The 135,625-nt window shown below is 45.8% G+C and overlaps 1 protein-coding gene across 1 annotated transcript; it reads left to right on the top strand.

Moving 5' to 3' along the window:
• The first annotated feature begins 24,380 nt into the window (after positions 1-24,380).
• Positions 24,381-120,139, top strand: Enpp2 (ectonucleotide pyrophosphatase/phosphodiesterase 2). The gene is given in 28 exon segments (XM_013074127.2): positions 24,381-24,453; positions 46,561-46,747; positions 46,871-46,964; positions 56,939-57,094; positions 61,279-61,404; positions 63,711-63,771; positions 65,472-65,569; positions 65,724-65,803; positions 66,657-66,776; positions 75,268-75,323; positions 79,874-79,939; positions 80,494-80,566; positions 87,399-87,507; positions 90,118-90,243; positions 94,338-94,369; positions 95,011-95,138; positions 97,454-97,541; positions 97,696-97,783; positions 98,735-98,907; positions 101,318-101,369; positions 108,445-108,519; positions 109,741-109,877; positions 110,923-111,058; positions 111,641-111,718; positions 114,652-114,784; positions 116,030-116,127; positions 116,130-116,185; positions 119,542-120,139. Coding segments are annotated over 27 exon segments (2,643 nt in total). The 5' UTR covers positions 24,381-24,453; positions 46,561-46,714; the 3' UTR covers positions 119,713-120,139.
• Positions 120,140-135,625: the final 15,486 nt, after the last annotated feature.

The following is a 135,625-nucleotide window of genomic DNA, read 5'->3' as shown; positions in this document are numbered from 1 at the left end:
TAAGCATAGGCGTTCAAGGTGACATGATTCCATTTCTACATTCATCCATTCATTTTTGACAAACACCAAAGGGTGCTCACAGTGTCCAGGATCCCGTGGCTCAGAGCTCTCAGGGACCCTAGAGCTGACCATATGTGTAAATCCAAGCCAGCACACACAAAGCGTGTAAGTGTCTAGAGCAGCTGTAACCAAGAGTGGCAGACTGGATTGGGTGGCATAAATGATAACAGTACCATGAGAAGTCTGAGATCAGGATGTCAGTAGGATTGGTTTCTTTCTTTGGCTTGTAGATGACCAATCTCTTCTGACTTCACATACCCGCTCTGTGTGTTCTTTGATCCCAGTCTCCTTTTCTTATAAAGACACCAGTCATCCTGATTGGGCCCTCCTGTGTGACCTCATTTTACCCTTCCTGACCTCGTCAAAGGCCCTGTCTCCAAAGATGGTCACATTCTGAGGCACTGGAAGTGGAAATTCAACATATTGGGGGGAGGGGTAAAAATTTGTTGGTTCCAATTCTCAGCCTCACTTTCAGAAGGATGGTGGGGGAGTTTGAGAATATTTATTTTATTCAAGTTGTTTTTTCTAGTTGTTTTTCAAGTTGTTTGGTAAATAATTGGACATTCCGCCAAATTGAAGATCAGCTCACAAAACCCAAATCATTAAAATTTTCCATTCACTCAGGATTGTGTGGTTTGATCAAGATAGCGATTTTTCAGTGTTTTTGGCACTTGGCTTTGTTAAGCAGCCCTGACTGTTTTGTTTACTAAGTCCTTAGTTACAGCTTGGAGTTGACATAGAGTGTCTTGCTCTGCAAAAGTGCACACATTGTACAAGCTCTAAAAGAGGAAAAAACACAATCCTTCACGGCCTGAGGCTGAAGTTTATTATAAGGGAGGATTTCAAGGGTATTAAAAAGGGGATGGCTGATGCTGGATCATTTGCTTATAACGGACATAGATGAATTGTTTGGACTCGGATGAGAGGAAACTGACTGGGCTGAAAGGAAGCAACAGGACATTAAGGTTGTTGGTTGTTCTTATCAACAGGGATCTAAAGGCTTGGTAAAAGCACTTCTGTCTCCATGGAGGTCCTTCTCATTTCTGCTGTCCACCCTGACCTATATGGGCCTATGTGAAATGATGAAAGATAATGCAAAATTCCATTTCTGTGCCAACTGTGCTATTACCAGCGAGTGGTAATGAAACCAATCTTTGAATTGTGCATGGAAAGCTAGATTGGAGTTCTTTTCAATAACATAACATACATATTTCAGATCAAGTAATGTTATTTTCTATCAGTGAAGTATAATTTTTCACAAAGCATGCATGGAAAATTGAATTCTTTGAGAGAGTATAAGGCATCTTGTGCAACTTTCCTAACAGGTGGAAAACCTGGGGCTAATAGATCTGCATACTTCTCTCAAGGTTGTCTGGTGCATTACTGGAAGAACTAAATTGAACCTGTTTTAATTAGCTCCAGCTGCTCTACAAAACTACTATAAACTGGGGGGGCTTAAGCCATGGAAATGTATTTCTCAATGTTCTAGAGGCAGGAAATCTGAGGTCAGGGTACCAGCGTGGTTGTTTTCTTAAGGATCTGTTATGGATTGTGTCTAAATGTCCCCCTAAAGCCTCATGTGGTCATAGGTGGGGCTTTCCAGAGGTGGCTGGTCTAGGGTGTGTGATGTTGGGATTAAGTGTGTGATGCTGGATCAAGGGTGTGTGGTTATTAAATTAGTCCACTGATTGGTCTGGCATAGTCTGGTAGTGGATAATGGCCCAGCCTGGGTATGAGTGCTACCCACCCTAGGTAGATATAAGGGCAGAAAGAGGGCTGTTGTTGCTTGCTTCTTGCTGTGTTTGCTGCCTTCTGCCTGCTATGAACTGTTTCTCCTCTGAGATTCCCCTCTGCCCTGCTACCTTGCCTTGGAGCCAGCTGATTATGGACTGAAATCTCCACAAACTGTGAGCAGAAATAAACCTTTCCTTCTTTAACTTTGGGTGTCAGATATTTTTGTCTCAGCAATGAGAAAAGTAACTAAGACAGGATCATCTCCTTGCTATGTCTTCATGTGGCAAAAAGGAGAGAGAGAGAGAGAGAGAGAGTCTCATCTCTTATAAGGGCACTCACCCCATAATGAGGACCCACTCTCGGGACCCAATCACCTCCCAAAGTCTCCATCTCCAATTCCCATCCCACTGGGGAGTAGGAGTTCAGCCTATGAATTTGGCAGGACACAAACATCTGGTCTACAGCACAACCCCAAGTCTCCCTGACTCCCAGCCAGAGTCACAGATGTTGGTGCTACACTCAATCTCGGAGGCCACTGAGCACAAGCCTCTCGCTATAATTAATTGTCACTACTTGTGGTTAAGGACTTTGAGGCTCAGGAGGGTGAGACAGTCTACTTGAGGTGACAGAGACCTGAAGACAGAGCCAGAAACTGGCAGCTCCCTTGTATCTCCAGGTACCTGAGAGCCCTGCTCCAGGATTTCTCTTAGGGCTTCCTGAGTTGAGACTGAGCCCATGGTTTATGGCAGTGTCTGGCTCTGTGCTCCTTGTCTTACACAGGACAGGAGTATGGGTTTTGGGCTCCTCTTCTTGCTGTGTTTGCCTTCCTTTCACACAAAGGAAGCAAGATGGGATGCGCTTAGAGATTCCATCAAGAAACTAGCCATGGTTACAGTTTTACTTACATGCAGTAGAACAACTAACTAGACAATATATTTATCAGTTGGTCAACTATTGAGTAGCTTATTAGTGCACAAGAATAAAAACCAACTAACTCACCAAGCAAGCAAACAAACAAATCCCTGAAAATTATGATGCAGTACAAAGGCCCTTGTCTGGATATTAGGCTTCCTGGCCTCCAGGACTGAGAGATACATATCTCTCCCTCTCTCCCTCCCCGCCCCTCCTCTCTCCCTCTCTCTCTCTCTCTCTCCGAATTACCCAATCAGATATGCTGCTATAGGAAACACAAACTAGATTAAGACAATTTAGATTCCCAAATGCCCACAGGAACTGTGGCAATTTGAAGGGTTAAAATTAAATATAGAAGTACCTTCCTTGTTCATCACACAGTGTCGTGGTGTTTGTTCTGAAGATTAGATGTCAGGGTGCCTGGCAGAGCACCCTTTCAGAGGCAGTTTCTGGGGGCTAAAACCTCCCTGCCTCTGGTCACACACACTGTTGGGATACTGTTGCTTTTGTCTGAACCGCTATTTAAAGGGCCTCATTGGTAGGGGGACTTTGGAGTCTCATCTGTGCTTGGACCCTTCCCAGTCGGAACCCTGAAAGGTGCATAATGGGACCCCAAGGTGCTGAAGTTGGAGTTTCAGGTGTTGAAGCTCCCACTCTGATGATGTAACTTTTTTTCCCTGTGCTTTTTCTTTCTTCTTTGTAATCATATATGTGTCTATTAATAGTTTGATACATTTTGGGGATGGAGATTTAGCTCAGTGGTTCCACCACCTGCCTTGCAAGCACAAGATCCTGAGTTTGATCCCCAGTACCAAAAAAAAAAAAGTTCAGTACATTTTGTGGTATTGCTTTTACCTTGGTGTTAAAGGCCTTTGTTGTTTGCGACTCTGAACCTCTAAATTAAGCAGCTGGGACAGACTGCTGTGGTCTTGAATGAGACTCATGAGCAACCTAATTTTCTTTAAGAAATCAGAGCAGAAAGATGTCCACCCCGTGGAGATTCCTGGGTGGGAGGACATGCCTTTCTCCTGAGTGCCCAAAGAGTGTGCCCAGGGTACTAGACCCTGTGAGAAATGGGGAAGGAGGTTGAGAAATGGTGACCCTCTCCAGGTCAAAGGTGTGAATACTGGGACAAAATGATGGAAGATCAATTAACACCAGAAAAGGAGCTGCCTGAGCTCCAGAGTGAATTATCTATGTTGCAATGTCTGAATTTTGTTTTGAGAGAACAGGCATGAAATTTTCAGAGTATACCTGAAAAAGCCACTGTTAAAGTAGCCGAATATAAGTATAAAAAGTGTAGAGGGAAAGTTAATAAGCAGAGAAACTGATACAGGGCTGGAGGCCTCTGTAATTTATGGTAACCTTGATAAATTTCATGAAATCTCTATGTTTTTTTAAAAATAAATTTTATTTTATCCCATTTCCCCCCCTCAAGCCCCCTCCCCTCCCTATAACAAAAGCTTTGTTTCCGTTTTTTCCTTCTAGTTCCACTTTTTTCTTGTCCCTTACATTCTCCCTCCTCCCTTGATCTCTATGTTAATTTTAGGAACAGGGGGAATGAAATTCAGGCTTTGTAAGTTGACGTTGAAAACTGGACAATTTCCCAAAAGGGCGTACCCAGTAGTCGTTGTACCTGTTCCTGAATATATAATTGGTATAGATATTTTAAGAGGAATACTAGACCATTACTTACCTAATTACTTACCAGTTTGCTGTCTGAATGCTTAAAGTTAGGGAAGTTTTAGTTGGGAAAGTTCACATGCCCCCAGTTACCTTGCTTGTTCCCTCCAAAATTCTCTCTCTCTTGAGCAATACTGAGTTATAAGGGGCCAAGATGAGATTACTGCTGCCACGGAGGAATATGTTGATGGTGGAGCCTTAGTGACCACCACTACCCCAAGGAACAGCCCTTGGAGAAATGAACAAGAGCCCATTGTTGCAAATCTTGGCTGAATTGTAAATTTACTTTTAGATTCCAGTTTGATATTTTTGGTTCAATTGGTGTGCTTAAAACATGTCTGGTGTGTTGGGATAATTGGTAACTTGCTCTTCTGCTTTCTGCTTGGGCTCTACTCAAGGTCACTTGGAGGTTTGCTGGCAGCCAGTCCTAGTTAGATAAACTCACTGTAAGACCAAAGGAAAAAAAATGTGCTAGGGGCATTTTAAAATCCAAGCCGCTACAAGGCTTGTTATAGAAAGAAACCAGTAAGTAGGATGGTGGAAAAAAATATAAAGAAAGTTATACATATAAAGAGATATTTTTTTGTGTGAGAGAATTTTGTATGATAAGATTTTGCCCTACCAGGATAATAAAAGGAAAGAGAGTGGCAGAACTAGGAGGCACAAGCATGTTGAAAAAGCCTTGAAGAGGATGAAGTTTAGGAAAGAAACATGTATGGTTTATGGATGGCACTGCCAAAAAAGTAGGTCAGGTCAGACACTGGAAAAGAATTATGGACAGACATTTGGGAAGTGGCATGTGTTACTACCCTGTCAGTTTTTCATGTAGATGCCTGTTTACTACTGGAAACTCCAGAGCATAAGTACAGCGCACACGCAGATCAACTGGCAAAAGTATCTACCATTACTGAAAACAGTGAAGGCAAGAAGGGAGATGAAGTCGGAGAATAGTTGTTGACCAAATGGATACATCACTATTCAGGCCATTTGGGAGTGCAAGCTATGGACAGGTAGGGCCAGGCCCCCAAAAATAGCATTACCCTAGTCTATATTAAGAAAAACCAGAGAGGAATGTGATATTTGTCAAAAAAGAAAATAGCCACATGGTACCTAAAATTATTGCTGGAGGATTGGCCTGAGAACTTCTGGCCCAAATTTGGTAGATTGGTTATTTTGAGCCTTTACTGAACAGCAGGGGATTTAGATTTGTTTACACTTGTGTAGCTACTTATTCTGGGGTGTTAATGGCTACCCAAAGAAATGCAGGGTGAACTTTAGATGTCACTATTTTGTATTATGGTCACCCTTTATAGATTCAAAGTGACAGTGGTTCCCATTTCAAAGAAAACTATAAGATATTGCATCTGAATTAACAGTGAATGGATATATCATATCCCATATTAACTTTAGGCAGCTGGATTAATTGAAAGAATGAATGGATTACTGAAAAAACAATTGAGGAAATTGGGAAATAATACTTGTAGTCAATGGAAGATTAATCTATTTACTGCCTTAAAAAGTTTGAATAATAGAGGAGGGGGAGAAAGTACACCTCTAGCTAGAATGATGACTCCTGGCTTATAGATTAGAAGCCAAGCAGGTGTGGAAAAATCTCTAAAATGGTGGAACGTTGTCCCAGGCCCATACCCCTTATCAGGGGACTGCAGGTTCCACATGTAATGATTTATATTGCCTACAAGAGATAAATCCAGGAGAACTGAAGTCTGCATACAGTGGCCTTGGTGTTCAAATTCCAACAAAATATTCTGGACATATATGACCTTGAGGAAGTTTAGCAAATATTGGGGATCCAAATATTGGGGGAAATAATAGATTCAGATTACATAGGAAAAATTATAATCTTGGTGCAAAATTTAGGAAAACAGCCAGTTATGTTAGCTGCAAGACTGAGTGGCACAGTTATTATCTTATTATCTTATTATCCTTATCATCTCATACAAACAAGGAACTTGGCCACAGTTACTTACCCCACCTGACATGGCCACTGGAATTGGAGGGTTTAAATCAGCCAGTATGAAGGCAGGAGCCAAAGTATGGGTCAAAAGAATACACAAGGTAAACCACAGGCCATTGAGAGAATTGCTGAAGAAAATAACAATAAGGTGGTAATGACTTATAAAGATGATTATGAAATTATACCAACTAATACATCGATTCTTCATGAATAAGTGTCTTGTTGAAAGTGTATTAGGGGTCACCTTTCTCCAGTCCACTGACTTTGTGGACTCCTGGGATGTTTCTCTCCCCAACTAATATCACCACCATTTGTCTTCAAGTCACCATCCCCACTGGCCCACAGCCACTGAACATCGTTGGATGTGACAACTCCTCAGCATGCAACCTATGTGACATTTCAATCACTGGCAACCACATCACTAACTGGAACAGGGAGACCATGACATGGTTTGAAAGACATTTTGTAACGGGACATAATATTGGTTGTTTATTGTGTAGATACAAGTAGTACCACTTAGGCTTTTGCTGACTGCATATCTCGTGACAGGGGATTGGTTTGTAGTTTGTTGACAAGACGGAAGGAGCCCTCTTTGCTCAACAGATGTGCCACTTGTCCCTTTTTCTGGATGGATAAAAAAATCAGAATTTCTCCTTCATTTTTCCTTTCCGTTGGCTAACAGGATGCTGTGCCTTTCACTTGATGCCTCAACCCCTGCCCATATCCAGCTTGTATGTTTCCCTACAACCCCTTACTTTTATATTAACTCAAACTACTAGAGTTCAACAAATGCTTGTAAATAATCAACATCTACTCGATGAATATAAGATTAGGGCACATATAAATCCTAATAAATTGATAAGTATTTCACATGGTAACCACTGATGCTAATTATCATTGGTATGATTTATTTTTAAAATCTGCAACCTCACAACATTACTTTTCTGCTTTGTTAATACATTGCTTGTATTTGCCATTATTTTGATACTGTTAAGTTGCTGTAATGTGTATATGTTTTGTAAAATATACCCCAGAGCTGTTCACAGCCTATAATATGAACATGTCAGATCATAAGGCCAAATGAAGAGTTAAAATTAGGTATAGAAAGATCTTCTTTGTTCATCACACAGTGTTGTGGCTTTTATTCTAAAGATTAGCTGTCACGTTGCCTGGTAGGGCACCCTGACACAAGCAGAAACTTCTTGTGAGCCTGTCTCCCAAGGACAGTTTCTTTCTTACCTTTCTAGAAGACACAGATGTTCCTCTCTCAGGAACTTGGCCAGTTCTTAGGGGCCACAAAATTCCTGCCTCTGGTCGTGCACACACAGTTGGGATACTGCCACTTTTGTCTCAATTGCTTTTTTTATTTTTTGGTACTGGGGATCAAACTCAGGACCTTGTGCTTGCAAGGCAGGTGTGGTACCACTGAGCTAAATCCATGGCCCTCAATTCCTATTAAAGGGCCTCACTGGTAGGGGGATTCTGGAGTCTTATCCATGGAGAGGATGCTTTCTCTGCTGGGCTCTTCCCAATTGGAACACTGAAAGCCATATAACAGGACTATCTGGCATTGGAATTGGAGTTTCACGTGTTGAAGCTCTTCCGATCTGGTGATGTAATTTTCTTTCTGTACTTTCTTTTGTATAATTGTAGATATGTCTATTAATAGTTTATTAAGCTTTGTTTTATTGCTTTTACCTTGGCATTAAAAGCCTTTGTTGTTTGTGAATCTGAACCTCTAAATTAAGCAGCTGCAACAAACTGTATTGTCTCCAAGGCTACACAACTACATATACATTCTAGCCAGGAGAAGAGAGGCATTGATGAAGAATGGTATATTCCCTTCCCTTAAGAATAATTTCCAGGAAATGCATACACCATTTCTGCTCATATCATTTCATATCATAGCACACAAAGTTCATTCATGGCCAGAGCTAGCTGCAAGGGAGGCTGGAAATGCTCCCCTCCCCCACCAAATCACAGGTCTATCTAAATATTGATTTCTGATTAAGAGGAATGATCAAGGAGAAAACTGGTGTTCTGGTTTATCTCTAGATGTGCCTCCAAAGCTTCATACACTCATCAATGAGTTAGCCTGCTAATGAGTTTATAGCTAAATGTGATATTGGAAGGTGAAGCCTAGTGGGAAAAAGTGGATTGCTATGGGCATGGCCTGGAAGAGTCCATCTCCGTCTCTCCTACCTTGATCCCTCTCTGCTTCCTGCTTGCCCTGCCATGAGCTGTTTCTCCTCTGCCAGGCCCCTCTGCCATGCTGCCCTGCCTTGGAGCCACCTGGCTATGGACTGAAACCTCTATAAACAAACTGTGAGCCAAAATAAATCTCTTTTCCTTTGACTTGTGGATGGTGGCTATTTTGTCCCAGCAAGGAGCGAAGTAACTAAGACAACTGGCAAGCTTTGCTATAACTCTAACCTCTGAAAGAAATGCTTTACTGTTGCTATTTCAATTATTTAGTTTTAAATTAGATTTCCGAGTCTTATGATTAAGATGTTAGATTTTAGTTGGGTGTGGTGGTGCATGTCTATAATCTATCTCAGCACTCTGAGAGGCTGAGGGAGGAGTGAACATTTGAGTTTAGCCTGGGTAATTTAGAGTTAATGAGACCCTGTCCTCCGTAAAAAAAGGGCTGGGGATATATCTCAGTGTGAAGGCCCTAGGTTCAGTCTCCAACACAAGAATTGATTATACTCAGTCTCTGCTGCTAACTCCATGTGTGTGACTGTAGTTAAACTACTTAACACATAGGACTGATGGAATAATTAAGTCATAGTCCCTGGCACATGTGTAGAATAAAATCAATGATGGCTTTCATTGTTAATTTTGTCCACTTAAATTTCCCTGTTGAGAAAGTTGATACTGATGTATAGTAAAAGAGCCCTGTCCATTTAGCGGTAGGATACATGCCTTACAAGCTGTAGTTACTACCGTGCTCCAAGGAGGTGTTACCCTTTCCCCCTCATTAAGAGGCTGGGACCAGTCAGTGTGAGTATCATGTACACAGTGTACGAATCCTGACCCTGGTTACGGGGGTGAGTGTCTCTGGGGGAAAATGGGATGGAGGAATTCCAGAATCTCAAGTATCTTCCCATTGTAAGTATATCCATAAAATGTATCATTTCCTCCTATTCAGGAAAATCACAAAGTCCCTGGTAAGCCAAGTGGGGCTTTGAGTCAGTTAAGTGCGGAAGTACCAATTATGTATCCCAGGCACGGTGAGGTTTTGGTATTTTTTAGAAAAGCAAGTTGCTTGTAGAACCACCTGCAGTATCTTCAGCGTTGAAAATAACAGATCTGTAGAATTCATGTTCACTGAGCACCTGCTTGCTGGTAGGCACTGTGTTGAGGCCAGAAGGGTTCTGATGTCTTGGGGGAGAGACAGAAACATGAGAAAAGAACCCAAGAATCGAGAAGATACCCCTAGAAAGAAGAGTCGTGGTATCATCTCTCAGCTTGAGAAACTTGATACATTGATTTTTCTTCAACATGGTCGGAAGCAAACAACTCAGCAGGGGATTTCTATGAAGGAAAGCGCAGACATGGTATCCGGTCCTAACCTAGCTCTGTGAGCCCTAATTTATTTTCCATCTCTGGTGCACACACTGTCGCCAGGAAGAAGGCAGTGCACGCAGGCTGATCCAAATGAGAAGGGCTCCTAAGCTGATGGTGACCCACAGTCCTAGGTGCGGTGACTGCCAGAATTTGTAAAAAAAAAAAAAAAAAAATCAGCAAAAGTGTTTTAGTAAGAGTAACTCGAGAAGCTATGATCTGAAAACCTACTGCATATTTTGAGACTCTAGACATTTATTAATTCGATATAACCTTGCTTGAGCCACAGCATACTGGAAAGAGCTAGCATCGCAGACGGTGGCTGTGTGTGGAACCCCAGGTCCCGCGGCCTCTGCTCCCCGACCGGTTTGTGAGAGGCAGCCGCACACGTGCACGTGGAGGGACTGCCTGGCACTGGCTAGGTGCTTTTTTGTGTCACTTTGTCACAACCCCGCCACTCTCCTCCCTTTCCTTAAAATTGTGAATTGCCAGATTCGGTGGCCAGCGTCCAGTGTTGGTTTCGTAGCCCTTTTCAACACTTGACCTGCTGGCTCCAAGCCCCTTCTTGATCCCCTCCCTACGGTTGGTTCCCACGAGCTCACAGCTCAGTGCTTTCTTCCCTCCCTTACCATTTGGCTTCCCCCAGCAGCCCTCTAGGAAGACTGGTGACCTTCGGGAGCCATCCTAACCCTCTTCTTTATTCTTTCTTAATCCAAGTCATGGTTCCAGGTTCCAGCCCACAATTTTCAATCCCATGCAGCTGCTACCTGAACCGGAATCTCAGTCCTGCATTTCCAGCAGCTCAGCAGGCGCCCTCAGAATGTCCCAGGTGCTTCTTCCTGCTGAGGATCAACTCTTTCCCGAAGCTTGCCTCTGCTCAGATAAGGCATGGCTGTCTAGCAAACTACCTATATTCTCCCCTTGTCAACCCAGTATTTTTTTAAAAAGTGACAGTCCTGTCAGTGTGGCCTGCGGTACTAATGTTGGCTTCACCTCTCTCCTAGTTTCAGTGGCCACACCAGCCTCCTGCTGACCCCCACTTTCTTCCCCGCCCCAGTCCTGTTAAAATCATAATTACCATGTTTTCTCCTGTTCAGCTATCTTGATGGAGGAAATCCGGCTAAAAGCAAGGAAGTAACTCCAACTCCATCTTCCAAAACTAACTGCAAAGAAAAGAAATTTTATCTTCAGAGAATTTAGAAAATGCCTACTGCCCCCAATCAGGAATATTTCTAAATGTGGAGAAACTCGAACCCAACCGGGGGAAGACACAGGAAGTGAATGTACCTCGCCGTAGAGGTCTCCAAAGGCGGTGACAAATCGTGGGCACCAGTTTGCCCGACAACCCGGGACCACAGCTCAGGTCCCCACCCGCACTGGGGGTGTCGCGGGGAGGGGCCGCAAGGTCCTGCAGACAGCACTCTTACAGGGCTCTCCGCTCCCAGGTCCAGTCGCGGGGGGCATGGGTGGAGTCATCTCAGTCGGCAGATTGACTGCGGAAGTGCACATCCGAGACACCTGTGACAGCGGGCTGCGCGGTGGGTGTCGCACATAGGTGCCTCGCTCTGTGTCCAACACCTCTCTGTAAAGAAAGAAAACGCACACGGGGCTGAGGCAGGAGGACTGCTGTGAGTTCAAGGTCAGCGTGGGCTACATAATGAGCTCTAGGCCAGCCTGAACCTCACAGTGAGACCCAGTCTCAAAACAAAACAATGCAGCTATGTCAAAGAAGAGAAATGCAGACTATGTATCAAAAAATCAGAAAACAGAGGAAATATTAAACAAAAGAAAGTGTAAGAAAATTAAAAGTAAACATGCCCATTATGTCAATAAATTTAAATAGGAATAAAATAATCTTTTATAAGAAAGACATAATGGATCATAAAATCTGAATCGCTTACCCTATAGCAAAATAAAGTCTTGGTATGTCAAAAGTATAAAAGTCCTAAAAGTGTGAAAGATGCCAGGTGTGGAGGTGCATGCCTGTTCTCCTAGCACTCGGGAGGCAGAGGCAGGAGGATTGCCACAAGTTTGAAGCCATACATAGTGAGTTCAAGGCCACCCTGGGCTACAGAGTGAGATCCTGTCTCAAAAGACAAAAAACAAAAAACAAACAAAAATTGTGAAAGAGAACATGAGCAGATTTTAAAATAACATTGGAGTAGAAGAGATTTTTGTAAACATTGAATAGAACCCAGGAGCCATTAGCAAAATAGCAATTAATTTATTGATTTTCTTAAATATAGAAAGAGCTCTTACAAATCAGCGAGGAAAATGAATGAATAGGAAAATTGGCAAGGAAAATAAAAAGCTGTCCTCAGAGAAAGAAACACAAATTATCAATAGACAGAAGAGCCTTAGCTCATCTTCCCTCAGTCAAAGAAACACAAGCCAAAACAAGGAGATAAACAATGACCACTTATAAGATTGGCCAGGATTTAAAACCTTGATAACAATGATATAAAGGATTCGAGGAAACAAACAGAAGTGCTCTGGAGGCTGGAGTATAAATAGGGATTTTTTAATGGGTGAGTTGAAAATAGCTCTCACATTTTAAAAGCCCACAGCCTTTGATCCAGCGATTCTGGTTGAGGGTTTTATTTTCCCACAGGGTTCCTCCCAGATACTGGAAAAGTCATAATAATAAACAACTGGGAACAACCTAAAAATCTACCAAGTAAGGACTTGTAAAATACAAGAGGAGGCAACGGTTTCCTGTGTGCAATACCACCCAGCTGCGTGGGACAACGAGGTGGAGCCGCTTGTGCCGAGATGGAAAGCGGATTAGGCATGGCAAGGGGAGAAGGAAGACTGAAGCCCAGGAAAGGCCGCGATATTCATTCACAGAAAGACTTAGAGGAGTACTTATAGATGGGAACGTTCTGAAAGGAGAGACTGAGATAAGATTTGGTACTAGTTACGTCTGAGCAGCAGACCCCTTCCACTGTCTGTAATAAAGAACGGGATTATAACAATTATTATATTCTTTGTAGTGTTCAAATATTTTTCACTCTGGGTATGGATTTTGTAACTAAGAAATGCTGAAAACAAAATTAAAAGAGAGATTTTCAGATCTCTTAAGTGGGCCCGCATGATGTACAGTATTAGCCTAGAATCCCTACATTAGTAGGGTAAACTGCTAACTAGTCTAGTTAACTTACCAGCCACACCTCAAAGCATCTCTCCCATTTGCCTCTTCCTGTTTTTGTTTTTTTGAGAGAGGGGCTTGCTATGGCCTTAAACTCACTATGTAGCCCAGGCTGGCTTTGAACTTGTGGTGACTTTCCCGCCTTAGCCTCCTGAGGGCAGGGATTACAGGTGTGTGCCACCACACCTGGCTTCTAGCCATTCTTAGCTAGTCTCTTGAGTGTATCCCAGCCTCTGTGTCCTTATTCACCCGCTCCTTATGTGGGAACTGTGTCTTATTTCTTCCTAGAAAATGCTCCTGACTCATGAGGGCCGAGTCAATGGCGCTCAGTGTAAGGTCCTACCCGAGTGTTCCAGGTGATCCCAGCCTTGTGTTCAGAGCACTCTAACTTGAGGGAGGCCAGGCTGAGGTTATCTGGTCACTCGGAGGAGGGCAGGAAAGCACTGGACACCCGCTGACCATGCGGATGTATGTGCACTTCACACAAATGACTGTTTTAGACGGAGTCCATTTGTGACTCTTCTGTCTGTGGACGCCTGGACTCGCGGATGCTGTCCTGACCTGGGGCCTGTCCTTGTGAGGCCAGACGGGTGGATCCTGTTTTCTGGAACAGCATGGGGCCAATGATGATGAATACTTGGCAGACATGGGGGGAGGAAATGGGAAACACGTGCCCGGTTGGGCTCCTCCACATGTTTCCAATCAGCCAACCAGATTTCACTTGAGTCTTTTATGACTTCACTGAAACTTGTAGTGAAATTGGAAGCCAAATGTAGCTCTGGACCAATTTGTGGTTCTATAATAACGATCCTTTTTGCTGATTCCTTCAACCCCTTGGTGAAAATTATTATTGGAGTAAAATTTCTTAGTCATAGTTTCCAGGGAGAAACTCATAGGACTCCACCTCTTCAAGTGAAATTTCTTAACTTGTCAGATGGATAAACATTATATTCTGTTATATTCAAGCAATGTGGTTGGATGGTCTTGAAATGGAATTGTACAGACACATGCTAACCAGAAATCAGAGCAACTGGAAACTCCATTACGGGGGGCATCCTGTTCCTTCAAGAACAAGAAGCGTTTTGAATACCTGCTCTGGATAAGGCATGCAGAAGCAGGGTGTATGGAAATAGTCACTACCTAAACTTATGGAAGTCCACATTTAAAACTTAATATATCCTAGAGCAAGCTCACCATCTTCTGCAGGCCTGACTCAGACGATAAACCCAGCAGTGACTCAGTTGGTGAAAGTAGAAATTTGGAGTCATCCCCATTCTTCTCCCTCCAGTAATCCCCATCCATAGTTCATCAGGCCCAGGAGATGTTTAGCCTCCTGTGAGTTCCTCATCCTGCATCTTCACCGTCTCTCACACGATCCTTTCTCTGTTGCAGGCCTTTATTGCTTCTCGCCTGGATTGTTCCAGTGGCTTTCACTTTGGTTTCGCTCTCCCCAGGCTCGCATATCCCTTACCCTACAGAAAGATTACTCAGAGCACAAGGGTGAGCACGCCACTCCCTGGCTTAACGCTGCCCGTGAACTCACACTGTCACTTCCTAACAAGACTCAAGGCCTTCGGCGTGCAGCTGTGGGCCCATGTTGGGCAGACGTGATCAAAGACCAGCATCTTTTCATCTGCAGACATCAAGACTAAAAAGAAACAAGTCTGGCATTTTTTAGCCTATAAATTCTGCAAGCTATGGTTTTGGTCGAACAAAGATAAGCAACCAATTCCTAGGACTCCACCTCTTCAAGTGCATTCTGTGAAGAGAGATTAAAAAAATAAGCAAATATAGGACAGTATGTAATGCGGAGCATGAGGCCCACATTTTTTAACATATTTATGTATCCACACATTTATCCATTTGTTTCTTGGGTATCTATTGGATATCTAGATAAAGAGGTCACAAAGTAACTTAGTAAAGTTCCCACTGTTACGGGGACATAGATTAATAGGCAACTACAGTGGACCCGGGTGTTACGACGGGCCTGACATACGAACAACTTGGGTTATGACTGGAATTTTAGTTTTAACTTATGACCACAGTCTTGAGTTACGACCCAAATGCTGACCGCCTGTGATTCCAGATGATCTCAGATACAGATTCAACCCTTAAAGAGTTCTGGAAGGAGCATGACAGCATCCTCTCCTGTGTGGGATTAACTGAGAGATCCTGGGCCAGTATCTCTCTAAGCACACTGAGACCTGCCTGTGTACAGGAGAGAGACTTTGAAGGCTGTGCAGGAGCCTGTGCCTTCATTGACCAGCTTGAGTTACAACCAGCCCTCAGGAACAGATTGAGTTCGTAAGTCAAGGGTCCCCTGTATCAGACTCCAGCAGGACAGCTGTGTAAGGAAGTGTGTTGTGCCTTGGGAATGTCCAGGGCCCCTGACACCTGGTTATGTGTAAAATAGAAATAAGAAGGTGACTTCTCTAGGCGGAGAGAGGAAGGGAAAGAAGTTCAGCCCGAGGAGACCATGGCAGAGGCCAAAGGAAGACTAAGCAGAGCTGCGTGACACCGACCTGTGGGTTACACTGCCGAGGGCACGGGGTGGCAGGGCTGATCTGACAGGAAGCGTCAGCTGGGGTCAGCTCAGGCCAAGGAGACCAGCAGGAGCCCGAACTGTGCAGGGCTCCGGGGAGAGGGGCTGGTGTCCTGACGAACGCAGTGCGGGCCACCGGACTTGTGCGGTCCTGACTCAGGAAGGCAAGTTATGCCAGGCCCCAAGCAGCAAGGCAAGAGCCCAGTTCCGCTTTTACCCAGCGAAAGTTGGCCTGTGTGGCCCACGGATGGACCGTGATTCTGACTCAGGGAAGAATTGGGTTCTTTTTGTTCGTAACAGCTGTACCCAGGTATAATCAATATACACAACCACGTGCATTTAACTAAATTTATTGTGTGCCGACACACAGTCACCTGTGAAGCTGTTGCTCCAGTTAAGAGTGGACGACACACCCTCACCCCCGGGAGGCACAGAAATCCCCCCAAACCCTCGTAACCACAGAGACCCCCAAAAGCCAGGGGGAGGAGGAAAGCGAGATGCCGTGGGTCCCCACACGGCCCTGCGAGTGTCCCGTTTCCTTTACTCCTGTGACGTCCTCCCCAGCCGGAGAGGCGGGTTCTGCCGGTGACGCCTTGTCCCTCTCCCGTCTCCCTGGAAACGCGTCGGTGAGGCCACTGGCGAGTGGAATCGTGGCTCCCGGCAGTGGCCCAGACTGGCATTTGTGCAGTCCTTGAGTCACAAGTCCACAGGCCCTGTTCAGAGGTGGCCGGCGGCAGGTGTGAGCAGGACCGAAAGACAATCCCGGCTGAGGCAAGCTGCACGCTGGCCGCAGCTTGTATGTACAACCTCGGCCACCAACCCGGGGTGCCTGAGACGGAAAAGCCATTAACGGGCAAATGATCGTCAGATTTTCTCTAGTTTTCTAGCCACATTTAAACCAGTTTGTTACCTTTTTCTGTCTCCAGGTCCTGGGACACCTGATAAGCCCCTCCCTTGCTGGCCGATCTCACACTGAGTCCCCCTCAGGGTTAAAACTGCGTTTCCATGGACCATTTGCCCCCAGAAATGTGAGTGCCCACAAGGTCTCCATACGAGTCTGCCTCTAAAGGCATGAGTGCTTTTGTTCTGGACCAGGGCTAGAGCGGGGGACTCAAAAGTAAAGGAAAGGCCCTTCTGCAGTTGTTCGTAGCTTGGAGCAGAAGGGCTGCAAGCCCAGGAGGCACTGAGACGCCGCTCTGCTGTCCCTGGGGCATCACAGGGGCCAGGAAGGTGAGAGGCTTCGGAGCTGTGTGTGGAAGCCCCTCAGGCGGAAGCCGGGAGAGCGTCCCCTGACTCCCTTTGCGTGCTCAGAGTAGACCCTCAGTGGATGCCTCCGGCCACGGGAGACAAGAGCGGCTCCTGCCGCAGTGGGAGGGCTGCCTGGCCAGTTGGTGGCAAAATCGGCACCCCCTGGCCACATGTCACAGCACCACTCCCAGTGCTGACCTCCAAGTGGGCAGAGGATGCCACACGTGAGTCTGGCACATCGGGGTCACAGAAGGAAAATGAAACAGAGGTGAGAAGCAGGCAAGGCCCAAGGTCCACGAAGCCAACATGCTGCCAATGGTGGAGAGAACAAGGTTTCTCATCAACTCTTTTTTAAAGCTTTTTAGGTTTTTTGAGACAGAGTCTCATTATGTAGCTCAGGCTGGCCTTGAACTCGAGGTGATCCTCCTGCCTCAGCCTCCCAAGTGCTAGGATCACAGATGTGTGCCATTGAGCATGGTCTTTCCATCAGCTCTTTATGGCAGGAGTGGACCCAATCCACCTCTCTCTCCTCTCCATGACCCATGATTGTTCAACTTCCATCAAATCAGCTGAAGATTTATACAATTTAGTGAGACCCAGCTGAGGCTGAAGAGTCATTGTGTGCAGGCAGCGGGAAGAGACTCGCCGACCGTGCAGCAGTAGACACTGTGTGGTGGGCGAAGTTTTCCTAACACATGCTCTGCAGTTTCTTTTAAGCCAAGAATCACTTTTTCATGTGGAAGTCTCTCTATGAAGGACAGTAGGTAAACAGTGTGGCCAAAGAGCAGTAGGAAGGAGATTCGTGGGTGGCTCCCGTCGGGACGTCCTCATGACAGTCCTGAGGCAGGAGCTGTTGGTTTCCCTTTCCCAAGCTGAGGGGGAGGACGTGCGGGCCAAAGAGCCTGAGCAGGGGTCTGTGCGCCCTTGTGCGGGGCCTCCCGGAGCCAGCCCGACCTTGCCCCGCCGTACTGTCCTTCTGCTTCGCTCTCCCATCTCATCCCCTCTCCCTCCTGGAGCTCAGGATTTGGGGCCTCCCCAGGCCACTGGGAGACGGGTCTGAGAAACAGGGCCTGAGCTGCCCCCAGAGCCACCGAGCGTCCAGGCTCTGTCTCGCTCCCAGGCTGGGTACCTGTGGCCCCGTGAGCATCACGAGGGGCAGCAGATCTCACCGAGGGCAGGAAGTGGGTGACTCCGTGTACAGGAAGTGACCAGAACAGGCACCTCGCAGGAATGGGGTGGCATGTGTGTCAGGGAGGACGGGGCTGGGAATGGGGTTTCTTGCTGGGGTGCTGGAATGTTCTAAATGCCATCTAGTGATGGCTCTACTTCTGATTGTCCTAAAAACACTGAGTTGTACAATTTAAATTAGTGAATGATATGTCACGTGGTTATGTCTCAAGAAAGCTATTACAAGAAACAACCAAAAGCTCAGAACTGAGAGCAGAACACGTCTTTAAAATCTCCGCGGTTGCTGCCTCAGGGTGCGGATGAGCCCCAGGTCTCTCTGCAAAGCCGCGGGTCCCCTGCAGCTGTGCCCCAGCCAGCACGCCTCAGAGCCTGGAGCCGGGCAGAGGGAGTCCACCAGGGGACCCCCGAGGGGCCAGGATGGCTGGGGGTTTGGAGAGGTCACAGCAGTTAAAAGCTTTCAGAAGTTAGATCGCCAAGCTTGTTCGGGGTTCACATGCCTGGAGAGCATATCAGCTTTGATAGGACCAAGGAGAACACTGGAAGAGGAGCAGGAGTTAAGTGACCCCAGCCCTCCGTGGACCCTAACTTCTGTGTCACACCAAGGTCAGCTGAGCGGCTCTCAAGCCTGGCTTTTGGAATCACCTGGTTGACCCCAGAGATAACTGGTCTCAGTGTGCTTTGGACATCAGGACTTTTTGGTTTTTTTTTTTGGTACCGAAGATCGAACTTGGGACTGTGCGCTTGTGCAGCAGGCGCCAGAACCACTGAGCTGAATCCCCCGCCCGACATCAGGACTTTGAAAGCTCCTTGGGATGAGGGCTCTGAGAAGGGGAGGCAGCAGAGCTCCCTGTGGGGGTGCTGAGGACAGCCTCCCGGAGTTGGGGCATTTTGTTAGGATCTGAACTGTGGATAGGACTCGGCCTTGAAAGGCTCATGGGAAGAACATCCAGGTTGGGGCACGTACGTGTGTGTGTGTGCGTGTGTGTGTCTTAGTGTTGGGTTACAAGGGACAGGCCTGCATTCAGACCATGTCGAGAGCCATCCTGTATAATTTTGAGGAAAAATCATTTCATAATTCAGTTATGATTAGGGCTGTCTAAGGCCCAGTGTCTTCTGGCCCGAGAGCCGGCTATGGCTGTGGCATGCAGAAACGTGACTCCGTTTCATCTCTGTTCACAGTTGAGGCCTCAGCGGTCCGTGATGCTGTGATGGTCAAGGACAAGAGTACATCACCTGGAGACACCCTGGTTCTTTAAGGACTGAGTAGTAGTAAAAAAAAGAGAAATGTTTCACCTGGGAGAAGGACAGATTCCTTATCAGCCTGCCATCTCTGTCCCTCCTACTACTGTAAGAATGCTTTGCCCATCCCACCATCCTCAGCGACCTAAGACCCTAAGACCCTCGTGGACCTGAGATCCTCATCAGCATAGGATCACGGCTGCCCTCTTACTCACCCGATCCTCCCTCTGATTATTGTGTGCACCCAGTAAACAGTGGCTACTTCTGGGTGTTTCTGTCTTTGCCCACTCTGCAGCACTGGCCTCCCGCGCCCCCCTCCATGTTTTATGAAATTATGTCTGTCTTTATTTAGCCCTTGACGCCCCCTTTCTAGACAGTCTGAGGGTTGATTTCCCTCAGATAAGACCACCCTAGGAAGAGTGAATTGCACAGCAGGGGAGGCTGCAGCGTTTCTGAGCTGCAGTGTCTGTGCATCCTCTGTCCCAGGCTCAGGGCCTGGATGACACTTGCTAGTCCTTTAGCAGCTGCTCTGCTAGGAGTCAGGAGGGAGGAGCTGGGTGGGACGGGGCAGAGGAGAGGGCCTGGAGGATGGGCGGAGGGGGCGCAGAGCTCTCAGAGAGCTCCCGGACAGTGGAGGAGCTGAGTCCTGCAGGGGCCTAGGGTTCACATCCCATCCCTCTGCCGGGGTCAGGGCTGCTTCTGAAGGAGCCTGGCGGAGTGCCGGATGGTGTGGATGGGAAGTCGCTGCAGACCGGGAGGGTGGCTGGGTAGGAAGGCCGCACCCAGGGGACGCTGCAGACCGAGGGAACCCGGCTGTGGTGCTGTCGGTCCTAGCTGGTGGTGTCCCAACTGGGTGTCCACAGATGGACCGACCCAGCTGCGCAGGGCAGGAGAGACACAAGCCGAGGGGAAGGAGCCGGAGTAGAGTTGATGTTAAAATCCAGGTGGGCCACAGAAGGAGGAACTGCAGGAAGTCCCCAAGAGAGGAGGGTTCCAAAGTACGGTGGGAAGCAGGGGGTGAGGGAACCGAAACCAGAGGGACATCCTTGTCACTGCTCGGTTGGCAGTGCACACACCAGCATGCTTTAGAAAGAACAGGCGCGGTGGTGCACCCTAGGAATCCCAGCACTCTGGGAGGCTGAAGCAGGAGGATCTGAAGTTCGAACCCAGTCTGGGGAACTTAGTAGCTTAGTGAGAACCTGTCTCAGTAAAAAATAGACAAAGGGCTGGGGATGTAGCTCACTGTGAAGTTCCTGGTTTCAATACTGCAGACCAGGATAAAAAAAAACTAGTCAATAATTTCAAGGTATCTGTGGATGTAAACGACAGAGATATACTGAAGCAATTTCTAACACTTTTATAATTAAAAAATTAAAATAATTCTACTGTTGTTTTACAGCAACTTGGTTATTATTAAGTTAAGGCGATTCACTCAACAGAGGTTGGTATGTTAGGGCTGTAGACTGAATTTGGGTTGAGAGGACCTGGATTTCGCCTCTTGGTTGGGAAACATCGTTTTCGAGCCTGTTTCTTTTACGGGTGAAGCAGTCACAGAAGCGCTGGGGCACTCCTGTGAGGGCTGCGACAAGATGAACGCGCTAAGGTTTGTCGACTGCAGCGTTGACGGTAGCCTTCCGGAGAGCAGGAGGAACCAGTGCGCCCGCCCCCGTGCAACCTGGCAATGCTGCGGCCGGCGGGAAACTCCTGAGCAAAGCCCTGCTGGAGGCAGGGACAGAGTCCTCCGGGAGCGGGAGGGACGGCCCAGAGGTCGTGCGTTTTGGCGCCCGGCCCGCGCGAGCGGAGAAATCCAGCAAGCGGACGGCCCGGCCCCAACCAGAGCGACCAGAGCCGCCGAGCACAGCGCCGACCCGGCCCGGTTCCGACGCAGCCAGGCTGCGCCCGGAGCCCCGGCCCGCAGGATCCGGGTACGGTAGGCGTGGTCCCTCCGGTGACCTCCGTGCTCTCCGGACCGAGCCAGCAGGGGACGGAAATCCGGAGCCTGTGGGCACTGGGCGCGGCCCCGGGACCCGAGTCCCGGCTCGGGCTGGTGACCCCTGCGCTGTCCCGGAGAAACAGTCGCGCCCCGGATGCAAGGAGCCTCGCGGCACAGGCGGGTCGGGCGCAGGCTCTGCGGCCCGCGCTGCTGTCCCAGCGGCCTCCCGGCCCGCGGGTTTGGGGTTCGAATTCGGGCCTGGGGCCCGGGGCTTGGAGGTCTCCCCGGGCCTGTCGGGTGCGCGCCGGGTCAAAGGCTCTGGGGTGCTGGGTTTCCGCTCTGGCTGCATTTTAACAGGTTTTAGGCACGGGCTGTTTCTCACTGACACGGAAGGCAAATGACAGGACGGACGGACGGAGAGGGCCTGGCGCTTGTGTCCTTCTCCCTTCCCGGCGTGCCAGGACAGGAGCGCGCTGAGCGGAGCGGCTCTACTGCGCCTGGGGGCGCTTCCGGCTGCCACCCTGGTTTCTCTTCAGGCCCTGGAGCCCTCTTAAAGGAGTGGGTGACGCCCACGCTCAGCGGCCCGCCCCCCGGAGGAGCCCTGCCTGTAGGTGTACCGTGGCTCTGGTCCTCTCCCCGCGGTGTGTTTCCGAGCAGAGCCTGACTGTGCCCTGGATTCTGTGGTACCAAGCTTGCCTGGCTTCTGCTGCCTCCCTGAGCGGCTGTTCGTGCCCGCGCTCTGCCCGGTGCCCTTTTCTCTGTCGCCCTGCGGTCTCCCTCCACGACCTCATCCACTCCGAAGGCCCCGGCCACTCGGCGCCTCCCTTTTCCTAATGCCACATCTTCAGATCAGTTGCCTTCTCCGTCCTTGTTCCAGGCCCTCCTTCATCTCAACGGTGTTTCTAGTTGGCCAAGCCAGACTCCCAGCGTCGTCTTGGTGACTTCCGGTCTCGTTCAGGACAGCCAGGGGCCGAGTGGCGTCCACACCCACTTTTGTCCCCCTGCGGGATCAGCTCGTCTTCTAAAAATAAAACGTGGCCGTGCAGATAGATCCTGCTTGAACTGTTTCCAGTGGGTCTCCGATTTCCTCCCGGAAGAATACCTTTGGTGGGTCCGGGTTCCCCGCAGCAACCGGCCCTTCACCCTCCTTCCTCTTCGACCCCACGCGTCCGACTTTTGCACATTCCGCACACATGTCATGCAACGGCACGTGCGTTTGGGGCACAGTAAACTTGGTACCAAGTGGACTCCTCCCTGCACCCTTCCCGTCCGAATCGGACCTGACCTCTTGTTTTCTTTAAACACTTAGCTGAAAGCCACTTTTCCTTGGAAGCGGCCCAGAACATCTGCTCCTCCTCTCCCTTAGGCAAACCTCCCTGGGGCTTCCACGGTCTCCTTCTCATCACTCCTCCCTGTCGGCTCCTCCCTCCCTCGGGGTGTAGGCCTCTGGGCCCATAGCCGTGCTTTGGGGCCTTAGATCTTTTTGTCTTTGCGCCTTCAGAGCCTGGTGTGAGACTCCCTTGAGATGCTTCATGAAACCTTATGAATTCTGTGCATGCGCGTCACGTTCAAACATCAGGTTAGACGACAGAGGTACAAAAGTGCGCTGGGAAGTTATTTTACGGATGGCAAGGAGCGAAGAGCGCTGATTACCAGGAAAAGGCTGTCTTCCCTCCACTTAGGCAAAGGAGGAAGGGTGCACCTCCCGGGCGGGACAGAACCCTGCCAGGCTCCGGCCCTGCAGGCCTCACCCCGACCCTCGCCGCCCTGGGCTCTTCCTCCCTGCAGCGGTCTGCCAGACCTCGCCCCAGGCCTTGGGGCGCTGCAGGAAAAGCGCTTTTCGAAGACACAGGGAACCCCTCGGGGGGGCAGGAAGCTGGCAGGGACAGAGGGCCCGCAGGCCTTTCGGTGTTTCTTAGCCCCAGAGGCTGCGTCCAGGGCCCAGGCGATGACCGCGCTCCGCAGGCATTGCTGGGCTCAGCTGTGCTGGCCCGGCCCATCCAGACCCAGTGCGCTGAGAGAGACGCACCGTCCTCAGCGCACGTTTCTGGGCTCCCCGGGGCTCCCCTCCGCCCTCTGGAGTTGTTCCCACCTCCAGTTCAGAATCTCACATTCGAGGATTGACTAATTCAGTACCTGCCTGGGAAAGCCAGCGAGCAAATGAGATCCGGGCGGCGTCCTCAGCGCGCGCTCTCTCCCGAGGGTCCGGGCTCCTGAGTCCACCCGCGATCGCGGCTCTCAGTGGGCGTTTCACATATGTGTTAAAAAGCATAACACAGTGGAGCCCTTAACTAAAAGAAAGTATGTAAAAGAGGCTGGAGTGTGGAGAGCGGTGTTAGCCATAGAGGCTCCATGTTAAATCTTACCCTCCATTGTATAGAGCAAGGAGACTATGTTAGGAGGAACCGCGTCCTTGCCGAAGTAGATTGCCCTGGAACGTGATGAACGTTCTGTAACCCCGAGAAACAAGGAAGCCCATGAGGGTGGGGAATTCCCAAAGAACTAGACAACAAGGAAGCAGGTGTCTCTGGATAAGGGTCATGATGAACAACCGAACTCACCTGCTGTATAAAAGAGAGGAGAAAAATAAACTCGGGCGCTCGGTCTCTGGGAGGCTCCCGACTCTATCTCTGTGTCTTTCTTTTTCTTCATCCTCACTCCCCCATTCAGGTGCTGTTCGACAAGTGACGGCGGGCTCCGTCACTGGTGCAGGGCTGCGCCTCACGGACACGAATTCGAAACCCGGCTTTTAGGAGGCCCCAGGGCTCCACATTCTCTCTCTCTCTCTTCCCCCTCCCCCTCCCCCTCCCCTCCCCCCGCTCTCCCCTCCCCCTCCCCTCCCCCCTCCCCTCCCCTCCCCCCTCCCCTCCCCCCTCCCCTCCCCTCCCCCTCCCCCTCCTCCCGCTCTCCCCTCTCCCCTCTCCCCTCTCCCCTCTCCCCTCTCCCCTCCCCCCTCCTCCCGCTCTCCCCTCTCCCCTCTCCCCTCTCCCCTCTCCCCTCTCCCCTCTCCCCTCTCCTCTCTCTCTCTCTCAGCAAGGACGAAGGTGGGGGAGGGGCTCGCACCTTTTTTGGGGGGGGGGGCGGATTCGCAAACGCTTCCGCTTCCACGCGGCGACTGGGCTCTGTCCTCACTCCCAATTCCTGTTCACAGACACCGCGAGGCGTAAGAGGAAGATCACAGGAGCATGCAGAAGTCACCGGGATCGGGAGTCTAAAAGTCATCAGTAAGTCGTCCATTTGACCTTTTTATTTTTGGGGGATATGGACAGAGATGAGTATAAAATGTCTTAGACGTGGGTCTTAAAAGTAAATTGGGCATTGTTGGATATACGTGTAGGAGTGTGGGGGCGTGGCAGGAGAAAGGAGACAGAGAGGAGAGAGTGGGAGAAAGGAAAAGACCAGAGAAGTCCGGGGCGTGGTAGCTTCACGTTGTTTGGGCTTGGAGTTTAAACTGACAGTAGTCAATAGTGAGATGTTTCTTCTAAAATAGGCTTTATTAAAAAAGTTCTAGAGTGGAACATGGAAAAGGAGAGTCAACCCACTCTGTATTGTTCAGACAACTTCTCGAACAATTATGTCTAAGCCTGGGTGCCACGTATTAAGTTATCATCATCATCATCATCATTATGGCACCTACTATAGGACGACCACTGTGCTACATGCTGGAGACCAAAGTGCTGGAAGGGTAGACAGGATCTCACGGGTGACCACTGCAATAGACAGGGTGCTGGGTGAGGGACCAGGTGACTTTAGACTCGGGGGCATAGGTCCCAGCGGGAGCACTAAGAAGGGGAGTCCAGGTGAAGGGGGAACAGGATGAGCTCTCTGAAGGAACTGATCCTAAACTGAGATTCGGAGCTGAGTAGGCCTAAGTGAGGGGCAGGTGGTGCAGGGGAGGGTGCCACACTGAGGTGACATTACCTTCAGTAGGCTAAGGACAGGGGGCTGCTCAGGGACCCGGAAGAAGGCGTTCAGGGGACAGGGGACAAGAGAATGTGACTGCATGGGAGCAGGAGCTAGTGCTCCATGTGACGGGCTATCAGCAGTCCTCAGGAGCACGGGGAGCCAGGAAGGCTGTGAACGAGGCTGTGTCCAACCATTCTGGTTGCAGTATGGACCGTGGGCTGGAGGGGTGATGACGAGCATTGGAGAATCCACTTGGGAGGCTCTGTGGTCACATAAGCAAGGAAAAGTGGTGGCTCAACCAAGATGGTGTCAGGGAAGATGTTGGGAGTGAGTCGATTCAAAAGTGAATTAGAAGACAGAAGGGGATTAGTGACAAGCTGTAAGAATGCTGTGGGAAGTGGATGCTGGACATTTAATTGGCACAAGAGCTTCAGAGGGCCCTGATATTGGTCTTTACATCGCTGGTTCTACTGTGGAAGGGAGCTCAGCAGTGCGTTTCTCTGAGGTGGTGGCGTGGCCCAAATAGGTGGAGACGCAGGAGATACATTCCTGCTCAGTACGATGGAGGGTTTCCGAAGGTGTTCCAAGGCGATGAGTTCTTTGTTACAGAGAAATTTAACAAAAGCAGCTCTTGGAAGAGTTGGAGAGACGCAGCTATAGGGCTGGCCGGGCTGGAGGGCACTGACATTTCCTTTCAAGCCCAAGACTGTGCCTGAAGTCGAAGTTTCTGGCCCTCTGTCAGAGCTGCAGTGTCCTGCTCTCTTGGTGGCACTGGGTGCCTGTTGTGTCCCAGTAAGTAGCTCCTGTGGTTGAACAGGGATTACTTTTCAGTCCTGGGCATTGAACCCAGGCCCCTGTGTGAGCTAGATGATTGCTGAGCTCCTTTCCAGCCCCTGATCGTGAGATTCATGACCATTTCTCCCCCTCACTTAAGTTTCCTGCCTGATCCCCTGGCATCTTTATAGAAACCCCATTACTCACATGAAGCTGGCCATCACTCTTGGAGTAGTCATGCCACGAGAGGCGGCACTATGTTGCTGAGTACATAATTGTGTTTACACTGTTTGAACCTCCTCCTTAAATTATCAACTCCTAGAAATTCAATACTGAGAGCGGTGGAAAAGTGTATACTGTAGAAGGGTGAAAACTGCTTTGCTTCAGTTTTAGCTAAGTTTCAGAGATTATTTCAAAAGTTGCATTTGTATTATGTAAGTAATACATGCATTTTGTTGAAAAATAAATAAAAGAAAGTACAAAAAAGAAAGAAAAAATCAACCCCATGCGACTTGAGATAAACATATGCACATATAGGTGAATATCCCTCTTATACTCCTTAATGCATATGTGTGTTTTTTGTTTGGTACCAGGGATCGAACTCGGGACCTTGTACTTCCAAGGCAGGTGCCAGAACCACTGAGCTAGATCCCCAGCCCAATGTACATGTATTCTTAAAATTGGATTTAGACCTGCTTTTCTGGAACTTGTTTTTCTCTTGGCAGCATCCCAAGAGCATGGACCTATATGTTTATCTATTCTTCATGATCATAATTGTCAGTGGGGACAATTGCTTTCCATTCTATAGCTGCTTCATGATATTGTTAGAAAATTCCCATGGCTGGACATTAGGCTATTTCCACTTTTTTTTTTTTTTAAATGTTACAAGTAGTGCATGGCTACAGCCATGCATGTGCTCTGTGTGGGACATTGACAGTCCCCCAAATGGCCCCGCAGTGAAGGACTGCAGCAAGGATACTGAGTTGCCAAGGAAACGTGATTTCAAAGGTTTAATTATACTTTCAAAATGTCCCTTTTATTCTGTTGTATGTACAGCACTTATTCCGTATAAGATCCTACTTCTGTGTGTGCCTTTATAGACCTGTACATTGTTACCTGAATGTCACCAGATTTGGAAACGTGTGATTAACTTGTGGGCAAAGAGCTGATGGATAACTGATAAATCCATGACTCCAACAAAGACTGGAGTTGGAAATCTGACAACTTCAGGGTCTCTGTATCACTGTGAGATGAATTATTGTTGACAAGCTGGATATTAAGAGGGAAAATTTTGACGTGTGAGTTACAGAACAGAGATAGTGCTCTGCAAAGAGGCCTGCCTGGTGTCTTGGTGCTTGAGAAGGTATGAAGTGAGCCACTGTTTGCCATCCTGATTGCAACTGGGAGAGTCTCCTGTGTGGAGCGGATGTTTGCATCGGAGGAGAGGCAAGCCACGCTGGGAAACGCTGTCCATCCAACCAGCCACTTTCGAGGAGCGGATGGAAGGGGTGCTGCGGCTTGGGTTGACCTCTCTTCCTCTTCGAAATTCATGTGTTGAAGTTGTAACCTCAGAACGCGGCCTTATGTGGAGATAGGATCTTCTCAGAGACCGTCAGATGAAACAGGCCACCTGGGCCACACCCATGCGGCCGGTGTCTGTATGAAGAGGGGTTTGGATGAGAGGCGCACGAAGCGTGAAGACAAAGGGGAAACGGCTGTCAGCAAGCCAAGGGTGGAGGCAGCAGACAAACAAACCCGCCCAACACCTTGACCTTGGACCTCTCCCCTTCCGACTGTGAAGCAGGGCATTTCCCCTGGTCAAAGCCCAGTCTTCGGAACTTTGATGGCAGCCAGATGACCTTGTCCTGCCTTGGCGTAATCCATGGCTTGGCTTCATCTGCTCACACTCAGACATTATCTTATTCTCATCGCCAGAGCTCCCACTGCGGCTCCTGGGAACATGAGGTGACCGTGCTTTGCAGGCCACACTTTGCAAAGTGTTTGCATATCTGTGACCTCCTTCCACCCCGACCAAAGTGTGTGAGCTGAGAATCATCATCGTCTCTGTTCCGGCGACGGGAGGGGAGGTCGGAGAGTTGCAGCGCATTGTTGAGATGCCCAGTTGGGAAGTGGTAGAGCTGAACACCAGATACTTTTCCTGAAAGCTTGATGAATGGAGCTGTCCCCCGAAGTTTGGAAGGACGCACGGATTACATCCTGCAGAGTGGCGCTCGCCTTTACATAACCCCAGACGGCCTCATGGGTCCACGTGTGGGGAGATCTTGAACCCTGACAGCACCTATTCCACTCACCTGTCCACGATCAAATATTTACCAGGACCTCGACTTAGGCCTCTCTATTTATGTACACAGCATATTTCTTCTGCACTCAGAAGCTCTGTTTACTCACGAAAATGGGCTTCCCCTGCGCACTGTTTGATTACTGACAAATTCGGTGGCGAGACTTTGGACACGTTGGATAGCACTGAGTTTTTCCGTCATTAATACCGTTCAGATATTAAGGCAACACGGTGACACGAGGGGTGCCTAACATTTTCCTGGAAGCTACTTGACTTAATTCAATGGGGACAAATGTGAGATTATTGCACCTTTTTCCTCGGGTGACCCAAGCCTGCTGTTGGCATCTGAGACTGCAGTGCTCTGCGAAGTCTCAGCGTCTCCGTGGCTTTTACCCAGGGGAGTTATTAGTTTTGAACCTTGGAGATAATTCCATAAGTATGAAATTCTTTTACTGCCCAAAAGAACAAAATGTTGCTTGTGTTGGATTATGTGCTAAAAAAAGCAAAAAAACCCTAGTGGTCCCTAAATTGTAGAACCACAGTGAGTGACACAGGTATTATCGTCAGATTTAGCAAAAACAAGAAAAACAAAATAACAGTAACAACAACAAAACCCCAAGTACCCCAGTTAAATTTCAGTTTAAACAATGAATGCTTTTCTTTTTAGTACAAATACTTGTCCGATATTAAAAATATTAAACAAAGTTGTATCTAACAATTCTGTAAGAAAATCCTGGGAGTGGAGTCTTGGTAACTTTTTCATAATTAAAAAATCTGTGAAAATTATGCATTTACTTAAGAAAGACTTCAGAGAATAATGACAGTGCTGAATTTCTTTGATTTTTATTGGGATTTTTTTTCATTTTTGAGCCCTGTTGAAAAACACTGGTCCTTTCACACTGGACCCACAGAAAGTGTACCCCACTTTCGGTGACCCCTCTCCCGGGTCCTGCAAAGCCCTTACGTCATCTCGTGTAATCCTCCTAAACAAGTGCTGGCCACTGTGACATCTGCAGGCTAAATCCAGTCCCACTCATTGTTTTTGTTTGTTTTGTGGAATGTGGGTCAAAATTTTATTTCACACTTGCAAGACGAAGAACAGCAAAAGGAAAAAGCTATTTCCCAAAAGTGTTTTAGGCAAGCGCTCTTTTAGAAATGCAAAGTGGATCACGTAGACAATAGAAAATGGATCAGTAAGATCTCGCTCTCCGTCAGCTGCCGGGATGTGGTTGTCTGAACACAGGGCTGGGCTGAGGGACTCCGACCAGCGGGCCATGGGAAGGAGGCTTCCTGTCTCTAGACAGACGCTGCCGCTGCTGCCTCTGCTGTGGGGACCACACTTTGAGAACTAGTGCTCTAGACCCAAAGCTGTCTGCCTGTCTGTTTTTGCAGTTTATTTTACTATTTATTTAGGTGACAAATGCGAGATTTCATGCGTATGGCGTTTCGGAATGTGCATATTTCTGGAATGACTTAAAACAAGCTAATTAACAAAGCGATCACCTCACATCCTCATCATCTGGAGGAGAACATTTAGACGTCTGCATTCAGCAGTTTTCAAGTCTACAGTGCTCGAGCCCCTCCTCTTCACCGGATGTCGTTGCACTGCACCGTAACCCTGCAGAGCTCCTTCATCTCACTGAAGCATCGTGTTGTTCGCGTACGCAGCCCTGGGAGTCACCCTTCCACTCTCCTGAGCTCAGTTTCTTTATATTCCACAGATCAGTGAGATTGTGCAATATCCAGCTCTCTGTATCAGCTTATTTCACTAAGCATAATTTTCTTCAGTTTCATCCAAGTTACTGCAATTGACAAGATTTCCCTTTTAAAGGCTGAATAGTATTCCACTGTGTGTGTAAACCACGTTTTCTTTACCACTGTCGAGTGCTGGTGTTATGGTTTATATCTAATGTCCCCCCAAAAGCCACAGAGCTGGGGCTTTTGGGAGGTGATTCATTCCTGGGGTGTGGGACTCACCAGTGGATTAACCCACTTCTGTAATTTGTCTCTTCCCTTTGTCAGTGAGTTTATAGCTGGCTGGTGGTGGGCTCTGGTCAGACAGGAGTCCCTGGGGCCCAGCCTGGAAGGGCTGCCTCTTTCCTCCTCCTCCTCCTTCCTTTGCTCACTCACTACCTCCTGCAGCCGCACCAAGAGCTGCCCCTCTGCCAGGCCGCCCTGCCTTGGAGCCAGCTATGGACTGAAACCTCTATAAACTGTGAGCCAAAGTAAACCTGTCCTCTTTTAAGTCATGGGTGTCGGGTAAGGGTTTCCGTGCTGAGCAAGTAGCTAGGACAGATGGACACGTAGGAGGACCCCGCGTCTGGGCTGTTGTGAGTAATGCTGCAGGGACTGTGAGGACGAATGTTTGCCTTCGACCTTCTGGTTTCACTTCCTCTGGGCAAACACCCAGTAGCGGGGTTTCTGGATCAGCTCGGTCTGCCTTTAATTCTTCACGGACCCCGTACTGGTTTCCCCAGTGGCTCCCCATTTCTATTCTCACCCACAGCCTACAGGGCTCCCTTCCCATGGCCTGTCCAACCCTCTGTTCTCTTTTGGATGACACTGTTCCACTGGGTGTCAGGGCCCAGGTCCTTGTGACTTCACTTTCCATTTCCCCGATGAGCAACACAGAACATCTCCTCTTACGCTGTTGGTCTTTGGGAAATTGCCCTTTGCCCATCTCAAAATCGGGGTATCTGTTTTTTATGCTATGGAACTGAGTTCTTTACACATTTTGGACATTTGCACCCTGTCAGATGTATGTCTTGCGAGTGTTTCTGTGAACATTCCTGGGGTTGTCTCTTTCCTTGGTTAATGATTTCCTTTGCTGTGCAGCTCCCACCTGTTTTGGTAAAGAAGATTGTAGTGAAACAGCTACTCCCTGTTTATTTCTGTGGAATCTGTGACAGCTTTGACAGGGCAGCAGCAGGTGAGTCATTGTGACTAGATCCCTGTACCGATCTCCACGTCTGCAATGTTTACTTTCTGGCCTTTTACAGAAAATGTGTTACATCGTGCAGAACCACCTGTTGGTGGATTTACTGCTATTCCCACTTTAAGAATGAATGAAAGGGAGGCTGGACGACGTCAAGCAGCCTTTGAAGGGCTTCAGCAGGTTTGAGACACCTGAGCACAGTCTGCTGAATTCCAGATCTTCTTCGTGATGCCCTGACCTGAAGGGCGATTGTTCCCTGCGTTTGTTCTCAGTGGGTTTCGCGGCAGGGAGGCGGATTGGTAATTTCTGCTTAATCCCAACCACCTCAGAGACAAGACTGGGTGCGCTGTGTGTGCCCAAGAGCTTGGACTATGGCGCCACATGGCCGGGTCCTGGCTTTAGTGCTGAATTCTCGGGCCAACCTTCCAGATAATACAAGTGCTGGTTTGCCTGATTAAGTGAGGCTGTGTCTAAAAGGGAATTACAAGAGTGGCTGCAGTCCACGAGACATTGGTACTTTTTGCAGACAACTCTTACTTCAAAGCGGTCTGTGAGTAGGCACAGGCGTGTGGCAGATTTGCTGCTCACAGCAACTCCTGCAGGGGCCCTCGGTGCCTCGGCCCAGAGCCCACAGCGCAGTGGCCCCCACTGTCAGGTAACAGTAAAGAAGCCGCTCTTCCTCTTCTTCCTCCTGCTCCTTCTTTTGTGATGTGGGGACTGAACCCAGGCCCTCCCACTGAGATATGTCCCCAGTGCTCCTCATTTTTTATTTTGAGACATGGTCTCGTGAAGTCACTAGCTTGCCCAGGCTGGGCTCAAACTTGCGATCCTCCTGCTTCAGCCTCCTGAGTGGTGGGATGACAGGGTGTGCACCACCACGCCTGGCTCTAGAAATTTCTTTCAAAGGAGGTAAATTAAGTGCCCCATAGCATGGTGCACTACGGCAAGCTGGGCTGCGGTTGGACAGACCTGACTTTGAAGGACAACTCTGTCCCAGGCTAGGCGTGTAAACTTGGCAAGTTTCTTAAACTTCTGAGAGCCTCTGTGAGACAAGGGAGCTTGGCAGGATCGCTGAGAGAATTCGGCGTGGGCATTTCGGTGCAGTGTCTGGTTCATCCCAGGTGCTCGGTGGGTGACAGCCATTGCCCCAGGAGGGAGGCCCCTGTGGGTATTCGCAGTTTCCCAGGAGAAGCTGAAGGTCCCCACAGAGATCACATGACTGGGAGCCTCCGAGGCGTGGTTCTGGCCAAGCTGGAGTCCAGGGTTTGGCTCTCAAGTTGCGTAGCATCACTCCTGAGAACCCAGGAGCTCAGCTGCCCTTGTGCATCCTCCTGCCCAGTCCTCTGGTGGCGACTGGAGGTCACTGGCTGCGGCCTGCGGTGGCCGACCATTCAGGGGGTGAAGAGCAGCCCAGGCAGCTCATCCCCTGCCATCCTGGTCAGCCCGGCCAGCGGACTTGGTGAAGGCGATTTCTCTCGGCTTTTCCTAGCCCAGCCTGAGTAGTCCCTGAGTTGGCACAGACTGAGTTGTGTGTGCCGCTCACACACCTGTCTACACCCACCAGGTGTTTCCTCCAGGACACGAAGTGGGAAGAACAGGTGTGCACAGGGCTTCAAATTGGTCACCTTCCCGGTCACCGGGACTCTGGGAAGAGCTGGAAGGCATGGGGTGCCAGATCCCCGGAGTGAGCGGGTGAAGATGCAGCTTTCTGATGGACGGCGCTCAGCAGACGGCCCTGAAACAGGACTCCAGAGCCACTGCAGAGTGGCAAGAACGGCGGGAACAGTGAGTTCAAAGTGAGGGGGAGGATTCTGAGGGAGATTTGTGCAATGTCTTTTACTGTAGTGAATTTAAAAATGCAAATGCACACCGCAGTCTTTGGACAGACCTTGTGCGAAGGGCTCTTTGCTGGTCTTTGTAGCGAAGGAAATCAGCCCCTTGAGAGGTTTAGGCTGAGGAGAGCAGTGTCTGGCTAGTGAGGCCCTGGGCCGTGCACCCACTCTCCTCTTCCTCTGCATTTAACCCCTGCAGGAGTCCTGACTGGCTGCTTGAACAATGATTGCAATTCAGTCTTTTTGTAAGAAAACTTGTTTCACTGCCCAGCAGCACCGATTGCGAGAGATTTCTGTTTTGTTTTTTTTTCTTTTTTTTTTTTTTTTTGGTACGGGGGATCGAACTTGGGTCCTTGAGCTCTCGAGCCAGGCGGCAGAACCACTGAGCTAAATCCCCAGACTGTTTTTCTTTTTTTGAGACAGGGTTTTGCTATGTGGTTCAGGTTGGCCTTGAACTCACTGTGTAGCCCAGGCTGTCCTGAACGCGTAGTGACCCTCCTGCCTCAGCCTCCCATGAGGCTCTCACCACCATACCCAGCGAAATCTCCTCTTGTGAGTTAACACTTTGAGTTTTGCCTGAAGAAGGGTCCACAAGAAAATGTGTCCATCTCCTGTTGTTCTTTGATCTTTGAGTGTTGAAGACAGCTGGCTCCCCCTCTCCCTCTGTAGAACACAACCGAGCTGCACATCCACATGGGTGCTCACGCCGCACCAGGGCCCAGACAGCAGAGCGAGTCGTTCCAGTCACATGATCCCCGATTCACACCCACCCCCTGCCGTGCCTCCTCTCACATCATCACTTGAGCCAAAACAGTGGCTGGGAGGCCCTGCTGAGCTAGCACCCAACGGCGGCTTCTTTGAGGCTGACTCACTCCCTGCACATGGCCCCTGCCCTCCCGATACCCCAGCCCTCCGATCCCAGGGCCTTTGCACTCGCTATGCCTCCCAAGAGCCATTCAGCTCCTGACTCACTCTGACCAGTTTCAGACTAAACACTAGCCCTTGGGAGAGCCTTTGTTGCTACCTGATTGGGTGCAGCTCCTCCCATCACTTCCCAGTTCTCCGGGTCATTTACCAGCTTCCTAACATATCTTCTCCTGCTGAAATACAAGACCCACAGGGCAGAAGTTACAGCCCCAGTGCCTGACACATATCAGGCGCTCAATGGGAGTTTGAGTGAACACAGGAATAAGTGAATGAATGCACGACTGGGTGACAGGGAGCCCTTGACACCCTGGTCAAGGGCCTTTCAATGCTCTTAGCTTTTGAATGAGCCCCAAACGAGACACTCAGAGGTGTCCACTCTCCAGCAGAGTCCAGACAGGGCCAAGCTGCTGGGTACTCTGTGTGCAGAGCTGGGAAGGAATCCTCCAGTACAGAAGCCAGCGAGGTCGCTTAGAAAGTGCTCAGCTCCAGCTCCTGTGGGGCTTGCAGATAACAAAGTCTACCAGGTTTCTTTTACAAAAATTATTGTGAGTGCTGATCTCCCCCATGTGAGCTTGTACACCTGAATTTTGTGCTCTATTTCAAGAGGATTCTCCCAGGGAGAGCTTTTTTTTTTGATACCGGGGATCGAACTTGGGACCTTGTGCTTGCGAGGCAGGTGGCAGAACCACTGAGCTAAATCCCTGGCCCTGGAGAGTGTGTTTTTTAAGCTCTCGATTTCAACCTGTCAGGTGGGTGCATTTGGAGTCCTGACTTAGTCCATGACCCTTAGCTGTAGTCCCTGGAACACTGAGCTCAGAACACACCGTGTGGTTAGGTCGGGAGGATGCTGCCCCCAGGGATGGATTAGTGCCCCTAGGAGAGAGACCCCCGAGAGGCTCGGCCCTTCTGGAATTTGAGGTTACAGCCAGAACACAGCTGTGTCTTTTGCTTCCTGTTCTTCTGAGAAGAAGCAGGGAAAGCATCGGGTACCGAGTCTGCTCGCACACCCCTCTGGGGCCACTCGGCCTCCAGATCCGTGAGAAATCAATTCTGTTGGACACAAGCCACCCAGTTGATGGTATTTTGTTACAGCAGCCACAGCGGGCTGATACACTTCCTCTCTGGGTGGAAGCGTCTGCGCCTCCGTGCTGCTGTGTGGAGGAGGGCTTGGAAGTGCAGGCTCTCCTGAGCCGTGGCCAGTTCGCGGCTAGGTGCTCTCTGCATCCGAACTACGCAGCTCTCTACAGCCCAGCGTTCCAGAGTGCGGGCAACTGCGTGACAGGGACCAGCACCTTCTCTGTGCTTAGGAATGCAGAAATGACATGGGGCGGGGGGGCCCATTCGAGCCACTTTCTCATTATCGACATCCTGTTCTTTTGGTGCAGGACAGAGGGTGGTGGAGGACAGAGGGTGATGTGTGGCTTCTGCCATCTTCAGGACCGGGAAACATTATCCAGACGCAGCAATATTATGAGATTCTTTGTGCTCGACAGACGCCAGGTTTCTCACCCAGTTGTTCAGTTCCTTTCCATTTTGGACCCTGCCAGTTTTTAAATTCTCATGGGGACAATGTGGGGAGGACATGAACTCCCCTGCTTACTAGGAACTGGGATGTGGGCCAGGCTTCTGGTGCCGCCCAGGCGTGAGCGTGTTTGTGGCAGTGGCGGCACAGTGGATGTTTCGCGAATATTAGTGGCCAGGCGCAGGCCTTACCGGGTAGGATCGGCTCTGTGCCAGGGCTGGCGCCACGCGTATTCCTCTTCCTTCCACCTGCTCTGAAAATTTTGAGGTTTTGCTCCTGGCACTTCACCTGCCTACTTGTCTGGCTAACAAAACCCCTCTGTAATGGGATGTCTGTTGCAGGTGAGAAGCATGTTCTGTGACTCCACATGTGCAAGGCCTTTCCATTTCACTGACTGCAAAGTGGGAGAGTAAATGAGCCTTCATCTCTCTAACTCACGGCCTGGGATATTTTTTGTTTGTTCATTGTTTTTTTTTGGTACCAGGGATCGAACTCAGGTCCTTGCGCTTGCGCAGCAGGAGACGAAACCACTGAGCTACATCCTCGGCCTGTTTGTTGTTTTTAAAAACTTACTCTCCAAATGCAAGATATCATTTTTCTTAATTTCCCCTAAACTCTGCTTAGAGTTTTTGCTCTTAAGAGTCAAAATCTGTAGGCAAGACCTAAGTTCTTTTCTAAGCTGTTATATTTGAAAGTAAAAGGAAAAAGAAATAAATTATAGAAAATAGGATCAAGATGCAGTATGTATATGTGCTAACTCCTGACAATGGACATATTTATTATGTATCACAAACATATAGTAATGAAAAAGAGAAAAATAAAATCAAACGGAAAGAAATAAAAGTAAAAATGCCCAGTGGAAGTGGTATGGGGGCCTGACCCTTCCCGGGGTCATCTTCCTTTTGGGGGGTGGCGTTCATCCCACAGCAACAGGACAGAGAGGAGCACACCCCACTCTGGCGCCTCACCCCTCTGTACCTGGGCCACGGGATCCCTGGGCCACTCTGGAGGTGACTTTGAACTCAAGGCTGGGACACTGAAGATCGAGGCTAATGGGTAATTTTCGGTGGATCCAGATGTTTTGAAATTTGCCCCTGTGGGCAAAATCTCACTGGCTCTCCTTTTCAAAATAGCAGCTTGGGGGCTGGGGATTTAGCTCAGTGGTTCTGACGCCTGCCTCAAAATAGGAGCTTGGGCCGGGGACGTAGCTCAGTGGTGCCGCACCTGCCTGGCAAGTGCAAGGTCCTGAGTTTGACCCCTGGTACCCTAAAAAACAAAGAAAACAAAACAAAACAAAAATAGCAGCTTTATTGCGATTTCACTTATGTATCCTAAAATTCACTCTGTCAACTTTAGTGGGTTTTGATATGTTCACAGAGGTGTGTAAAGGTCACAGTGATATAACTTTAGAATAGTTCGTCAGCCCCAAACAAAAGCATGCCTCGATGTTTCCTCTATGCGGAATCATACAACGCGTGGCTTTCCTAACTGGCTTTTCCCTTTGCATGGTGTTTTCACAGTTCATCCACACTGGGGCGTTTTCAGGATTCATCCTTTGTCTTGCCGAGTCCTTTTCCACTGTATGGACACAGCTCGCTTTGCCCATTCATCAGTAAAAGCTGCAATGCTCCTCTGAACATTCATTCTTGTGTGGAAGTCTGATTCTCGGGCAGAATTACTGGATCAGACAGACAGCCCTGTGTTTATTGTTTTGAGGAACTGTCACAGTGTTTTCCATGATGGCTGTACCATCTTACACAGCGATGCAGGAAGGCACCAGGTCCCCACATTTTTCCTGTTCTCCATTTTTTTTGCTTTTTGGTACTGGGGATCAAACTCGGGTCCTTGCACTTGCGCAGCAGGAGGCGAAACCACTGAGCTAAATCTCCAGCCCCCCACCCAGTTCTCCGTTTTTTAAATTAACCATCCCAGTGGGTACAAAGAGGTAACTGGTAGTTTTGATTTGCACTTCTGCAGTGACTGGTAATGTTGAACACCTTTCATATGCCTTTTGTCCATTTGTTTGTCTTCTTTGGAAAAGGATGTGTTCTAGTTCTTTGAGCATTTAAAAAATTTGGTTAAATGTCTCTTTATGGACAAGTTGTAAGAGTGCTTCATATATTGTGAAGATTAGGTTCTTATTCTATACATGATCTGAAAATTTTTTTTTTGCATTTTTCACTTTCTTGTCACCTTGACAATAATGTCCTGTAGTCAAGGAGCAGGATGATATCTTTCCATTTATTTTGGTTAATATATATATATATATATATATATATATATATATTTATTGGTACTGGAGATTGAACTCAGGACCATGCACTTGTGAGGTGTGGCACCACTGAGCTAAATCCCTGGCCCTAGGTTTTAATATATTTTAATGAATCTCTCTAGTTTGCAGCATGCAAATGCAACTCTTATTTTGTTTCATTGATTCCTAAGCATTTTAAACTTTTTGATATTATTCCAAATGCATTTTTTTTTCTTCATTTCACTTTAGCTTGTCCACCCTTAAGGCACTGAATGACAACTGACTTTATATATTGCAAGCAACCTTCTGGAATTCATTGATGAGGCCCAGTAGATTTCTGATGAGTTGATTCGGATTTTCTGTGTACAAAATCATATCGTCTGTCAACACAGTAGTTTTATTTCTTCCTTTCTGATTTGGATGCTATTTACTTATTTATCCGCCTTTGGCTTTGGCTGAAGGCGCAGTGTGGGACTGAAGTGGCAAGAGCAGCCGTCCTTGCCTTGCTCCCGTTCCTAGGCGGAAATCATTCAGTCCTTGCCCCTGGGCCTGGAGGTGTTAGGCCGAGCCTGCTGTGAGGCCTCACGGCAGAGGAAGTTCCAGCCCAGGATTCCAGAGCTGGCTCCGCGAGGGTCATTTTCTCTGGAGATTGGAGAGAGAGGAGGGGGTTTGCAACCTTACTAATTTTGATATCATCTCCGTAAGTATAATTTAATCGCCACAATAAAGGGACTCCCCAAAAATCCGTATTACTGCTGGGCACCTATTTGATGGCCAGGCCTTAGTGAGCTGCAGAGAACACAGTTGCTGCAGGCTGGACCTTACTCTCCTGCGACTGGGCTAACTCCACAGGCTTCTGCCCCTTGTTAAACATTTAATTTAGGGCTGGGGGTTTAGCTCAGTGGTTTCGCCGCCTCCCTTGCAAGTGCAAGGTCCAGAGTTCGATCCCTGGTACCAAAACAACAACAACAACAAGAAGACATTTAAACTAATATTTGTGTGCTTTCTGTGTGTTAAGCCCAGAGCTACTAGCTTAACATACATTGTATAATTTTCTCTTCATGTCAGTCAGTCCTGTGTGATAAGATCTATTTTTTCGGAAACCCATATTTTAGAGAAGTTAAACCTCATGCTTGTAAGTAGAAGGCAATAAATAAGTCTGTTGGACTCTGGAATGCAAACTCTTTTCTTTAATTTTTGTTTTTTGTGAGACAGGATCTTACTATCTAGTTTAGGCTGGCCTTGAACTTGCAGTGATCCTCCTGCCTCAGCCTCCCTAAACGCTGAGATTACAGGCATGCACCACCACACCTGGCAAGAAGGCAGACTCTTAGCCTTCTTCTCACCTTGTCTGTTCTTCCTGCTCTCTGGGAACTCGGGCCTTTCTCACTGAGGCAGTAGGGCCTCAACAATAACAGCAGAAGAAAGCCAGGGACTCTGGAGAAAGGATCAGGTGCCTTGCGCGGACTCGGTCTGGGGCTCTTGGAGTGAGCACGGTGCCCAGGGTTGGAGGCGCAGTGGGCGAAGCCTGGGCGTGGGGGCCTTGGAGGGAGAGTTCGTCACCCCGACAGTCAGGGCCGCTGTTGGCGAGGGGCGCGGGGTACGAGATCTCCAGGAGTGGTTCGCGCTCCCTGCTCCTGCGCGCTGGTGGCGGAGCGGAGCAGCTCAGGCGAGACCCGGCCCCGCCGCCGCAGGACAGGAGGCGCAGTTCCATTTCCGACTTTGGCCCTCATTTTAAGTTTATTTGATTAATCGACCTACTGTGAAACCATTAGGTCTTGGTTGTTGGCAAGTCTTAGGCAGTTACTGCATTTTACCGGCAGTCTGAATCAATTGTTCCAAGTACCCCTTAATAACCAAACTATCAGTGAGTCCAGTGTAGAATTTTATAGTACCAAACGTCAAGCCTGACTGTGAATTTTGTTCTGCATCTTAAGTAAATTTATGATAGTGTTCTCAAGCTGCCAACAGAATACGTGTACTTTTGTGAACTATGAATTTTCTAATTAAATTTTACATGTTATAACATGATTTTTACATGAATGATACTTTGTTTAAACTATCAAATGTCAATATTTTACTACAGATTTATTATAAAATGCACATTATCACTAATGAACATTGATTTTAAAAATCAAATTAGCTTTAGTTGGATATTATTTTTTACAAATAAAAATAGACTTGTATAAAGGCTAAAAAGGAAAGAAAGAAAGAAAACAGTCTGAATGCTTGACAGAGGGCTGAGTTGATCCACTCGCCTTGCTTTACCGTGAAGCAATGTGGAGCTGACTCGGCCCAGCTCCTTAGCCACAGCGGAACTGCAGCTTAGGGTTCTTGGCGCCGAGTATTCATTCAACAAACATTATCATCTCCCTGTTCCATCGCAGGCCGGCTGAGGCTCAGGGAGAACTGGTCTCTGCGTCTGAGGACAGCGCAAGGGGCGGAGCTGCCCGGGGAGGGGCTGAGGCAATGGGAGCCAGGGAGGCTTCACAGCCTGGGACCTGACTCGAATTTTCCCAGATGTGCCGGGTTCTCAGGGAGAGTCAGGTCGAGGGCATGCCGGGATAGGACAGGGCGACGGGCTCTGCCGAGGGACGGAGTGTAAGAGCAAATACTTCACTAATTAAGGAAAGTGCCATTCACTGAGTGTTATCCTTCGTCTGGCCCTGTGCTGGTTGATGTCCATGGATTATCCCAGGCAATCCGCTCTGGAATCCTGGAAGGATACAGAGGCGCGACCTGAGCCTGGAGGTGGAGAAGCAGTTTGGCAGGAGGGTTCATGGCTGAACAGTGGCAGCGTGGGGTTTGAGTCCGAGAGCTTAGTTCTGGATTTCAGGTGCTAGGTGCTGTGCTAAGCGGTTTGGACTTTAGCCCCTTGGTCCCGGAGCCTCAAGTCTGCAACAGAACCCACCGTGCCCTTGCTAGAACACAGGCTGTGGGCCACACCTCAGCGTTTCCGATCCAGGTGGTGTGAGCCAGGCTCCAAGGGTATCTACCTATTTATCAATCGGTCTATCAGCTATCTATCTATCCTCTGTCTATCATCTATGGTCTATAGTTATCCATCCATCCATCAATCTATCCATCCACTGTCTATCTACAGTGTACTTGAGTTATGAACTCAATTCATTCGAGAGGGCTGGCTGTAACTCAAGTTGGTCAATTGAAGGCCCAGGCTCCTCTATACAGCCTTCAAAGTCTCTCTCCTGTACACAGGCAGATCTCAGTCTCCTTAGAGAGACACTGGCCCAGGATCTCTCAGTTAATCCCACACAGGAAAGGATGTTGGAATGTTTCTTCCAGAACTCTTTAAGGGTTAAATCTGTACCTGAGACCATCTGGAAGCACAAGTGGCTGGCATTCAGGTCATAACTCAATAGTTTGGTTGTAAGTTAAAACTACAATTCTGGTCTTAACCCAAGTTGTTCATATGTCAGGCTGGTCATAACTCAAGGATCCACTGTGTCTATCCATTATCTAGCCATCCATCCATCCATTTATTATCTATCCATCCATCCATCCATCCATCCATCATCTATCCATCCACCCATTATCTATCCATCCATCCATCATCTATCTATCCATTTATCCATTACCTATCTATCTATTAGTATCAGGGTTTGAACCCAGGGCCTTGAGCCTGCTAGCAAGTGCTGTACCATTGAGATTCACCCCTGGCCCTTAAAAATTTTTATTTTGGGACAGAGTTTTGCGAAGTTGCCCAAGCTGGCCTCAAACTTGTGGTCTTCATGCTTCAGCCTCCATAGTAGTTGGGATTACAGGCGTGTACCACCACACTCAGCTAGGCACACACATCTTCTAAGACAGACGGTTCTAACCTTGTTGGTCTGGGGACCCTGCTTTGACAACTGTTACGTCAGGGAGCCACTGAAAGACTTCTAAATGTGGGAGGAAAGCCATCTGACTCAAGTTTTAGTCAGGACTGTTTGGTAATGAACAGGTAGGACTGCGATGGGGGGCAGAGTGCAAATGGGAGGAACAATTCTGAGAGGGCTTCCACGTGTGGTCTAGATGAAGAGGGATGAAGGGATCGAAGGAAAACCATCAGCTAAGAAGGTAGTTTAGGGTACTGGCAGGCCTCAGCAAGTCCTGCAGATGATGGCAATGGGTATGTTTAGTAACTTACATCTGTAGACGTGGTGTGGGATGAGAAGCAAGAGAGGAGAGGATTGCAGGAGAGTGAAAGTGGTTTTAAGGTTGCCACAGCGAGAGATGAAGTCAGAGGGTGAGCTGGTTGTGAGGGGCCCTCCTGTGGCATAGCAGAGGCCTGCGCCGGTTTAGAAGCCTGGCGTTCACACCCGGTTCAGCTGCTCCTTTCACCAACTCAGAAGCTTCAACCTTCGGACCCGTTTCTTCAGGCAGCAGTGGCTCAGCCTCGCCTGGAGCGGGCAGTGCTGAAATTGTCAGCTCTGTGGCGAAGCGGCTGGTGGAGCAGCGTCCCTGTCCCTCGTTATCTGCCTGCCCGTGAGTTCATGCAGGGCAGGAGACCAATCTCCCCAGACCTCTTTCCACCTGCAGATTTCACAGCAGCTGAAATGAAATAGTTAAACCGAGTTTTTAACGTTCTGTTATCAGCGAAAGAAGAAAGCTGGGTTATTTCCTGGGGCGTAATGCTTTTCAAAATCTCAGTTATAAAAAAAAGTCCCTTTTCTGTGGAAAGTCCCGTGTAACCTAGGCTAATTAACTACCCCAGTGTCTTTAAAACCATTGACAAATGGTTTAGAAGTGCTAGCCATATCCCTTATTTCAACTATTTAATTCTAGGGTGTTAGCAAGTAGATGCGCATCTCTCTGTTTTTCTGATAATCCAAGTGAAACACAGAAACCGACGTCACCGAGCGCGTACTGAGTGTTCCCTGGGATGGCCCGGTCAGTCCCTCCTCAGGCATCATGCGGACGCCCTGCCGCCCGGCACCTCCTTTCTCCTTTGCTAGGGTAAGGAACAAGCCTTCTTCTTAACTCTCCCGCTTGCCTTTCTCTGCATCACCTCTATGGACTCCTCTGTCCAAGCCGCCACCCTTTGTCTGGATTACTGCCATGGCTTCCACACGGATCTTCTTGATTTCCTCCCATTCATATTCATAATGTAGAGATGAATGCTCTGAAATTGGATCAAACCTTTCCCTTCCTAAGAGGACCACGGGAACCAGGTGACTGGCTCCTAACTTCCGTTCTGCCTGCGAGTCAGACTGCTGTCTTTCCGGGTCAGGGCAGTGCTGGGCCCCACCTTGCGCTGTGTTCAGCTCCCTGTGGGACCACTCATACCCAGGGCAGTGCTCACACCTGGTAGGAGCAGGTGAGCGTCTATCTGGGCTGTGAACAAATGAAGCCGAGTAGAAGGCAGAGATGGTTCCCGTGTGGGATTCATGCTTAGATTCCACTGGAAAAGTTTGTAAGTTAAAGTCACTGAAAGATGTGACGGGTCGATTTCAACTTGCAATTATTCAATAACTAATCTAACAAGTCCTGTTTGCATTTGAATAGAAGTATCCCATCCCTCCACTGGAGAATCCCTGGAACCGTACACAACCCTAAAATCTGTTTCTGTGGCTCGGTTTTTATACACCTCTGCAGTGTGGTCTTGTGTTCCTCCAGCAGCTATCGGAAGCTTCTGCTGGACTCAGATCCATAAGTCCCATTTGCGAAGACTGTTGTCCAGTTTTTATTTGGAGTTTTCCAATAATCCTCGCCGGCAACAGAATTTTAAAAGGAGGCTTAGCGTTTTAATGGAATAAGAAGGCTCCCCGTGGGGACCGCCCTCTTGCCTTTGGAGTGCCTGCGCTGTCCTGAAGGTGGCGTGGTCAGCCTTTGTCTAACATCACCTGCCATCCTGCAACTCTTCCCGGAACAGAGCTAAGCCAAGTCAAGTCGTGTCGATTCCGCATAATGAGAAGCAAGGTGTAGTTAAAGCTTTAATCAGTTCACGAGAGTTTCGTAATTACTGCTGGGAGCGAGAATGGCACCCCTCAATCAGACATCTTCCAGGTCACACTGTGAGCCTTGAGTCGTCTTATCTCACTCAGAGCTTGGGAACAAGGATTCATAGAATCATCTCATGAAAAGATGGCCTGTGCATTTGTATAAATACAACTACTGTGTTGCAATTAAGCAATGCGCACAGCTGCTGTTTTGTACCCTCCACAAAGTAAATAAAATCCTACTCTCCTGCTTAGAGTTTGGAGATGATTCCCCTGGAGCAGCAGCCATGGTTGTCATTACGAGATCTCAACCCAAAGTCCAATTACTAGTGAGTACTGTTAATAATACAGTACGGTGGCATTCAGAATTAGGCCAAACACTCGAACGTGCAGGGCACATGTAAATTAGTTCAGAACAACTTATTCGAATGCTCTATCTCTTTGCCCGTGCGACTGGCATTGGCGTAGTCTGTAGTGCCAGGCTTTCCTGGCCCCTGCATCTCTCTCTCCTCACCCCTGAGACTGAATGGCAAGACTGCGCCGGGCAGGGCACAGACACCAGCATTTTAAACAAGGCCCCCGGGGAGGTCCCAGTGCTTGGTAAAGTTCGCCAACCGCAGAGTGACTTTCAGGACTGTGACTGTTGGAAGATTTGTGTACAGTTCTGGGGCAGTGCCTTCTGGAGTATGGCTGGGAGGAAAAGCCTTGCTGCAAGCTGAGTTTCCAGTCTGTCCTGCCCTTTCTTGTTTCCTGAGCCTGCTCTCTGAGCTGCAGACACCACGGCAGGTGAACGATCTTAACTGGTTTTCTTAGAAAAGATTTTGCATTAGATTCCAGTCATGGTAGTTGAATTTCCCAGGCTGCTGTATGCTTTCCTGGGCCTTTTGGGTTTCTTAGGTTTAGATAGCGAGCAGTTATTTTATCTTATTCATTCTTTTAGTTTATTAGTCCACGTGTGCAGTACATAATGACCGCGTTCCTTGTGGGAAGAGAGTGCACGTGCATAACACATCTTCATTCCCTTGTCACCCCTCCCCCATCCGCACATCCCTCGAGCCCAGGGATGCAAGCCATAATTTAGTTTTGCAGTTGATTTGATGCTTGAGGTAGGGATTTTAGTTTTCCTTCTGACAGTGATTTATAATGATAATCTTGTAGTACAATCCCGTCTGGCTGTGGCTAGATGCTGCTTGTGTGTGATGTATGTGTAAGTCCTGGATGCATGGTGACCTGGTAGAGGGCTTCACAGAAACTGGGGCCTGACTCAGTCCTTTTGGATCATCGTAACAAGCTCAGGACCGAGCTGAGTACTGCTTGGCCTCCGTGCTGCTCTGCATGTCAATAAAATGAAAAATCAGGTGATGTTCAGCTTCTGAGCTTTACCTTTCCTGTGCAGAAATGTCACCACCTCCAGGCTGGGTTTCTGTAGCCCACTGTCAGGCGAAGGGTAAAGGCCTTGACTTTCTGGAGCCCCTCGGGGCACCGGGAAAGGGGAGCTGGGTGTTTGGAGCGCACAGCTCATCAGGAGACCGCCAGATGCCTTCATGTTTCCCTTTCTGATTTCCGGCTTGCCCCAAGATAGCAGGCTTGCATCTTGAAACTGAACATAAACAGTACAAGCATCTCACATAGGGTTAACCACTTTCCTTAGCCTTGCTACACACACAGCCCAAATCAGTTCAGTATGGCATATGGACTACAGCAAGAGACTTGCGTAGAAAAATTCACAAGCCTGCCGTTGGTACAAGACTGCAAAACTAACAGGAGTCTAGAAAGCCGACTTCAAGTTTGGCAGCGGATTTTTTTGTTTTCAGTTTGCTCTTACTAAATTCTAGAATCTAACGAAACCCAGGCTCTCCCTGCAACCCACCATAAACGAGTTCCTGCATTGTGCTATCGCGTTTTATCTGAGCAAAGCCACTGCCCCGTTACAAATTTGCTGCGTGATAAATCTGTGTCTGTTTGTGTACACACATGCGCTGTGCAAGAGACAGTCACCGGCCTGGCTTGGGAAGCCCAAGCCAAACCTCCCCTCGTCTGAATCCTAAAGAAACACAATGTTTAAACAGTTCTTGGAGTCAGAGGCCTCAATTTCTCCTCTAAAAGTGCTGTGGTTGACAAATTGCTTAGTAAAGAAACCTAAACACAGTAGCCTGAAAAGACACAGGAGCTGGATGATAATTCAACTGGGAAATAACTAGAGAAACATTTCTTTAAATCTGAATTCTTGTGGCCATGGAAACTTCTATCCTACATTCACTTACTGATAAAGTTTCCTTTTCCTTTATCTCTTATCCCCCAAAGCCCCCCAAACAAGCTGAGTTTGGCTAGGAATGGGTAGAGAATGAACTTATTTTGTCTTTCTTCATAGAGCAGAGGACTCTATGCTGCTCAGCTGGCATCCCCAGGTTTTTGATAAAAGTTACTTCTCTAAAATATAACAACAACGTGGAGGAAAGAATACTATCTCTGTGAGTTGCAATTTGGGGAGATTTCATCGTGAGAAACCTGTGAGCAATCAGAATGTGGTCCTAGGGACAGAGTCGTTCAGCATGCCAGAAAAATAAATACATGGGAAAGACAGGGAAAGTTACTAGCATTGTAAATTATAAAACTCCTTGTTTCAAGAAGTAGAACGGTGAGTTTGAGGACATTGGAAAAGTGTGGTGTAGACCTTCCGAGCTGATGGCTGCTAGAACGCTCTGCGAAGCCCTGTTTCATTTTTATCGGATGAAATACATTTGGTTTCTTTCCTGACAAACCGTGGTTCTGTGCGGGAAGCAGAAGGAACAGCACTGTTATTGGCCGGGCTGCAGCAGGGACCTCCGGTTGCCAGAGGAGACCACATGAAAGTGGCCGAGGGGAGGGACGGTCAGGGGGCGGGCCGGAGCGGAGCGGGAGGCCTCAAGCCTCTGGTGCTCAGAGCTGCAATTTGTGAATGCACAGTGATGAAATCGAGCTCCGGGCAAATCAGAGGAGCCTGTCAACTTCCCAGGTGGGACTGCCCCGGGTTACCAGACTGAACTCGGAGCCCCAGGCAGAGCAGCCCGCGAGCGAGCGGAAGGCAGCGGCAGGCAGCGGGCTTTCCAAGAACCTGGGCATGGCTGGAGGAGGCGCCGCGCGGCCGTGCCAGGTAGGAGAAGGATGCGAGGGCAGGCGGGGAGCCTCCCAGCCTCTCTCCGTGCCCCCGGGAAGGGGTTTTGCAAGCGGTGGGATTGGGGCCGCGGTGTTTGACACCTCCGTCTCTGTCCCGCAGGCCTTATCCCTGTTCACCTTTGCGGTCCTCTGCTTAGGGGCCACAGTGAGCCGCACGAAGAGGGCAGAAGAATGGGATGAAAGCTCCCTGTCAGGTAAGCGGAGGAGCCGTTTGCATCTTCAGCTATTTTAAAATACCATGCACTAGGTGATCACTGCAAACTCCTGGAGAAATTATCTTTAAGATAACTTGGCAGCGTAACCCATTTAGTCCTAGATTTCTCTGGGATAAAACCAACTACATATACCATGCGGGTGAAAGAAGATGGCTTTTACATTCGAGCACATTTCTGATTGCTTCATAATAAACTGTCCCTTGAAATCTTTGAACTCAGAAGTTTATAGGTGTGGAGTTGCCCTTGAAGCTCTGTCCCTAACCAAGGCGAGGACAGACTTGGGGAGAACAGGTGTGAGTTTCCTATCAGAGAGATACGAATCTGATTTGTTGTCCTGTGATGAGGATGCAGTGTTTGCTATCAGAAAGCTTTGACATGGGAAAAGCGGGAATGGAAGTAACCAAGGCAGTGAGCTGTTTTTGTGAAAGCTCGGACATTTAGAACTTTCAGAATTACCTAGAGTAGAAAAGATACAAGAGAGGAGGTAGATACAGCTTCGGCAGCTGGTGGGGCTGGTCTGCACTGACTGTGTTCTTTTGGCGTAAAGAGCTTCACACCGGGCTTACCCAGGAGAGCCGAAAGGGGAGAGTTTCCGTGCACAGAACGCTGCTCCTCGGCCAGGTGGGGCTCATTATGAAGGGGCTCATTGTGTGCAGTGGGGCTTCACTGGCCCAGGCTTGAGCAATGAGTTGGTTAATTTCCTGGACATCAGAGCTGCTGATGCTTATAGAAATAAAATTTTTTATTTGAAGCAATGGATACTCTAGGGGGCAATATTTTCTTGACTTTCCCTATCATCCGGGGCGTCTGCCTTCCTTTGCGTTTTGCCTTCCTCCGAATTTCGTGATCCGACTTCTGTGAAGGATGGTCACCTGTCTTTCCTTAGCCAGCATGGACTTTTATTAACATCCTGGTTAGGGTCCATGCATCGCTGGAAGAGGAAATCTTCCTCACACCGAGTGAGTTACCTTTGAATCGTGCCCAGGAGGTCTAAAGAAAAAGAGTAGCGGGTGAGTGAATTGATTTGGGTGAACAGTGAAAAAAGAGATCATAAAACTGTGGCCCCAGGAGCCAAATGGGCGAAATGGGCTGTCCTGGGTTGTGTGTGGATGTCCCCGGGCTGGAGGAGAATGCTGTTTTTATTGGTAGCAAATGCTCTCTTCAAAGGCCTCTTTCTCACTCCTGCTGATGCCACTGGGGCTGACAGACAGGGGACCAGGCAGCCACTTGACCCCAACTGCAGATTCTCCCCAAGATATCCCACAAGGAACTTTCTCTTGCTGTTTCATCTTTGTAGATTACTTTGGCTGAAAGTGATATTGAAGGAATTACATGCCATTTTCTTTCCTTTTGTTTTTTCTTCTTGTGATACTGGAGATTGAACTCAGGGCCTCTGTATTAAGCTGAATTCCCAACCCCTTTTTAAATTTTGAGACAGGGTTTTCAGTAAGTTGCCCAGGCTGGCCTTGAACTTTCCATCCTCCTGCCTCAGCCTCCCAAGTAGCTGGGACTACAGGTGTGTGCCCCTGTGCCCAGTTTAAATGCTGTTTTCTTGATGTGTGCATAAGGTCAAGTCACCCATTGTTTTCAAAATTAGTTCTTTACCGGAAAGAGTCAGGAAAGGCTTAGCCTGGATGCCCTGGTCTGTGGTCTTGGGAAAATCTCTCGTCACTCTGAGGTATATGATGGATCTTTTCTAACTTTCCTTCTGGATAAGAAATAGAGTTCCCAATTCTTTCCATTCTGCTGCACTGCCTTTTTAGTTTGTGTGTTCTCTATGGAGAAACCGGAGAAGTAGAGATTGAATTGACTAATCTTTAAGAAGATGTATATAACAAATGACTTCCACATGTTATTAGAGGTGGCTGGAAGAACTGGTGAACAAATGTCACATCTGGAATAGTGGCAGAGTCTACTTTATAATCTGTAAATTAGACAGTCTTTAATACAGGCATTTGCTCCTTGTATTGTTTAATTACTATTTTATGCTTTTAGGATGTCATCTACAACAGTCTTTTAAACATCTACCTTCAGGAAGCTTGGTCTCGGGTATGGTATAGTTCAAGTCTGATGTGCAGGGCTTTGGTTACATCTGCACACTTTTTATTTTAAATTTTTCTTTTGATGTCACTCACCTGCTGTTTAGATACTGTAGTTGATTTCTCCTGAGAAAAGGCCACATACATCCTTTGGAAACTTGGAGAAAGTATAGGGAACAGAGTTTCTATGACTTTTTAGATGCTACACATGGCTGGAAAAAATACCTTTCAAACACTACGTGTGATTGTTGCTCTGTTGACAAATCCTCCCTGTGCGGGCACTGGGTGAGCTTTTATGTATGTATGAGAATAAGGCACTGGGAGGAGAAGCACATGCTTGTTTTCAACAGCTCTTTTGAGTTTTAAAGAAATCTTGTGCCACTCAGTGCATGAGGCCAGCTTCAGGCGGGCCAGAGCACGGTGCACCCTTCCAAAGCATGTGGCCTCTTGCCCCGGAGCTGTAACTCAGGGGTTCCCACAGTGGTGGGCACGTCTGTGTGCAGGCCTGCTCTTCCTGCTGTACTCTGGACCCACACGTGGGTGTCAAGGCTGCGGCAGTGCAAACAAACTCATAATTAATTAACTAGCACTCTGGTGGCTGGACTCATTGTTAGACCTAGTGATTTATTGGTGGTAGTAATGGAATAGGATTTCTTCTACCAGTTCATTAGAAAAAATCCTATGGATTTCTCAGGAGGAATGACACAAGCAGAGGGAATTATGTGCTCTTTGGGGGTACAAATAATGGACATTTAGGTAAATGTGATGAAAGCAGTCAATTCTCAAAGAAAACCTAAGTAACAGTCAAAGTGGGGAAGGATGGCTTAGTCCCGAACATCTGTGGGGCCCACTAGGCTTGCCTTGAGGGTTTATGTGCATAATGGGATTCATGCATGGCGGGCACAATACATGTGCACGTATATGTATGTGTGCCTTTGTGGAGCTATGGAGAATCTGGGTTATGGAAGCTTCTGCCTTAGATATTCTTGCAGCCCCCAGGTGGAAATGGAATACCTTCTTTGAAATGTAAGCAATGTAATATTTAAAAGACACAGGGAAATTTGTGAGCTCCTGAGCCAGGTTCTTGTGGCTAGCAGGAAATTGGAAGCACAGTTCACCTTAGCATCGCTTTTAGCAGCTTGAAAGTGTGTGAGATAAATTTGTTTGTAGAGATGAGAGGAAAAATGTCACCAGCAATTTTATGAGTAAAGCAGAAAATGGTATCAGGAACGAGAAGGTTTTGGCTCCTGTGATATTTTGAGGAATCTCACTGTCTAGTAGGAAGCTATTTCAATGGTGGTTTATAGAATGTAGGAAACCATAAAGCCAACAGCTGTGTCAGTCACAGCCCCCCCCCCAGGAAAATGACCTCAGGAATGTGACTTTATGCTACATCTACAGTAGAAATTGGAGGATTGAAGTCAGTAGAATGAAACTATCTGAGTTAGAATCTAAGGAGGGCATAAATTCTTCAATTCTCTGTTAAATGGAGCTTTGGTGTAGAGGTTTTTGTAGTTCCTTTGCAGTACAGAGAACTCTATCAGTTTATACACCCAGAAATCTCAGTGTCCTGTGGAGCTCAACAGGGATGTTTCATATCAACAAACATCAATCAAACTTCCAAAGTCATGTTGGGAAAAGCTTCTAAAATTTGGAACCTATGTACAAAATGTGAAAAGTCCTTGGTTAATGAGAAAAGTGCTGTAGTTGTACTGAGATGATCTAAAATTTTAGCCAAGCTTTCGCTAGCTCAAATGAGAGCCATAGAACTGACTTTCCAACCAGGAAAACAGGGATGATGTGGCCTCTATTTATCTGAAAAAGTTTTTGAGAAGAAAATGTGGTATTATGGTCCATGAGACAAGGTGTACAAGGTGTACATTGGGTTTATCTTCCATTATAATGCCAGTGTGTACATTTATCCCTATTGATGAACAACACTTGTGATTTAAAGTGACAGTGTTTTTTGTTTTCTGGCAGATGTGCGGATCATTTGCTGATCATTAAGATTTATACTGCTGACTACTGTTCAGTGCTATTTGAGTGGTTTAGACATTGAACTAAAGCTTTTAGCTTTTACTTTAAATCACATAGAAATCTATTTTCTTGCCTTTCTGAGGTCTTTCTACATGAGGACATTGTGTTGATATGTGCTTTGAAAGTTCAGGTGTTTGAAAACTTCCCAGGCAGACCTATTGATATTAAAAACAAGGCCTGTGACATCTGGTCCAGCAGCCGTGGAGTGGACGAAAGAGCAGTGTGTGTTTCTAGAAGGTGATGTACTTATGCCACTTTCTTCATCACTGAGACAAAATGCCCAACACTGGCAACTTAAGGGAAAAGAGCTTTATTTTGGCTCACGGTTTGTAAAGGTTTCAGTCCACAGTCAGCTGGCTCCAAGGCAGGAACTCGTGGTGGAAGGGCCTGGTGGAGGAGAGCTGCTCAGGGCGTGGTGGACAGGAAGCAGAGAGGAGGAAGGAGGCAGGAAGTGAGTTAACCCTTCCAAGTCAGGCCCCCAGTGGCCTTCCTCTTCTGCCCAGACCCCAGCAAGCAAGTTGGCTGTCATGTCATTCCTCCACAATCCAGTCCCCTTCCACAAGCCCCGCCTGTGATTGCCCGAGGAGCTGTGATTTGGCGGAGTGCTACATGTAAACCCTGACAATTTAGGAAGAGCGACACTGCGGGCTGTGTGTGATCGCTGCTTGCTAAGGGAGAGGGTTAGAAGCATTGAGAAAAAATGGCAACTTTAATACAAGAAAATATGACTGAAAAAGAGCGCCACGTCTACTCCAGAAGGGATGGAAGACAATGTTAAATTCTAGAGCTAGTGGTATCCTCAGGCTTCCCCTGTGGCTCACACTTCACACAGGGCAGCAGATGGGGGAATCCCGGTCTGTTTAAATGCTCCTGAGAAGAGGCGATGCACAACCGTGGGCTGCAGACATTTCCAGGCTCTCCCCTCCAGTTCAGGAAACACCTGGGTTCAGAACCAAGGAGAAAATGGGGGCAGATAGAAGCAGTGTCCAAACCCTGGAAACAGGAGTGGCCTGTGAGGAGAAATCTAAAGAAAAACCCTTCCAGCCTTAGGCTGTGTTCAGATTTAAATACTGTCTTCCTTCCTGGCTATCGTCCAGCTTGGAAAATTTCCATTCTGCAGGAGGATTGAGGGGGGAGACTTGACTGGAAGCCCAGGATGAAGTTGTTTGGGCCCCAACTCCTGGCACCATTAGACTCTTCCAAGTAGTGTCATTAAATCATCACAGTTTTCCTGTATCTCCACGGCATGAAGGACGCCAGAATTTTAGGACCCTACCTCTGGATGTGTGAAATGGAACATTCTAGAAAAAGGGGCTTCCTCAACTAAGTTAAAATAATTCCACCTGTTCCCGTCTGTATTACAAATGCGAGTGGAAGAAATCGTAATATTCATTCATGTTTCTTGAAGTTATGGAATTCTGCTTCTGGGAGAGATAAGCAATACATACTGTAGTTGTGAATATCATATTGTACATACATCTTAAAACTCAAAGTTCCTTCTCAAAAAAGTACACCTATTTATAAAGACATTGATTTTGCAAGATTCTAGAACTGGCTTTATCTTTGAAGTGGAACAGCATTATCTGAGTTTGTCAAAATTTGAGTCTCATAGAAGTATTGGCAAAATGCCTCCCAAGGAGATCTGAGCCTCTGCCATGCTCATTACATATTTCTGCCTCAATGCTTCTTAGTACTTTCTTAAAATTTATTTATTTTTAGTATATGACTGGCGGGCGGATTTGTACAGGCACATAACATACTTAACTATCTCCCACTTCCCCTATGCACCCTTCTACATTTTGGGGAGTTCCAATGTATATAATGCAATCTGATCATATCCATTTCCCTCTATCCCCACCTCCGGCCTTCTTATCCCCTTCTTTTGACCCATCATAGTCTCCCTTTGATATTTTTGAGTACTTTTGATTTGTTTTCTTGCTTTTTAGTTTTTGTCTTCCTTCTTAGTCCTGAGCACCTGGCGATCTCAGCCATGATGATAATCTTCGGATGCCACAGGTTCATCCATCCTTGCGCATTCATAGGCCTCTCAGTGGGTTGGAGAAGCCGAGCACTGGTGTCAAAGTTCTCTTGATGTAGGTCAAGTAAAGGACCGTTTAGGGTTTCACATTCAGGTGCATAACCAAGGAATCTTTCTGGATTTGACATCGGATCAGGCACAGTAAAAAGAGGTCCTAAAAACCTGTCCTCAGGCTGGCTGCAGAGAGAAGGGTATTGCCCTGGGCAAGGAGCAAAGAAGCCAGAAGGTGGAGGCCAGTCCTAGGCTCCGAGGAGATGGACAGGGCCCGAGGCGCCCCGGGAGCAGGCGGCCGGGCTGGAAGAGGCCCCGGGAAGGCAGAGCAGAGATCCTGGCCCACCGCTCTGTGATTAGAGGGTGGCAGCTGGGTTTCTCGGGGTGATTGGATTAGAAGAGATCTTGTGTGCTCACAGTGTCTCCCCGTTTTTCTTCCTGATGAATTTTGGAACTCACGGATGTCCCCCTCCACGCAGGCCCGGGAACCCACTCCTCATGGGAGCTGTTGGTAACCCAGCCGTGGGTACAGTTGGCCTCATGATCTGCGAGTGCATTGTGAGTGCAAACGCAGCTCTCTCGAAGCTCTCTAAAGCTTGGCAAGGGAGGCTGTGACCAAAAAGGGCAAACAATCAAGTGCAACTCAGTTATTTTCACAAACAAAGCAAGGGACAAACCGGCAATGAGTAACACAAGATAGTAGTGAAAGTCACGGTGATAGAATGAAGAAAGATCGTGCCACGGCTTAGAATTCATTCAGATCCTTCAAAAGTACAGAAAGAGATAAGGAAGGGATTGTGTATGAGGGGAGGCAAAGGACACAGACTCAGGAAAATGCTCTGTGCTTGCTGGGTCCACGTGAAGAGGGCAAGACAACACGTGAGCTGTGTGAACAGAGTGCCTTCGGGCGCTGCTCATCTCAGCTTCTAGCTGACTGTGATGGTCATCATTGTTATTCAGGGCATGGGGGATTGAATCCAAGGCCCCTGTACTGAGTTACATTCTTGGCCCTTTTTTATTTCTTATTTTTGTTTTGAGACAAGGTCTTACTATATCTATCATTAAGTTGCCTAGGCTGGGCTGGAACTTGCCATCCTCCTGTCTCAGCCTCCCAGAGTCCTGGGGTTACAGGTGTGCAGTACCCCACACTCACCGATTCTTTGTGTATGGAGCTCATGAGAGGGAATACGACTCAGAATTTCCCAGGTGGCTGTTGGGACGAATCCAGGTACCACCATGAAAAGAGGGACATTCAATTACAAGTTTCTCCTTGCTTTAGTTTTACTCGTGGAGCTTCTCTGCTTTTCCGTTTTCTCCCCTTGTCCCTGCTGTGGTTCCTTAGGATTCTGTGGATAGGCTGGCCAGAGTCAGAAGGGAAATGTGGATCATGCGCTGGGGCCGACACTGTCTCCTCTCCGTGAGCTGGTGTGGGCTGTGTGTGTCCAGCGTCCCAGGAGGAGCCGTGTGTGAGCGCCTCACACTCACGGTCCACTGGGTCTGTTTGCTTTGGTTCTGTGGATCGGAGGCCATCGGGCTGACGTTGGTGACGCTGGTGAGAGGCTGGGGCTGGGGCTGTGCAGGAGGCTCGGGTAAATGGCATGGGTGGCCCGGGTGTCACTGGCATTGTCCTCCTCCGGCTTCTTGTTTCTTCTCCATTTAGAAAGTAATGCATGCGAGCTATAAAGAAGGAAATGATTCATAAGTATGGAATAAAATTACGAGCAGTACGTCCTACGTAACATGTATTATGATATATGCATCCAGTGTGCATTCTGTGACATGTTCTATACACACACATACATGCGAGGAAATCAGCAAGCTAACAAAAAGACCAGACCCCCCACTCCCTGTGAGTTTTCAGAATGTTAGAAACTTCTAGCTACAGAAAGATGAAGAGTCTCTTGCATCCTCTTCTAGTCATTTCCTTCTGGTGTACCTCTAGTGAACGGTTTCTGAAGGAGGAAAATGCTTCTTCACACCTGCACTCCCCAAAAGTTATGCTCACTGCCTGCCTTCCCAGTCCTCCGCTGCACTTCACTCCCTCGCCAGCTCCAGCTCCGTTTTATTTCTGACTTTAGTCTCATTGATCTCTTTCTAAACACAAAATCTGATCTATATTTAACACTGTAACACTGTTATGTACTTCGTTCTTAATAAAAATTATATTTCTTTATAAACATAAAATCTAATATATAATATTTAACACCATAAAACTGTTATGTTCTTTGTTCTTAATAAAAATTGTTTATGTGTTTTGAAGATTTTTTGACATTAACCTATCTGGATTCAGCTCATTCTTTTAAAGCAATGAGCAATGTTCCACATCTGCATATAGAGTTTCCCTTCCTCTCTCTCTCTCTCTCCCTCTCTCTCTCTCTTTCAGACTGGAACACCTTTAGCTGACTTCAGGTGCTTTCTCTCCTACATTACAAACATAACACAATGAATAGTGAATATTTTGGGTACACATATCTTGGTGAACTTTTGCAGATATATATGAAAGACAAATTCCTAGTAATGGAATTTCTGGGAGAAAGATGAAAGGCATTTAACAATGTTGATAGATATTGCTAAATTGTACTGTATTTAATCTTAAAATTTGCATTCTTAGAAGCAGGTATGACTGTTCTAGTACCAAGCTATTTTTATTATTTAACTTCAGATTCTACTTCCTGTCCAGTTACCAAATTACTTTTCCTCTTTAGTATTTTTTATTATCATTTATTTATTTTTCAATATACTTTTTATATTCTCTCAAATTTCAAGGACTCTAGATGTTTTTATTGTGATTGCCTTGTGTCGTTAGTTATATCTAGGACAAATTAATATATTTCAAATTTATTAAGATATACAGTACTTAACATGCTATGTCTTTCAAAATTAAGTAGATCTTTTGAAATGCCTTTTGGTAGAGTTTTAATACTCTTTTCTTGCAGGGTTTACAATATATTATTAAATTTATGCCCAATTACTTTATCTTTTAGGTACTGTTATGAATGAAACTTTCATTTAATTTTAAAAGTTATATTGCCTGTATGTTCCAAATTAATGGAATTGAATTCACTGAATTCTTTCCTTTTCAAAATTTGATTGATTCTTGAGATTTCTAGATCAACAATTATAGAACATGAAAATGAGGATAGAGAGGGTTTGTTTTTGTCCATCACTAGCTGTGGTGGAGGTTTCGTGGTTTCAGAGGTGTTAAGTCTTCTATTCCGATCACAAGTGTTCATACTATCTTCATAGCACTTCGGCTCGATTTTCCTTATAAAGGGCTAGAGATTTTTAAATGGAGAAATGAGCTCTTATTTCCACAGGCACTGTCATCCTCACAGGTTTGCCGTAATAATAATGATAATAATAATAATAATAATAATAATAATAAATAGCAATGGGACAGATAGAATTTGTTACTCTTTCTATAGATGTTTGACACCCTGTGAGGTATTTTTAAATGGGTCGTTTTGTTAAATTCTCATTTGAACCTGGAGTTACCTTCATTTCTATTTTATTTTCTTGTCTTTGAGACAGGGTCTTTCTATCTAGTCCAGGCTGGCCTTGAACTCACTGTATAGCCCAGGCTGGCCTCCGGCTAGGAGCGATCCTGCCTCCGTCTCCTGAGTGCTGTGATTACAGGTGTGTGCTGCCACAGGCCTGGCCCCTAGCGTTGCTTTTATGCATCCCCCACTTTGCAGATGAGGAAACTGTGGCACAAGCGAGTTCAGCCCCCTTCCCAGATCGCAGGGGAAGCAGGTGACAGAGCCTGGCTGAGTGCAGCCCGGGCCTGCAGGCCTCTCCTCAGTGACCTGATGCACTCCAAGCATCGCCTCTGCCCTTTGTTCTTGCAGTCTTATCAGACTCGCCCTGGACCAACGTCTCTGGGTCTTGCAAGGGCAGATGCTTTGAACTTGAAGAGGTCGGGCCCCCAGACTGTCGCTGTGACAACCTGTGTAAGAGCTACAGCAGCTGCTGCCAGGACTTCGATGAGCTCTGCTTGAAGACGGGTAGGTACCTGGGTGCTCTGCAGCCTCCAGGGGCGGGTGGCCTGGAGACCCGTGGAACTGCCCCCTGCTTGGCTGCTCCAGATGTGCACCTGGGATTTGTTCCTTGCACAACTGTTGACTGCACGGCGAGCTCACCCTGTGTGCGTAGGTCCTTCCGCCCTCGACCTGACCACTCTGTCTGCAGCCGCTCCATGCTGGCTCCATGCACGTCAGTGCTGGGGTTTTGCTCCTTTTCACCATTTCTGTCTCTTTTTGCCACCTCCCACATTCACTGCTAGGGGAAGAGGGCTAATTGTGCTGGGTTTTATTTTATAATATAAAATGATACTCTTATTAGTGCACTTTGCAGTACATAATGATTCCACTCATCCGAGGGAGCTGGCACACGGGCACACCCACCTTCATTCTCTTCCTGTCGCCTCTCTTCATCCCTTGGTTCCCTCCCATTTGCAGATGTCTCTGGCTCGCCGGCCCAGTGTCTGGCATTTGCGTCGTCTCATTTTCTGCACCAACTCTCGTCTTCCGTGATGCAAGTGGAAGATTGTATGGGATTTTATTTGGTGTCTTCTGCTCTGGGGAGCTCTGAACTCTTCCTCTGAGGTTTTCCTTACTTTCTTTACACGTATTCTCCAGGAAAGCAGTTGTTATTAAAACCAGGCTTTGGAACAGATGCATAGGATTTGAGAAAGAGCCCCTTTCACCATGCTGTTGTTGTTTTCAAAGCCAAACATTTCACATAAGACTTCGGAGGGGCCACAAAGGGCACCCCTGAACTTCTGGGCAAAGCCCCTTGCAAACTGTCGCAGAAAGACAATACTCAGTCCTCTCTGTAACACTATAGGAAGTGGGCTGCATAGCTCTCTTGACAAGTTATTCCTTACCTTATGTGGCAATGATTCTTTTCAGAGCCTAACTCATATTACCATTGCTATTACTAGTCTGATCTTTTTAATGATATAATTAGAAACAGAGACATTATTCTTTTTTATTGAGACCATTGCTTTTGACATGTGAAAATGGACATCGACTCCCTTACTCATCCTCATTTGTTTCCTCCACCTCCTGCTAAATAAGGAGAGCTTAATTAGGCTGTTTTCTGCATAATCCATTTTCCAAAGGCTTTAGCTGCTTTCTGCTGTTGTCGCTGTCACTGTTCTTCAGAACTTCTCCCAGTTCCTTGGCTGTGGGTGTGCCCCTCCCGTAAACAGATGTTCCAGTGGAGGCTTTGGCTGAAAGACTAATGTTTTGCAGCTATAACGTTACTACAAACCAGCAGCCTGTGTCTGCTTGGCACTGAGCATACGAGGGTGTTTCGTGCTCCCTGCCCACCCCAAGTCTCTTGTCCTTGCCCTGAATGCCAGCCTGTGAAGTCCTGGTCTCCAGTTCCTTGCGTAGATTAACAGATGCTCTGACTCCACTTAGCTCTCTCTGGATGGAGCTCATTCTTTTCTTTCTTGGTTTAATAAAGATGGGGCAGTACCGACATTTTATAAAGTAGTGCGTTCTCCTGTGTACAAAGGCACCATACGCTGAAAGATAATAGTAAGCAAGAGTAAGAAGCTGAAGGTGGCATCTGAGGCTAGACTAATCTGACCCAAGTACTCTCTAGAAACAGTGTTTCAGCATAAACAAAGCCTGCTGTCTGTTTCCCGGTGTGTGCTGCTCCTGCGCGCATGTGTATTTACACAAGTGTGTGTATATGCGCATGTGTGTGAGTTTCTACATCTGTAAACCTTTATAAGCATGGCACACATCATGATGTTTGTTTTCAGTACCGGAGAATAAACTCAAGCTCTCACTTGTGCTAGGCAAGCGTTCCACCACTGAGCTACACCCCAGCTTTTCATTATTTTATTTTGAGACTGGGTCTTGCTAAGTTTCCCAAGATGTCCTTGGACTGGCGGTCCTCCTGCTTCAGCCTCAGATCGTTCTTTTTGGAATGGCTACCTACTATCGCATTGATAGCTGAAGTACATTGAATAATTAATTGACGTTATATCTCCCCAAGTTTTATTACTGTGAATGTTTCAAGAAGTACTACTCATGTACATTCATACATTTGTTTATTTTCCTTAAGATAAAGTCCTAGCAGTGGGATTTCTGGATCAAAGTGCAATCTATTTAAAAAAAATTAAGTGTATATTATAAAGATGTACTTCTGAATGCTTACATTTCTATCAAAGGGCACAAGAGCATTTCACTACTCCTTTTCACCATCGGATATTCATATTCTCTCTCTCTCTCTCTCTCTCTCTCCCTCCCTCCCTCCCTCTCCCAGGGATGAAACTCAGGGACTTCTGCATGTTAGGCAACCAGCCTGCCACTGAACTGTATCCCAACCCAAATCCTCTCATCTTTAAAGATATTTTTGTCCGAACTGATAGGTAATCTTATTTTCCAGTAAGGTTACATATTTTAATTTTACTTCAAATATTTAATTTGAAAATGCCACAGCTGCCTCCTATTTTGCCTGTAGTTCACTTTGAATCCTAACTTTCCATTTTATTCTATTTTTACACCCAGTTAGCAGCTCCTCAATAACATAGCACATGAACAACAATGTGTTTTTTTTTTTTTTTCATAAGGAAAGTGGTTTTCTTGTGAAATGACGGGAGGAATAAAAGTGTGCTGATGAGTGGACCCACCTCTGAGTTGAGGGGGAGAAGACCCACAGTTTCTGTCAGCCAAAGCAACCTTGGAGCCCTGTTGACCATTGGGATTCCAGCCCCTTGGTCTGCTTGGGAAGATACATGGAGAAACAGACGATAGTTAAGAATCAGAAAATAAAATGAGGTTGCAAAGGTAGTTCTTAAAGAATAGACATTAAAGTGTGGTTGCATGGTTTTCTGACTGATAATCGGCCCGAAGGGGCAGGGGCAGGCTATGGACACAGAAACTAATTTTTCTTTATCCATTATTCACTTAGCAATAGGAACATATTGCTTTCAGAAACCAGTGCTTTCTACTTTAGTCCAAAGATGCTTTCATTTGTTTGTTTGTTTATTTTAGACGGGGTCTTGCTATGTAGCCCAGGCTGGCCTTGAACTAACTCATGGCCACCCTCCTGCCTCAGCCTCCTGAGTGCTGGGATGTCAGGCATGCACCACCATGGCCAGCCCGAGGATGCTTTTCCTCGCCGTCCTACCTGCGTAGCCCCCCCAGTCCGCCAGGCACTCTTGTGTGACATCCTTTGCAGTGCTAGCACAGGCTGATGCCATCCTATTGATCAGTCTCCCTGGTGCAGACTGTCTTTTCTATTTACACTGTGCACTTGTGATACAGGGACTCGGTCCCAGGACCTTCACTGTTCCCACGGAAGACGTAGGACACAGACTTCTGATGCAAGAGGGAGCCGTGAGCGTTCTCCAGCCAGCAGCTGCAGCGAAGCCGTGGCCACTGTGCTCATTTCTGGGCCATTTCCTAAACAGTCAGGCGCTGGCACGGCACGCTGAGCCTGGACACACAGCAGTGCAAAGGGGTGTGGGCTTCCGTGCCTCAGTGCTTCTAGCCAAAGAAAAAGGCAAACAAACAGAAAACAGCATTCTCATTAAATCCAAAAGTCCCCTCTCTGGGTGTTTTTTCTTGGACGGTTGAACTGTGAGCTTCCAATCAAGTGTGTGCGGGCCAGGATCTGTAGCCTGCAGGGGCTCAGGCATCCTCGGTGGTGGAGAGGGCTTCATGCAGCTCAGTGGTTAGGGTTGTGAGTGCTGCAGTGCCCCTTTGCCATCTTCAGACCCGTTTAGGGATTTGACCTCAGGAGACCCTACAGTGGGTAGAGGCTGCTATCTCTCATCCTTTAAATCAAGCTGATCAAAGTTAAGTTAATCTACTCCCCAAAACAAACACGCGAACTCCAGGGACTGTCCCTAAATGACAGACACCTCCATCCCAAGCTCTCCGCAGTACATTGTCCTGAGGGCATCAGAACGCGGGGTGTGGTAGGGATACTGTTCTACCTTTTCCAGTTCCAGTTTTCCAAAAGAGCTCAGTGGGGCTTTGAGTTCGTCCTCTAATTTAAAAAAATCAGAAACACACCCTGAATGTAAGTTCTGCAGATGGCTTCGCGGGCGTGGGCTGCCTCGGATTCCACGCGCTTTTGGCTCTCTGTTGGGAAGTCGGGGGCGCTGGCATGGCCTCCTGCCTGGGGCTATGAGCGGGACAGCGTGCTGTCATGGCAATTTCAGCTCGCGGCTGGGAGTGCACCAAGGACAGATGCGGAGAAGCCCGGGACGAGGAGCACGCGTGCCACTGCTCAGAGGACTGCCTGGCCCGGGGAGACTGCTGCACCAACTACCAAGTGGTCTGCAAAGGTAGGGCTGGGCCTGGCTCGAGAGGCAAAGGCCAGAAAACCAGAGATGTCCCGCAGCATCCTGGGTGTGACTTTCTAATACCTTGTGTGTGGGTTTGGGAGGAGGAAGGGAGTTGTGCTTTTTAATTTCTCATGCTTCTTTTTGCTGTCTTTCCTTTCCATTGATCTGAAATAACCAGGAAATGAAGCCAAGTTTCCTACTTAGGTGGAACCACAGTAAGGAAAAGACTTCTGCACTTTGTCTTGGTTTTCGGTCAGGTTTCCTAGAAGTGGGACTTGAGACAGGAATACTGAGGGGGTGCCAGGGAGGCAGGACAGGGTTGGGGCAGGGGCATTAAGGAAGGAAGTGATCTGAGGGCTGGGTTCGCCGTGGCCTGCTCTATGGTGGCCTGCAGAGTAAATCTCAGCATTGTTCCTTTTGGGGAAAGGGCATGAATTTTCCTGCCAGTGGACGGGAGCAGTGTCCAGAGGTGCGGGCTGCCACGGGCACTCACCGGCTTAGATCATGAGGGCACCAGCAGCTCCTGTTGTACCCAAAGTTGTTCGTGCGTGGGTGTTGACTCTGTATGGTTGATGGCACACTACCTGCTTTATTGTAACAATTAATAATCAGTGGGCTGCACAAGGATAAAAGATGCACTTCCTGTCTTTAAGGAGTCCAAGGCCCCATGCCAACCACTTATAGATGTTAGTCTGGGTAGCCCCAAGGATCTTTAGCTACAGCTTGTGGGTCACTTTTAGTTTCTAAATTGATTTTTTTCCTTTCTCTTCTATGGAATGCATCACAGTTCCTGTTCAAAAGGTTTCAGGAGAAAAGTAAATCAGTTCTGAAATACTTGAGCCATTGGGCTACGCCAGAAGAGTATTGCCACACTTGGAGGATTCCCTACCTGAACAGTTACTGTGTTGTGATTTCCTCCACTCTAACAATTCTGCTTTTATTTTAAAGCATGAAATTGATTAAGAATTTCTTTTCTTTTCTTTTTCAATTTCTCTAATTGTACCACTAAGCCACAAAGACTATGAGAAGAAAAAATGTGAAGGAGCAAAGCCTTTGGTTATCATTGGTCATTGAATCATTAAATATTAAAGCAGGTTTTACTGGCTTAATATTCGAATTCCAGTACTTTGGTGAGGCCCACGTGGGCTCCCTGGGTTGCTACACATTTGGCAGAACTTTAAGGAGCCTAGCACTTCCCAGTTGTTCTCCACTTTTTCCATCCTCAGTGACCAGGAGGGATTTCTAGTGGTTTTCATGTGAGAGAAGTTTCTCCAAAGTATGGGCCACACATTTAACTTTTGTTCAACACATGTCATCTTCATTTGCCTTGGAACAATTCAGGCTAATTGTCTGGATAGTTGTCTTTTTCTCTAAAGAAAGCTGTCTCAGTATGTTTTGTGTTGCTATAGCAAAATGTCTGAGGCTGGGTGTTTTGTACCGGAAAGAGGGCCTTTTTTTTTTTTAGCTCATAGCTTTGGAGGCTGAAAGTACAAGATGGGGCAGCCTCTTCTGTTCATTTTCTGGTGAGGGGTTTCTAGCTGCGTCACATGGTGCAGGGTTGTGTCACATTGGTGGGAACTTGTGTAGAAGATGCACTGCCAGGCTCCCCCCTTGCAACCCACTCTTGTGGGAGCTGAGGCGGTCCTGTGGGACCTGCATTCACCTCTCCTGAGGGTGACTCAGTCCCTTCCACTAGACTCTGCTCCTTGAAGCTTCCAGCTTTCCTATTCTCTGCTCTTGATAGGGCTAACTCAGGGAAGAAGGGTTTTAGGTTCTCAGGTCTTGGAATAGGGTTAGAATGAAAGGTCACCTTGGTCTTCATTCCTAAATTCAAGGCTGTACACAGATCCATTGGCAATCATCTCCCACTGTCATTGTCACCGGTCCCTCTCTGCTCTGAGCCTTCCCCTTCCCTACAGGGAAGTTGTGTTATGTGTTCTACAGCTTTGAGATCTTTGGTGGTAGAGAAAAGAATGTTCCATCTAATGACCAAACAGTTTATTTCTGGAGGGATACAAACATGAAATTTTGTTCACTGACGCCACTGGTTTTTTAAATCTACCAACCATCTAGGCTCTGAAGGCTCAAGTAAACACCACTTGAGGTTATTAAATCTTAGCTTTCCCACCATGTATGGGTGTACTTTAGAAGCCAAACCAGACGCCAGACTTAATTTCAGAATTGTTTTAGTTGCTATCCCGTAAGCAAGTATCCAAGAGGACCCCAGTCCTGGGATGGTTTGCATCCAGGCCCTGGATGGCATTTCCAGGTGGACCCCACGGTAACTGTAGTCACTTTGCCTGCAGGAGAATCTCACTGGGTGGATGATGACTGCGAGGAGCTCAAGGCCCCCGAGTGTCCTGCAGGGTGAGTGGACTCGGGGCGCTGTGAAGTCTAAGCTGTCAGCTGATGAGTCTTGCAGAGAACGGGTGGGTGAGTGGTTACAGGTGACGTGAAGCTGAGCTCCACTTCCACACACAGACCTGTGAGTACTCATATATAATTCACTGCCCAAAAGCTATCTATAAACTCGGATTAGTTTTTTCCTTTTGGTTGGAGAACCATCCCTCTGTTCCACTCAGCTGAAGGTTTTGCAAAGCGTATCTGAATATCACGGGAGAAGCAAACATTTCAAGCAAGGTTTTATTTTTTCCTGATTCAGTGTTTTCCCCTGGAGTTCTGCTTTTTTGCCTTTTGGGGGAGGAAGTGGGAGATGCTGGAACCCAGCGCTGTCACCCAAGGAGATGCTGTGGAAACCCGAGGAACCCTGGGCCTCGCTGGGGGACTACCAGGCTTCAGGGTCACCCTGCAGCCTGGGCGTGACAGGCACTCGGGATGCCTTCCAGGAAACTGCTGAAACTTCATGGACCTTTCACATGCGTGGCACAGAATGCCTGTTCAGCAAACGCGTTTCCATAACGCATTTGGTCTTTTAAATACATTTTTGTTTTAGGCAATACAGGCAGGGGCACAGCATCTAGAGGTTTTTATTTTCTTCCTTTTTAACCTTCGTGAGACATTTGAACTTCTCTGGCCTGGAAGAATAGGGTGACAACAGTTCCTGACTCTTACAAGGTGGGGCTTTTGAGGAAAAGTAGTCTGTAGAGTTGAGGCCCTGTTAAGTGATGCAGTAATTGTCAGCTCTTGTATAATATTGTTCAGTGCTCTTTCCGTGTGCCTCATTTAAAAGGGGTTGTATTTATTATGTGCCCTTAAACAAATACAAACTTACACTGGCTCAATTAGCTTCAAACTGTTAGAAATAATTCTGCACATATTTTAGTATGCTCGAGTTTGATTGATCAACTGCACTTTTATGCTGGAATATAGGGTCATTTCATTGGCTCCTGCCTGCATAAATGAACAGTCTAGTTCTTTATTGATATACTCTTTAGAGAGCCTCATAATTCACATTATTTTTAGAAGTATTTTATAATTAAAATTAAAGGAACTTTAAAATAAGTGCTTAGATTTAATGGCAGGAGTACTACTGATTTTACATTTGTGCATTTATTCATTAACTCATGTATTTGACAAGTAGTTACAGAAGACTTACAATGGGTCCACAAAGTAGGAAGACAAATGCAATACAGATGGCTTTGAAACTCACAGGGAGGAGAGGCAGGTTAACAGGTCGTTACAATGTTACAGGCAATGATGTACATATGGGTGATGAAAGAGGTGTATGGATTAATACTTTAAAGGAAGTTAGAAGCATAAGCAGCTAACATAATAAAAGAGGAAACTTTGAGCTGGGTTTTAAAGAATGAACAGGATTTTTCCAAGTGGCAAGTGGAAGAATATATACTCTAGGCAAATATAACTTTTTAAAAGTGTGTATTATTTTTGTGTGTAAAGCGAGCAGCAGCAGGGGAGGGAGTACGTTCAGAGAAATCTAGAGTCAAACCCTTCCCTTTTGTCATTTGAGTCTGGACCGATGTCACCCCAGATGTTAGGTGGCTGCCCACACCCCTCCCGAGACTCGGCGTCTGCCTCGGTTACTGAGGGCGGCTGTACTGGAGGTGGTGTCAGCTGTGTCTCTGAGATACCACGTGTCACCGTTCCAGGTTTGCCCGGCCCCCGCTCATCATCTTCTCCGTGGATGGGTTCCGTGCATCCTACATGAAGAAGGGCAGCAAGGTGATGCCCAACATCGAGAAGCTGCGTGAGTCCCCTCATCTGCACCCAGGGCTCCCTGGCCTCCAGGCCCGTTCGTTGCTCAAGTCCATGTTGCTATTGGAAATACAAAAAAATGATTGCAGCCCATGTCTGTGATCGCCGTGGGTACTTTGTGCTAACAGCTGGTATTGTGTTTCCAGGGTCCTGCGGTACACATTCCCCCTACATGAGGCCCGTGTACCCGACTAAGACCTTCCCGAACTTGTACACGTTGGCTACCGTGAGTATTTTCCCAAGTTACCTATACTCAAAGGTCTGATTTCATCCTGGGGTGACTTAAAGGGAAGATTGGTGGTGGGGGGGGTTGAGACAGGGTCTCGCTGTGCAGTCCCAGCTGGCCTTGACCTCACAGTGATCCTCCTGCCTCAGCCTCTTGAGTGCTGGGGTTACAGGTGTGCATCACCACGCCAGCCTTAAAGTGGAGATTTTTGAAACACATTCAAAGAAAATTTGTTTCCCACCTTTTCTATACCAGTTTTAGCTTCGTGAGTGCCTGGTCTCGCGACTCCCGTCCATGTGAGCCCTTGCTTCTTTGGCACAGGCACGGCTCTGTCTGAACACAGGAAGCTCCTCTCGAGTATTTTCTAAATTTGCAAAATAAAAAAGTTGATTTTAAAGTTGCTGTGTTTTAATTTTCAGATACTCCAAATGTACCTTATTTTCTTCTTTAAAACACAATTTACTTTTAATTTCATGACTACTATTTCTGTTGTTTGGAGAGAAGAACTGGAACTTGAAAAGGAGGAAAAGAGTATTTAGAAACCAAAGTTCTTTGGAGACGTGTGTAAATTTTACCCTCAAGTAATAAAAGTGTTGTTTTCATTGTTCCAACAGTTAAAAAACCAAATATTTAATTTCTCACAGTAATGTGAAGTTTCTCAAGTGGTTTAACATTAGCTGTGTTTTCACATTTCCACATTGTGGAGGCTGCATGCATCTCATATGATTGTGGCAATGAAGTGTAAAAATATTCCGTATTAAAAATACTTCTGTGACTTCTGTGATAGGAAAACTTACAGTGGAACAAGTGTACTCGGATTATCGTTTTAACACTAACGCGGCTCTCGCACCAGGGCCTGTATCCAGAGTCGCACGGGATTGTGGGCAACTCCATGTACGACCCTGTGTTCGATGCTACCTTCCACCTTCGAGGGCGGGAGAAATTTAACCATCGCTGGTGGGGAGGTCAGCCGGTGAGTCTCCGTTTGCTTTGTGCGTGTGTGCGTGCGTGTGCATGCGTGTGTGTGTGTGTGTGTGTGTGTGAACGCTTCACCCCAGATCTGTTACCTGAGGAAAGGACCCACACACCTTCCTCCTACGTGAAGTTTCTGTCTTTTGATATTGTGTGTGCGGTACGTACATCATATGTGTGTGTGTTGTCTATTTTTACGTGTGTGTGCTGATCTACACTGCGTGGGTGGGTCATGTGTATGCCCACCTGCACACACGTGTCTGTGTGCATACCTGTGTGCATGTGCAGCTCTATAAAGGTGTGCAGTGACTGATGTATTCACAAGGATGTCTGGTAGTGGTTGAAAGGGTTATGGGTTGAAGGAGTAAATGGATCTCATCGGTTTATCAGATTCAGGAATACAATGAAAAAGAAAAATGAATGATGCTGCCATAATGAATAGAAGCAGGGAAACATGCTGGAAAAAAGAAACTCACTAAAACCCTCAATAGATTTGTGAATTCTTTAATTATTTTATTTCATTCATTTTTTTATGCCTTTTATTTTTGAGACAGGGTCTCGCTATGTAGTTCAGGCTGACCTTGTACTCAGGGCTATCCTCCTGCCTCAGCCTCCCAAGTGCTGGCTTATTTCATCCTTTTTCTTAAATCACAGAGGTTAAAGTATTAAATTGCCCTGCATACCTGTGATCAGATGTCTGGATGGACCCTAAGAAGGGCTGTCGGTGGCGTTGGCCTACCCGCCCCATGCGACCATGTGCATGACCTGGCAGCTTGCCGTAGGAGCCAAGCAGCAGCCGTAGCTGTGGAATTGCACAACTGGACTTCAGGGTGTGAGCTGCTGGCCGGAAGGGCCAGAGTCCTGCAGGGCCTGGCCCAGGGCACAGGCCGTCAGGGCTGCTTGGGAAGTAGACGTCCCTCACGGACCCCACTGGGCCAGCTGGTGGCTCCCTGGAGCGCCAGCAGGGAGGAGGCAGAGGCCGCGTGCAGGCCGAGGGGTGCAGGCTCTGCTTTCCCCGCGCGGACCCTTCATGCTCGCGTGACCCTGACCCGGAAGTGCTTGCTGTGATTCACAGGAAGGCGAAGGCAAGCACACGTAGGACTCTTTTCTAAGGTAGTGCTTTTGAGAAAAAAGGTCATTTGTGGTCAACATATCACTTAATAAATACTCCACTATGCAGGACTCAATGTGGGCTTTTCGTTTTTTAAGCTATCAACATTGAAAGACTTCTTATATGTCTGTAGAAGTTTTGTTTTTTTTATAATAGACATTCAGATATTCTACAGTATTTTGCTGTCATTCTTCTGCCTGCTCTACCAGGAGTCGGGGACAACCCAGTCTGTGATCACAAGGACATTTGTCCATAGGGTGGGTTTCACAAGAGTATGATAGATATTTTATGAGTCAGTAGAATCATAGAAATTAGAGCTCTGTCCGGTCATTGCTAGCTGGTCTTCTGTAATAATTTCACTACAGAAGCCAATTTTCCAGGGAACTCAAAGGACATAAAAATAGTCATTTTGTCTAACTGGATCCACGCGATGGTGACCTTAGGTTTACTCGGGTGGGCGTCACGTGGATGCACGAGCATCCACCTCCGTGGCCTCCACAGACACCGAGCGAGGAGCGGCGTCAGCCCCCCAGGAAGGGGCCCCTACAGCTGTGTGCTCCCCGTCCTCCCTGGCTCCCCAGAGTGACCCGTGTGACCAAGGGCAGCCCCTCCTGAGGCTGACCGAGACCTGGGGAAACTGATCCGTCGCCTTGAACAAGACGGGCACCATAGGAATTCTTTTTGTTCTTTAATATTTTTGGTCCATGTTTACAGAACATAATGATTACAGTCATTGTAGGGGTTGTTCCTGAACATAACTCATCTTCATTGTTTTTAAAATCTCCTTTCCTCCTTTCCCCTCTCTTTCCCCTTCTTCCAACTCTGGGTCCCCTCCCCTTTTGCAAAAGATCTGTCTCCCTGTTGCCCATGATCTATCTTCCATTTTGCTCTTTATTTGTGTTGATTTATCACATAAGAGAAACCATATGGTACTTAAATTTTTCTGTCTGATGCATTTCACTTCACATTATGGTCTTAAGGTGCATCCATTTTCCTACAGATGACTCAGATCTTTCCTTCTTCATGGCAGAGTAGTGCTCCATTGTGTATAAACACCACATTTTCTTTATTCATCTGCTGAGGATGTACAGACTGCTTCCAAGATTTAGCTATTATACATTGTGCTGCTGTAAACATGGTTGTGTGTCTATCCCTGTAATGTGACATCTTTAATCTTCTGGGAAGATACCTAGAAGGGGAATAGCTAGGTCAAATGGAATTTCTAGTTTTCCTCTTTCTGAGGACTCTCCAAGCTGATTTCCATAGTGGTTGCACCACTGGCATGATAAAATTCTAAGGACCATTATAGCTATTATTTGAAAACACATTTTGTTGGACTTTATTGGAGGAGCATTTGGACGGTAACTCTGAGAGACTGTAGTCCGGGTGTGAGAATATATGAAGCTCTGATTGTCTAAGAAAGGATTATGAGCTTTTATACAAACCTCTCTGGAGTCTTGTACCTTTCACACAGTCACCAGTGAAAAAAGTAATTGGAGAAGAGAAGTGATTTCTAAAACTCTTAGGCTGCTAGTTAAATTAGACTTAACTTATTTTTACTGAAAAGGGTGAAACCACACAAGATGTTTGGCTAAATAATACAGGAGCTGGATCACATGACTTAAAGTCACGTGGCAGCTGTGTGTAAGACTTGAGAGATGCTTATCTAGTCAGTGTCCATCTAAAAACCTGACCTCACCATTAGGGTTCCAAAAATAATTTCTATAACTGAACTTCATCTTTTTTTTTTTTTAAATGCACATTTTAAAATTTAGCTTTTAGTTTTCCAGCCTCAGAAAGCATGATTAGAAGTCACCATTGGCTGCCGCGCGACTGCAGTTCCCATGCCCGGTCTAAGGGCGCTGGTCTCCCGAGGCGTCGCAGGGAGACGGAGACCCGTGCTGTCTCGGGTCGCCCGGCGCAGTCCTGTGGAGAGTGGGTGGGAATCCCAGGGGGAGCAGACTTGGAGGCCTGAGGAACATGTCCCAGACCCTGTCGTCCTTCCGGTCCTCTGAGAACTGCGTTTCTGGGGATAAAGGAGCAGCCGACGTCTTCTGAGCACGGCCGGTCTGCTCGGCCTGGCCCTGCTTTCTGCCCGTGTTGGGGCCAGCGAGGCAGTGGACAGCCCCGTCCCTGAGTTAACTGCGCCGTCAAACCGAGGGAAGAAAGTCTAGGTCACTGTCCAGTTCTCTATTATCCCGGTAGGGTAGGGAAGCTTTGCTTTCTGAGCAGGAACTCTTCCCTTTTCTTTATCCCGTGTTTCTCCTCCATACTCTGCAGTAGTTCTCTCTGTAGTGCTTCTCTTTGCGTTGTCTTTTCTTCTGGTTTTTGCTGCCGTCTTTGAGCCCGGGGCCTGTGCATACTCAGCAGCTACTGCACAGCGAGCAGCACCCGGCCCCTGTGTTGTCCGGGTTAGTCCACGCTGGCTTGGTTAGCTTCCTTTCCACCGACCACCTAATCATCTTTCAAATCCCCTTGAATTCTGTCTCCAGGTCTTCCCTGTGCTTTCCTGCCCCGGCTCAGCTGAACGACCCTCCTTCCTGGCGCTCTTATTTTTCCCATCATGCATTTGCCCACCTCCTGTGGGCTTGGCTATCTCAGTGCCCCACCTGCTTCAGACTGCAGGTCCCTGGGTTGGGGCCCTGTGAAGACTGACGGGAGCCCAGCACCTGCAGTGTGCTGTGTTCTGTCCCGCCCTGCCCCTCCTTTTGAGGAGGCCTCTGTCTGCCTGTCCTCAGGCTTGGCTAGCCTTAGGAATAAGGCTCCGTTTGCTCCATGTTGGAAGAGACGCGGTCACACATCGCCAGCCTGGTCACCGCTTCCTCCTGGCCCGGCCCTCCAGGTCCACAGTCCGCTTGCTCTGCCTTGGCCCTCACCTCCTTAGTTTCTTCTGATCAGTGATAATCACCTCCACCCTCTGGCTCTCAGAATGCCAGTTGTCCTAGCTCTGTGACATGGAAGATGAAGGAAAACCTCCTTGCAGTGATACTAAAGACACTGCTCTAATTGTGCTTGTGCAGGTGCGTGTGTGTGTGTTTTGTGGAGCTGAGGATGGAATTCAACTCTGCCACTGAGCTCATCCCCCAGCCCATGTTTTTAAAAAATATGATTTTGCTTATTTTCTTTTTCAAAAATTCTCCTTTCCCATGGCTACACACTGCCCCTGGCTGGAGGAAACGTTGGATCGCGGCCCGGGCTGTGATTGTGGGGAATCCTTACTTAGCCCAGTGACAGAGCAGCGGGGCAGTGTCAGGACACTTTGAGCCCAAACTGAGCACAGTGGGCAGACAGCGAAACCTTGGAACTGGGCCCCCAATAAGAAGGGCATCGGAGGAAATAGAGGCAGGGCGCTGGGATCTGGGTCTTCTTAGCTCATTATTTACTTACTTTTAGCTGTGTGTTTTAAACAACCTCTGAGGAAATTTGTATTTATGCTCACATTCAGAGGCCATAACTCCCGCCTGTCTGAGTTACCAAGGCACCAGGAGGGCTCTCTTTCTCTCTCTTTCTCTCTCTGTCTCTTTCTCCTGTAGTCTTGGGGATTGTCAGCACTCTGTTCTTTTGGACCAACATCTGTGTGCGTTTTCCCTCGGTAATGACTGCATTTAACTTCTGAGCCCTGAAATACGTTACTTACAGTGTCCTGCAAAGGGACTTTATACCAGTTTATGAGAGGGCCGAAGACCTTCCTTTCTGTTTCAGTCCTTCGCCATTTACCAGCCTTCGACAGACTAGCTTCATCGGTACTAGGATTGTACAGTTGGAGATTTTTGCATATCTACTTTTGTTAGCCCACGCATGCAGTACAGACTGACCCCATTTCTCGGGCAGTTGGTGCATGCACATCGTGTCTTCAGTCTTGTACATCGCCTCTCCCTCCTCTCCCTTCATCTCTTGGTCCTCTTCCTGTTTGTTAGAGCTCTCTCTCCATTTCTTACATCTGTCTTATATTTTGCTCTTTAATTTATTTATACTTTGGGTTTCTCATAGAGGAGAAACCATGTGATAGTGACGCTTGTGTCTGATTTATTTCACTTCACGTGATGGTCTCAAAGTGCATCTGTTTTCCCACAGAGGACTTAAGCATATCCTTCTTTGTGGCAGAGTAGCACTCCATTGTGTGTAAATTGAGATTTTAAATGTCCTTTTAATTTCAAGTGTTCGCTGCTATTTGTGCACTTTCTGTTCTCTACTGACCATGCTCCCAATTTTTTTTTTTTTTTAGTACTGGGGATCAAACTCAGGTCCTTGAGCTTGTGAGGCAGGCTGCGGAACTACTGAGCTAAATCCCCGGCCCTAGCTCCCAGTTTTCTTTCAGAAAATATAGTCAACGTGATATTTATAAAGAAGCAGGCAGAATTTTTGTGCTTCTTTTTTCAGTAGAAAGACATGACACTTTTGATCTGTAAGTTGTCTTCATAATTCACATTTTAGTTTTTTTCTGATTATAATTATGTTAATTGTCCTGGAAAATTTTTTCCAAAGGACAGAAAAGCGTAAAGAACAAATCTGAGCTTTGCCATCAGAATGTTTTAACCAGCAGAAATAATGTGTTGCAAGCTCTGTGGGTCTGTCAGGGGCCTGAGAGCTCACTGGGGGTAGGCTGGGGTCACGGCTGGGACACAGGGGCCTCAGGAGCGGGCAGCAGGGGAGACAGATGCCAAGGGGCAGGTTCATGACACTGCCCCCTGGCGACCAGGCTTGGTCACTAAGCCGCCTTCGCTCAGCCCACGGGGTCCTGTGTTTCCTCTGCTTCCTGGGCGTGGCGGTCCTGGTCCGGGCCATCAGGGTCACTGACGCACTCATTGTGTCATCTGTGTGCATGGTCTGAACACCACAAAGACCCCTGTGGTGGCCTTCCTGCCCCGAGGGCCCCTGAGACAACGCCAACACCAGCCTGTTCCTACAACGCAATTTTGAAAGGTGTAGGGACTTCATTTGACAGATTTGTACTGAAAGATTTTTTCCTTTAGAAAACCCCAGATTGTTCTTTTATTTCATAAATCTTAAATATTTGCTGGTATACTATCCTTGGACATAGTAAGGCACCAGATTTCCTGGGAAATTGTTTAGGGATGAATACACGAGGATTGTGCCAGGGAATTAAAGGAAGCGTAAAACTCATTGCTGTAATACAAGAGCCTGGCTTCTCTGGGAATTGGCTGGGTTTTGAGGATGCCTCGGGATGACAAGTACTTAACTTGGGCTCATCCTGCTGCTGGAGATGCTGGGCCGAGAATGGATGAATCTCAAGGACACATTTTTAAAAATTTTATTTGTATTAGTCCGTGTTTACAGTACACAGCGATTACATTCCCCATGGGGAGTTGATGTGTGCACATCACACGTCTTCATTCTTTTTACACCCCTTCCCCTAGCCTCCTTCTCCCTTCTCCATCTCTGGGTCCTGCTTCCTTTTGCCAAAGATTGTCTCCCTGTTTCCTGCCAGCTGCCTTTGGTTTTGCTCTTTATTTATACTTTGGGTTTCTCATGTAAGAGAAATCTGCAATATTTAAGCTTGTGTCTGATTTATTTCACTTAACATTATGGTCTCAAAGAGCCTCTATTTTCCTACAAATGACCGAATGTATTCTTTATGGCAGAGTAGTGCTCCATTGTATATATATCCTGCACCACATTTTCTTCAGCCATTCATTTGTTGATGAACATAGAGGCTGCTCCCAAGGTGTAGCTCTTGTAAGTTGTGCTGTGTAACATCTTAAACTCTTATGGGAAGATTCCTAGAAGGGGAATAGCTGGGCCAAATGGAATTTCCAGTTTTAGGAATCTCCCTATTGGTTTCACTATGGTTGTGCTAGTTTACATTCCCACCACCGAGGACACAGTTTGACCCCTGCTTGGGCCATTCCAGCACTCCCCCTTGAAGTGGAAAGGTGCTCTGGACAGCGGTGAGGGCAGGGCACTCAGAGAAATCTGCACTTCCTGTGTCTCAATCTTCCCAGAGAGCCTGGCCAAGCAGGAGTGGCAGTAATGGGGATGAGCACCTCAGCCCCCTCGTGGCTGGGGTCTGCAAGCTGCTCAGAGCTCCAGGGGTCCTCCAGGCCACTCCCGCTCTCCACATGAGTCTCACTTGTCAGCTAGAGTAGCTGTGATTTTGGGGGTGAAGATTTCTAGATGTCCCGGGGGTCTGGGATCTTCTTAAAGCTTTCTATGCCTGGCATCACAGACCTTTTGAAACCATGGGCCTGCTCCTGGATATCCTACACCTCTCAGGTGTGCATTTCCACCAAAAATAATGGCTTTCACGGGAGTCATAAGGTACTCTTAAAGTCTGATGCAATGAAGCTGGAAAAGGAGCGGGCTGCAATTCCTAGGTCAGCTTTTCTTTGTTCTCCTAACAAACAATCTGACCTCCCTTGTTTGCCTCCCTTTTCCCTTACGTGAGAGGTTTTCTAGGACAGACTTCTGTTCCATGGGACCCTGGCCATCCTAAGCTGTTTTTAATGTTGCTGGGATAACTGGATTTCATTTAATTTCATTGCATAATAATAAAGACTGAAATCGGTCAAATGTTTGCCAAATGCTAAGGCACTGGTTTAAGGACTTGGAATGTATGAACTCATTAAAGTGCGGAATAATTTCAGGTGCTAGAAAATATCTACATTGCAATGGAAGCTGAGGCAGGGAGAGGTTAAGTAACTTGGTGTAGGAAAACGTGGTTGGTAAGTGACTGAAACAACCTTCAAATCCAGGCTGCCTGATGAAAAGCTTGGGTTCTGAATTCTTGTATCTTTTTCCCTTCAACAGCATGTAGTATAAAGAATGTTTAAAAAGCCTTAATGGAATGCTTAGTTCACCTAACTTATCCTAAGAACTTTCCCCTAAAACCCCATTTACTAAAAGGCTAGGTAAAAGATGTTGGGAAAATCCCAGTTAAAAATTAGCCTTTCTTCATCGGCTTCTTCGTGCCGTTTAGAGCCGAGCAAGACCAGCTTGGTTGTCACACTCTGGCATCTGGGTGGCCAGTCGGGCTCCTCTGCGTGGGTTTCCATAGATGAGGAAACATCTGGTCCACTCCTGGTCCCTTTGGTGAACGGGGTTCTGCCACATGAGTGAACTGTTCAAAACAGTGATCAGAAAAGACAGGCAGAGAAGAGAACTTTGAGATGAAAGAAGAGTTTAAAAAAGTGTCATTGGAATAGCAGAGTTTTGAGAGCTTTTGCGGAGAACGTATTGAATAACACTCATGGAGATAACTCTTCTGACCTCCAGATGTGAAAAAAGGGCTCGCAAATAATGTAAAACTTATGGCGGGGTGTGAGCAGAGTGTAAGATATCAGAACTAAAATATTTTTAAGGCTTCTTCTTCTTTGACCAAAACTCAGAACATGCTCTAAGCCTCTTATATTTTCCTCATTAGCTGTGGATCACAGCTGCCAAGCAAGGGGTTCGTGCTGGAACATTCTTCTGGTCCGTGTAAGTAACCTTTATTTCGTCCATGCTTATACAGTTGTGATTGATTACACCTATGGAACATTAATGCAATCCTGACTGCATTTCAGTTAAATGTAAGCTGTCCCACTTCTGTGTATTTGTGGATTCGAAATTACTTTCCAGGTGCTTGTTCTCCTGAGGCCCCTTCTCTGTCCCAACCCACTCCAATCCACTCTTCCTCTCCATCTGTCCTCTTCACCTTCCTTTAAGAAAGGAAGATTTTCTGTTCTTCTAGCCACGCTTTAGCTCTTTCTGTCCCTCTGAACAGCTTTTTGGTAGCTTGCCTTCTCGGGAGTATATGTTCTTATTTATTTCTACGGCTTGCATTCTCACTTTCTATAACATGCTATTTTTCTTTTGGTTTAAAATTGTAAAACTCCAGTGTGGTCTCAGGCAGCTGGGTTGCCGGTGGAGTGGTCTGGACTGGAAGTTCCAGACAGGAGACCAGGGAACCTGCTGTTTCTACCCCATTTTTTCACCCAACTCAGGCTTTCCCTAATAAGAAAATGGGTCTACTTCTCACCCTTGCAGAGGGGGTTGGGGCAGGGGGGTTAGCTAATGTTTATTGAGATGAAATGTACCTAATAAAATTGTCAACATGTTGATTATTTTTAAGGCTCCTTAGTAGAGAAGGGATCTGTTTCAACGTTCATGGGGATTTTGTTCCCACTGAGATGTTCTTTCCATGTTTTTTTTTTTTCCCTAAACCACCTAAAGCTGTTTCTGTATTTGTCTCTTATGATCCAACAAAAATCTGACTATTCTATAATAGCAGCTTGCTGAGAGCAGTCACAGGTTCAAATTAACCCAGAAAGATGCTGTCTATGGTCTCTAAATTCAGAAATAAAAGTCACTTTTTCAGATCTGAAGGGCTAAGTTGAAATGAGGTCGAGTGATTTAAAACTGAGACAGGGAGTCTCTTTAAATTTTTTCCCCTTCTTTTTAAAAAGACGTTTCTTGAGTTGAGAAATACGTGTGGGTATGTTAGAAATGGTACTGTTTAATGTAAGCGGCATGCGATTTACCAATTTAATCCCATGCATTACCTTTTTGTAAACCCTTGACGGTCAGAGATGCTTACAGAAGCGATTCCTCTTGCTCCGCAGCTCATGTGCCTGGCAGGATGGAGAGAAGCCAGCGACATAATTAATCCTTCGTCCCCACCCGTACCCCTGACACCGCCACACAGCTGCCTTGAAAAGGGCCAGTGTTCCGGTTCTGAATGACAATATTCTCCACCCATGTGAGACTGCTCGTAAGAAGGTGGCTTTTGTGCGCTCTGAAGGCCTCCGTAATTTTGCTGTGCTCCTCAGGCTTTCTTTTATTGCTGCGTCCTGGAAGCGATTTGCATTCAGTTTTGATTTCTTCTCTCTTTTTTGAAACTTCCTATCATTTAAAAAGTAGAAAAAAAAATAGGCTCCTTCTTCCAGTCATCGAAGGGAATATGTGTCGAGGATGTCTACACCTGGAACGTTCAGAAACATCTTTATTTCAAACTGCATTCAAACTTCAAATCGGAAGGCCATCTTTTCACATGGTTCTGTAGGGCAGCCTAGAATTCTACTCTTGCTTTTAAAAAATGATAGTATTTCATTCCAGACTCATCCCCCACTGTCACTCCATTGCATTCTTTATGTCAGTGCAGTAATTCCCGTTCTGTATGAGTAGTGTCTGGATGGAGCCTAATCCCAGGTCTGCTGTCTATGAGCTTGCTGACCTTTGGCGAGTGATTTAGTCTCTCAAAAAATCAGCCTCCAAATGAGAGCCCCAGTACCTTCATCATTGAGTAGTGTGAAGACAGAATAAGTCAATGCATTTGAAGCGCTTGTTAAGGTACTTGGTACATAGAGAACAACCAGTACATGGAACTGCCTTCAATTCACGTTATCTCTTTCCACTCTGACTAGACAAAGTATCTCTCTCTACGTCCCAAAGTAATTTGTTCCTCTGTACCACTGAGTCCCTCATCCAGTTCTTCATTTTCAATTTTTCCCTTTTTTGGGACCATGTCTAACATATTTGGTCTTGTGACAAATTCTGCCTCAATCAGTGATGGCGAAGACAGTGACAATACCCTATTTCCTTCTGCTTGGCCCTTTGCTTCCCTTGGCCAGCTTTATTTGTGCTGCCTCCGCACTGTATTTGAAACCCTAATGGTGGTGAGATTACATCATAAAGATGGTTTAGGAAATTTAGAGACCACCTTGCCAATCGTGCCCTTGTCCTAAGTCATACCTAGGATGGCCTCAGACTTCCAGTCTTCATCTGACACTCCTACAGTGTGCGTGTGCACACACACACACACACCCACCTCTGCCCAGGGAATTGTAACCTGTTTATCTTCCCTAAGAGGAGAGTGACTCTGCTGTCATAGAGAATCTTCTGTCTTTATTTATGTTCACATGTATGCCTTGAACATGCTATGGCTTTAACAAATACAGTAGTACCTCGATTCATGAATACTACTGTTCACGAACAGTTTGGTTTGTGAACAGAAATATTGGGCAAAATTTTGCTTCTGTTTGCGAGCTCTATATAGGGTGACAAACATGGCCTTGGCCGTCTTCCCCAGAATCATGGAGGGAGTTAAGTCTGTGAACTGAGGCACTTCTGTACTTCATGAATGAATGTGTCATCTCTGTGGATCTATAAATCCAGTACGTAATAGTAATATCCAATATTTTTATGAGCCTCTTCTATGTGCCAGGCACTATTTTGAGAAAATTATCCCTTGTAATCTTCACAACAAACAAGAGTAGGTGCTCTTGTGATGGTTTCCAGAGGCCCCACCAGTTTAGCTGACTTGCTGGACTCATCACCAAACTCTTAGAAGCTGGGATTCAGACCCACGCATTCTGGCCTCTGAGCTCATGTTTTTAATTTCCTGTCCGTTATGGTTCAAGTATCCCATCGGACAAGGGTGCTAAAGGGTGAACATTCTGAGCTTGACACAAATTCTCTTAGGCTGCATTTTTCCATTAGCATCAGAAGTGGGTTCATTGGAGTCCACACTGGTGGCTTAACACCAATTGCACGAATAAAGCAGCTTTTGGGTAGGTGGTGAAGCAGGGTATAATGAAAAGGTTCTGACACTGGCTTTTTTTTAAGTTAGGAAAAAATTCAAACTATGCAATTGTAATTATTTTGTTCAGATACAAAGGATTTCTGAGGCTGCAGAATTAAATTCCTCAAGTGATTAACCTGGCTTTGCTATGCCTATTTCTAATTCAATTATAGGATATAATAAATGGGGTCACATCTCTTCAGTAGCACTGGAATATGTTTAAATCAGGGCTCATGTTTTGGTCAACAGTAAACCTGATTTTCTAGCTTTGTGTGATAACTCTGGAGATAGAGGACACCAGGAGAATGACAAGTCCCCCGGGGAGAGATGGGTGACCCGGTGGAGTGGGGGGTGATGGGGGGACGGGGGCTCTTGGGACGGAGCCTCTGCCGATGCCAACCATCCACATGGCTCCGGGCTCCAGCTCTCTCTGAGCTCTCTCCTCCTGTTTCCTGAAAGGGAAAGTTTCAATGACTCACCCGGCATCCCGAGGTGCAAGAGTTCTTGCTCACCACGATAAAACTGGGTTTTAGCTTCAATTCACCATGAACTTGGGTCTAATGCCTGGTCGTGAGTGGATGAGCAGAAGAGCATTTTGTGCTCCTGGTTAGGAACAGGTAAACAGATTCCCTACAAGTTAAGGTACCGCTCAGCTGCTCAGCACCCTGAGCTGACCCAGCCCAGTGTGCGGTACTGTTGCGTTAGGGTAATTATGATTCAACAGAGGAATGAGGTTTAAACACAAAGCCATTGTGGATGCAGATTGTATAATCTTGGGCAGTCTTATAATTACATGTGCCTCCTCTTGTAGATTTTTATAGAGCTGGATGAGAATTTCAAGAGTACCTTCCCTAACCCATTATTTTACAGAAGCGGAACTTAAAGTTTCGGGTTAACGTTTCTAAAGTCATATAGCTGTTGAGCAGCAGAGTGATGGCAAATTCTGATGATTAATAAACCAAGTATTTTTGTTAAGCACTTCCTGTGTACAGGGCGCTTGCTTACCATGTTTCATTTACCCTTACAAGCAAGCTGTGTGGTGCTTTGCCATTGTCTTCCTTTTACTGATGAATGTACAGAGGCTGGGAGAGGTCAGGAGGTATGGAGGCCCACAGAGGTCACACTACCAGCAAGAGGCAGATTGAGGGTGTTAAGTAGTTTCCTCTTCTGTCACAGCGAACGGCTGGACTCAGTAAACAGCAACGATCCTGTAGCCAGGATTCTTTCTGCAGGGAGCAGAGTTTCTGATCAGCAGGACAGGTTCTTCTTTTGGCCTGTGAATCAGAATTTCCAGCCTGGTCTTCTGTGGAAGGGGGTGAGCGAGGTGCTATGTCAGAAAAGGAAATGGAGGTTTAAATGCTAATCCAGGCCTTTTACTGGAGCGAAGTTCAAACAGGCGGTGGGAAGTGAGACGCTTGGCCTGGGTGCAGGCTAATAAGATGCTCTGTCGGTTTGTCCCGGACTTTAGCGCCATCCCTCACGAGCGGAGGATACTCACCATCCTGCAGTGGCTCTCCCTGCCAGACAATGAGAGGTATGGTTTCCTCTGTCTCTTGCTCTCTCTCCGGGACTTTGTGGGTGAAACCCTAAATGGACTGTGAAATGGAAGCCGAGGACTGGCATTAGTAAAGTTCTGTGCCTGTGAGCTTTGAATCTTATTTCCCTAAGAAGGATTGGGCTGTTGGGAACCACAGCACTACATGGACAACTGCAGCTATTAACCTGGCCATGACAGGGAGTGGGGGCCCTTTCTGGCTGTGAGGAACGAACCCTCGGCATCTCAGAGGTGGAGCAGCTATGCCGACTGTGTCCTGGGACGGATTGGTTCTTTCAGGCTGCAGATGGGAAGGCCTGCGCAAATTATCTCTGGACTCTGTGATCTTGGGGGTCAAAGACCTGAGCGAGTGTTCGCATTTTCCTTTGACTTTCGATTCCTCAGGGTGGTGCCAGCTGGTTACCATAGTGGGAGTGGTCTCGAGGGCGTGGATGCAATAGGAGAAGAAAAGTTTTCCGTGGATTTTTTTTTAAAGTGTGTGTGGATGGTTGCTCTGTGTGGTGTGAGTTCTGAGCCTTCTAATTTTCCCGCAGGCCGTCTGTCTACGCCTTCTATTCTGAACAGCCTGACTTATCTGGACACAAGTACGGCCCCTTCGGCCCTGAGGTTAGTAGTTTATCATCTGCCTGAACAGAAACTGCCTCCTGGGCCACTTGGTGCACCGACCTGGCTTTAGGATTTGTGCAGTCTTTGGGTCTTCTTGTCTACGAGGTTTATACATAATCAATAACAAGACTAAAAACATTTAAAAACAACCCAAACATACGGGTTTCTCTTACGGGAACTTGTATTTCAGATTGCTTTGATGTTGAAACATACCCTAAACTTGATGTTAATGGGAAATGGGGTGAATTCCAGCCTTGTAGGTTTCAATCAGAAGAAGGAGGACTGGGAAGGGCTGGCAAAACTATCACAGGAAAGAGTGGGAGGGACTCCTGAAATGAAACCTGATACAAAACATGACAACTGCCTTTCAGCACCCTTCCAATGACTACGCGGTTCAGAGAGGGTGGGTTAGCTAAGAATCCCAATGGCCTTAGTAGGTACAATCAGCTTCCTATGTTAGAGTGCTGGGCACGTTTTTATTTGATAGATTTTGACATTGGCATTTGTACCATGAAACCATCACCTTTGTACCATGAAACCATCACCATATGAAAGAGTATGAACATATCCATCCCTCCCCAAAGGTAAAATGAATTCTTAACTACTGAGTAAATCTGATTAGCAGACTTGCGTGACACCCTTTTATCCAACACTCAGCCTTGTCAGTAGAAGACAGTCAGTTTGTAAGTCAGGGTCCGGGATAACTAGATTCAGGAGATGGGAAAGGAATGGTTATACACTGGTACCTCGGTTCACGAACTTGGTTTGTCCAACAATTTTGGAAATGATGGCCACATTCGTGTTTGTGTGGGAAAGTTGGCTGCGGTCATGGTTGTCACCCAATGCAGAGTTTGCAAACAAAAACAAAATTTTGTGCAATGCTTCTGTTTGCAAAATCAAATTGTTTGCAAAAAAAGCATGCATGAACTGAGGCACAACTATATTTTATTATATTCCTTTCTCATCTAGAATGGAAACTTTCCCAACATCACCACATAAATCATTTAAAAATATGACACCAGGGCCGGGGACTTAGCTCAGTGGTTTCGTAGCCTGCTGCACAAGCGCAAGGACCCAAGTTCGATCCCCCGTACCAAAAAAAATAAATAAAAATATAAATATGACACCTACATGTCAAGGCTTTTTAATATTGTCAGTGTTTTCCACCTTTTTTAATCAGGGTAATGAGTTGTACATTAACATAATAACACTTAATGCCAGTTGAGAAATTATTTTAAAAACTCTGTTGATGGAAACTGCCTCCAATTTTCCAATAACCTATAATACCACTGTTGCCTTCCGTTAAATTCAGTGCATTCAGCATAAAAAATGAGTTAGAGATGCAGATAAATGTATCTCGGTTTAAGTATTTTTGAACAAATTGCGGCATGTTTAAACAAAGGAACGACCAAGATTCCGTCGGTATTTCTGATACTTTACTGTCAACTTAGTGGTCAGTGGTTTCTTTTTAAACATTAGAAATTAGTGGCTATGTGAAACCATTCTTTGTCTTAAATCACTGAAGTCGTATAAATCTGATGCTCTTTTTATCACCCTTTGATGTTTAACCATGTTTCATGATTATGAAACACAAATGATAAAATGAGATAAACATCTGCATACATGACACAGAAACCTTATTTTGCCAGGAAAGAAAAGCAAAGTAAGAATGGTTGTTTTATCTTTAGGATGACTTTCTTTGAAATTAATCTAAAGCAAACAAAGGCAGCCATGTTTTATTAAAACGTTAAACCTAAGCAGTTCCATGTGCTCTATTTAAAAGTTCAACTTTGCTGGAAGGATATCCCTTAAAGGCCCCAACGGTAGGCAAAGCAGGGGTTGGGATTGGTACAGCCATTCGTTTGAAAGCAGGAGGCTGGGTCTTGGAGAGACCGGGCTGTCCAGGTTGCTGGGATGGTAAGTAGAACTTGGAGGTAGAATAGGAGCCCTCCTGGCTCTCAGAGCCTGGTCCTTCCCATGGACTTCATGTGTGCCTCCCTCAGTTCAGGGGACAAGCAAAGTGACCCAGTAGTAGCTGAGTTCACATCACACAGAACATTGTCTTTAAGGCAAAAGTCGACTTTTAACACGACAGATGAGGTGTAACTTGTACCTTAAGTTATATGACTTAACAATGAGTGTTCTTTATCCATGAATGTCTTTGAATTTTACTTATTGAAAGCATATGTGTATGTGTTTTAATTAAGAAACAATTTTTTCTTGTTCCAGAAATACTGAGCAGTGAATAAATGAAGCATGATATAGAATACTTCCTTTGCCATAATGATGGTTTCTACGTCTAGGGTCGCTCATAAAGATACAAGCATTTTTTGTCCTGTAGTACTTTTGAATTAAGAGTTGGTACTATTCATGTTATATACATTCTTTTTAGTACTAACGTTTCTTGCAGCTGGGACTTGCTTGTAGAACTACTGGGTAAATCCTCTAGCATGTCTCAGTAATAGCAAATCTCTGATAATCTGATCACTTCCTCCTCATAAAGGAAGGAATATTTTGAGATTTTAACTATTTTGCATTTGGTTCTAGGGATCTTATTTAACCAAACCAAAATAAAATACACTTTATACTTTTAAAACATGAACCCAAAGTGAATCAGCAAAACCTCTTTTGTATGACAGACCAATTGACTTACATACTCATATATAGTATCCTATATACATGCATGTACATACATATATTCTTATGTACTATCATATAAATTTTTTTGTGAGCGAGAAGATTATGAATACTATGTAATATATTATTTTAAAAAATCAGTAACATGTTGTCTTTTACGTACAAGAAAATAACTTGGCTTTGAAATGTAATTAAAATGATTCTACTAGCAAAATGCTATACACTACAATAGGATGAATTCAACTGAAGTTTGTGCTTTATTTGCTTACTATTTGAGTACATTGTTTTCCAGGATGATTCTCAGAAATCTATTAAATGAAATGACCAAACATTGGGCTGATAGCTTCAAGAAATGGTGTATTGCTCCTGGTTTCATAGTGTAATGGTGAATGTTTAAAAATATGCTTGCTTTTGATTATTGGCGCAATCTTTGCCTCTTTGACCTTCTATGCTTTCTCTGTGACCTTTTGTTCGGCTGCTCTTCATGGCCTAGAGGCAGAGCTTTGGCTGGCTAGTCCCTACCTTCAGAGGGCAAAGTACCCTTCTGAAAAGTAGGAAAATGTGTCCCTCTACCTTAATAACCTCAGGCTAAAACTTCTCAATTCAGGCTACAGTATGGCTGGTCAGTGAAAACTTAGCTTTCATCTACTGCTAACATTTGAAGAAGGAAACAAATGCACTGTAATTATTGGATGAAAACTCAGTTTGGCTAAAGCCTGTTTCTCCCTGCTCATCTAACCCGCTGCCCTCGGAAGGCTCGCCTGGAAAGTCCTGGGAATGTTGGAGTCTCTTGCAAATGGCCTCGTGTTTGACGGGCAGATCTGACGCTAGCAGAATGTATTTGGTGACCATGAAATGGAAAAACTCTCCTTTCCTTTTCTTGCTCTTCTCGTGGAGATATGCCTAAAACTAGCAGCATTCAAATGACCCAAACCTTCCTGTGGGGATGTGTTGTTGGGTCGCTGTGCTAGACAGGATGAGGCAGAGACAGAAGCGCCCGCCCCTGCAGTTGCTTGCCCCGGAAAGAGCGAAACCGCATGGCAGACGTGCTCCTTCCTGGGTTCACTAACCTCGTTCCTCCTCCTGCCCCTTCTTGCATCAGAATGGCTCTGGGGACCATCCCACCCGGAGAGAAGCTAGCAAGGTAGACGCAGGGCTTGCTGCTTGAATTCACCCTTGCACCATCAGCAAATCAGGGGCCAGATTTCCTCCAACATTGGCAGGTTGCAAAAGGTCACCCTCTTCTGTTAGTCGGTGCATCAGACTCCACCGCCCCTGGGTTTTCAGACAGAACACAGAGCACTGTCGTTCCCCCACACAGGGGCTTTGGAGAGCAAGTTACATAGGCTTTCTGCGTCTGTACACAAAGACGTGGACATCTCGATGAGTTTTCACATTTTACCCAGTTCTCAAAGACCATTTTACAAGGTACAGTACTATTTATGTTAGAGCTTCCCTGTCCTGGAAATTCCTGTTGTCAGTGAAAAGAAACCCTTCTTATCTGGAGAGTCTTGATTTGTGAATGCACCTGCAGGACCAAGGAGGATTGTTTATTATTTATATTTCATTCCACCTTTAGTTTTCACCTTTTCCCCGGTCCTTGGCAAGGAAGGTGACAGTGCTCCGATTATTTGGTGGTGTGAATGGGTATTCACAGATTCTTGACCAGAACCACCTTCGTCAGCCTGAGTCCAACTTGAGCTGATCGAGTGACCATATTCTGCTCCGTTGTAAGCTAGTATTTTACATGTGGAGAGGTTTTCATAACCAAGACAGTCTCTCCCTAACGCGGGAGCTGTGCAGCACACAGCTTCTTTCGCGTCACCTTGGGGATGCCACAAGTGGGCTCCTCAGCAGAAGAAACCCACACGGTGAGGTCGTCTTACATTGCATCTTTGCTCTCAGTGTGGAGCTGTGGCAGCAGCATCCGCAGCCCTGCAGGAGGCTCTCTTTATCGAGGTCTCGACTCACCCTTCTCTGACGTGTTCTCACTTGTGGAGACCTAGTGTTGCTAAGACTCTGTGACCCCGGACGGGGAAGCATGAGCTCTGGGGGCAGACGGCTTCTGAGTGGAGCCATCTTTATCCGCCAGTACAGGAGAGTAGTTATGGCTCACCTCTTACTCCGGCTAAGAGACCTAAGAGGAAAGTTGCCCCTAAGAGGAGACAGGAAAGACCAGTTGCTCCTCCAAAGAAAAGAAGAAGAAAATTACATAGGATGGATCATTATGCAGCGGAAACTCGTCAGGACAAAGTAAGTTCATCTATCGTTCCAAAGGTTTGTGGTGGGCAGGAATGAGTCGGAGATTTCCTTTGGTGCCTTGGTTTGAAAATTGGCTGTTTATGTTTTAGAAAAACTCTCCTGTGTGTCATTCTTGGCTTTGGGGCCAGAAGAATCTGGCACTTTAGAGGTTAATGGTGATGTGAAGACTTCCCGACCTTTCAGCATGATTGCAAAAAGGACCCTTTTATTTTCCATGGAATTATTTGCCCTCACACTAGTATTGGCATCTGGGTTGGAGTGACTGTTAAGGGGGCTGTGGGTTTTGCTTGCACTTAATGTACAGATTTAGACACAGTGGTTTCTGGCCCTGCTTCTTGAGAATAACCTTAGAGGTAGCAAGGATAGTGCTCAAAAACAATGCGGATTAGAACTCAATGGAAAGTTGACTTAGATTAGTGGTCTAAGTGTTCAGCAATCAGAAAAGGTATTAGAATAGAGACAAAGGAATAGCTGAGATGGAATGAATGTGTAAACAGTGGACAGATAGAGTCGTGTTTTCTCCAGTGACATGGATAATCATTCTTTCTAGTATATTCCATAGAGCTTGTGGCTGTTACTTGTCCTGAAACTTGCAGCAACTTCTGAGCCGGGATCTTATTTATGATCGTCTGAATTGGTTGCTAAGAAGTAGGCTATGGATTTTACCTGAATTGTCCTGCTAAGTAAAGGAAAATAAATCATTGCCAAGAATTGACATATGTTTTGCATTTGGTATTTCTTTGTCTAGACAAAGATATTGGAGGAGAGGATGGTTTTCTTAGAAGCAACTGCCACAGAGTCCCAGATCTGTCAGTCCTCGCAGATTATGCTGCACATCTCATTTCAAAGCTTTCTGTTGTGATTTATTCCTTGGGATAGGATTTGAAATACTGACCCCACAGCTGATAGTACTAATGAGATAACGTGAGAAAAGGTCTTGAATCATCTGGGAAGATGCTGATGGAAGATAATATTATGTACCTGAGCAAAAGTGAAATTCAGGTCTCTTCTGCTCTTTGTCATCATGGGTCTGTCTGATTGTTAGCTAAGCAGTAAAATTCCTCTAAAGTACAGTCACGTGTTCGAAGCATGTGAAGTGTCTTAAAACTCTTTCCATTGCGATTAGAGATGAGGTGAGAAAGAAAGCCTGGGGTACGTATGTGGAAATACTCATGTCGTTAGAAACTTCCATTGGAGCAATAACAACAGGTGGGTTGTGTTTTAGACTCTGGAAATGGTGTTAGACTCAATAAGAAACCTTCTAGAAAAAACTCAGTGATTCATTTTTTGTGTAAGTTAGGACCCTGTAGATTGTTATTTCATGCAAAATCAGCTTGAAACGAAATAATTTGAGGAGCAGAAGTGTGTTTCTTAGAATAGTTTTTTTTTCTATTAATGATCTACTGCTTTCAGAAGTTGACAGTTAAGGTCTCTGTTACACAAGATAGATCCAAGTGGAAGGTTATGCTCATAACTTCAGAATTCCTTTGATTTACTTAGCCACTATCTTCTTACCATGGTTCAAAGCCTAATGTGATTTTTCATAGAAGGTAAAGCACATAAACTATCCATCTGACTTTCTGTTCATTCTTAAAAGTCTTGGATTTACAGAATGTCATTACATTTTAGAAAACCCATTTTACCTCTAAAAAAAGAATTGATCTCAGTCATATTTCCTATATTCATGTGCCAAAGAATCATGACAGGGATTGGATGAGGAGCAGTTTTAATTCTCCTGAAAGAATATAAAGTGCTTGGACCAGATTGCCCTTAAAATGCCAGGAAACTCTCCCCTAGACAAAGCTCTGCCTCTGGGCCTGAAGTTTTCTTTCCAGAATGTTCTAAGGGTAGAAGATCTGTGGAAACTTAAAGATAAAGAGACAGACAAACCAATAAACAAAGCCTGTGAGGTCTGACTTGCTCTTTTTTCCAGATGACAAACCCTCTGAGGGACATTGACAAAACCATGGGGCAACTCATGGATGGGCTGAAGCAACTCAAGCTGCATCGCTGTGTGAATGTCATCTTTGTGGGGGACCACGGTAAAGCTCAGTGTCTTTCTTTGCTAATAAATGGATAAGTAGGTGATTCTGTGGGTGTTGAGGAAAGGATTCCTTGTTTTTAGAATCCAAGGTTCTATTCTTTACCCATTTTTCCTTTTCTTCAGGATAGGGAAGAAATTAGGTACTGATGGAAAAGTATGAGTCAACCTGAGGTGGCCTAGGTTTATTTTAATCAGAATAGGGACTTCAGTATCTTCCTTTTACTTGTAGGAAAGGCCTGTCTATAAAGATGTATCTCATTAAAATGTCATGGATATTTCTCTAGTGGTATTAATCACTTCATCTGTGAACGTGATGTATCAGATGCTAAGCTCTTACCCCTGTGAACCATATCCTCAAAAGGGCCCCACAGAGTTTATGTGTTTTACAAAAGACTAAATATGATTAGGAGGCAGAGGCAAAGAAAGTGCATATAAATCAATGGTTTCCTTGAATTCACTGAGGGACTTCAAGACAGAGACCAGAGGGCCTTTCTGCGATCCAGGAGACTATTAGAGACAGGAAGAAGCAGTCTAGGAAGCAGTTTTTCTAAATCACCTCATAAAGTAGAAAAATTCATGACTACTTTTTTTTGAGGTGATCAAGAACATCATAAACACGGTATGATTATAGAGCTGAGGGGAGCCTCATAGAGCACCCTTATTTATTTGTTTATTTTTGGTACCGGGGATCGAACTCGGGACCTTCTGCTTGTGAGGCAGGCGTTGGAAGCCCTGAGCTAAATCCCCAGCCCAGGGCATCCTTATTTCACAGACATTGTATTCCAGAACTATCACATGGAAATAAGGACCTTGGAATTTGGGACTACTCCCTTCTAGTAGAGTTTGGAAGATGGAAACTGGTTGATTCTTTGGTAGTTCCATTTAGAATGGCTGGTGAATTTCCTTAATCATAGCTCTTTCTGTTGAGCCGATGTTTTCTTTCCAGATCTTCCTAGAACATCTCTGAGAAACTAGGAGGAAAAACCATGAGGACTAACTTATTCCCCTGAGGGGACTCACTCTTACCCTCCACACAGTCATGCTCCATGAGTTTGACTTAGTGGAGAGCACCAGATAGGGCCAAGAATTTGGAGGTTGTGACACAGTTGATGAAGCTGAGGTTGCTCAGAAATCTTGAGAACGTTGTTCATCCTTGGAGTAGTTTATGTGATTGCCTAGAAGGTAATGAGTGAGAATCCTTCCAGCCTTCTATTCATATGTATTTGGAGACTCTCTTCCTGGACTAATCTGGTACTAGAACACAGTAACTATTTATTGTTTTAATGTTTATTTCCAAGAGTTTGTATACTAAAGGATAAGGTAAAAATAATCCTTGTGCTACACTGGGATACATTTTTCTTTCCACTCCAATTTGTGTTAAACAAGGACAACAACAATAACCACCAGCACCAGCACCACCAAGGATTGAGTGGAGAATACTAGATCTGGGCCACTCTGGGTTATAAATCTTTAGTCCCAAACCTTAGGTCACCCTTCATAGAATACCCGCTTTTCCCTCTTAGAGAGTGAACATGGCCCTCCTTTTTCTCTCCCAACTACCGTGGGGTGGAGACGCTGGAGAAAGGTGGGATGTAGCAGGGCAGCATGAATTTCATCATACTCCCAGCAATTCTTTATTTCTGGAACTTTTCATTAGTTTTTTTGGACTGCTAGTGGACCGTGGGTAACCAGATCGTGGGGAGTAAAACTGGATTCTTAGGGGATTATAGGACATTTAACCTTTCTAATTCCATGTCATCTTCTGATTTCCTCCAATGACAATAAAGGTCTCTATTAGCTGCTCTAGTCTGTAATTCTAAGATTTGAGTTTTTGTTTTTATTCTTTTTAAAAATATTGATTAAGAAGCTTTTCTTGATGGGGGGCAGAAAACCCATTTGGGGGTAGGAAAGGAACATTAGTTGGTTAAAAAAATTCCCTACCTCCACCATTTCTGTGCTGCAGTTGCTAGCTTTCGGTTGTGGCTAATTACACTGTTTTCAACTTGTTTTCTTTCAGCATTATTTTGTTTTTCAGTTTGGGTGGTCATTGGAGCAGATCTCTTGCTTGCTCATCTCTCATTGGCAGCATTGTTTTGTCAGGGGTATTCAAGGCCACCGGAGGAGACAGAGGAGAGCTGCTGATTATGTGCTCAAGATGGGAGAAACAGAGGGAGAGAGAGAGAGAGCTGAAAAAACGACATTTTCTAAAAGACAACAAAACATGTATTTCAGTTATTTATACGATTCTTAGCTAGAAAGAATTTAAAGCAATCTAGGACTTTCTTTTAAAGACTAGCTCTTTTTCATAGTCAATGTAAATTGTTTTCTTAAAAACATGGTTGCTTCCTTTGTCTTGCTATTCTTGCTCAATAGCTTAAAATGAAAATTAAGAGGATGCATTTTTCAACCTTCTAGGGCCAAATCAGAGCCCAGTGGAAGGTTCTGGAAAGAAGGGTTAAAAAAATTTCAAGTCAAGTTAAGGAAAATGTGAGGGTTCTGCCCACTAGGTTATGAACAGTAAATAGGTGCCTGGAGGTCATCATGGGTGTCTGCATGAAGGTTTTAATTTTAATGCTGTATGAAAATACTTTTCTTTCCCTCTCCACAGGAATGGAGGATGTCACCTGTGAAAGAACTGAGTTTCTGAGCAATTACCTGACCAACGTGGATGATATTACCTTAGTGCCTGGAACTCTGGGAAGAATCCGGTCCAAATTTAGCAATAATGCTAAATGTAAGTTGACTCTTAAAGTATGAAGTGGGTAGAATGATAATATAGTGGAATAGGTGAAACTGGAATACTTGGGAAAAAAAAATCCTAGCATTCCTATGTTTATAGCAGCACAGCTCATAATAGCTGAATCTCAGAAGCTCCCTATGTGTCCACCAACAGATGAATGAATAAAGAAAATGTATTTACACAAGATGGAGCACTATTCTGCCATAAAGATAACCTTGACTCACTTGTAGGAAAATGGATGCATCTCGAGACCATAATGCTAAGTGAAATAAATCCAATGCACAAGCTTAAATATTGCAGGTTTCTCTTATATGAGAAACCCAAATTATAAGTAAATTAAAGAGCAAAATCAAAACTACGTAGTAGGAAACAGGGAGATGGAACTTCTGCAGAAGGGAAGGGACCAAAAGATAGAATGAGGGCGAGGGCATGGAGAAGGAGTGAAGCAGTGTTCTGTGTGTGCGCCAGCTCCTTGCAGTGAGCGTGGCCATTATGCTCTGCAGATGTGGACTATTAAAACTACTGCTTAGCCAGGTGACCGGAAGTCAGCCGTTTGGACCCCGAGGCTCAGTTTTGTTATCTGAGAAGTGGGGATGACAACAGGCAGTGTGTATCTCTCAGGGTTGCTGTGGAAATTAATCTGTGTGTATTGGAGCAGCTCCCGGCACAGAGTAGTGTTATACAAATATTTGCTCTTGTTTTCATCACGTGGAAATTAAACTTAATTTGAGGCATGTTTGTAACTGTAAACTTGTGTTTGCAAGAGAGGAGTTTTTCTTTTTAACATCAAGCCTAGGCTGGCCCCTTAGCTGGACCTAAAATGGGGTCTGCCAGAACCCTTTGGACCCCGACGGTTCCCAGGGGCTTTGTGGAAGGGTTTTTCCTCTTTGTCCAAATGACTGGCAGAACTCAGGACAGGAAAACAGTAGGGGGACTGGCGGATGTGCTGAAAGATTGGAAACAAACAGGAATAATCTTGTCGCTCATTTTATATGTTGATTGTGATCTGCCACTGACATGAATTGATTTGTGGGCTAAAAAGATGCCACCTACCTCGGTTTTGAGAAGTCCATAGTTTTATTTGAGATACTACATTATGGGCAAAAAACCAATCTTTTAAAAGTTTTTAGCCTTGGGAATAAGACAGCATTGACACCAAGCTTAAAGCTTTTGGAAAGTTAAGTTTTTCCCAAATGACATTCCTGTGTCGGCACCCGTGGGACGAGGTCCCAGGCTGGCTGTAGCAATGCCGTGCAGTAAAAGGCCAGTGCTGTTCTCGCCATGCACCCCTGGCCTGCCCTGTCCCCTGTGGCTTCTGTCTCTGCTCTCTTGAGGAAGGTGGCTGTCACCATAGGCTGGGCCCAGGTCCTTAAGTTAGCTTTGGATTTTGGTATTTGCCTTTTAGGGGTTATGCAAGAGTTTGTCTATTTTGAGAGGTATTTCTGACATCCTTAAATCTGACGGGGAGTTTGTCTGGGGGAGAAAGACGGGGCGCCTGTGTAATAATAGCTACCAATGAAGCAGTGTTCGGTGCTCTACAAAATACTTCCGTATGTGATCGCTTTCTTTCTCTTTTCTACTTCTCCTCCCCCTCCTCCCCCTGGCTCCTCCTTCCATTCCTCTTCTTCCGGTCTTCCTCCTCCCTCTCTTCCTCCCCTCCTTCTCCTCTTCCTCCTCCCCTTCCTCCTCCTCCTTCCCCTTCTCCCATCCCTCTTCTTCTTCCTCCACCTTTGGCGGTGCTGGGGATAGAACTCAGAGCCTTGCTCATGCTGGGCAAATGCTCTACCACTGAGACACGCCCCAGCCTTGTGTGTGACTTCATTTTGGGGCAGACAGTAGAGGTGGGGTGGTGAAAACAGCAACCAGGTGTCCAGGATCCAACTCCAGCTCTGCCAGGTGTGCCATCAAGCTGCTTAACACTATGCTTCCTCCTCCTTATCTGTAAAGTAGGGATTTGGGGGAGACTGGAGGAGAGATTCCATCTGTGTCACCTAGACTTGCGGTTAGCACACAGTCAGAGCTGTGGATGTGTCAGCCACGACAGCCGTGTCTCCATTGTGTCACTTTTTCGAGTGAACACGTACACAGTCTTATTTAACACACCAAGAGGTCCCGTGTGATGCGCATTCATGTCCCCTTGTAGATGACAGCATCAGATGTCAGAGTGGGATGAAGGAACTGGCTCAGAGGGTGACGATTCATAAGTGGAGGAGCTGGGATTTGAACCCAGATCGGCTGATTCTTAGTCCTGGCCCTTGAGAACAGTGAGCATGAAAAGGTGGGGACCTTAACACCAGGATCCCAAACACGGACACAGCCATTGGTTGTTTCCCAGTGGTTCTCTGGGGTCTCGATGAGCACAGGATTGCTCCGTGCTGGGTTACCTCTTCACTGTGTAAGAGCGTGGACTGACTCTGTGGGTCCCTTTGAGGATGCAGGTTCATGAGGCTGCCGAGTCCTTTGCAGGTTCAGAGCCTGCTTTGCACGCCTGGTTCCTCCTGTTTGCAGCTCCCACCTTCTAAAGCCCCTCGGCTCAGTGAGCCTTGGAGGAGACACAGCATCTCCGAAGCTAGACTGTGATTGTTCTTGCAATCACTTACTTTCCATGGAAAGACATGACAGAAACATGATCCCACTGAAACAGCATGGGATTTGCCTCTTAGCTCTAGATTTCATAGCTGTAGAACTGAGAGTCTGAAGGGAGGCTTTGGAGTATGGCTGTTTATGCTGCAGGGCAGCGTGCATTTTCAGCACACACGAACGGATACTTATTAATATTTCCCAGCAAACGTTTCTCGAGAGCCTGCTCTGTGACAAGCCCTGAGCAATGGAGCAGTAAGTGACAGAGATAGGGCCTGTTCTGGAAGTTTCTGTTCCCAAAGCTTCTGTTCCCGGAGCTTCTGTTCTGGAAGGTTCTGTCCCAGAGAGGGCTGATCTCCGTAGCAGGGCCCTCTTCTGAGCAGAGCTGATTCTGTAATGATAGACTGAACCAAGTTTCTGAAAAGAAAACAAAATCCAAACAACCTACAATCTCCTCTTTCTCCCCACAATCCCCCCAAAAGCAGACCTGCAGATAATAGAATCCTGTCTTTACACAGCCATCATTTACATAGTTAGGTCAGAGTATTGACTAAAATAATCTTTGTTTGCTGGTAGTGAGACCCAGGGGTGTGTGTGTATGCCCCGAGGGCCAGAGGGGCGCTGCCTCCTCTGTAATTAGACCACGAGATTACCAGAAAAACAAACTCCTTTGGAAAACATAACTCAATGGATTAGTATGCTCATCTTTTTATATTTAAATCTATTTAAAAGTTTTTATCTTTATGAGTGCATGTTTGCAGTACAGAGCGATCACGCTCTTCGTGGGGAGCTGGTGCACGGACAGCACACATCTCCGTTCTTTTTCATCCCCTCCCCTCCCTCTCGCCTTCCTCCCTCCATCCCTTGGTCCCTCCCCATTTGTGAAAGATTTCTCTCCTTGTCTTCTGTTATCTATCTTTTATTTTGCTCCTTATTTATACTTTGAGCTTCTTACGTCAGAAAAACCATGTGCTATTTAAGCTGTGTGTCCTGTTTATTTCACTTAACATTATGGCCTCAAGGTGCATCCATTTTCCTATAAGTGACTCAAGTTTATCCTTCTTTATGGCAGAGTAGTACTCCACTGTGCGTAAACATCACATAGATGATTCATCTTAAAGTGGATGGTGACTTGTTTAAGATGTGCAGATAAATAGGAAGTTACAGTAGAAACCCCAAATGCCCAGCTTAGTTTCTGACATTGAATTGAAAATAAATGAAGTCTGTGTTTCAGAACCATTTAGGAAAATGTGAAGCAGTTTACCTAGTGATGTTCTGGTGCTATGGAAAGAGGAATTCCTTTCCAGAGGAGGAGAACTGAGCCTAGCAGGGAAGCTTGCCTCAGGATGGGTTGCACTCATCCAGCTGCATTTCACTTCCTGAAATACTACCCCTCCCTAGTAGACGTTAAAGCGACACATTTAGACAGTCTCAGGGGTGGGGTGAGATGACTTCTCTCCCTGATGGCGATCGTGTCTTCTGAGATCTCTCTGCTTCTCTTCCCATAGACGACCCTAAAGTCATCATGGCTAACCTCACGGTAAGTGTCACAAGTTCCCAGGCCTGGGCCCTGAGGGTGCTTGGAGCCCGCTCACTCCCGCGTCTGCCTCCCCAAGGGTGGGAGGAGGGTGTCTCAGCCCGGCCGTCCCCAGTATGTGTCCCCAAGAGCTCTCCAGACCTCTGAGCCATGTCTGCTGCAGCGGCTTTGGCAGGGACACCAGTGGAGAGCGCCTGGCCCTTGTGTTAGAACTGAAAGTGCGTGCTTGTGAGCAACGCAGCCTCAAGCTGTGCCCACAAGGCCTGGAGACCTCCCGAGCGCTTGAGCGACCTGCAGCCTGCCTGCTAGGGGGTAACCCTTTGTGCCCCAGCTCCTACCCCTCGACTTGAGGCACTTGGGAAAGACCTTGGGGTTGGGATTGCTCTCTGTTCCAGTCTCCCAGGGCAGGAATGTATCTCAAGAACTCCTCATTCTCCTCGGAGAGCCTGCTTCATCCTCTCAGAAGCTCTCTGATCCCCTTGGAACCTACAGGTTTTCAGCATGTACTATTTCAACATATTCTACTCATTCACTAATCCCCTTTTGTTTGGCTGAAAAATGTTTTCAGCTTGCAAGGGAGAGGATATCTAGGACTTGTTGTAGAAGACTTTCTACCTGAAGACTGACTTTTGCTTATATTGCAGTGTAAAAAGCCAGACCAGCACTTCAAGCCTTACCTGAAGCAGCACCTCCCGAAACGTCTGCACTATGCCAACAACAGGAGGATCGAGGACATCCACTTGCTGGTGGAGCGCAGGTGGCACGTGGCCAGGTAACGGGGCACTGCTGTCCCTGGCCTGCATCCTCGCCGCTGCTCTCTGGCAACTGGAAATACTTTAAGTTTCATGGTCATCAGTAGAAGAAATCCAGGTGGAAACCTTAGTTTCCAAAGATTTTATGTTCTGGATGAGCAGTAACTGCCAAGACCCCCACTCATTTGTTCCCAGTGTCTACAGCATCTCTTTGTGGTCTGCCAGTGTATCCATGTGTATACATTTCATTTTTTCGTTGTTGTTGTTTTTTTGGTGCCGGGGATTGAACTCAGTCAGGACCTTGTGCTTTCAAGGCAGGCAACAGAACCACTGAGCTAAATCCCTGGCTTCATTTTTTCTTTTTTTTTTAGTACTGGGGATCGAACTCGGGTCCTTGCACTTGTGGGGCAGGAGTGGAACCACTGAGCTAAATCCCTGCCCCTGGCTTCATTTTTTGAATTAACATTCTAACTTTTATTTTTATGACTTGAACAAGTCAGAAGCATAGCCAGGAGCTTCCCATAGTGTACTGGGCTGATCTGGCCTTGGTGGAGGTGACTTTCTCTGTAGTGATGTTTGCAGAGGACTCCAAGAAATGTTAATCTTAAGACCTCTGTTATTGTAGACATATTTTACATCGCTTTCAGTATTTGCGATGTTTGCCCTTTTTTGGACTACAAAGACTCCTTACTTTAAAGATAATATTCTCTGCTTTTGAAGGGAGTGCAGGACGTGCTTGAAGGCTTCAGACAGGATTGAATAGTTAATCAGTAAATGTTCATTCATCTCACACAGACCTGAACACGACCCTTTCCTACTGGTTCTCTCTCCAGTTTTCTTCTCAAGAAAGAGTCGTGAGTCTCTTGCACTGACTGAGGAACTATGACACACACCCTAGCTAGGTTCTCCAGTGAGTGTACAAGGGAGAGAAAACGTTGGTCCTCTAGGAATGGGTACCAGCATGGAACCCTCAGGAGACACCGGTGACAAACATGACACATGCTACTGCCATCGTAACGGGTTAGAGATAGAGTTATGCACATGGGATTATGAGGAGAGACCCATGAAGACAGGAAATTACTGCTACCACATAGAACAGACAAGGAATTCTCACAGAGGTGTCACGCAGAAGTGGCCACAGTGTCCTGACTGACTGTCCTCCCAGGGACCCCTCATGTGTGGGGCGTCTTGGGAGAGAGCAGGCTTGATGTGAGTGGTGGGTTGATATCAAGACAACACGGAGCTGAGCAGAAGGTCAGAGAAAAATGATGACAGAGTAGACCAGAGCCGAGTCTTTCCATCAGCAGCAGAGCTTTTGAACTTACTGTATTGTTATTTACATGTATATTCTCACCCCATGCTCTAGGAACTTTTTGTGCATTTGTTAGATGTCTTTGTTTCTTCCAGCACTTTAGTGCCATGCACCTGTAGGAACTGAGGGAATATTTACATTAACACAAACTTTTTGGGGGGCAAGGGCCACAGGATACTTCTGAAAAAGCGGTCTTCCTGTCATAAGAGAGAAAGTCAAATGAGCAGTGTTTCCATTTTCTATTTCTGAATAGGGATGTTTTTTGGTGATGCCAGGGTTTTGTGGCAATCAGAATTCAGCCAGTTGCTGAAAAGACCAGACATCCATCATTACCAAGTAGGCTTCACCCTACGGATGCTAAGAGGGTTCAATATGTGTAAATCAATAACTGTGATTCCTCACGTGATAGAAGTAAGGACAGAAATCATGTGATCATCTCAATCGATGTAGAGACAGCCTTTGACAAAATCCCACATCCACTCATGAGAGAATCCCCCCAAAAAACCACAGAGAAGGACCTTATCTCAGTCTGATAAAGGCATTTACAACAGAGCTACTGCCGACGTCATATTAAATGGGGAAAACTGAAAGCTTTTCCTCTAAAATCAGGAGCAAGGCAAGGATGTGCACTGTCACCACTCCTGTCACACGGCATTCACTATTAATGGTCCTCTAGTTGGATTATGCTGATAGGTAACTTTGTACACAGGCACTTTCGGATCTGCATGGGTTGATTGCCCAGCGTGCCTTGGCCCTGAGCCTGGGGTGGGGGATGTGGAGGTGCAGCAGGTAAATGCACCCTACAGGTGAGAACCTCACTGTGCCGAAGTGAGGGACGCACACAGGCAGGCTGAGCATTGCCTGGGACAAGTGTTCTGCCCCGTGTGGTACTGGGAGATCCCCAATTATCCCAGAATCGGCTTTTAAAAGCCCCTTCATAGAGACCCCTGCACCCTGAAATTGGCTCTCGACTGGAGTGATTTTGAGAGAAATACTGACTGATCATATAATTGTTTCAAGCAGGAAATCTTTGGATGTTTATAGGAAATCTACCGGAAAATGTTTTTTCCAGGGGGACCACGGATTTGATAACAAGGTCAACAGCATGCAGGTATGACCGTGGGGCTAGGAACTGGCGTTGTGTTTCAGCGATTCTCAGAAGGGAGAGAATTGGGGACATTGGGTGGTCTTCGTACCGGGAGGAAGGGCTGGTCCTCATCCTTGGGAATGGTTAATTGTCTTTGTGTTTTATTTTCTTTTGGAAGACTGTTTTTGTAGGTTATGGCCCAACATTTAAATACAAGACTAAAGTGCCTCCGTTTGAAAACATTGAGCTTTACAATGTCATGTGTGGTAAGTCACATATTTAAATCAAAACCAGCGAACTAATCTTCAGTTAATATACTGACTTCCTCAGTGTCAGAGAAAGAAGGGAGGTGTCTATTTCTCGGACCGTCTCCTCTTCCCACAGAAAAATATCGTAATTTGCCCATTGGTTCAGAGGACAGAATGCCACCCTCTTCTGAGGCGCCTTTGTCTCCGTGCGCAGAGGCCTAACTGGGAGTTTTCATGGTGTTGCTGTTGGCAGCCTCTGGCTGATCCAAACAGCCTTACAGTCCGACGCCGCTGGTCCGAGACCCAGTGAAGCCAGAGTTCTGCACACTGCTCCTCCCACCCCCTGGCGTTGCAGTCCAGTTAAAACCTCACCAGCTTGCTCCCTGGCCAGCTATTTCTGTGCTTTGAATTATTTTTCTTCCTTGAGCTTCCAGTCACTGAATGAGGACAGCTTTTCCTGTTTAGTGAGGGAGTGCCAGTCTGGTGGTCAGGGGGGAGCCCAGGAGTCGGGGCTACCCGGTCCCCTGCCGTCTGGCTGCTGGGTCTCCCTGGCCGTCTCTGCTTGGGTGAGGCCCTGAGTGCCTGCCTGGCAACTGATCCCTCGCTGTGAAATCAGCCTGGTGCTGCTTCAAGGCACCGGGCCAAAGCCTCCTCTTGTCCCCATGAGGAGGGATGAGAGGCAGGCTTGTGGCTCTTTATTGGTGATCGGTCTCATTTCAAAATTTGGGATTGAAAAGTCTTGGAGAAGTGCAGCGATCATTCTTGAGCTGACAGTGGCTGAGCAGGCCCTGTTCCCCTGCTCTTTGGTTTGGGAAATTTCTCTCCCTCTTCGTGGTCAAACACTGAGTGGGGCTCGGGAAGGGTGGCCCGTGTTTGGGTCGTGCAGACCCTTGGGAGGGGAAAGACTGATTCTTACTGTAACTGATCACAAACTTTTATGAAGCTCGAGGCTCGTTTTCTTTGCTTCAGATCTCCTGGGATTAAAGCCAGCTCCTAACAATGGAACCCACGGGAGCTTGAATCACCTCCTTCGAAGCAACATCTTCCGGCCAGCCATGCCGGAGGAAGTCACCAGGCCCAGCTACCCGGGGATCATGTACCTCCAGTCTGACTTCAACCTGGGCTGCACCTGTGATGATAAGGTAGCGCCAGAGGTAGCAGTGGTCTTTGTCTACCCTGGAGGAGCAGGACGGGTGGAGACCAGCACTGTCCACAGAACTTCCCGTGACGGTGGAAATGATTTCTGCTGCCGCCGCCTGAAGTGGCATCACTGGCTGGCGTGACTGAAAAAGCTGAAATTTTAATCTCGTTATTTCAGGTTGAGGTTTGGAGCCATATGGATAGCACAGGAGGGCGGAGGAAGTCCACAAGGCTGTTTTGTGGCTCCCAGTTCTAGCCCGAGGCTGTTTCTTTTGTCCCGTCATGGATCCCATGCCTGTCAGTCCTGATCCTCAGGGAAACAGGCGGCTGTGCCCAAGAGGCTCTAACAGGCACTTTTAAAAGGATCGTTGCAGACATATTTAACAGAGACCTGTGCACAAAGGCGGGCAGGGTGGCCCGAGTCGGTGGGGAGCTGTGAGGCCCTCTGGGGCGAGCAGGGCACCGACTACCCCCAGAAAGTGGCGGAGAGGGAGCCAGCTACCAGAACCCAGAGACAGGAAGGAGCGGTTGTGTTTGGTGGAAGACTGCAGCCCACACACTGCAGCCTGGCCCAGAGGAGGCGGGGACAATACCTCGCGCTCCCCTCTGCTCCCCGCAGGTGTCGCCCGTGGGTGGAGCTTAACGGGAGCCAGAGTTTGCTCTTCCCGGCAGCCCTAGGGCCCAGTTTCCCCGGACACAGCAGGCGGGGCAAGGTGCTCAGCAACTCCCCATCACACCATAGCGCGCAGGCTTGGATTTCAAATTCAAGTACTGAGCAGTAACTTGCTCACTGAATAGTGGTCAGAGACCTTTACTGCTGCCAATCAATGCTTCTAGTAGCAGGGATTGACTAATGCTGCTACACTGAGTTGAATGATGCCAGCCCAAAGCGAGGAATCTGATGTATTTGTACGTGTAGTTTTATCATCGTGTATATGTGTGATTTTTCTATTATGCCTCTGAGAAATGGAATATAACACTCTTACTGCCCTGTCTCCTGCCCCTTCCCTCCACATCCCTCAGGATTCCTGGGAGTCCAGGGCCTCAGGTTGGCTCTCTGCTGGAGGAAGTCAGTTTGCCTTCTTGCCATTTTTATCTCTCTCCTGTTTTTGCTCCTGCTGAGAACCATGCAGGCAAATTATTACAGGCAGATGATGCTCAGATCTCAGATGGTAGACCTGAGCCACCAAGGTCAATAGGAAATTCTCCTGGGAAGCGGTAGAGGGATCTGTCAGTTGCAGCTAGTTTTCTGGATTACTTTTCTCTGGAAAAGGAGCAGTCTTTTGAATATCTTGTCTTAAACTATTTTAGAGAAGTTCTGAATTGTTTTTATTTTTTCTGTGCATTTCTCCAAAAGATTACCTTTATTTCCTTAAAAAGAAAACTTCTCATACATACAGAAGCAAGACTAAAAGGCATACCTCAGTACTCATCTTGTAAGAAAGAAAAAACATCACAGATTCAGTGGATCCAAATTTCTCCTTCCTTGTCCTTCATCCTTCTTATTAGCATTAACTGGGATCCAAAATACAGTCTATATAACTCAACTGCATGTTTCTGTACCACGTTTACTCTCTTTGTATGTATCTCTTAAACATAATATGAAGTAACTTTTAGTATGGTTCCTCAAATAACCTATGGCATAGTTTTGGATATTATACATTTTATATGAATGCATTATGCTACATGAATCATACAGTTGTCTTATCATCATCATGTGTTTTCAGATAGATTTATGCATATCATGAAAGTTTAGCTCACTCATTCTTACCACTAATAGTTATATTTAATTGTCTAAGTATACTATGCTGATTTTCTTCATTTTCCTACTTGAAAACACTGGTAATTTCCAAATGTTGGCTCTTAACAAAGAAGGCTGCCACAGGCATTATTATAAAGGCATTTCCACACACATGTACCTGAGTGAGTGTGCCTAGGATATATAATGATGGGTGGAGTTGCTGGATCATTATTTTTCAGACTTGCCGAGGTATTACTTTTCTAGGTGTAGAAAAAGCTAATTTATACGTTAGTTTGGAAATTGTTTAGCATACCTAGGGATTAATCTGAAATACTGAGGCACTGTTACATATATCAAGTTAATTTATATATAATGATTTTTATATGTGACCATCATTACCAACACGGGAAGTTGGTACAATACTTAGCCACGGATTTAAGGAAAGGAAACAGACTCATGGAGAAGTTAAAGTTGATGCTTAGTATTAGGAAGGAGAGCTTAGAATGTCAATGTGGGATAAAATATTATTTCTTCGGGATGTTTATGATACCGACAGAGTTACGGATCTTCTTTTAAATTTAGCAGAGTGCTAAGAAGAGAGAATGGTGCAGGAAAGAAAGAGCATTTCTGATTTGTTTTCTTGTTTCCTTTTCTGGTTTTCACACATGAAGAACAAATTGGATGAACTCAATAAACGCCCTCACACCAAAGGGTCCACTGAAGGTAAGGGTTTTATCCAGAGACAGTTGGATATATTTTGCTTTCTAGTTTTCAAAAATTGACCACTTTCCATTTACTTTATAGTATAAGCACAACATTTTAACACTTTATATTTGTATTGAAAAGTGGGATTTTCATCCACCTGGCAAAAGGTATTGGTTTATTCTATTATACGGGCTGCCCCCTGAATGATAGAAAAACTCTATTCACTGTCTCATTTTCCTCAAGAAAACAGATGATCCATCGTGTACCTGACAGGTCATAGGATGAGATGCTAATGGGACTCCTACAAAGGGAGTGGTAGTCACAGTTATAAATAAAAGGATCAAGATGCAAAGTACATGTGCCAATCTCCAGGATGAATGTATTTATCATGTATCACAAACATGCATGATTAGAAACGTCATAATAGCGTCATTAGAAACGATCATAATAGCAGTGGTACCCACACTGAATGAAACACTTCCCTGAGGACTCAGTGTCTATGTCGAAGGGAGAAAAATACAGAAGAATCAAATCAGAATTCCTTCTTCACATAAAGGATTGTCTTTTAAAATATCTTTGTTAGTACACATTTGTGAACCATAATGAATACATTCATTGTAGGGAGTTGGTTCATGTACATATCACATCTTCAAGGTTCTTCTTGAACCTTATTACTCTCTTGTTTTATATACAAGGGTAACAGTCATTTGTTAGTAATTTTTGGCAGACTTTTGACGTGGCAGTTAAAAAAAACTCAGTGATTTGTCTGAAGAAAGACACAAGTCCTGCTCACATTTTAGTGAGCTGACTGTAGGATGAAGCTGGCTTATGCCCGCTGTGTCCTCTTTATTCTGGAATCCAGGCTGAGTGAGCAGCCGCTGTCTGGGACACGCCTGCCCATGGTATAACACTGAACCTGGAATCGGAATTGAAGGCTTCTGCCTTCCCGAGGCATAAGTCACTTCCCTTTCTGCGTCACCAGCCAGAGCCAAGCATGTGATACCAGTGGTGTAGGGGAGTATGTTCTTTCCCTGAGGGCTCTATCCTGCAAGTCACACGGCAATGACTGGGGACAGAAAAAAACTACAGTAGAATCTACCATGCAAGTTCTTCCTCCGATTTTGAAGTTCCAGGAAATTGGAAGACAATATAAGAGGGGGGTAGGCTGCTGAGCAGGTTAGGCTAGTAGGCAAGATCGCTTGTCTAAACAGCAAGGAGGGCTAAGAGTGCACTGAAGAAGCGTGCAGGCAAGGTGCACACAGTCACACCTGAGACACCCTGCTTAGCAACTCACACATGGCTCTGTTTATTATATGTGCCACCTTCGAGCTGATTAAGCTGAGTTGAGGAAGCCAGTAGATTTTGTTTACTTGACTTTCTCATTTTCCCTCTTCATAAAGATCTTCACTGCCTCCTCCTTCCTTTCTGCTTCCCCACCCTCCTCTTCTGCCCTTTGATGACAGAACACACAGACCCTGGCATATCATTGGATAAACCCAGTTTTAACGACAGTACTGTGTTGGTGGAAGCTCCACACATCTTCCATCAACTCCACAAGTGATTTGGAACGCTCGACACCTGAGTTCTGGTGGACTCTGCAGTGCCGTTAGAACTGAGAAAATTGGAATGTTACCAAGGTCAAGGGGTCCGGGGCTCTCACTATTTGAGTTCCAAATGTTCTGTCAGCAAAGGAATACACCATGCTTCTACTGTCAAAGTCACTAATGAAATGATTAAGTGTAACTTTTAATGGGCTCCTATGATTTTGCTGATTCACACTCTGGCTGTTTACCGTACCAAAACATTTCTATGTGAGAAGAGTCTGCATGTAGCTTGGTGATGGCACTGTTCTCCTGTGGTAGAATCAGTCCCCAGCTCAGAACAAACAGTAGCACCACACCTCCAAGCAAGAAAATAAGAGCATTTCCTTGGCAAGCTTGTGACTCTAGAAGGTCTTTTTACACCACTGGAGCTTAAAGCTTGTGTGTTTTCATGGGAACAAAGCCCTGAGGGTTTCTTTGGCATTTGTTGAGTGTGTGCCTTGGGCTGGCTCTAGTTTCTCTGCGGCTCTTACCATTCGGATGGTTTCTAACCCCTGGTTTCAAAATGGTGGCATGGAATAAATAACAAGGGAGACTCAGACTAGCACATGCTCTTGGCATGCTCACGGGCTGGGCACTAGCCTTTGAGGATACGAGAAAGACAGACTTTAAAAATATTGAAGGAAGTAAAAATAATTACACATCATTGCTGTATAATGTGCATTTATTGTATTTAGGTCCTGGAACGTATGGACCTCAGTATTCTCTCTTCTATTTGTCTCTCGGTCTTTTGGTCTTAGTCTCTCTCTCTCTCTTTCTCCTTATGGAGTCTCTCTTGGTAATTTCTTTCAGGAGCAAAACAATGTTTTCTTGGTCTGAGTCCTTTCAGGCCTTATGATGCTTCCTTTCCTGTAAATCCCAGGCTCCCATCTGAAATAGTCAGCGTCCACTCCACTAGGGCAGAGCCCTGTGAGTGTGAGTCACTGTGTGTGTGTGTGTGTGTGTGTGTGTGTGTTGTGTGTAGTGGTGTGTTAGATTTAGAAGAATGGTTTCCCCTTTCTGGATATGTTGGAATATGTATTGAGGCTTATAGCATTTAGAAAATTAAATTTCTATACAAATGTAAAGCTGTGTGATTCTTATTAGTTGTTTAAAACAAAGATTAGGTAGTTGATGTTTTTCAGAGTCAGTGCAGAGGAAGAACAGGTGCGACTGTTTTACTGTCACAGCCTGCACATGTCCTCGGATATCTGTAGAAAGGACATGTGCAAAAGCTGCACAGATCTGTAGGGAAGCAACCCAGGGCACATTACGGAGGAGACCTATTAAGTTAATCGTAGGCAATATTTTGTCGTAAAATTTGAATGACGAGGAAGAAAAATGTAGTCTTCAAAAATGGTGTTCTAAACTAAATGTTCTGCTTGCTAAAGTCAGAACATTTCTAGATAGGTGGTAAATCCTGGACCTTAACTGCATGACAGTTGCTGTTTGGGGGTGACGTGCAGCTGACCTCTTGACAGAGTTACTGTGCAATGAGAACTCATTTCCTTGTGACTTTGAATCAGTGGATGAATGAATGAAATGGAATTTAATTTGTGTGTGTGTGTGGTGCTTGGGATTGAATCCAGGGGCTTGCATATGCTTGGGAAGTTCTCTGTCTCGAGCTGAGCTATAACCCTAGCCCTTTTTGCTTGTTTATTTGTTTGTTTGAGACAGGGTCTCGCTGTTTAGTCCAGGCTGGCCTTAAACTCACTACAGTCCTCTTGCTAGGATCACAGGTGTGAGCCAGCACACCTGGCTGAAATGAAAAAAATGAAAATCTCTCACAGCGGGAAATTCTGGCAGTAAAGCTGGGTATAATTTTCACTGTCAGAATAAGTGAACAATTTATTTTCACCCTAGTCTCCTATTTACATTGCTATGAAGATGTTATATTTCCTTGATAGCACTCACTGCTATCTTTTGAGAAAAGGAATTAAAATCGTTTCATCACCTATATATATTTAGCTCTTTCCCACACACAATGAAAAGTTAGTTTGGGTAGAAAAAATGATTTAAGCACTAGTAATTCTTACTAACTTTAAAGCAGATTACTGAAAATGATCAGAGAGAGAATCTCTGGCTGTCTTCCATTCTGAAATGCTTCTTGTTTTTGTTGGTTCTTTGGAAGCATTAGTTTTGCTAAAAAGGAAGGAGTTATACATATGTTTCTTTATGTCCATGTCTGTATATTTTTGGGAAAAGCTGGAGCGGATCAACACACACAGTATAATTGCTTGTGATTTATAGGCTTTGAGATAACTTTGATGATAGACAACAAATTTTGATAATTTTTACCTATCAGTGTTGTTTGTGGACAATGAAGTAGAACATGTAGCCTTTATTAAACCACCACAGCTGTAACCACTACCCCTGCCACTTGGAGTGGAGACTGAATTTGGTGCTTGCATATTTCACTTTGAACTGTTCAGTGTGCCAGGAAGACAGAAGGCTTTGGTGGTTAAGTTATGCATTACAGAGCTGTAGAGCTGAGAGAAGATTTGGCTCAGGTACTCCACGCCCTTCAAGCCTGTGTGATTTCCCCTGAAAGTGCTTCTTATTCTAAGTGTTGGCGTAATGAGAGGATGCTAAGAGAGAATGCCAGTGTATAACAGGGTTTGGAAGTTGTTTGTGGAATCCTAAATGCTTTGATCCAAAGTCTTGTCTTCGTTAGAGATTACTAATGTTGCCTTAGCAGGCATCACTCAGACAGAGCTGAAGCCCAGGAGTAGTTGGACCTCATTCCACTGTGTCCTCCACTGGGATAACCCAGCAGGCAGCATCCGAATGGAGACTGCCCAGGGCTAAGGAGAAGGCTAATGCGCCAGAAGGTCAGAGGCCTCGTCTGAGTGCTGCTGCGCAGCTGAGTTATGCTGTACAAATCATAAACCTCCACTTCCTTCATCAGCCAAGCGGAGATACCTGTCCTGAGTCTATCTCAGGACTACCTTAGGCACGGCATACGTAGACACCAGCCCGTATCTTTTTTTCCATAGAGAACTGGCTTACCCGTGGGTATTTGTGAAATAGTTATTATGTGATCAGCATCATTGGAGATGGCGGGGGATAAGGTGAAGAATTAACACAGACGAAGTTGCTCTCCACACAGTTATGGTTCTGCTGTAGGGCTGAGCAAGAGATGAATGAAGGATCGTGTTTTAAGGGTTGAGGTGAGAAAGAACAGGGCACTAGTGGAGGCATCATGGGATCCCAGGGGAGGGCGAAAGGGCTGTGGGTGTAATTAGCACCCCTAAGGCAAAGAAAGAGAAAGGACACAGGAAAAGGAAAGACCCTGTGTAGAGGTTTTGTGGTACAATGTAAGAGTATATTATTGTGGGGGCGGATGCTTAAAAACATAACAAAAACCCAAAAAGGAGAGATTTTCATGTGGCTCCAAGTCAGCCAGCCAATCTGTGGGAATATGAATCAGGAAGCTGAGGAGGGAAAAGAAACACAAACTCCAGTCGGCACCACCAAACTTTGGAAGGCAGAAGGGATGAGCGCGGGGAAGTGCACACCACTTAAAAAGATTGGCCTCTCAGTGTTGTGCCGAGTGTGGTCTTTGGAGGGGAGCCGTGGCCCAGGGGGAGAGCTCCAGAGACTCCGTTGTAAACAGGGCTCTGGCCTTCGGGAGGGGCTGTGTCTGGAATTCTGTGAGTAAGAAGCTGACCTGACCCGTCTGAGAAAATCCAGAAGCCAGGCTGGGTCACAGGGCAGGGTGAATTGGGGAGGTGGGAGATTGACATGTAATACTCTGCAGCACAGTAGGGTGACGAAAATTGATGACGTATTTGAAATAGCTAGTAGAGAGGACACTGAGCACCAAGAGATGACACACGTTTGGGTGATGAGTACACCAGTGACACCCATCTGACGGTCACGACAGTGCATGCACGTGTTGGAATATCGCTGTACCCTACACAGCGTACGATTATTGCATCCAAAATTTTGGGAGATCTTCAAAAGTAAATATTACAAAATGTGGCTACTCTAGTTACTTAAATCGAGTCATTTACTGAAAAAAAGACAAAGAAAAAGAAAAGGAAAAGATAAAAAAGAAATCACAGAAACACACGGCAAACACAGAGGGCCACAGGCTGGGTTTTGAGGTAAAGATCGTAACACATGTAAAGTCTGAGATTCAAGTACGTTTTTTGGCCTGAGTAAGTTTCTTCTAAACAGAAATGCGACACATGGCCCACCCAGGAGATCGTGGAGGCTGCTGGAGTCAGGCTGTGTCAGAGGACCTGTGATTCTTTCCTATTTGATAAACGGAAACAGTCAGATCTAAAATGTGTGTTCCTCACTGCAAAGATTATTTCACTTCTTTTTTGGATGAAACCATGAACCTGGCGAGACCAGGTGGCTTTTAACAATTTAAGGGGAGGGTGCCAGTTGGGAATCTCAGTTGCATTTTAGGATGTTGTCAAAACCACTGTTTTTTTTTTTTTCTTATGCCCAGGAATGACTGAATAAAAGCAAATTAGATAATAATATGTATTTGTGCTCCAGCTCTGTTCCAAAAACTGCAGTTGTGTCAGTAGTTTGGAAGCTGAAAGCCCAAAGTTCTGAAGTGAACCGAGTCTGTATACACAGAGCAGAAGAGCGAGTAGAGACAGAGGAGTTTCACTAGGGAACAGCTCAGAGGAAAGTGAATCTTAAGATGGCTTGGCGGTCTTGTGCCTCCTGTCCCTTCCCCGTCACCCCTCTCCCATGGTGTCCAAATTCTGTGACCGTATTACTTGTCATGAACTTTGAGTACAAAATGGCGATTAGTAACAGTGATGCCAGGGCCGTGGGCATAGTCTGGGGTGTGTTGTCACCCTGGCTTAATTTTCTGTGTCCTGTGAAGGGCACCACTGGGGCCATGTCACCCTTGTGTGTGACGCCGGTCACCTCCTGCTCCCCATCGCACCCTAGACAGCTCTGCAGGGCTGACTCTGTCGTGTGTCGGTTATTGTCACCATGTTCATCTTCCCCGGCCCGAGCTGCAGTTTTCTGAGGGTCAGAACGCCTTGTCTTAACCGCCTTGCTCACTATATCCACCGCAGCTCAAAACCTGCCACAAAGTTCTCAGGAAAGGTTGGATGGGAAGAATGTGCTAATGGATGAACTGAGGAAAAGTGGCAGGGCTGCTGAAGGAGACTGGAAAAGTGATTGCTGGTGGAGAGAAAAGAGTGCAGAGTGTGAGAGAGCTGCCAGCCACACCGGAGAGCAGGATGCTGTCAGGAGGCAGCTGCTGTGGCAGGGAGTGCTACGCCGAGGAAAGAGGAAACTGTAGGAGGAAGAGTAGAGTTGGTGGAGTCTACAGATTGTTCACAGTATTGCTTGGTGGCCACTCTATAAAGAGGGTTTTATTCATGTAAAGCATGGTTGCTGTTTTGTTCCCTATTCGGAGTCAATGGGAGGCTAGGCTTGAATTTAAGTTTGGAGAAACGTGCTCAGTAAGCATTACAACTTGCATGATAAAAAGAGAAGAGCGTCTCAAAAAATTCTGATACTTCTACTTCCAGCTGAAACCAGGAAATTCAGAAGCAGCAAAAATGAAAACAAGGAAAACATTAATGGAAGTTTCGAACCTAGAAAAGGTTTGGTTTGAGTTTTGAAGGAGGGTCTGGGTTGCTTGATTGCCTCCACGTACTACTGTAATGATGTGCTGGCTTGTAATTTATTCCTTAGATTTAACTTATTTCCTATTGTCATGTTAACGTTCTAATTCCTAGGGGTGGGTCCCCAAATTGGCAGCTTAAGCAGAGCTTCCACATTTACCGCAATGCTGAGGAAGCGAAGTCCCCAGGCGGCTGGTGTTGCAATACTGTGGGTCACACTGCCCCGATCAGCAGTTCTCCGTAGGAGGGTTTTGCAAAGTGTTCTATGAAAGGTCTTCTCCATTGCATAGAATGGTAACACTTTAATTAAAGCAACATGTATACATAATTTAATAAGTACTTGCCAGAACTGGTTTTTTTCCTAATACAAATAATAGTTTAAAAAGTTTTTATCACTTAGGAAATCCTGAATTGCCTAAACCTCAATCTCTAAATAGTTTGATCTGTAGGGACCCCGACTTCTAAAAAGTTTTAGCTTATACTGGAATGAAGGTTTGCACACTAACTTCTTCCTCGAAGAGTGAGATTCCCCCCTAAGAGGAGAGCTTTCCCATGGCGGATGGCTCTGCGTTCGGGGTCTGAGTCCTTCGGTAAGGGATGGACTTCTCTGCTGGATTTCACGGACCTCTTGAGTGTCCACTTACGTCGTTATCTATACATGTTCCTTTAAACTCCTACCTGAGGAGTGGACCTCCAGGTGGCAAAGCTGCTTACTTACTGCTCACTTTTTAAGCTGAAATAATGCATATTTAAGTCACAGTTTGCAAATAATGGTAAGAGAGAGACTTCTTCTTAATTAAATCATCAGTTTACCTGACACACCTCCTCACAGGTCAAAGGATTTAATTCTACAAAAATCCAATCCTATCGGTTTTTCATTCAGCTGGATCACTCCACAATTTGCTACATGTTTCCATTCTACACAGATTTAAAATTCCTTCCCCTAAAAGAGCATTAATACAAGTACAGCAGTTAGTTACAATATAGCTTGGATAACTGCAAGTTTGACCTGTGCTTAGGTGATCAGATTTACAACCCAAGTGCTAGGAAAACTAACTGGATTAAATTAAGGAGAAGGTGCTATGTTATTAATAAGCGAGCTAGCAAATTTTAGAAGACTTGATGCTTCCAGTATTTCTTTAGCATTTGATGTAAAACTTTATATGCATTTAGCAGTTATTATTATTTTTTCTTCCCTAGAGAGACATCTCCTCTACGGACGACCTGCAGTGCTTTACCGGACCAGATATGACGTCTTGTATCACACTGACTTCGAAAGTGGTTATAGCGAGATATCCCTGATGCCGCTCTGGACTTCGTACACCGTTTCCAAACAGGTTGTTGAGAAAACTGGGCTTCATAGTCTTCATTTCATTGTATTCCTTACAGTTGTACAATAATTGCTTGCTTCACAGAATTTTATCTTAGAAAATAAATCTTAATTTTTCCTGATTGAAGAAATTCTCTGTCGGGTCTACTGTAAGATATTTAGAATATTTATTTGGTGTTTCACTACTACCACGGTAATATGCTGAATATTGAAGACAGCATACTAATTCTTTTCATTTTTATATTCTGTTTAAGTTACAGGATAGTTACGAAAGCCAGTGTTGAGACAGGGTCTCTCTCTGTAGTTCAGGCTGGCCTGGAACTCACTATGCCCCCCCAGGCTGGCCTCAAGCTCATGGTGCTCCTCCTGCTTCAGCCTCCTGAGTGCTGAGATTACAGGCATGTACTACCACACCCAGGTGCTTTGTTTGTTTTAATGGAGTATTTTTAGAGCAGTTTTTAGTAAGCAGCAAGATTTAGTGGAAAGTACCGGGAATTCTGAGGCACTCCCTGACAGCCCTCAAACTCCCCCATGATTAGCATCCGGTTTGAATTTTAGTTTTGCATTGAGCTTTCAGTTTGACAAAGCTGAGATACAAAGCTATATATCAAGAATTAGAAAAATTTATTTGGTGATTGAGGTATGTTTTTGACCTCTGAATATAAATGAAGAGAATACTTCTACTGCCCCCAGGCAGCTCCTCGTTAATGTGCACTGTGTACACATATGTACGATCTTGTTCATTTTATGTATTTTTGTAGACAGAAAACACACATATACATGCCTCTTTTGTGGATCCCCATCCATTATTTCAGCAGTGCGATTTCACCTTTATAAATTGTTTTACTTAAGTCATTTTACTTGAAAATGACTGGTTTATTGTATTTAAAACTAATTATGACTTTGCTATAAGGAGTCAGACTATCAGACGAGGAGCTACAGTGAAAACAGCAGGGCGTGGTCTGGACTGTTCAGGGCAGAGGAAGCCGGCATCCCTGTCCCTGTCCCCAGGTCTGCGGTGCTGTCTCTCACTGTCTCTGACCCCCATGCAGGCTGAGGTCTCTCTTATCCCTGAGCACCTGGCCAGCTGCATCCGCCCTGACGTCCGCATCTCCCCAGGCATCAGTCAGAGCTGCCTGGCCTACAAGAACGACAAGCAGATGTCCTACGGCTTCCTCTTCCCACCCTGTAAGTCACTGGGGGTCTGGGGCTGCTCACCCACACCATCCTGGGCCTTTGGGGGAGAGAATCTTGGCCATCAGGTTCTCAGTGCTTGGGTTTTCTTTAGGAGAGGCCATGGAGACATTGTGGAGTTAACTTCTACAAGACCCTTCTGAAGCTGGCCAAAAAGTGACCAGCTTTCAAAACTGCAACTCTCCAGGGAATTCTGAAGTGCCAGGGAATCTTTGTGTCTCTCCTCTCAGCCCTAATGAGACTCCGAAAGGGAAATAGTCATTAAGACAGTAGCCCTTAGAGCCCTTTAACTAGCTCTCCTTGTCTTGATGACATTTTTTTAAGGCTAAGGAGATCAAGGGATTGTTTTGCAGCTCTAGGTAGGAAGAAAGGCATTGTAAGCAGTTTTTGAGAGAGGGCTGTTGAGGGAAGAGGAGGGGAAGGGTGAGGGGAAGCAGGAACTGTCCAGAGGGCGAGGGAGGAAGAGTAAAAGAATAGATTGTTCATTTTGTGTGGTTGGGACCATTCTGGAACATTGATTTCTGTGGATGGAGATTCTGCTGAGCAATGGACATTATTTGTTTTCCTGATGCTTAGATCTGAGCTCTTCTCCAGAAGCTAAATATGATGCATTCCTTGTGACCAATATGGTGCCAATGTACCCTGCCTTTAAACGTAAGTCCAATATTTACCTAATAAACTGGGACTTGTGAAAATAAATATGTCTAAATTTACCACTTACCTCTTCTACTTCTATATTGATTTTAATAATAATAACACCTTTCATGTAGTTAGCATTATACTTTTTGTAAGAGCTTTCACATAAATTCTGTACCATTAACCCCAAAGTTGAATGTGCAAGGGAAGTTGGCAGCTAGTTGATGCCTTTTTATAATTAAGAAACTGACCTCACAAGAAGTGACCTAGGTCGTGAATGGCAGAAGCTGAGGCAGTCCATGTTTGTGTTTTTCTTCTAACTTGCAGTTCTTTCTGTTTTAATGCTCACTGTTTCCATGGTTAAAAAGAGTCATCACCGAGCCTGGAAGGTCACTTGTCATTAACGTCTATATTTATCATCAAACATTTCAGTGAAAGCCACTAACACTGCTCTCCTATGGGGTGCTCAGGTATTCTGGATGTTAGTGCTGAAATTTGGTTATCTGATTCATGAGAATATTAACTTTAGAAGACTTTAGGACTCTGAGAATTATTAGTTAGTCTCTTTGAATACATGATTTATTTATATATGACATAAATGTTTTTGTGCAATTCTATAAATTGTGTAAACACAGTAAGCTCTGGCCCCAAAAAACCAAGTTCTAGTTCTTAGAATTGTGACTGTTGTCTATATAATCATGAAAATTCTATTTACCCTCCCATTTGTAAAATTAAGGGATTTTTATTGCCTGACTTCTAAGACTTACATGGATTTGTGACTTAATTGCCCAGTGACCAAAACAATCCATTTTCTATTTCTCACAATAAAAATTAACTAATCCACCCACCCATCCATCATCCATCCATCCATGTGTTCAGAGATAGAGAAAGCATTGTGGAATAGCTTTTCCCTCATTTTAGTTCCTTTTTAGTGGAAAGGCCTCTGTGTTGTGGGATGGGTCAGACAAGGAATTGCTTTTCCCTGACTTGGCGTGGCAGAGAGGGCTGGGCTAGCATAGGGAACTCTGAGGGCTGAACTAGGGTTTCAGAACAGGAACAGGTGAGTCCCAACTATCAGTGACAGTTAAGCCTCTCCAGCTTAACCTTGGTGAATGACGCACATGATTTAGAGGAAAAAAATGTTTATTTGATGTCCTAGTTAGTGACTTTATCACAATGTTATACAGAATGCAGCTTCATTTAATTGCCCCTAATCAGGGTTTCCTGAATCTCCCTATGCTTTGTTGATGCATTTTCTGACCAAACAGTAATAAAGAAAACACATGGTACCACCCCGAGGCTGGTGTGGAAAAGGCCTTTCACAGAGAACTTGCTGTTCTGCACTGGGGGAATGGTTTCTTCACATGCCGCATTTCCGTGGGTTTGGCCTTTTGACTGTTGTCATTCATTGTTGTTTCTCTCTCTCTCTCTCTCTCTCTCTCTCTCTGTCACTTTTTTCCCTCTTAACATTTGATCTTCTGCCTCACTGTCCTTTCTGTAGTGCAGATATCCAAGGTAATTTGTCTCTGGCAGGCTCCTTTGCTCTTCTCCTTTGGAGTAGAGATCAGAAAATACAGAGCAGTGCGGAAGCATTATGGGGCAGTGGCCAAGTGCTCTTAGCAAGGGCAGGAGGGAAGTGGGCACAGCTGGAAGTTCAGGCCCCCGTGTAGACTGGCACATGGTGCGATGGACCTAATTCTTGAGAACCGACTTCCCTGCTTGCCTTTCCTGCCCTCTGCTGTGCCTTTTGTCCTCTCCTCTTCTGTCCCCTCCTCTCATGCTCCTCTAGTTGGACTTCATGTACCCTGGGGCTAGGGTGTGTGAGGATGTCCTCAGGTGATGCTGAAAGGGAGGGGAAACCAGACAGGCACAGACCAGGAGACGAGTTTTCTAGGTGAAGGAAGCACAAATGCAAAAGCTGGAACAAGTCTGGCCAGGCTGGAGGTCAGGAAAAAAAGGCTTGGACCGGATGGAGGTGGTGAAGGGTATGAAGTAAAATCAGAGAAGTCATGATGGGCCAAAGTAGGATTTGAGGTTTTAATTACAGTGAGAAATCATGTGGAATGTTAGAAATGTGTGCATGTGTGTGAGTGTGCTGTGATCTGATTTATGGTGTAAGAGAATCCATTTGCCTACCGCATGGAGAAGGCATGGGACATGGCCTAAGGTAAGCATTTCTCTCTGGGAGCCAGGAAGTCGTCTTCTGCATGCTTCCTGTCAGGCAGGACGGAAGCTTAGGACAGGCAGCCAGACATGGGGTGGCTGGGATGATGCGGAGACAACACTGAGTGTGTGCCTATTCCACAGCGTGGAGAGAAGTCAGGACCAAGGCTTGGACTTTGGCCTGGACACCCGGGTGTGTGGGTGTACCGTTGACTATGATGGGGACAGCAGGGGTGGCCCGATTGGGAAGGGAGTGCAGAATCCGAGCAGTGCTCTGTCAAATGAGCCCACTAGATGTTCATGTGGGTTATGAGACTGGGCTGGGTGACCCAGCTGGAGCTCTGCGGAGAGGTCAGGGCTACCTCAGGGATGGCATAGTGATGAGATCTCAATGGGGGATGGAAGAGAAGGTAAAGAAGGCTGCTGCACAGCTCAGAAACACCACACTGCTGTCTGTACTTAGGGTTTCCTGCCTGCCGTGTTCTGCCCCCATCTCTGCTTGGGAGACCCCCACTCTACAGAGCTCAGCTCAATAACCTCATCTGGGAATCCTTCCCTGATTCACTGGCCTAGGCTAAGCTCCCCTTCCAGTGTCTCCTAGTTCCAAGTCTCTCCCTTCGCTGGTTCAGAAATGACACACATGGATAATGCTTCAGAACAGATTCTTTTCATGAGTCACAAAGCCTTATTGTCTCTGGGATTGTGACATTCAGCTTGTACAATGCATCCTTGAGAGAATCGGGCTGAAGCAAGTTTTTTCTTGAAGAGTTGATTTTGTCTTTGCATAGGAGTATGGAGTTATTTCCAAAGAGTATTGGTGAAGAAATATGCTTCAGAAAGAAATGGAGTTAATGTGATAAGCGGACCAATCTTTGACTATGATTATGATGGCCTACACGACACAGAGGAGAAGACCACGCAGTAAGCTTTTCATGTCACTTCAGTGAATGACATTTAGAGTCAAAGACATCACTCAGAGCTTTAAAAAAAATATTCATGTCCTAAAGAAAAGTTGGTATCTCTTAAATCTTTTATTCTTTAAATATCTTTTTAAATTCTTCACTTCTTTGATTGAGTCTTTGATTGAATATGGAATTCGTGATTGGAATGGAAGTTTGAATTTCATGGTAAGTAATTGCAATTTTTCATTCCATGAAAGAAAATGTATCAAACTATTGAAAAATTTGACATTTATTTCTCAACAACTCTTTGATAAAAAGATGATATTTTCCACTTAACTCCTCTATCTGGGGAGACGTTTTAGACTCTTCTATATTTTTTCTGTATTTCCTAATGAGGTAGACTCATTTTAGGAAATACACTGCTTGAGTCTGATTGTTTCTATCTCTCTCCATGGTGCTGTTGGGAATATAAATGAATAAGGCAGAGCTTACAGTTTAGTGAAGAAGGTAAAAAGATATATACACAACAAACCCAGAATAAGTTGTCCTTTAATTTTCCATGTGCATGAAACAGTCAGAGAACAGAACAGAATGGAAGGGATGGTTTAATTGTGATTTGCAGACATGCACTTAGAGAGGAGAATGCTATTTTAAAAAAGGTAACTAATAAAAGACATTTTGCTCGATGGGAAAAGAGTGTTTTATACCTCTAAGATTGTCCCTAGAACTCAGTTCTTAGCACTTCGCTTGGCAAATGAGTTCTTTGAACTGAGTTCGGGATCTCATCGCAGCCCAAGAAAGCTGTTGTCCCCCTACATGCAGTGTCTCCTGGACCTGTCCATTTCCTACAACTCTGACAGTTGTCTTCCCAAGACGCGGCTCTCACAATGGCTCTGCTCCTCCCGAAACTGTAGAGCATTCCCGCCCGGCACTCGGAAACCCCTGGGGCGTCCTTCACTCAGTCTTCCAGCCTCTCATTGCTGCAGCATCGATTTTCTCCCCTTCTCATCCCCAGCTCTGGGACCAAGCCACTTTATTTGCCTGGGATATCTCTCTCCCCTGCCAGGGGAGGAAGGCAGTGGGTTCCAGGCAGAGAAAACCTCATGGTCAGAGACGGAAGCGGGCTGGCACTGCGAGGGGTGGGAGCACAGGACAGACGGGGGCATGAACTGGGGTGACCCGGCGTGGCTCAGCGCAGTCACTGGTCACCCGGCACAGGAAAGCGCCCGCGTTTACTGTGATTTCATTTCACCTCCTGTTTCAGGTACGTGGAGGGCAGCTCCATTCCGGTGCCGACTCACTACTACAGCATCCTCACCAGCTGCTTGGACTTCACTCAGCCGGCCGACAAGTGTGACGGCCCCTGTCCGTGTCCTCCTTCATCCTGCCCCACCGCCCCGACAACGACGAAAGCTGCAACGTGAGTGAGGACGTGCCACGATGACCAGTGCTCGTTTCTTAGTTTATATTCCCTTCGCCGAAGGCAGACTCACTTACTGGGAAGCGTGTGGAAGACCCAACTAGTGGGACGAACAAAGGGGCCGACAGGACTTGATTCAAGGCATAGCACCTTGGCGCTCCAGGGGCTTTTAGTTTTCAGAGCATGTGTGTACGCGTGTACACACTGACATGTTTGTGCGTCAGATTTTGACAAATGATTAAAAGATGTCTGGGTGCTTTTAGTTTTAGAAAAGGGATACATATTTTGTAAAAAGAAGATAGAAGGCAGCATGATTTTGATAATTGTTGGAGCAGAGTGAGAGTTCGAAGGAGTTCATGTTAGACTCACTACTCTTGTGGATGCTTGAAAATGTCCATAATGAAAGTTTTTCAGAGAAAGACAGAGACAGAGACAGAGAGGACGAAAGAGCTTGGTAATCGGTTGCCTTTGCGGCTTGCTGGGGGGCGGCAGCAGTCGCTCCATTGCTGGCGCTGATGCTCCGCCCCTTTCTGCCCCAGTGGGGGCACAGGGTGCTGATGGGGGAGTCCTGGGGAGACGGGAACCGAGAGCTCAGCCCTGCACGGACTCAGCCTGCAGGCCCAAGGTGAGGGCCCCTCAGTGTCCGCGCTGCCAGTCTGACTTTGGAAGCGACAGACTCTGACCTTGTTCCACACACCAGAGGAGCAGGGCTGCGGCTACGGGAGGACACAGTCACCACACTGTGCTCGCACTTGTAAACTGCGGGAAGCTGCTTGCGGAGAAACGACAGCGTGTGCGTTAGACGTCGTCTCTACCCGCGGGCAGCTGCAGTGAGCCGCTGCCGACACAGTGGGCGGGAGGGGCCTGTGCAAGAGCAGCAGCAACAGAGAGCATCACCTGGTGGTCCGTGGAGGTCTTTGGCGGTGGCTTCGGTCACGGGCGGCGGTTGGGGCTATGAGATTCCAAGCAAAATGAGGATGCGGGGAAGGTTCAGAATACTGGAGCTGAGTGGGAGATAACATTTTAAACGTTGCTTGGAATCACATTTTAAAGTAGTAGCATTAGTAGTGTTGAGTTTGTGTTGTGTACAAGCCCTAATCCAAGCACTGTGCGGCACCCCATAGGCATTACAGTGCTTCCAATCCTCTAGTCTCCCTGCAAGGCCTAGCTCTCTGTCTGTGTTCTCTTCACATATATTCATCTTGCTGAATTGCTAAGGCTGGGCTTGAACTTGCATCCTCCTGCCTCAGCCTCCCAGAGTGCTGACATTGCAGGTGTGCACCACCACACCTGGCTATTTTTAGTTTTCCTTCCTACCTTGGTGCACACTAACTTTTCTTATAATTTTATTAGTTTTTCATCTTCATCAGTCTCCACCAACAGTTACTTCTGTGGGTGGCCAGCCAACACCCTGACAACGTATTTTCTTCATGCACACCATTGCCTGTATTTCCTAGTGACGGGTCAGAGATCATAGTTTAGCATGTGAGAGCCAGAAGAAAATGCCCCTCTGGTGCAACTGGCATACCGCTTCCCAAAGAAAGAAGTAGCAAAAGACACATTTTCCTCCTGTGAATTCTTATAATCCCAGCTTGCCGTGACTTAAATTAGGAAAATTCTTTTCATTGCTGACCACATTTTCAAATGGTTGGATTTACAAAGGAAAACTCGGATGGGTTGACCATCGAAAAAAATCAAACAAATGAGCTGAATGTGAAAATTCTCCCTAAATCCAAGCCCATGCTTACTCTGCTGCTCTGAGCTCTCCTATCCCATCTGGAGACCTCCTACGTGGTTCATTACGTGGCCACACTGAGGATGGGTCAGTACCATGCGGGCAGGGTTCTATTTAGGTTGTCCCCAGACTCTCGGGGATCGTGGTTAGACTGGGTAGAGGGTGGGGCACGGAAGGCTAATATCCTTACTTCTCCAGCCTGCAAAGCAAGTTCTTCCCATTCCTTCCTCTTTCGGGGATGGCCAGGCCTCGCTTCCTGAAGCAGTGCCCCACGGTGCATGTTTAGCTTGGCACAAGCCACTGTGACGCCCCGTCCAGGTCTGTGTGGGCTGGAGCTTTCTGAGAAAGCCTTGCAGGTCCTGGGCCTTGGTGGGTAGTTTGCTGAGGCCACTCCTGCTTGAGAGTGGGCCTAGGGTGTGTCTGAACAGTCTCAGCCCTGGGTCACGCAGCCGCACTCTGACTTCTAGAAAGAGCACATCCTTTTTTTTTGGTACCAGGGATCGAACTCCGGTCTTTGTGCTTGCGAGGCAGGTGGCTCAACCACTGAGCTAAATCCCCGGCCCCAGAAAGAGCAAATCTTGAATGCAGTTAGGGAATGAAATGGTCTGTGAAGCCCCTGCTGTCCCGTGGCTGCTAATGCAAGCGGTGACTCTTCCTAACATACAGCTTTCCAGTCTTGTTCTTTTCCTCCCATCTTCTCTCTCAAATGAACGAATGTACTTTTGAGATGCAAAGGACTGTTTCACTGGAATTACCTTTTAGTCTTGAGTTAGACCCGAAGTCAATTGTGTGATGTGGGACATTTGACTTTCTTCCACCTGCAGTCTGTGCCAAGGAGAACATTTTCGGCAAACAGATAAGTGAAAGCAAAAAAAAAAAAAAAATTTCCTCCCTTTCTTCTGTGAGGTTTCTGGACCTTATTTTCCTCTTCTTTCCTCTTCTCTTTTTGTCTCGCTTCCAAAGTGCTGCTGGAGTAAGCATGATTAACCTTAAAATCGATGAAGAAACCAGGCCCTGAGAGGTCAGATAGTGTGACCAAGGCTCTAGCCAGCAAGTCTGGCCTCGATCGGTCCCCACCGCCAAGTCCAGCTGCTGAGCTGCATCAGGCGAGGCTCGTTATTACAGTGCTCATGCACTGCAGAGAACGTGGCTGATGCGGGGAGCTTCTGAGCAGCCTGGGATGCACACGTGTGCAGTGATTCTGTACTCCGGATGCCGGCTCTCCCTTTTCCTTGGGAAGCAGAAGAGCATGGTAGATTACCGTGATCCAGGCTCCACTTCGCATTCAGCAGCTGGGACAAGAACCAATAATCCAATCTTCTGCGGTCTCTGGCTTTCCTCGTTCTGATTTACATTGAGAGCCTACTGAGGAAAGTGCCTCCCCTCCTTCATCTGTTTGCTGCAGTTAATCGCCACTAAGCAATGTTCACAGCCAAGGGCAGGCATTTGGGGTGCTGCCTGGCAGGAATGCAGGGGAGCGGTGGAACAGGAAGGTCAGCAGGGAGCAGCAGGCTGGGCTTGGTGTGTGAAGCACGAGGAGGTCACTTGTGGTCTTGGTGCCGTGACCACTGCGAGACCCCCTCTGCGAAGTCAGACTCTGATTGCTTGGTTTCCCTTGCAGAGCTCAGAGGATGAGTCGAGATGGGTAGAAGACCTCATGAAGATGCATACAGCTCGTGTGCGGGACATCGAACAGCTCACCGGTCTGGATTTCTTCCGAAAGACCAGCCGCAGCTATCCAGAAATCCTGGCCCTCAAGACATACCTGCATACGTACGAGAGCGAGATTTAGCTTCCCAGTCACAAGCCGTGCAGCCTTACCACCTGGTGTATATTTTTATATTGTGTTTGTATTTATTAATTTGAACCAAGACATTAAAAAGCCTTAGTATTTTAATCCTGTACCAAATCTGACATATTAAGCTTGAATGACTCCACTGTCTTTCTCTAATGCTTGATTTAGGTAGCCTTGTGTTCCAAGTAGAGCTTGTAATAAATACTGCAGCTTGAGTTTTTAGTGGAAGCTTCTAAATGGTGCTGCAGATTGAATATGTGCATTGAGGAAATATTAATTTTCCAGTGCACAGTTGCCACAGTTAGTCCTGTACTGTATCGAAATACTGATTTTGTAAAGTTGCATTCATTTGCTGTTAACTATGACAGACATATTTAAGCCTTATAGACCAATCTTAAATATAATAAATCACACATTCAGTTTTTTTCTGGGTTTGTTTGAGTCTTATTTCACTTAGAAATTAAAGGGTTTGTTCAGGTATAATCATGCATGTAAGGAGCACATTTCTTACATTGGTTCTTTCCAGTTGTTTCCTTGATATTTAACTATGGTGGCCTGGAGGAGATGGTTTGGGGTTGTATCTATGGGAAACCAGAAGGGCAGAAGGAGAAGACAGCACAAGGAAACTCCTGAATATCATCTCCCAACCTATCTACTTTTGAAAATATTTTGGAAGAATTGTCTCTTTTGATCACATTGGTTCAAAAGTCTAAGTAGACTGAACAGACTCAACTTAGACCACATTAAGCATATATTCTGCATAAAGTATCAACCAGAGAACCCTGGAGGTTATAACGAGAACCAAGCCAGCTGAGCTGAGGTATAAACATAGATGTGTAATTAATAAGGTAGAAAATAATAAATGCTAAGTGTAAAGGGGCAGTAAATGTACAATACAACTGAAGGTTCTGAATGGTATCTGGTGGTTTTAGAAGAACATAGTTATCACTTTAATAATGATGGATGGAAAAACATTTCCATCTTTCTGTCATGGTGAAAGACAATAGTTGTCACATTAGTATCGTGGTGAAAGACTACAGTTGTCACATTAGTATTGTCACTAATCGATTAGTGTCATACTCTTAGTACACGTTTGCAGTATAAAGTTTGTATAAGTCTTTTGTGGTGTTGGTACATGTACATAACACACCTCATTTCTTTTTACTTCGCCTTCTATAAATTTTCCTTTAAAAATACATCAATTTAAGAAGGAAAACATCATGTTAAAAAATAATTACATCAAAAATAAGAAGATGGGGGCTGGGGATTTAGATCAGTGGTTCCGCTCCCTGCCTCATAAGTGGAAGGATCTGAGTTCGATCCCTGGTACCAAAAAAAAAAAAATAGGAAGATGGTACTGGGAATATGGGAAAAGTCATGAAAGTGGTAAAGAAAGACTGACATTTCAGAAACACAGCAATAGGCTGGAAGAAGTGCTCACATTGCTAATGACTGCTACATGTACCAAGCACCTACTATATTCCAGCTGCATCTGTGGGACTTTCTATGCTTTGTTTCTAAACACCGAAGAGTGGGAAGCACAGAAAGACTTTATGGAGGGGGGAAATGGGGATGTAAGCGGGGAGAATGCTTGAATTGGGCTTTGGAGTTTGAGGTAGGGTGTAAGTATGGTAGAAATAAATTGGACTGTGCTTCATTATTCACTCAATGTTCTACAGTGTTCATTGAACATCTACTACATGCCAGTTGGTGTTTGGCACTGGGGATAAAGCAGTGAAAAAAAAAAACATGGTTCCTGGTCTCACAGAATTTTACTCGTCAGTGAGAGAACAAAATGCTATTCAGAAGCTCCAAAGTTTAGTGAGATGTGTGTTGTAAGAGTCTAACATGATGTGGGCGGGGGGCAGAAGTGAAAGGGGGTGCAGATGACACCCCAGCCAAGACTGGCCGTGAGAGGAGCCAGTGTGGGAAGGAGGAGCGGGCCAGGGCTGTCGGTGGGAAGGATCTTGGGAGGCCAGAGGACCTGAGGGAAAGCAGGTGTCCCCGAACACAATGACAAGGGCAGTAGGGACCAGCTCAAGCCCATGGAGGCATTCTGAGTTCATCCCAAGTGCCATGAGAGCTCACTGAAAAGTCTCAAGCAGGGTGGACAGGACTGGAGTTAAGACTTAGGTACACTGGCTGAGCCTGGTGACACGTGGCTGTCATCCCAGCACCCAGGAGGCTGAGTCAGGAGGATTGCTGAGAGTTTGTGGCCAGCCTGGATTACACAGTGAGTTCAATGACACCCTGAACTACACAGCGAAATCCTGTCTCAAAAAACCAAAACCAAACAAACTGACCAAAAAGTAGCATTGCAAGGGAAAGGGGCTAATTCTGATTTTAAAAATAGTAATGAGTTCCTTGCTAAGCTAAATTTGTGTATCACCTCAGACTGAACTCTTCTCAAAATAGGTTATACCTGAGGCTTTTGGGGAGAAGAGCAGCACATTTACTTGAGTGCCACTGCTCTATTTTTATCCTTGGGCCAAGTTTTTCTTTCTTTCTTTCTCATAAATAAACTTCAGGCCCAGAGAGAACAACAACCACTGTGTATTTCAGGTAAGTAGCTTTGCCGATAAACACATGTCCTTAATTGTGGGGTTGTTTATGAAAGTCCCTGAATGGACAAGGACTCTGTTAAAATGAGGTGTAGAAGACTATTTTCATATTGTGACCTTGGTCCATTCATGCTTTCGCTGAGTGAGCTGCCGCCCACTCGCTAGCCTGGTGGTCCTGTTCTGGTGGCCATGGCCAGAGTCTTCTCTAGAATGAGCTCATCGTATGAGATGGGCCAGGGAGACAGCCACATGGTTCCCCAAAGGGAGGACATGACGAACTGTGTACAGGAGGCTTGGCGTTTGAGAAGTCTCGGAACAAAAGCAGTGCTGGGCGCCAACTCGGTTTGTGTAACTCTACCCAAGAGCCACAGCCATCCACTTCTGGTGCCCATAATTCCTGTGGTGTTGGGAAGATGGAGATGGACCCTGTTTATACCCCTCTTCCTTCATGTCTCCTGCACGGTCTCTCTGCTGAGTCAGGACCAGGCTGCCTGTGACTGGGAAGTGGTAGAGACAGTGGGAATTCTCTCGTGGCTTTGAGAGGTTTGTGTGGGACAGTGATGAGGAAAGTTCACAGTTAAATATTTATCATTAGCCCTCCAATTTTGTTCTTTTTTTCAGTAAATCAGTTTAGGTAGATCCTTTGGGTTTCCATGTGAATTTTTGGAAACTACCTACTAGGCTATTGACTGGGAGTTAATTGCATGTATACATCAAATTATCTGGGACTGACATCTTAAATAATATTGGATCTCCTGACCTATGAACAAAGTACATATTTCTATTTACATGGGCCAGCTTTTGTATGACTGACTTGTCTGTATCTCACTTTTTGAAGATATTTTCAGTGAATGAAGAATTCTAGGGTGACAGTTATTTCTTTTGGTGACTCAAATATATTGCTTCATTGCCATCTAATGTGCCTGATAGGTTTGGTTTTTGAGACAGTCTCACTATGTAGTGCAGGCTGGCCTCGAACTCATGGGAACCCTCCTGCTTCAGCCTCCCAACTACTGGGATTATAGGTGCGCATCACCATACCCAGCTTATAGTGTGCCTGGTAGAAACTACAGTTATTATCTTTGTTCTGTTTTCCGTGGCAGTTTATCAGGTTTTTCATTTGTCACAGGTTTTCTTTGTTTGTGGTGCTGTGGTGGGGATCAGGCTGTATAAAAAATTGTTGGGGGCCAAATTGTGTGACTTACACCCCTCAGTCCCAAGGCCAATGTAACCTCCCTTGGGAAAGAAACAGAAAAGCACACAGAGGCTCTGTGTTTTTGGCTGTGTGGAGAATGTTCATAATCACGGTGCTCTCATGCCAAGATAACATCTGTTGAAGACAGTGTAAAGAATGCTATTCCTTATTAACTTGGGCAGGCATCTGGGAATAGGGAAGAACCTGTTCCCTTTTCACATGCTCCCCTTGTAAAAGTTTAACCTGTTCCTTATTTTTCAAAATATCTTTTCAACTGTTATTGTTCTATGAATGATGCACAACCCCTTCCCGCTACGCTTCTCACTTGCTAATAAGAGTTGGTCAACTGTGGAGATTGCTGAGTCTGTCCACTAGAAGCAGACTCCTCTCAGTCCCCTTACACCTTGAATATTGTCTCTGTTTCCTTTTATTTCCTGTTGTTCCCCTGCTTACAGGTATCTGAGGATCTGATCAGCTCCTGGCAGTTCTGGGCATCAAATCTAGGGCCTTGCACACACTAGGCAAGTAGTCTACTACTAAACTACATCTCCAGCCACATTTTGGTCAAAACTTTAAGCAATTTCATTTTGATGTGCCTAGATTTATTTTTTTTTCATGTTTCTTGCCCTTGGGATGTGTGAGTTCAAAGTTTTCATCAATGAGAAAATGTAAGCCCATTGCTCCTCCAAATATTATTTTTGGTTATTTCAGGGATTCACATACATATTTGGTGTAGTGAATTTGTTCCACTGTTAATTTATATTGGGATTTTTTTCTTTGTGAATTTCATTTCAGATAGTTTCTACTGCTATGTCTCAAGCTCACCGATCTTCTTCTGATTTTAAATTCGTGTAGTACTTTTCATCTCAGAATTCATAGTTTTTCTCTATCAACATTCAGCTGGAATCTTTTTATGTCTTTCATGACTTTACTTAACATATTTTATCTCTTCTGTAGCTTCCTGAACATACAGAATATAATTATAATGATAGTTTCAATGTCTGAATCTATGAACTCTAGTTATCTGTAAAATGTCTAGATCAGTTTCAGTTGAGTATTGTTCTGTTTTTTATGGGCTGTACTTTTCTCCTTACCTGGTAATTGTTTATTATTTATCAGATATTGCAATTTTAAACTTTTATATGCCCTGAATTTCTGCATTCCTTTAAATATTCTTAGCTGGGCATGGTGGCCCACAGCTTTCCTCCCAGCACTTGGAAGGCTGGGGGAGAAGGACCATCATCAGTTTGAGGCCAGCCTGGGCTACATACTGAGGCCATCTCAAATATGTAATTCTTGAGCTTTATTCTATGAGTTACTTTTTTGGGGAGGGAAAAGCTTCTTGGAAAATTTTCTCAGGAAAATAAAAAGCCTTGTGTTTGCTTTTAAACTTTGTTATGTGTGAAGATCGCTGCTCTCAGTGAGGCCAGAGTGTATGTAGCCTGTTCTTCCTGACTGCTGTGAATGCTCTAAAGGAAGATGGGTGCCGGTGAGCTGTTGGACTCTGTCGGGACCTGGCCACGTTCTGGTCCCTGGGTGTGCGCAGGGCACCGCCCTTCTGATTCTAAGGTGACATGTTCTCTGGCAGTCTGGGCAGGTTTCTTGGTGATGATGCCTGCTCACCTGGGCACCGAGGGAGCCCCTGCTGCATTCTGGAGTTCCTCCATGCCACCTTTATCCCTGGGACTCTGCCCCACGCAGCCCCCATCTTGCCATCTCTGGAGTCCCAACTTCGTCTCCCAGTCCTAAGAGCTGAGGGCCTGTGTCTGAACTGTCCTTGCTCCGTGGTACGCACCTTCCTCTGGGCAGTCATCTGGGGCTCTCACAGGCCATCCTACTGGTTTCCGACCTCTCAGGAAGCACCACCCTTTGCTGTCTGATGTCCATGTCCTGAGTGTCAGTGTTTTATAGGTTTTATTCAGCTTTTTCATTGTTTCAGGTGGCAGAACAAGCCTGGTCTCTCATTCCAGCTCTACCAGGAGTGGAACTGATGTTTTTGATCTTTGAAGGCTGGTATCTACTCATCTTTATAGTCTCCACTTACCAAAGTAGCGCATCTTCACTGTATCAGGTAATGAATAAGTGTTTGCAGACCTGAATTCACTTAATGTTAGATCTAATTAACATTTCATTTCACAAGTAAGACTGACATAGGCACTGCAAACATACAATGCATAGAAATGGTTTTAAGTTTAAAACCCCTCAGAGTATAGTGAGTCATGAATATATATATGTGTGTGTGTGTGTGTGTGTGTGTGTGTGTGTGTGTAGACTTTAAATACATTTATCATGTAAAATACATTTAGTGAGAACAGAAAGGAAGAATAACCACACCTTGATGTGGAAATTGGCATTCAACCAGCAAGAGCAATATGCTGAGTTGGAGCTGGTGACCTTGCATACATGATGTTTTCACGACTTGCAGCAATTCTGAAGTTCATATTAAACTCTTCATTGTATAGATGAAAGCATTTTGTGTCATCGGTGCAAAATTAATTGTTCAGGTTTATGTACATCAGGATCAAAAAAGCAGCATGTGACTCTGACTCCAAGATACACGCCATATGCCACACCAAGCTGCCCTGCAGGGAGGAAGCAATAGAGCCAAAGAGGTCTGAGAAGTGATGGCATTTAAGCCAGGGAGCTACTTGAAGGATCGGGAAATGTCTTTCCTGGGGAAAATGAAAGAATCCAGCTTTAGCGAACACTTGGAAAAACTGGAGTTTTGAGAGCTAATAATAGGCACAGGGAATGGAAATTGGTTTCATGTTGCACAGTCATGTTGGGTTGAGGACTGGGCTGTCAGAGCTGTCAGTCAGCCCTGTAAGGCTGAGTTTAAATAACAGAAGGATTTGCTGAAAGAATTTAAGCTTCATTCTGATGGCACTGGGTTACTCCTAAATACTGTAATGCTGGAGACTGGATGGACCAGGGTTGTGGCGTAGAAAGACCATCAACCTTCAAAGCACAGAGTATGCTGGATCTGGTAAAGGATCTTACTGTCACTGGGTAGAAGGGTGAAAGCCCAACAAAGTCAGTAGCACTGGGGATGGAAAGGAAGGAAGCACTGCCAGAGGAACAGGAGATTCTCTGACAGACAGTGGCAGCTGGGGAGACAATGGGGCCACTAACCAAGACTCCTAGGTGGAAGAAGACAAGGTAGCAAGGAGAATAGGCCACAAGGGGGAATCAGTCAGGATGGGTGGATTCGAAGACTAAGCAAGGCAGGCTGATGAAGAGGAGCAGGAGGCAGGTGCAGGAGGAGCGAGCTAAGGAGAAAGCACCTGTGGACCTACCAGGTAGGTGACACAGACAGGTGATGTTGACCTCGGAAAGGACACAGCCTGAGAAAACCACAGCCAGAGGGAGAGCACCAACGCTTTGAGGCAGAGGCGAGGAAACAAACACTAGCAGGAAGCGATTAAATGCTAGAAATTTGTAGTTAAATGATACCGGGCAACTTCATGGCTAAATTTTCTCGTATAAAAGAATGATAATTCCCATTTCTCAAGATTGGCATAAAAACTACAGGGGTAGACTTCATTAAAACATAAATTGGTAAAAATTTCACTGCATTTTTATCTCTACTTCCCGCCAAAGAAGGCATGACTCCCTTTTTTGTTTACTTTGATCTTTTTTCCTTCAGAGAAGGGGAGGAGAACAGAAACAACTTGAAATAAGTGAATTTCCTGCCTTGGAGAAGCCTAAACCTACTCATGAGGTGAAAAGAAAAGGTGTTTAAGTGCCCCAGACTGAGGCACTTTTCCTGGAGAGAAGTCTGGAGATTCAAGTAGGTGCTTCGGTCTAGGGTCTGCTCCACGATGTTTTAGGGAGGGAGAGCCACAGGTCCTAGGGATCTGGAAGAAGACTGGCAAACCTCAAGGGACCCGGATGTGCCGAGGGGTGGTGTGCAAGTTCCACACAACTTCCAATTCCCAGCATCTTCTCTTCACCAGATTCTGGCAAGGCTAAGTGAGAGGAGGTAGGAGCCTCAATAAATGCTACATTAAACATCATCTACATCAGCAAGCTGGATGGTTACAGTCTTTATTTATTTATTTTGTATATCCTTTTATTGGTACGTTTTAGGTGTACAATCTAATGACATTCATCATTGGAAATTTGCACCTTTACATAATCTCTCTTGGTTCTTATTTTTTCCCCATTCCCCTGCCCTCCCTTCAACTCCTCCATCCCTCCCTATTTACAAAGACTTTGTTTCCATTTTTCCATTTTCTCATATTAATTCCACTCCCTTCTTTCCTTTCCCCCAACCCCTCCCACTTCCCCTTCCCCTTTGCCCCTATTCTTCCTATTTCACATTACCTATTATACCTTTTAATCCTTATTTACACTTTCAGTTTCTCACACTAGAGAAACTATTCGGTATTTACACATGTGTGTCCTATTTATTTCACTTAAGAGTATCACCTCAGTGTGCATCCATTTAGCTATAAATGTCTCTAGTTTCTCATTCTTTGTGGCTGAGTAGTACTCCATTTTATTTTAAAAAACCACGTTTTCTTTATCCAGTCTCCAGTTGATGGGCATTTGGGCTCTTTCCAAGTTTTAGCTATCACAAATTGTGCTGCTATGAACATGGGTGCACATATATCACTGTGGCATGATTCTTTTAATTCTTTGGGGAAGATACCCAGCAGGGGAATAGCTGGATCAAATGGGACTTCCAGTCCTAGTTCTTTGAGGTATCTCCATACTGATTTTCACAGTGGTTGCACCGGTCTACACTCCCACCAGCAGTGGAGCAGGGTTCCTCTTTCCCCACAGCCCCGCCAGCATTTGTTATTGGTTGATTTCATGATAGCAGCCATTCTTTCTGGAGTGAGGTGGAATTTCAATGTTGTTTTCATTTGCATCTTTTGAATGACCAGTGATGTTGGACATTTTTTCATATGTTTATTTGCTATTTCTACTTCTTTGTCTGAGAAATGTCTATTAATTTCAGATGCCCATTTTTGGATTGGGTCTTTAAATTTGGGAGGTCTGATTTTTTTAAGTTCTTTATAGATTCAAGATAGTAGACCTTTCTCTGAGGAACCGCTGGTGAAAATTATTTCTCACATTGTGGGTTGTCTCTTCACATTGCTGGTGGTTTCTCTTGCTGTGAAGAAGCTTTTAAGTAAAAAGAGATCCCAGTTGTTGATTGTTTGTGCTAGTTCATGGGCAACTGAGATTTTGTTCACCAATGTCTTCAAGAGTTCTACCTAACCTCTGTTCCAGCCGGTTCAGTGTTTCTGTTTTTATATTTAGATCTTTAATCCATTTTGATTTTAGATTAGTGCATGGTGAGAGATATAGGTCTAGTTTTAGTCTTTGGTAAATTGAAACCCAATTTCTCCAGCACCATTTATTAAAGAGGCTATCTTTCCTCCAGTGAGGGTGTTTGGCTCCTTTGTCAAAGATGAGGTGGCTGAGTGTGTCTGGCGTTGTTTCTGCATCTTCTAATCTGTTCCACTGGACTTCAGGTCTGTTTCTTTGCCAGTACCATGCTGTTTTTATCACAGAAGCTTTGTAGTATAGTTTCAAGTTGGGGGTTGTAATACCCCCTGCCATGTCTCTGTTACCTAGAATTGCTTTTGCTATTCTGGGTCTCTTCTTGTTCCAAATGAACTTTTGTATTGTTTTCTCAAGGTCTGTGAAGTATGCTGCTGGGATTTCAATTGGGATTGCATTGAATCTATATAGCAGTTTTGGAAGTATGGCCATTTTCACTATGTTGATCCTTCCTACCCAGGAGCAAGGGATGTCTTTCCATTTTCTGATATCCCCTTCAATATCTTTTTTCAAAGCACTATAGTTTTCAGAGAAGAGGTCTTTGATTTCTTTTGTTAGGTTGATTCCTAGGTATTTCAGTTTTTTGGATACTATTGTGAAAGGAATTATTTGCCCTATTTCTCTCTCAGTGAGTCTGTTGTTGGTGTAGAGGAAAGCTATTGATTTTTGTGTGTTGACCTTGTATCCAGCCACTCTACTGAATTTGGTTATTAAGTCTAGAAGACTTTTGGTGGAGTTCTTGGGGTCTTCTATATACAGTATCATGTCATCTGCAAATAATGACAATTTGACTTCTTCATTGCCTATCTTTATTCTTTTTATTTCTTTCTCTTGTCTAATTGCTGTGGCTAATGTTTCCAGAACTATATTGAACAAGAGTGGTGATAGTGGACATCCTTGTCTTGGTCCTGATTTTAGTGTGAAGGATTTCAGTTTTTGACCATTTACTATGATATTGGCTGTTGGTTTTTCATAGATGGCTTTTATCAGATTGAGGTAGAGACTATCTATTCCAATTTTTTGTAGGGTTTTTATCATAAATGCATGTTGGATTTTTTCAAATGCTTTTTCTGCATCTATTGAGATGATCATATGGTTTCTGTCTCTGGCTATATTGATATAGTGTATTACATTGATTGATTTGCATATGTCGAACCATTCCTGCATCCCTGGGATGAATCCCACTTGGTCAGGGTGTATGATCTTCTTGATGATCTTCTGCATTCTGTTTGCCAGTATCTTATGAAGGATTTTTGCATCTATGTTCATTAGTGAGATTGGCCTATAGTTCTCTTTTTTAGTTTGGTCTTTCTCTGCTTTGGGTATCAAAGTGATGTTTGCTTCCAGGAATGATTTTGGGAGTATTACTTCCCTTTCAATTTCATTGAAGAGTTTAAACAGTAGTGGCAGTAGTTCCTCTGTAAATGTCTTAAAGAATTCAGCAGTGAAGCCATCAAAACCCGGGCTTTTCTTGGTTGGTAAATTTTTAATTAAGTTTTTAATTTCACTGATTGATATTGGGTTGTTTAGAATTTTTAGGTCTTCTTCATTCAACTTTGGTAATTCATACTTGTTTAGGAACCTGTCCATTTCTTGTGTTTTCCATCTTATTGGCATGTAGGTTCTGGAAGTAGGTATTGATGATCCTCTGGATTTCTGCTGGGTCTGTTGTAATTTCACCCTTTTCATTCCTAATTGCATAGATTTGGGCCTTTTCTTTCCTTTTTCTGACAAGGTTGGCTAAGGGTTTGTCAATTTTGTTTATTCTTTTGAAGAACCAACTCTTGGCTGCTTTGATTTTTTTGTATTGTTTTCTTAGTCTCCATTGCATGATTTCTGCCCTGATCTTTATAGTTTTCTCCCTTCTATGAGCTTTGGGTTTGTCCTACTCTTCTCATTCTAGAAGCTTGAGGTTCAGCATCAGGTTGTTTAATTGGACTTGCTCTGTTTTCCTAATGTGATTATTCACTGCTATGAATTTCCCTCATAAGACCGCTTTCATTGTGTCCCATAGATTCTGATATGTTGTATTGTCATTGTCATTTATTTGAAGGAATTGTCTGATTTCTTCTTTAATTTCCTCTGTGACCCATTTGTTATTCAGAAATGTGTTGTTCAATTTCCATGTGTTTATGAAGTTTTTACATTTTCTTTTGCTGTTGATCTCTAATTTCATCGCACTATGGTCTGATAATATACAGGGCACAACTTCAAGTTCTTTGCACTTACCTAAATATGTTGTATGAATGAGTACGTGGTCTATTTTGGAGAATGACCCTTGTGCAGCTGAAGAGAATGTGTATTCTGATTTTGTGGGGTGAAACGCTCTGTAAACATCTGTTAGGTTCATATCTTCAATAGTTTGATTGAGTTCTAGTATTTCATTGCTTGTTTTTTGTCTAGTTGGTCTATCTATTTGTGACAATGGGGTATTGAGGTCCCCCACTACTATTGTATTAGTGCTTATATGGCTTTTCATGTCCATTAGTATTTGTTTTATATAGTTGGGTGCACTAGTGTTTGGTGCATAGATATTTATGATTGTCATCTCTTCCTCTTGGATCATTCCCTTTACAAGAATATAGTGTCCTTCTTTGTCTCTCTTTATCAGTGTGGGTTTGAAATCCATTTGGTCTGCAAAGAGGATAGCTACTCCTGCTTTTTTTGGGTTCCTGTCGCATGGAGTATTGTTTTCCACCCTTTAACTTTCAGTCTATGAGTTTCTTTTTGAATTAGGTGTGTTTCTTGTATGCAACTTATTGTTGGATCTTGCTTCTTGACCCATTCTGCCAGTCTATTTCTTTTCACTGGTGAATTGAGACCATTAACATTGATGGTTATAACTGATGCATATTGACTTATCATTGTCATGACTTTTTATTTTTGTTGGGTTCTCCCCCTTTGTGTTTAATTTCTTGTTGTGCCTGATGGATTCATTCTGCTGGGCTTCCTCAGGTTGTGATCCTCATTGTCTTTTCCTAGGATATTTTCTAAACTTTTTGGAGTGGTGGTTTGGTATTCATGAAGTTCCTAAGGTGCTTGTTGTCATGAAAGTATCTTATTTCTTCATCAATTTTAAAAGATAGTTTTGAAGGGTACATCAGTCTGGGTTGGAGGTTGTTTTCCTTTCGGGCTTGAAACATGTCCCCCCAAGCTCTTCTTGTCTTGAGGGTTTGCATTGAGAAGTCTGCTGTGATTCTGATGGGCTTTCCTTTGTATGTGATTTGTTTCTTTTCTCTAACTACTTGTAGAATTTTTTTCTTCTGTTGGGTTTCTGGAATCTTAACAATTATATGCCTATGTGTAGATGTTTTTTGATCAAGGCTATTTGGAGTCCTATATGCCTCACTTATCTGTATGTCAAATTCTTTCCCCCTGCTTGGGAAGCTTTTGGCATCACTTCTGTAAACAGTTTATGTCATCTGCACTCTCTCCTGTTTCTTCATTGATTCCAATCAGTCTTATGTTATTTTTCTTTGCATCATCTAGCAGCTGCTGGATTGATTTCTCGTGATCCCGTAAAATTTCAAATAATTTTTCTTTTCCTGGTCACTAATTGCAATCTTATCTTCTATATCTGAAATTCTGTCTTCACATTGGCTCATTCTGCTGCATAGACTTTCAATGGAGTTTTTAATCTCCTGGAAATCTGTTTGCATCTGTTTTATGGATTCAATTTGTTTCCTATGTTGGCATTCCATCATGTTCCTCAGCTCCTCTATTTTTTTAATCTGTGTTCTCTCTAGATTTATTAATCATGTCTTGCACTATGGACACAATCTTTGCTGTTATGTGAGAAATCATTTCTGATTTCATTTTTTCCAGATCCTCTTTTGTTGCTAGTTCAGGGAATCCAGGTGGTTAAGTATCAGAGTGTTCCATTTCGTTTCCCTTTGTGGTTGCTGTAGGTGATCTGGAAGTCTGGTTCTATGGCTTGTTTACCTGTCTTATCATTTTGTCGTCGGGGTGGGTGGGGGTGGGGTAGGGTGGTGTGTGTTCCTGGCGCCCACGTGGCTCACCTCCTCTGGGCTCAGAGCCATGGCACGCCTACCCAGAAGCTTCCTCTATGCTGGGAGCTGCAGCACGCCTACCTGGAAGCCTCCTCCTGCCTGGGAGCCATGGTGCACCCATCTCTTCCATCTTTATTTTTAAGAATATCCTTCCAATTTCTTGTGGGGAAAGGCACCATGCTTGCTACATGAAGATGTTCAATAAATATTTGCTAAATGCTTTATAGAGCCAAGGGATTGGGGGAGGGGAAGTTACAGACTGAGAGGCAGGGAGAGGACCAGAACAAGGGAGGAAGAGGTGTTTTTAAATCCAAGGGTAGAGACACCTTCAGAAAGGAGTTGGTCTGTGATGCTGAATGCCAGAGAGAAGTCAGATGGGGATTAGAAAGTGTCCTTTGGATTTTGCAATGGCGTGGACATCATTGGAAGGACATTCAAAGAACTGATCCAAAGCCCAGTGACCCTGCAGTGGGCTGAAGACAGAAAGGAAGATGATGACACTGGAGGTGTGAGCAGAGGTTGCCCTTTGGAGAAATCTGGGACGGACAGAGGATAAATGCAAATCATTGAAGGAAGGAGGTCAAATTCAAGGGGGATTTCATTTTATCTTGATTGGAAAATTGCTTCTATAGATGGTTGAGAAGATGTGGAAATTCTAGAAATGGAATAATGGGTAAAGCAATTTACCTACAAACAAGTCTGAAATGGATGAAGATTCAGCTGTAATAAGCACACTGTCAAATTTAGGAAAAGGATACATGTCATGGGTCGGCATTATTAAAGAACATTTCATGGACATCAGGCTCCAAAAGCCAGAGACCTGCAGGTTAGACACTGCTTTGTTGTGCCCTAAGAACTGAGTTAGATGGCAGTACTTAAAATTCAACAAATTTCATGTAAAAGTCCACATCTTTGAGCTTTCTTAAAATGTTAAGAGAGTTTTAATTTAACCATTGTTTGTAGGCTGTTGTTCCTGTCAACCATCAGCAGGAGCTTATTTGGCTGCCTTTTCATGGAGGGATTGGCAAAGGTTTTGTGTAAAGGGCTTTGGTCTCTAACTCCTAGGTCCTGCTTTTGAAATTGGGAAGCAACTCTAAGCAATATGTAAATGCATAGGTATTGCTGTGTTCCAATAAGCTTTACCTGTGGACAAACTTGGATTTCATATGATTCCCATCCATTGCTAACCAGGTGTGGTGGTACATGTCTATAATCCACTATTCTGGGAGGCTGAGGCAGACAGATCACAAGTTCAAGCCCAGCCTGGACAACTTAGCAAGTCCCTGTCTTGAAATAAAAAAGGGCTGAGGAAGGCCCTGAGTTCAATCCCCAGTAACACACACACACACACACACACACACACACACACACAGAGAAGAAAAATTGGTGTTCTTTAGTTTTTTCTTCAACCATAAAAATGTAGCAATTTTAGCTTTTTGGCCTGAGCAAAACAGGTGATCAGCTGGATTTTCCTGGGAGGCATAGTTTGTGTCTGTGGCTCTGGATTCGCTCAAGTCTTTGTTCTTCTTTAAAGTGAAATAAAGGAGTGTTTGGGACTTGCTATTCAGGAGGTGAGCGCAGGGGGCTCTGAGTCAGTGCTTCCCCATTCTTACTTCCCACTGTCTGTGCTAGGCCAGGAGAAGTTGCCAGTTTTCGTTGCGTTTGTGCTTTTATTGTTTTCATGCTTACCTACTTCATTAATTGACTTTAAGTGCCTGAAGTTACTCCAGTTTGAGTCTTTTATAGGGTGACCGGGAGCCTCCCATCACCCTGGATGGAGGACTGTTCAGTGCTAAAGGGGAGGCTTTAGGCAAAGCAGGATGGGCTGGTCACCCGGCCCCATACTTCCATTATTTCACATTTGTCAGGGCTTTGTCACCAAAAAGGATCAGCATTTAATTCATTGTAAAACTACCCAGCTCTTTTCTTATTCTCTCGGTTTGTGTTTGCAGCACATAGGGATCGAATTCCTTGCGGGGAGTCAGTCCCTGTGCGTCTCACATCTTCATTCTTTGTGCTTCCCCTTCCCTTCCACCTCTCCATCTTCTTCTCCTTTGCCTAAGTTGCAGCTCCTCATTTCTTATCTCGCTCTTTCTCCCTCATGTTTTGTTCATCACTTACAAGTATATTCACAGAATTTTACATAGTGCCCGGCACAGGTTTGACTTCCATTAAATGAGAGTTGAATGATTGTATCAGGATTCACTAGGGGGACAGACTTCATATAAAAAAAAATATGATGATCAAAGGACTTACTAGGTAGGCTTACAGTGGCCTCCCAGGAATCAGGGGCGGAAGAAGGCAGAAGGATTGCATGCACACTGCAGAGCTGGAAGATCCAGGTGGAAGTTGAGGGCTTGGAGTTCCGCAGAGAGGGCCATGGGAGTCCACGTCAGCAAGCTGAAGGGTCTGTGCAGGAGCCTGAAGGACCTGGGGGTGATGGTAAAGACTAGAGCGCCTCTGAAGAAGCAAAAGGGCAGACTCCCTTCTTCTTTGCCTTTTAAATCTATCCAGGCTACAAGCCTATTGGTTGGTGTCACCCACGTCCGGGGTGGGTCTTCCCTCCTACCTGTCAATCATCCACCGATACCCAGAACTGTGCCCCGTGATCCACTAGTGGCTTCATAATCCATTCAAGTTGACATCAGGATTAATGATCATACAGATAAACCTAAGTCTTCATCATGGGTGAAAATTCTTAGGTCAGGATGAAGACAAAATGGTAATCAAAGGGCCCACATCTTAGTCAGACTCCTGGCATCCTGAAATGAGAACTGCATTCTGTGTGCTGGTACCCCCACTCTGCGTCAGTGGAGGCCCGCTGGAGCCTGAAGCTTTCATGCTGTTTC

The sequence above is a fragment of the Heterocephalus glaber genome, unplaced genomic scaffold (genome assembly GCF_053883595.1).
Source record: "Heterocephalus glaber isolate CG9 unplaced genomic scaffold, H.glaber_assembly_v1.0 deba00001555, whole genome shotgun sequence".
Classification (NCBI taxonomy): domain Eukaryota; kingdom Metazoa; phylum Chordata; class Mammalia; order Rodentia; family Bathyergidae; genus Heterocephalus; species Heterocephalus glaber.
The sequence above is the reverse complement of the archived record's forward strand: the minus strand, read 5'-3'. Positions and strand labels throughout refer to the sequence as shown.